The 144,179-nt window shown below is 41.9% G+C and overlaps 1 pseudogene; it reads right to left on the bottom strand.

The window, feature by feature from the left end:
- Positions 1-33,557: 33,557 nt before the first annotated feature.
- On the bottom strand, positions 33,558-116,041 carry LOC144820080 (uncharacterized; annotated as a pseudogene).
- Between the last annotated feature and the right edge of the window lie 28,138 nt (positions 116,042-144,179).

Raw genomic sequence — 144,179 nt, 5'->3', positions numbered from 1 at the left:
GCCAAAGCATCTCATGGTCAACACAATGAAATGCAGAACTTAGGTCCACATAAGTTACATAAAGATTCCTTTTTTTGGCATGGATATACTTAGCTGTTATTATTGCTAGGTTGAGTCCCTGTTCAATGGTTCCTTTGCCGGCCCTGAACCCATATTGCAAATTGGAGACGATCTCTTGCTCTTCCAGCCAATCCTGCATTCGGTTTAGAATGATACTGCCTGCGACCTTCATTAGACCATCAAGTAACGAGATTGGTCAGTAGCATGCAGGATCATTCCTATCCCCTTTTTTAAAAATCGGGACTACAATGGCCTCCGGCCAGGTTGTAATGAACCCTACTTTATTTGCACAGTTGAGCACATTGGTTAGCAGGGGTGCCCAAAGGTCAGGCATGTTCTTTAAAACGTCTATTGGGAAGAAGTCCGGCCCTGGCGCCTTCCCCGCCGGGCTTTCTATGAGTGGCTTAATCACTTCATCAAGATGGAACTGGATGCCCATTGGGAAGGAACTTCTCAGATTCTGGGCCACATGTTCCTCCGGATCTTTGGGCATTATTCCCGTGAGGTCTATTTTGTTGTACCGGCCTTCAAAATGTATAATGATTCAGAAAAGGGGGTGGTGATGGACAGAGTTTCTGAATTAAGCAGAATACTCCTACCCAGTCAACAGATCAGGGTTTGATCCATCACCGTTTTTTAGCTCACTGCACCATCCCAGCTCAGAACCTGGCTACATGCAAATTAGTCTGTCCCTGTCCCAGTGCATCATGGGAACAGGGCAAACCAAACTACCAAGCCAATTCTTATACTGGGAAGGAAACAAGCTTCCGGGGACCGGTTTCTGGCATTACAGCTGTCTTCGGCCCGGCTTGCTTGAATCCTGATGGTGCAATGAGCAAGGAACTCACATCTGAGTATATCCTTCCACGCTTATGGTGGACAAAATGATTCAGAAAAGGGGGTGGTGATGGACAGAGTTTCTGAATTAAGCAGAATACTCCTACCCAGTCAACAGATCAGGGCTTGATCCATCACCGTTTTTTAGCTCACTGCACCATCCCAGCTCAGAACCTGGCTACATGCAAATTAGTCTGTCCCTGTCCCAGTGCATCATGGGAACAGGGCAAACCAAACTACCAAGCCAATTCTTATACTGGGAAGGAAACAAGCTTCCGGGGACCGGTGTCTGGCATTACAGCCGTCTTCGGCCCGGCTTGCTTGAATCCTGATGGTGCAATGAGCAAGGGACTCACATCTGAGTATACCCTTCCACGCTTATGGTGGACAAAATGATTCAGAAAAGGGGGTTGTGATGGACAGAGTTTCTGAATTAAGCAGAATACTGCTACCCAGTCAACAGATCAGGGCTTGATCCATCACCGCTTTTTAGCTCACTGCACCATCCCAGCTCAGAACCTGGCTACATGCAAATTAGTCTGTCCCTGTCCTAGTGCATCATGGGAACAGGGCAAACCAAACTACCAAGCCAATTCTTATACTGGGAAGGAAACAAGCTTCCGGGGACCGGTTTCTGGCATTACAGCTGTCTTCGGCCCGGCTTGCTTGAATCCTGATGGTGCAATGAGCAAGGGACTCACATCTGAGTATATCCTTCCACGCTTATGGTGGACAAAATGATTCAGAAAAGGGGGTGGTGATGGACAGAGTTTCTGAATTAAGCAGAATACTCCTACCCAGTCAACAGATCAGGGCTTGATCCATCACCGTTTTTTAGCTCACTGCACCATCCCAGCTCAGAACCTGGCTACATGCAAATTAGTCTGTCCCTGTCCCAGTGCATCATGGGAACAGGGCAAACCAAACTACCAAGCCAATTCTTATACTGGGAAGGAAACAAGCTTCCGGGGACCGGTGTCTGGCATTACAGCCGTCTTCGGCCCGGCTTGCTTGAATCCTGATGGTGCAATGAGCAAGGGACTCACATCTGAGTATACCCTTCCACGCTTATGGTGGACAAAATGATTCAGAAAAGGGGGTTGTGATGGACAGAGTTTCTGAATTAAGCAGAATACTGCTACCCAGTCAACAGATCAGGGCTTGATCCATCACCGCTTTTTAGCTCACTGCACCATCCCAGCTCAGAACCTGGCTACATGCAAATTAGTCTGTCCCTGTCCCAGTGCATCATGGGAACAGGGCAAACCAAACTACCAAGCCAATTTTTATACTGGGAAGGAAACAAGCTTTCGGGGACCGGTTTCTGGCATTACAGCCGTCTTCGGCCCGGCTTGCTTGAATCCTGATGGTGCAATGAGCAAGGGACTCACATCTGAGTATACCCTTCCACGCTTATGGTGGACAAAATGATTCAGAAAAGGGGGTGGTGATGGACAGAGTTTCTGAATTAAGCAGAATACTCCTACCCAGTCAACAGATCAGGGCTTGATCCATCACCGTTTATTAGCTCACTGCACCATCCCAGCTCAGAACCTGGCTACATGCAAATTAGTCTGTCCCTGTCCCAGTCCATCATGGGAACTGGGCAAACCAAACTACCAAGCCAATTCTTATACTGGGAAGGAAACAAGCTTCCGGGGACCGGTTCCTGGCATTACAGCCGTCTTCGGCACGGCTTGCTTGAATCCTGATGGTGCAATGAGCAAGGGACTCACATCTGAGTATACCCTTCCACGCTTATGGTGGACAAAATGATTCAGAAAAGGGGGTGGTGATGGACAGAGTTTCTGAATTAAGCAGAATACTCCTACCCAGTCAACAGATCAGGGCTTGATCCATCACCGTTTTTTAGCTCACTGCACCATCCCAGCTCAGAACCTGGCTACATGCAAATTAGTCTGTCCCTGTCCCAGTGCATCATGGGAACAGGGCAAACCAAACTACCAAGCCAATTCTTATACTGGGAAGGAAACAAGCTTCCGGGGACCGGTTTCTGGCATTACAGCCGTCTTCGGCCCGGCTTGCTTGAATCCTGATGGTGCAATGAGCAAGGGACTCACATCTGAGTATACCCTTCCACGCTTATGGTGCACAAAATGATTCAGAAAAGGGGGTGGTGATGGACAGAGTTCCTGAATTAAGCAGAATACTCCTACCCAGTCAACAGATCAGGGCTTGATCCATCACCGTTTTTTATCTCACTGCACCATCCCAGCTCAGAACCTGGCTACATGCAAATTAGTCTGTCCCTGTCCCAGTGCATCATGGGAACAGGGCAAACCAAACTACCAAGCCAATTCTTATACTGGGAAGGAAACAAGCTTCCGGGGACCGGTTTCTGGCATTACAGCCGTCTTCGGCCCGGCTTGCTTGAATCCTGATGGTGCAATGAGCAAGGGACTCACATCTGAGTATACCCTTACACGCTTATGGTGGACAAAATGATTCAGAAAAGGGGATGGGGATGGACAGAGTTTCTGAATTAAGCAGAATACTCCTCCCCAGTCAACAGATCAGGGCTTGACCCATCACCGTTTTTTAGCTCACTGCACCATCCCAGTTCAGAACCTGGCTACATGCAAATTAGTCTGTCCCTGTCCCAGTGCATCATGGGAACAGGACAAACCAAACTACCAAGCCAATTCTTATACTGGGAAGGAAACAAGCTTCCAGGGACAGGTTTCTGGCATTACAGCCGTCTTCGGCCCGGCTTGCCTGAATCCTGATGGTGCAATGAGCAAGGGACTCACATCTGAGTATACCCTTCCAGGCTTATGGTGGACAAAATGATTCAGAAAAGGGGGTGGTGATGGACAGAGTTTCTGAATTAAGCAGAATACTCCTACCCAGTCAACAGATATGGGCTTGATCCATCACCGTTTTTAGCTCACTGCACCATCCCAGCTCAGAACCTGGCTACATGCAAATTAGTCTGTCCCTGTCCCAGTGCATCATGGGAACAGGGCAAACCAAACTACCAAGCCAATTCTTATACTGGGAAGGAAACAAGCTTCCGGGGACCGGTTTCTGGCATTACAGCCGTCTTCGGCCCGGCTTGCTTGAATCCTGATGGTGCAATGAGCAAGGGACTCACATCTGAGTATACCCTTCCACGCTTATGGTGGACAAAATGATTCAGAAAAGGGGATGGTGATGGACAGAGTTTCTGAATTAAGCAGAATACTTCTCCCCAGTCAACAGATCAGGGCTTGATCCATCACCGTTTTTTAGCTCACTGCACCATCCCAGCTCAGAACCTGGCTACATGCAAATTGGTCTGTCCCTGTCCCAGTGCATCATGGGAACAGGGCAAACCAAACTACCAAGCCAATTCTTATACTGGGAAGGAAACAAGCTTCCGGGGACCGGTTTCTGGCATTACAGCCGTCTTCGGCCCGGCTTGCTTGAATCCTGATGGTGCAATGAGCAAGGGACTCACATCTGAGTATACCCTTCCACGCTTATGGTGCACAAAATGATTCAGAAAAGGGGGTGGTGATGGACAGAGTTTCTGAATTAAGCAGAATACTCCTACCCAGTAAACAGATCAGGGATTGATCCATCACCGTTTTTTATCTCACTGCACCATCCCAGCTCAGAACCTGGCTACATGCAAATTAGTCTGTCCCTGTCCCAGTGCATCATGGGAACAGGGCAAACCAAACTACCAAGCCAATTCTTATACTGGGAAGGAAACAAGCTTCCGGGGACCGGTTTCTGGCATTACAGCCGTCTTCGGCCCGGCTTGCTTGAATCCTGATGGTGCAATGAGCAAGGGACTCACATCTGAGTATACCCTTCCACGCTTATGGTGGACAAAATGATTCAGAAAAAGGGGTGGTGATGGACAGAGTTTCTGAATTAAGCAGAATACTCCTACCCAGTCAACAGATATGGGCTTGATCCATCACCGTTTTTTAGCTCACTGCACCATCCCAGCTCAGAACCTGGCTACATGCAAATTAGTCTGTCCCTGTCCCAGTGCATCATGGGAACAGGGCAAACCAAACTACCAAGCCAATTCTTATACTGGGAAGGAAACAAGCTTCCGGGGACCGGTTTCTGGCATTACAGCCACCTTCGGCCCGGCTTGCTTGAATCCTGATGGTGCAATGAGCAAGGGACTCACATCTGAGTATACCCTTCCACGCTTATGGTGGACAAAATGATTCAGAAAAGGGGATGGTGATGGACAGAGTTTCTGAATTAAGCAGAATACTTCTCCCCAGTCAACAGATCAGGGCTTGATCCATCACCGTTTTTTAGCTCACTGCACCATCCCAGCTCAGAACCTGGCTACATGCAAATTGGTCTGTCCCTGTCCCAGTGCATCATGGGAACAGGGCAAACCAAACTACCAAGCCAATTCGTATACTGGGAAGGAAACAAGCTTCCGGGGACCGGTTTCTGGCATTACAGCCGTCTTCGGCCCGGCTTGCTTGAATCCTGATGGTGCAATGAGCAAGGGACTCACATCTGAGTATACCCTTCCACTCTTATGGTGGACAAAATGATTCAGAAAAGGGGGTGGTGATGGACAGAGTGTCTGAATTAAGCAGAATACTCCTACCCAGTCAACAGATCAGGGCTTGATCCATCACCGTTTTTTAGCTCACTGCACCATCCCAGCTCAGAACCTGGCTACATGCAAATTAGTCTGTCCCTGTCCCAGTGCATCATGGGAACAGGGCAAACCAAACTACCAAGCCAATTCTTATACTGGGAAGGAAACAAGCTTCCAGGGACAGGTTTCTGGCATTACAGCCGTCTTCGGCCCGGCTTGCTTGAATCCTGATGGTGCAATGAGCAAGGGACTCACATCTGAGTATACCCTTCCAGGCTTATGGTGGACAAAATGATTCAGAAAAAGGGGTGGTGATGGACAGAGTTTCTGAATTAAGCAGAATACTCCTACCCAGTCAACAGATATGGGCTTGATCCATCACCGTTTTTTAGCTCACTGCACCATCCCAGCTCAGAACCTGGCTACATGCAAATTAGTCTGTCCCTGTCCCAGTGCATCATGGGAACAGGGCAAACCAAACTACCAAGCCAATTCTTATACTGGGAAGGAAACAAGCTTCCGGGGACCGGTTTCTGGCATTACAGCCGCCTTCGGCCCGGCTTGCTTGAATCCTGATGGTGCAATGAGCAAGGGACTCACATCTGAGTATACCCTTCCACGCTTATGGTGGACAAAATGATTCAGAAAAGGGGATGGTGATGGACAGAGTTTCTGAATTAAGCAGAATACTTCTCCCCAGTCAACAGATCAGGGCTTGATCCATCACCGTTTTTTAGCTCACTGCACCATCCCAGCTCAGAACCTGGCTACATGCAAATTGGTCTGTCCCTGTCCCAGTGCATCATGGGAACAGGGCAAACCAAACTACCAAGCCAATTCGTATACTGGGAAGGAAACAAGCTTCCGGGGACCGGTTTCTGGCATTACAGCCGTCTTCGGCCCGGCTTGCTTGAATCCTGATGGTGCAATGAGCAAGGGACTCACATCTGAGTATACCCTTCCACTCTTATGGTGGACAAAATGATTCAGAAAAGGGGGTGGTGATGGACAGAGTGTCTGAATTAAGCAGAATACTCCTACCCAGTCAACAGATCAGGGCTTGATCCATCACCGTTTTTTAGCTCACTGCACCATCCCAGCTCAGAACCTGGCTACATGCAAATGAGTCTGTCCCTGTCCCAGTGCATCATGGGAACAGGGCAAACCAAACTACCAAGCCAATTCTTATACTGGTAAGGAAACAAGCTTCCGGGGACCGGTTTCTGGCATTACAGCCGTCTTCGGCCAGGCTTCCTTGAATCCTGATGGTGCAATGAGCAAGTGACTCACATCTGAGTATACCCTTCCACGCTTATGGTGGACAAAATGATTCAGAAAAGGGGGTGGTGATGGACAGAGTTTCTGAATTAAGCAGAATACTACTACCCAGTCAACAGATCAGGGCTTGATCCATCACCGTTTTTTAGCTCACTGCACCATCCCAGCTCAGAACCTGGCTACATGCAAATTAGTCTGTCCCTGTCCCAGTGCATCATGGGAACAGGGCAAACCAAACTACCAAGCCAATTCTTATACTGGGAAAGGAACAAGCTTCCGGGGACCGGTTTCTGGCATTACAGCCGTCTTCGGCCCGGCTTGCTTGAATCCTGATGGTGCAATGAGCAAGGGACTCACATCTGAGTATACCCTTCCACGCTTATGGTGGACAAAATGATTCAGAAAAGGGGGTGGTGATGGACGGATTTTCTGAAATAAGCAGAATACTCCTACCCAGTCAACAGATCAAGGCTTGATCCATCACCGTTTTTTAGCTCACTGCACCATCCCAGCTCAGAACCTGGTTACATGCAAATTAGTCTGTCCCTGTCCCAGTGCATCATGGGAACAGGGCAAACCAAACTACCAAGCCAATTCTTATACTGGGAAGGAAACAAGCTTCCGGGGACCGGTTTCTGGCATGACAGCCGTCTTCGGCCCGGCTTACTTGAATCCTGATGGTGCAATGAGCAAGGGACTCACATCTGAGTATACCCTTCCACGCTTATGGTGGACAAAATGATTCAAAAAAGGGGGTGGTGATGGACAGAGTTTCTGAATTAAGCAGAATACTCCTACCCAGTCAACAGATCAGGGCTTGATCCATCACCGTTTTTTAGCTCACTGCACCATCCCAGCTCAGAATCTGGCTACATGCAAATTAGTCTGTCCCTGTCCCAGTCCATCATGGGAACAGGCCAAACCAAACTACCAAGCCAATTCTTATACTGGAAAGGAAACAAGCATCCGGGGACCGGTTCCTGGCATTACAGCCGTCTTCGGCCCGGCTTGCTTGAATCCTGATGGTGCAATGAGCAAGGGACTCACATCTGAGTATACCCTTCCACGCTTATGGCGGACAAAATGATTCAGAAAAGGGGGTGGTGATGGACAGAGTTTCTGAATTAAGCAGAATACTCCTACCCAGTCAACAGATCAGGGCTTGATCCATCACCGTTTTTTAGCTCACTGCACCATCCCAGCTCAGAACCTGGCTACATGCAAATTAGTCTGTCCCTGTCCCAGTGCATCATGGGAACAGGGCAAACCAAACTACCAAGCCAATTCTTATACTGGGAAGGAAACAAGCTTCCGGGGACCGGTTTCTGGCATTACAGCCGTCTTCGGCCCGGCTTGCTTGAATCCTGATGGTGCAATGAGCAAGGGACTCACATCTGAGTATACCCTTCCACGCTTATGGTGGACAAAATGATTCAGAAAAGGGGGTGGTGATGGACAGAGTTTCTGAATTAAGCAGAATACTCCTACCCAGTCAACAGATCAGGGCTTGATCCATCACCGTTTTTTATCTCAGTGCACCATCCCAGCTCAGAACCTGGCTACATGCAAATTAGTCTGTGTCTGTCCCTGTCCCAGTGCATCATGGGAACAGGGCAAACCAAACTACCAAGCCAATTCTTATACTGGGAAGGAAACAAGCTTCCGGGGACCGGTTTCTGGCATTACAGCCGTCTTCGGCCCGGCTTGCTTGAATCCTGATGGTGCAATGAGCAAGGGACTCACATCTGAGTATACCCTTCCACGCTTATGGTGGACAAAATGATTCAGAAAAGGGGATGGGGATGGACAGAGTTTCTGAATTAAGCAGAATACTCCTCCCCAGTCAACAGATCAGGGCTTGATCCATCACCGTTTTTTAGCTCATTGCACCATCCCAGCTCAGAACCTGGCTACATGCAAATTAGTCTGTCCCTGTCCCAGTGCATCATGGGAACAGGGCAAACCAAACTACCAAGCCAATTCTTATACTGGGAAGGAAACAAGCTTCCAGGGACAGGTTTCTGGCATTACAGCCGTCTTCGGCCCGGCTTGCTTGAATCCTGATGGTGCAATGAGCAAGGGACTCACATCTGAGTATACCCTTCCACGCTTATGGTGGACAAAATGATTCAGAAAAGGGGGTGGTGACGGACAGAGTTTCTGAATTAAGCAGAATACTCCTACCCAGTCAACAGATCAGGGCTTGATCCATCACCGTTTTTTAGCTCACTGCACCATCCCAGCTCAGAACCTGGCTACATGCAAATTAGTCTGTCCCTGTCCCAGTGCATCATGGGAACAGGGCAAACCAAACTACCAAGCCAATTCTTATACTGGTAAGGAAACAAGCTTCCGGGGACCGGTTTCTGGCATTACAGCCGTCTTCGGCCAGGCTTCCTTGAATCCTGATGGTGCAATGAGCAAGTGACTCACATCTGAGTATACCCTTCCACGCTTATGGTGGACAAAATGATTCAGAAAAGGGGGTGGTGATGGACAGAGTTTCAGAATTAAGCAGAATACTCCTACCCAGTCAACAAATCAGGGCTTGATCCATCACCGTTTTTTAGCTCACTGCACCATCCCAGCTCAGAACCTGGCTACATGCAAATTAGTCTGTCCCTGTCCCAATGCATCATGGAAACAGGGCAAACCAAACTACCAAGCCAATTCTTATACTGGGAAGGAAAGAAGCTTCCGGGGACCAGTTTCTGGCATTACAGCCGTCTTCGGCCCGGCTTGCTTGAATCCTGATGGTGCAATGAGCAAGGGACTCACATCTGAGTATACCCTTCCACGCTTATGGTGGACAAAATGATTCAGAAAAGGGGGTGGTGATGGACAGAGTTTCTGAATTAAGCAGAATACTACTACCCAGTCAACAGATCAGGGCTTGATCCATCACCGTTTTTTAGCTCACTGCACCATCCCAGCTCAGAACCTGGCTACATGCAAATTAGTCTGCCCCTGTCCCAGTGCATCATGGGAACAGGGCAAACCAAACTACCAAGCCATTTCTTATACTGGGAAAGAAACAAGCTTCCGGGGACCGGTTTCTGGCATTACAGCCGTCTTCGGCTGGGCTTGCTTGAATCCTGATGGTGCAATGAGCAAGGGACTCACATCTGAGTATACCCTTCCACGCTTATGGTGGACAAAATGATTCAAAAAAGGGGGTGGTGATGGACAGAGTTTCTGAATTAAGTAGAATACTCCTACCAAGTCAACAGATCAGGGCTTGATCCATCACCGGTTTTTAGCTCACTGCACCATCCCAGCTCAGAACCTGGCTACATGCAAATTAGTCTGTCCCTGTCCCAGTGCATCATGGGAACAGGGCAAACCAAACTACCAAGCCAATTCTTATACTTGGAAGGAAACAAGCTTCCGTGACCGGTTTCTGGCATTACAGCCGTCTTCGGCCCGGCTTGCTTGAATCCTGATGGTGCAATGAGCAAGGGACTCACATCTGAGAATACCCTTCCACGCTTATGGTGGACAAAATAATTCAGAAAAGGGGGTGGTGATGGACAGATTTTCTGAAATAAGCAGAATACTCCTACCCAGTCAACAGATCAAGGCTTGATCCATCACCGTTTTTTAGCTCACTGCACCATCCCAGCTCAGAACCTGGCTACATGCAAATTAGTCTGTCCCTGTCCCAGTGCATCATGGGAACAGGGCAAACCAAACTACCAAGCCAATTCTTATACTGGGAAGGAAACAAGCTTCCGGGGACCGGTTTCTGGCATGACAGCCGTCTTCGGCCCGGCTTACTTGAATCCTGATGGTGCAATGAGCAAGGGACTCACATCTGAGTATACCCTTCCACGCTTATGGTGGACAAAATGATTCAGAAAAGGGGGTGGTGATGGACAGAGTTTCTGAATTAAGCAGAATACTCCTACCCAGTCAACAGATCAGGGCTTGATCCATCACCGTTTTTAGCTCACTGCACCATCCCAGCTCATAATCTGGCTACATGCAAATTAGTCTGTCCCTGTCCCAGTGCATCATGGGAACAGGGCAAACCAAACTACCAAGCCAATTCTTATACTGGGAAGGAAACAAGCTTCCGGGGACCGGTTTCTGGCATAACAGCCGTCTTCAGCCCGGCTTGCTTGAATCCTGATGGTGCAATGAGGAAGGGACTCACATCTGAGTATACCCTTCCACGCTTATGGTGGACAAAATGATTCAGAAAAGGGGTTGGTGATGGACAGAGTTTCTGAATTAAGCAGAATATTCCTACCCAGTCAACAGATCAGGGCTTGATCCATCACAGTTTTTTAGCTCACTGCACCATCCCAGCTCAGAACCTGGCTACAAGCAAATTAGTCTGTCATTGCACCATCAGGATTCAAGCAAGCCGGGCCGGAAACGGCTGTAATGCCAGAAACAGGTCCCCGGAAGCTTGTTTCCTTTTCAGTAAAATAATTGGCTTGGTAGTTTGGTCTGCCCTGTTCCCATGATGCACTGGGCCAGGGACAGACTAATTTGCATGTAGCCAGGTTCTGAGCTGGGATGGTGCAGTGAGCTAAAAACGGTGATGGATCAAGCCCTGATCTGTTGACTGGGTAAGAGTATTCTGCTTTATTCAGAAACTCTGTTCATCACCACCCCCTTTTCTGAATCGTTTTGTCCACCATAAGCGTGGAAGGGTATACTCAGACATGAGTCCCTTGCTCACTGTACCATCAGGATTCAAGCAAGCCGGGCCGAAGACGGCTGTAATGCCAGAAACCGGTCCCCGGAAGCTTGTTTTCTTTCCAGTAAAAGAATTGGCTTGGTAGTTTGGTCTGCCCTGTTCCCATGATGCACTGGGCCAGGGACAGACTAATTTGCATGTAGCCAGGTTCTGAGCTGGGAAGGTGCAGTGAGCTAAAAAACGGTGATGGATCAAGCCCTGATCTGTTGACTGGGTAAGAGTATTCTGCTTTATTCAGAAACTCTGTTCATCCCCACCCCCTTTTCTGAATCGTTTTGTCCACCATAAGCGTGGAAGGGTATATTCAGACATGAGTCCCTTGCTCACTGTACCATCAGGATTGAAGCAAGCCGGGCCGAAGTCGGCTGTAATGCCAGAAACTGGTCCCCGGAAGCTTGTTTCCTTTCCAGTAAAAGAATTGGCTTGGTAGTTTGGTCTGCCCTGTTCCCATGATGCACTGGGCCAGGGACAGACTAATTTGCATGTAGCCAGGTTCTGAGCTGGGATGGTGCAGTGAGCTAAAAAACGGTGATGGATCAAGCCCTGATCTGTTGACTGGGTAAGAGTATTCTGCTTTATTCAGAAACTCTGTTCATCACCACCCCCTTTTCTGATTCAAAATGTATAAGCCATGATTCTGCTGAGATGGCCTGATCTATTTGGGGACCCTGGAGACCTAGCAGGAACGGAGCATTAACTGCTTTCCAGAAGGCAGTATTGTCCTTCAATTCAGAAGTTTCGTGGAGGGCTGACCACAACAGCTTTTTTTGTTTTTTTTTCCTATTTATTATGGCAGCCCGATAGGTACACCTGGCTGTCTGAATATTTTCCCTAGACCTAGGGGAAGAATAAAGTGATTTCTTTAAAGCGACAAGTGCCTTGGTACAACTCCCATTAAACCATCCCTTAGTATCCTTTAGAGGGTTACGTGGTACTCTGGTCAATGAGTGTTTTATTCCTGAGCAGATTTTTACAAATGAACCAACAATATTTTGAGAATCGCCTTCATTGGACAGGCAGATTTTAAAATCCTCATAGGTGTTACTTACGAGTGTCTGAATAAAATTCGTAGGCACCATCTTGTCCCATTTAATGCGAAACCCATTTCTACTTGCTAATGTTGGAATTGGATTATGTATAATGTTGTTCTTTTGGTTCAAATCACAATCCCTAGCCTTCAAGGTTACAGAAATGTGATAATGATCGCTGAGGGCAATGTCGATGGTATCCCAGTTGAGCACAACCCCTGCGTATCTGGATGATAAAAGTGTAAAATCAATGATCGAATTGCATCCCCTCCCGTTAAAAGTTGGTCTGAATAATTTGGTGGGGGTGCAGAGTTCATTGATGAATGACAAAGAAAAATGAACTAATATAGAGTTGAACAGCTCCCCTAGTTTTGAGTGCGAGAAATGACTCAGGGCCCCTTCGTTATCATCCCCCATCCCGCACACACCCGCCGCTCCTCGGGGACATAGAGGGCAATTAAAATACCCTACCCATAACAAAGCCATATCTCCTGGAATATGATCCTTGATTCTAGTAAGATCAGTCAATAGGTTATTAATGGCGTGTTCTATTAATGCAGGAGAAATATTATTATAAAAGTTCACCAGCACCATATTTTGTAAATGTCCCTAAGAAGGGACTATGATTTGATAAAATTCATCAGTGGAGAACTTGACATTTGGGAGTCCCATAGTGGTTGAAATGTAAGTACACAAACCCCCCTTATGTCTGCCACTTTGGCTGGGGGTAGCCGGGGTGAAAAATGTTTTATAGCCCATAATGTGAAATTCTGTAAGCAGATCCTACTCTCCTACATATGGCACAAGCCGAACAGCATCACCAAGTACTCAAAAAGACCATAGCGGGTCTTAAAAGCTGTTTTCCACTAGCCCTCCCTCGCGCATGCGCACCAGATGGCATGTGCCCATTAAGTCCAAACAGGCGTTTATTACCGTCTTCTTTACTTGTTCCAACAGGACGTTGATTAGAGGCAACGGGTACCTGTTTTTCACCGTGACTGCGTTCAATGCGCCGAAGTCGATGCAAGCCTGCTACTCCCCATTTTCATTCGGTGTGAAACACAAAGAGGAAGCTGCAGGGGATTTAGAATGACGAATGAGTCCCAACGCCAAATATTTGTCCAGATAGGCCTGTAAATGAGTGTTTTATGTTTCGGTCAACGCATACAGTCTCATATTGCCTATGTGGTGGGAGGATTTCAGCCTTTCTTTAGCTGAATACGTCAGTGTAATCCCAGTAATCTTCTGGTAACTCCACTGTATGTTCAGCTGCGTTGGCGATGAGTTGACAAAGTGCCAATGCGGTGGCGGGGCTGGTACGAGAGTGAATGCAATGGTTCAGACAATACTCGGAGGTAAACAGAAGTTTTTTTCTCTATCAAATTCAGCATCGGGTTGTCTAGCCTTAACCATGGTAATCCTAATATCACTCCATATTGAGGTGCTTGAATGATATTAAAAACCAAGCTTTCCACATGGTCTTCTCCCTGCATGACTTCCAGTGCACTTGTGTGAAAGCAAATGGGTCCAGAGTTGAGGCATCTTCCATTCACCGCAAACACAGCTTCGGGAGTTTCTCTCTCCTGTAACGAAATACCCAATTCTTGTGCTTGTTGTTGGTTCTGTAGTGAAGGCAGGGCCTTGCGTACACACATTGCTATGTTAGCTTAGTCTTTTAGTCATTTAAACACCATTTTGCAGCTTTGCAGCTTTTTGCACACAACACTGTATGTAGCTGGTATTGTAAGTTAGTCTGCTTGACTTTTCTTCACAGGAGATAACGTTGTTTTCAACATCTCTAGACATACACCATGATCTCTGTCTGTACAGTGTGTGCAGAACCCTCCAAGGTTAACAAAACAATGTAAGATGTTATTCGGGCTGATAGGCTCACGCTCTAGACACAATATGCACACAGTTGCAGCTGATTGAAATTCTAGTGCCTTTATTATTGCACAGCATGCATGATTAGAACACTTGGAGAAAATCTGTTACCTGAGAGAGAGAGCTGCTGATCCTGATGTGATTCACTCCTGCTGATCTTGGAGGTATGGGTTGCCCATTCAAGCCTAAGAGACCTTTTATTATAATAGTACATAGCTCCTAGCAAGGGAGGGTGGTACAGTAGGCACTATAGGTCCTGTTTCCACTAGCATTATAATATGCTTTCTCCCTTTGTGTTTTATGGAATTGTACCATTGCTGATCGTATTATTTTTAATCATCTGCCTGCTTATGTTATAAAAAATACTGCATCTTAGAGCAAGTTGTTAAAAAAAACCTTTTCAACTATTCTGTGTCTCTATTTACTCACGTTGTGGACTGATATGAGAATATAATGAAAGAGTGTTCTTAATTCCCACCATTCCTGAGAGTATCCTAAGTCACATGTTCTAGGTTGTCTAATCATTGGTACCTTTGCTGTAGGATGAAGAGCTAATGAGAAACTGATGCTAGTCAGTACGGGGTTCTAGGTACTAAGGTGAGTTTTTGGGAACACCACAATTCATTGAGGTCCTGGGTCTCTGTGCACAGTTCTGTGTATGAGCAGAATCCCTGCAACAGTCCATGAAACACCTGGTAGCACTTGAATTCAACATAGTTTGCACCATATGCCTTTCACCATGTATAAAAAGGCGTATTTCCAAGTAGAAATGATCCTTACTACTGGCTGTATCGCCTTCGAGCGAAGGGATATATTTCTGGCTTGAAGCGGTCCCTTCCTCCTTCTCCAAGCTTATTTGTTTCCCTTCTGGGGTCCTGAAGTGACGAGGGAGAACTTCTTCTGCTCTGTTCTAAGATACATCGGTCCTAATGTGCACTCCTTAATGAAGTGCCCCTTCTTCCCACAGTAAATACACAGCCCTTTCTTTTGTTTGTAGTCTCTTTCTTCCGCTGTGAGTGAGGAATGTACCATACCTATTACCATAGGCTACTTCTTGGAGGCGTGGCTGTTGTCTGAAGCACGATAGTGCTCATATTTGGCATAGAACCTTTCCGTCCATTTATGTTTGGCTTTCCTCTTGTTAATGCAGTGATCCATCCGTAAGACCAGACTTATTAATTCCTCACACGAAGAGGGTTGAGGATCGATCTGGGCCAACACATCTTTCATCTCCTCTTTCACTCCTGACGAAATATAGACACTTGTTTGGCCTTGGGCTATTACGTTTCTGTGATCAGCCTGCGAAAGTCATTCAGATATGATAGCAAGTCTTTGTTCCCTTGCCATAATTCCAGGAGATATCTATCTGCTGAAAGCCTGGCTGATCTTGGTTGAAGGTTTTCTCGAATTCCAGAATGAAGGAATCCCAATCGTTTAGCGACAGGTCGTCCCTCCTTACTAAGGGTACCGCCAATTGCGCTGCATTCCATGCCAAGTATGAGATCAAGAAAGCCACCCACACCTTTGCATATGAAATGTAGCATTAATTGTGTAAGGAATACCTGCACTTTGCTACTCTCCCCATGGAACCTTTCTGGCATGGCCAAAGGAATAGGTGTAGGTATTTCTACCACCAGAGATGCAGCCTGAGGTGTAAGTCCTAGCCCTGTGTCAAATGGGTTTCTGTGTAGCCTCTCTACCCTGGCCTGTAGTGCCGCCGTTTCTGCCCTAGAAGTGGTTAGTTCTGTTTGCACTAAAAGTAGCGCGGTCATTACGTCGTCTAAGGTAGCCATACTCAATGCACAACCGGGAATATAGTAATCGTTGTGCTGTTTATTCTGTCAGCTGAATCTTGTATTCTCAGGATCGTGCTTTGCTTTATATGGTCACCCTCCTGATAGCCCCAATGTCTGAGTGAAACATATAGACTTGATGGGGTGATCAAGTGGGGGAAGGAAAGGATGGGAACTGTGGAGAGGAAGACCTGTAATACACATAATATATCGTTGAGAAGATAGTCTTCCCTATAAGCCATAGTAGAATTCCCCCCCCCCCACTTGTTATATCGTCATTTATGAATACCTGTAAAACAAAATACAGTGCATTACTAAACAGGAGCCCTAGTAGTAGTAATCCTCCTTAGCATCTACGTAATGGAATACACAGTTCAATATCATGTAATTTTGTATTCATACACAATATCTACTGTTTAGGCAATATAGATCCCAAACAAACACATACCAGGAATGTACTCCAACGAGCCTTAACAGGGAAAGGGGGGGAGAGCCTGCCTTCCAGGAATGCTCATTCTTCCCCTGTTATGAAAATATAGAAAAACATGGATCCCTTTCTGTACACACACTAAGGGGTAGGTTTCTGATGCCACAAACAATTAATATTTGCGCAGAGGAAGCAAAGCGCTATGTTAAAATACAATTTGCCACTTAGAATACCCACTGGACTTTGTGACCTTAGCAATAACCATGTGATGGCTTCCCAGTCGCTCTTTAGAAAAATACTGCCATGCTTCAGACACACATGATAACATTGCATATGGGCTACGTAAACACCCGCTCAATCTCCCTACATGAGTTGAGGCATCAACTCGCCAACACAGGAGACTACGGTAGAGCGGGACAAATAATTATCCTGCGTAGTGTTTGTCGAGAATGATTTCAGTTCAAACTAAATGTAGAACAAGCTATCACAGAGAGTTCTCCTTGCACGATTCGGAGCCCGACTCAGCCAACAGGGGAAACAAAAGGAAGATGTGGTATGCTGCATGTGCCAGATTCAACGTTAACTAGCTACACAACCCAAGACCAGAAAAATCAAACAGTGGTGCACTAGGCACCCTTACCGGACCCTCCTCACTGGCGATGCGGCTCCAGGACGGAATAAACTGCACCCGACTGGTGCCCCGGAAGTTCTTTTATTCTGGTGTTGCCTCACATATCCATGTTTGACACTGATTCCCATTGCCTCATGGTCTTTATAGTTTTTCCCGATTCCAAAGGCATCCATACAACTGACTGTGTTCTAGGTACACCCTGTTTTTCCAAGGTGCATTGCGACAGTTCCATTAAGATTCAGTGCATTTTTATGAGAGGTTTGCATCATGCTTGCACCACTCAAAGTGGTACATGCATGATGCAAACCTCTACAACAGATTTATGAAGGCATGCAAAGCCACTTTGCATGGATCTGAGTGGCTTCTTAATCTGTAATAAGGCAACAAGGCCAAATCACTGCGTAGCCTTACTCTGCCCTGGGTAGGCATTCCATGGGCATTGCAGTGGGTGTTCCCACGCGATTCCCATGGCTTTTAACACATTCCCAGATTTACAAGGACTTGTATACCTTGGAATGCACCAACATCTTAAACCTCCCCAGGTGAATCATAACGATGATAAATATCTTTATTTCTTCTTGTTTTTTCTCTTTCTGTGTCACTACCTTGGGTGGTTCCTGGTGGACCCAGTGGTTCCACAGAACCTAAGCCTATATCTATATTTTATATATATATATATATATATATATATATATATATATATATATATATATATATATTACCTACTGGCGGTCGCCAGTAGGTATATATAGTTAGGATTTTTTCTCTATGGGTTTTTTGAAAATTCTATGTCTAATAACTTTGGCGTTTGTGGACGGAATCGGCTGAAATTTTCAGGAAAATGGCACATTTTGTTTCTGAGCAGCCCTTGAAAATTTGGGGGGGGTTCGTCCAGTGGGGGCCGAGAAAAAAGGGGGGTCCCAAAACGTGTTTTTAACATTGAGTTTTCCATAGGGCGGTTGGCCTCACTTTTAGCCCGAACGGCTGAATGGATTTGCACGAAACTTGGCAAAATTGTAGGGACTGGTAGCCCGATGTGCCTTTTGTAGGTCTCAATATATGTGCTCCAGTGGATTTTGAGAAATTAACGTTTAAAAAAAGATATATATCTGTAACAGCGGACCGGTTAGCGCTCTGGTTCGCGGACTTTTCGCGCAACGGAGCTTTGTGAAGCGAAGCTGATTGGTTCTCCGGCGTCTGTCAACATTCCAAACAGTCCGTAGCGGCCGCCATCTTGTCTCTCGGTAGGATCGAGAGACAAGAGGAGGTCAAAACAAAGGGGGAAATAACTATAAGGGGGCATAGTAGATCCTCGCTGACCCCCTAGGTTTGATGTGGAGGTTTTAAAAGGGCCCCGCGGGGCAAAAAAAAAACAAAATAATAATAATCGAACGGCTGAATGGATTTGCACGAAACTTGGCAAAATATTAGGGACTGGTAGCCCGATGTGCCTTTGCTAGGTCTCAATATATGTGCTCCAGTGGATTTTGAGAAATTAACGTTGAAAAAAAGATATATATCTGTAACAGCGCTCCGCTTCGCGTACTTTTCGCGTTACGGAGCTTTGCGAAGCTGATTGGTTCTCCGGCGTCTGTCAACATTCCAAACAGTCCGTAGCGGCCGCCATCTTGTCCCTCGGTAGGATTGAGAGACAAGAGGAGGCCAAAGCGAAGGGGGAAATGACCATAAGGGGGCATAGTAGATCATTCCTGACCTCTTAGGTTTGATGTACCATTTTGCCAAGTTTGGTGTAATTCCGTTCAGCCATTCAGGCTGTAGACGTATGTAAATGTCCTATGGAAAATTGCATGGGGAAAACACATTTGAAAGTGTTGAAATTTAGAACCAATTAAAATGTTACTTTGGTTTTGTATTTGTGTGTGATGAAAGTTAATTGGTTATGTATATATGTCAAATGAGAGGAAACCACAGCCATTTTGTGATACTACTGTCTGAGGTACATTTGTGAGGAATTTTTGGTGGTGAATTTCTGGTGTTTGATTTACACAGTACTAACACTTCTGCTACTTTTAAAAAGGTGAGTTGTTAATTTGTAAGGGGAACTATGTTGTACACTTGAAGATAATTTGAAAAATGTTTTCTGTTATTTATTTGCAGTCCTTCTGTTATACTAAATACTTGATGAAGTTAGTTTTATATTATGTATTACTAAAAACGATAAATGAAAGTGATTATTTTTTTCTGCAATTTACAGCAAGCAATTTCAAAATAAAATGGCTCACAATGAAGAGACCGTGGCAATTTCTTTTGAATTGTCCACTACATTGATTGAAATTGAGAGCACCAATAATGAAATATTGTCACAAGGAGGACATGACTTGTATGATTCCATTAGATTGATTGAAATGGACAGCACCAAGAATGAAATATTGTCACAAGGAGATGACTTGAATGATTCCACTACATTGATTGAAATTGAGAGCACCAATAATGAAATATTGTCACAAGGAGGAGATGGCTTGTATGATTCCATTAGATTGATTGAAATGGACAGCACCAATAATGAAATATTGTCACAAGGAGGAGATGACTTGAATGATTCCACTACATTGATTGAAATTGAGAGCACCAATAATAAAATATTGTCACGAGGAGATGACTTGAATGATTCCACTACATTGATTGAAATGGACAGCACCAATAATGAAATATTGTCAGAAGGAGGAGATGACTTGAATGATTTTTTTGATCAATCTCTTGATGGCGAATTTATCGAGTGTTTGGAGACCATAGAGTTACAAGAATCATCATTGCAGTCTTTTAATGAGGAGATTCCAGATGAGATGATTGAAGAGGAAATTACTGATGAGGACATGTTACTAGTTGTTTCAAATTTAGAAAATTCTGAAGAATAAATTTATATTTAGAAATCAAAAATTGTTTGAGACATTATTTATTTTTATTTTTAATTTATGAGGTTGTAGCGAAGTGATTGTAGTATAAAATGAGACTTATAGTATAGAGTGCAACATTTTTATGTTACATGGTAAGTTTACTCATATTTACTTCCCTTCTGCCACTATATTATCTCCAATGTGTATTTGACATGTCTTCTTCATCTCCGGCCTCCTTTCTCTCACTGTGTGTCTCCGATGCATCTTATCGCTGGTATTTTGTGTAATTACAGAAGAGAGTAAAATAAAATAGTTCGGAACGTGAAAAGGGGGCAAAGTAGAGTACTCCTCACCCCCTAGGCCTTTTTAGGCGGTCCCAAAAGGATCAGTTTCTGCTTTCCTGAGAGATTATGGTATGAGTTCCATATACCACAATAACTTGCATTACAACATGCAAGATATCTATCTCCTATTACCAACTTTTGGAGATATTCGCGCTAAGCGCGAATATCTCCAAAAAGTAACACCTGCCCTGAGCAGTTCTTAGCCATGTTATCCAATGGGAGGTGGATAACATGGCTAAGAGTATTAGCTCGGTAATGCATGAATATCGCTGACTTTTTAGCGATATTCATGCATTGCGGCCGTTTATTATCGCATTTGCGATAAACCTTGATAATAGTAAGGTTTATCTTCGATAATTTCTGACGATGCTTAGTGGTAAAAAATTGGTTGGTAAGCATCGTTAGCGATAAATATCGCTTAACTTTGGTAATATGCCCCAACGTCTGTTAACGTTCGATTCGAAGGAAATGAGGAAGTGTTGAAAAACATTGTCTGCGCCATCTTGCCTTTTTTGAAATGCCACACTTTTGTCGTGCACGGCAGCCATTTTAGATGTCTTGACCAGACCCACTCTCTGCACGCTGTCGATTCGTAGCATGGCTCCTCACCCTCGTAAGCATCTCCCCCAGGCACTGGTCACCACCGCTCTCTGTCTTATGCATGGGCAATAAACCTTCCCCCATCTGCGCTGCTCTTCCCTGAGAATCACACTCTGTGCCCGCCCGACACCTCCCTTTCGCCCTATTCACTACCGCACCCTCTGACACTCCTCTTCCTCTGTGTCCGAATGTCCAGGCCGGTCCTAGGCTATCAGCTAGCCCTGCAGATGTAGTTTATGGCCCCAGCTGTAAAGAATCACCCCTCTTCAAAGGAGTTATAGTAGATCAAGGCCCACACCCGATGTGATCCGTCACAGCACACGCGTTCCTACTATCTGAAAACCATCCTGTATTGTGATTGGGGAGGGGACCGAGCCTGAAGCGGAAGATTCCAGGAATGACTCTTTGTACATCAAAGTTTTTACAATTATGTGTCACATTAAAAATATATAGCACTCCAACAAAGTAGTAGGAATATAAAACTTTAATAACATATAAATATATACAACAAAACAAAAACAGTAAAAACATTTAAACAACGAAGAGACCGTGGCAATTTCTTTTTAATTATCCAATAGATTTATTGAAATTGACAGCACTAATAATGAAATATTCTTGTCAGTAGCGGTCTGTTGTGCGAATAGTTCCAAGGCAGCAGAACGCGCTGAAATCTAGATGGCACGAAAGTGATGTCTAGTAAGTTGCCGCCCAGCAAAAAACGGCGTGGGGCGCCGCGGGGGTGAGTGAGTCCAGTAGGCACCACAGCTATTCTTACCGGCATTGCAGAATTACTGCTGGGGACAATGCCTGTGCTGTAGCAGGGTCACAGCAGAAACAAAAAGGATTCTGTTGAAGATGTTGTTGGTTTTCAATTTGAAAACAGTTCTGGTGTCAACTGCTATGCTAATGTAGTGGTTAATGTTTTGTTTTCTCTAGAAAATGTAAAAGAGGGGGAGGCAGTCCAAAGTTCCGTTAAAAGGGCAAAGGAAAGGATCGGTGGTTTGAACTATCAGTCAAAAAGGGGAGGGGGTGCAATAATTTTTCCTACCGGGTCACACTGTGCTTTCACCGGAAGTAATGTCTGCAGGATTGTAGTAATTCAAAGTGAGGCTGGCGCCAGCATGGGAGCGCCGACGTCCCGCGGATACAGTTTCGTCACTCCACGGGCGATCATGGCAGTCATTCCCCATCGGGGGTCGGAGACTCCCGTGGCTCCTCTAGAATCTTCAAGGTCGTGGAGGACTACGGTGGTGGAGTCAACCAGTGACCGGGCCATTTCTTTATGTTGGGCCCGCTCTTGCCAGGTCGACCGCCATTTTGAGAGTTCGGCAGCTACCGGCGATCGCGGGGTCACATGAGCGGACGGGCTCCACCCTGCCGGGCGAGACGTTGCAGCATGGCCACAGTGGAAGAACCGTTATCTAGGTCGTTCCGAAACTGTGCAGCACTGTAGTTGTTAGGATGCCACCGCCTGGAGCGCTGAGGGTGCAGCTGGGAAGCCTCCACCTGGGGAGGCGGGAGAGGCCTGTTCGCACCGTCTCTCCCTCCCAGTGCACCCCACGGCGTCTCGCTTGAGATTTGTTATGGCCGGACCAGGCGATGAGGACGAGGGGGGGGTCGGAGGCATGTGCAAGACATCCCCCTCCAGTGTTGTCGCAGCCATTATAAAAGAAAGAAGTGTCCCGTCCGTCTTCGGGCCGGGCTTCCGGTGGATGTCGGCCGGACGCCCCTGGCTCTGGCCCCATGAACGGGTTTCTTGGTTTATCGGCTGCAGCCGGATCCCGTCGGCCTCGGCCCCCCGACCGTTGGTGGTCGGACCGGAAGAGCATGTGGCGGGACTACCTGCAACTCTCAAGGGCCACCGCGGCCGGACTGGGAGAGAGAGGGGAGGGTCGAGGAGACATTCCCCCCCCCTGCAACTGTTCAGCGTTGTAAAGGCAATCCCCTGGCCGGGTCCCGCTGGTCTCGGCCTCTCCTCCGGCTACACCCTACGTTAGGATCTCCTGGCCGAGGCGTGGCAGCAGGACCTGCCTTATATGGGCTGCTCCCGGCTGGGCGTAGCCGGAACCCTGCCCCACCTTGGAAGTTTCCAGAGTGGGGGTGGATGTTCTACTGACTTGCATTTTCCCTAGTCTATCGATTTTTTTGGCGTGGCAGGCGGTGGGACAGCGAGGGGTGATTTGGTTTCTCTTACTGTTTTTCTGGTCTCTCACCACTGGCATATTTTAACGTTTTCTTGTTTCTAGGACATTAATAGGTTTTATCATTACGTTATGTTATCGTTTCTTTGTTCGTTGTTTAATAAAAGTTCATGTTCATCAGTGGCCTACTGATTTTCGTTTTCCTATTTTTTTCTTTCCAGGTTGTTTCATGGTAAAGTTTCTGTTAACAGGATACAGTGATCACTTCGTTATTATTGCATATGTCCTTTTCACTAGGGGTGCTCTCTGGTCGGGCCAGATGACGTATCTCTAGTAAATGGTCCGGGTGAAAAAGGTGCATCAATCAGTGGGGAGTAGATAGGCATGACAGATTACAACGGGGGAGAACGGTCCGCATTACGTACCCTTTCACTACTTGCAAAGATTTTCCTACGTTTATTTGCAAACAGGGAATACCTCCAAAAAGAACTAATTCCCAAACAGTCAATGTTCGGACAATCAATCAATCAATGAGGAATGAAATAGGTACGACGTGTTAAAGGCTTGCGTTACCTACCCTTCACTATCTGCAAAGGGAGATAGAATATTCCTATTCTTCCTCGTTTGCAGGTAGAGAAGATCGTTAAGAGAATTAACTTCGAACAATTCAATGCTCGATTGAAACAATCAACAAGGGGTACTGTGAACACAAATGAACGCCGCTTATATACATACGCATTGCTATTTTCAACAGGTTGTTCCTAATGTTTCTATTTTAGCGAGGTCAAAAGAGATCCCATTAGTGGCCTACTGATTTTGCTCGATTCCTTTTGTTTTTTTACACGATTTTTCGCTATCTGCAAAGACTAAACAGAGTATTGCGACTCTGTGCTTGTTTGTAAATAGAGAATGAACCAAAGAGAACAATCAATCAAATGGAGAGAGAAGCAGGCACGACGGATTACAAAGGGGGAAAGGGCTGCGTTAACTACCCTTCACTATCTGCAAAGAGAGAGTACTCCTAATAGAAATGAGGGGTGGGGGGCAGCAATCAAAGCAGATCAGTGTGCATAAACACGAAAAAAAAAATTCTTACCACGTACTTGACATTCGACAGCTTATGATATTTGCTATTAAAAAACCATTGAAATTCACTGAAAAAACCATAGGTTATAGACCATATATAGTTAGGAATTAGCATTTACAAAACCTTGAAAATTCACTGAAAAAACCATAGGTTATAGACCATATATAGTTAGGAATTAGCATTTAAAAAACCTTATTTTACTCACACAAAACCATTGAAATTCCATATATAGTTAGTTGCACTAACTATATATTGCGCACCCGCAATCCACTGCTGATGATGTCACATATTACATCATTCATGACATGGTCAGTGACATCACTGATGACATCACTGATGACATCTCAAATGACATCACTGATGACATCACTGATGACAACATCCAGTGACTATGTTTCTGTAAAGTTAAAATATGTCTTACATATTGAAGAATGAGTGGATGTATAAGTGTCTGGACGAAGGATTTAGTAGGTGCATGACTGAATGTATGAGTGAGTGATTAAATGTGTCTCACTGAGTGCATGGGTTAGTGACTAAACTGTCTTAATTTGTGCATCATTATGTCTGTTGTTCTGTAAACTGCTGCATGTGTTGATCAGTAGCTATATGAGTAACTATATGGGTTATTGATTGATTGCCCAAGTATTTGCATGGGAGACTGAGTGTGTGTGTGGCTGGATGGGAGGTGTGTGACTCTGTACAGATCAATGTGTACTTGTATCAATGATTGTATAAGAGAGTAAGTATGTGTTAGTATATGGTTGAAAACGTAAGGTGCTCTATGTTTAACTGTATAGAGTAGAAAATGGAAGTGTGATTGATTCTTTACAGGACTGACTAGGTGTGTGAGTAACTCCATGGATGAGTGGCAGAGTGTGAGTGTCTGTATAGGTGTATGAGTGCATATGATAGTGTTGTAAAGATGAGTGATTGTATGTATGAATGATTGTATGGGTGAATGAGTGAATGTGTGTGTAGACGTAGGAATCAGTGAGTACGTATGTAGTAACTAGTATTGGTGTGTCAATGGTTTCAAAAATTATACTCTGTTTTTAACACTGGGTGAAACAGAGGTTATATTAAAATGTGAGGAGATGCATTGTATTGTCACATGAATGATATCATCAGTGATGTGATCATTGATGTCAAGTGAGATGTCATCAGTGATGTCATTTGAGATGTCATCAGTGATGTCATCAGTGATGTCACTGACCATGTCATGAATGATGTAATATGTGACATCATCAGCAGTGGATTGCGGGTGCGCAATATATAGTTAGTGCAACTAACTATATATGGAATTTCAATGGTTTTGTGTGAGTAAAATAAGGTTTTTTAAATGCTAATTCCTAACTATATATGGTCTATAACCTATGGTTTTTTCAGTGAATATATATATATATATATATATATATATATATATATATATATATATATATATATATATTCACAGAAAAAACCATAGGTTATAGACCATATATAGTTAGGAATTAGCATTTACAAAACCTTGAAAATTCACTGAAAAAACCATAGGTTATAGACCATATATAGTTAGGAATTAGCATTTAGAAAACCTTATTTCACTCACACAAAACCATTGAAATTCCATATATAGTTAGTTGCACTAACTATATATCGCGCACCCGCAATCCACTGCTGATGATGTCACATATTACATCATTCATGACATGGTCAGTGACATCACTGATGACATCACTGATGACATCTCAAATGACATCACTGATGATATCTCTTTTGACATCAATGGTCACATCAATGATGATATCATTAATGTGACAATACAATGCATCTCCTCAACTTTAATATAACCTCTGTTACACCCAGTGTTAAATACAGAGTATAATTTTTGAAACCATTGACACACCAATACTAGTTACTACATACGCATTCACTGATTCCTACGTCTACACACACATTCACTCATTCACCCATACAATCATTCATACATACAATCACTCATCTTTACAACACTATCATATGCACTCATACACCTATACAGACACTCACACTCTGCCACTCATCCATGGAGTTACTCACACACCTAGTCAGTCCTGTAAAGAATCAATCACACTTCCATTTTCTAATCTACACAGTTAAACATAGAGTACCTTACATTTTCAAACATATACTAACACATACTTACTCTCTTATAGAATCACTGATACAAGTACACATTGATCTGCACAGAGTCACACACCTCCCAGCCAGCCATACACACACTCAGTCTCCCATACAAATACTTGTGCAACCAATCAATAACCCATATAGCTACTTATATAGCTACTGATCAACACATGCAGCAGCTTGCACAACAACAGACATACTGATGCACACTTTCAGACAGTTTAGTCACTAACCCGTGCATTTAGTAAGACGCATTTAATCACTCACTCATACAGTCAATCACGCACCTACTAAAACCTTCATTCAGACACTTATACATCCACTCATTCTTCAATATGTAAAACATATTTAAACTTTACAGAAACACATAATCACTGGATGTTGTCATCAGTGATGTCATCAGTGATGTCACTGACCATGTCATGAATGATGTAATATGTGACATCATCAGCAGTGGATTGCGGGTGCGCGATATATAGTTAGTGCAACTAACTATATATGGAATTTCAATGGTTTTGTGTGAGTGAAATAAGGTTTTCTAAATGCTAATTCCTAACTATATATGGTCTATAACCTATGGTTTTTTCAGTGAATTTTCAAGGTTTTGTAAATGCTAATTCCTAACTATATATGGTCTATAACCTATGGTTTTTTCTGTGAATTTCATTGTTTTTTTAACAGCTAATATCTGTAGCTGTAAAATGTATTCTTCTTTAAATCCAAAAATATATTTTATATGTTTATGAATAATTTTTTTTTTAAATATTTTTTTTTCTTCGTTCCCGCTTCGCGAATCGGGAAGCTTCCCGTTAGCTGACCTTGATGCCGCGAAATAGACCGCGAGCCGGTAAACGTTTCTTTACCGCAAGTGCCGCGTTAGAAAACAACATCGTGACGCCTCCCGTCCGCATGACGTTCCACGTTGTCGCGTGATACGTCATATGACGTGCTACGTTAGCGAACTGGTACGCGAAGCGAGTGCCAAAGCGCAGGTTTCTGGAAGCAAACCGGGAGGCCCTGCAAAGCGCTTAACGTAAACACAGCAAGTCATGTGACTTGGTAATAACACTTTTCATTGGTTCATTTCACTTTTGGTTTCCTAATGATGTAAGACTAGGTCATATAATCTAAAATGAACACTTTTGATTGGTTGAGAACTCTTGTTTTTCCCAAATGATGAAAATCCCTCCTTCTTTCCTCACTCTGACTTTCATCATTGTGAGAGAAAGACCCTTTGTGATCACTGAGCAATGGCTTCTTTAGTAGCTTCAGCTGGTGCTTCCCCACCACCTCCACCACATCCAAGGAAGAGTGGACCACCTGCTCAAGTTGTAATTCAACAAGAAGAAGAAGAAGAGGAACAGGAGGACGAGCACGAAGAGAGGCAGTTTTTGCCTGAGCAGCCCAAGACGTCTCACCGGAAAGAAAACTTCATTTGGCAATTTTTTAAAATTCCCAAAGGTCAGAAAAAAGTAAATGCAAGATACGTAACTTGCCTTATATGTCAAGATAGACTGTCCAGAGGGACCGACAAAAAATACAGTTTCGGAAACTACACAATGCATCGCCATATGACTAGGTGGCATCCTAACAACTACAGTGCTGCACAGTTTCGGAACGACCTAGATAATCTCCCTATTATGGCCAGAAGATCTGTTGTACCGGAAGTAACGGGACCAGAGGGCAGGGAGATGGTGCCAAATATACAAATGAGATTTGGTGAAGTAAAACACACCTGCGTATTTTGCGATGGATTCATTTCCTACGGAGAAAGAAGCATCACTCTGATCAACAGAGCTATTGACTATCATATGCAAGTTTGTCCGAAACGCCCAAAATAATAAATACTTCTTTTTTTTGTTTTGTTGCTCCTGTTGAGCCCTTTACAATGAATCGTTTTCATTGCCCCCTCCAAGAAAAACCCAAAAAAATATAAAACTGTTCCGAAAAATTCAAAAACATTAAAAAAATGTTCAGAAAAATAAAAAAAAAAGTTCTTTTCAGAACTACCTCCCCGTTATTAAAAAATTGGTACAATATTTGGAACTGTGCCAACCTCTATTTCTCTTAGTTCGCTTCCTAGTTCGCTCGCTGGTACGCGAACTGGAAGCGAACCAAAAACAGTAAGTATAAGGGAAGGAAACACACACTTATGTTAAAAGAAAGACAGCTATAGGGGAGTAAACTAGAGATACTATTACCCATAATCCACTACTGATGATGTCACATATTACATCATTCATGACATGCTCAGTGACATCATCAGCAGAGGATTGCGGGTTTTTTGGCAACATGCCTTATCCACGGTTTAATAACGCTGCCTTTTGCTTTATATAAGTTTTCAAATTGTATGAAATATATACCAATAGGTCTTTATGAACCTTTAGGTAGTGCTTTTGTTCATGAGGTCTGGTCGCTTCCATACACATACAGATGTTTCAAAGATGATCAAGAAGTTTATCTGAATGGAGAGGAATGCACTGAGACGCCAGATCATTCACTAATGTGTAGGCACATACAGTTACACGATTCATGCAACAAACACCGACCAAATATGGCTTGCGTGTTGCAAGGCACGCCAGTTCCTGCTATCATCCCCACGTTCAAGTTGTTGGAAAATGGTAGTTATTTGATGCTCAATAATGAAGATTGTTCTGAGTTAATTAAAAGTATTCCTTTTATCGTAACAGTAAGTGAACGGGTTATTTGCTGCAGAAATGTTCTATTTCCTCCCACACATGAACATAGGGAGTTTTCAATCTGGCCACAAATACCAACCTTGGGACACGTTTCAACGGCATGACAAGAATAAGAGCTCTTTTGTCTCAGAGAGAGGTGGCCTTGAGTTCGGCCCGTGAAACTTTCGTACTTCACATAGCGAACACCCGTACACAGGTTTGCCTTTCAATTTCAGCAACATGTTTCCGACTATCTTTAACGCATCCTCCACAAAATCCCTGGCACACTTTTTTAAAGTTGTTACCAGTGGTCTCGTGACTTCATTTGAGAAAATCTTTGGAGTCATCCCTGCTCCCTTTCATTCCATTTTCTCCACTCTGGTTCGTGGATTGCATTTTTACTTGCATTACCAGCGGACGCTCTTGTGCTTTTTTACATTTTTAAATATGGATGTCCCTCCTATGCAACCTCCGACCCTGCAGCTGCTGACACTGTTCCGCAATCGCATGCTAGAATATTATGGCACAATGCCGTTGGCGATATTAAGCACGGCATATGGATTATCTTTTCGGTTCTCCTACTTCACCTGTGTCCAGCCTGTATTTCACTGCCTGACCTGTGATTTCGATTGGGCCATTGATTTGTGTCTCTGCGGACCGGTTTCTCCTGACGTCGACTTTAATCAGCTGATGACTCCTATCATTACTCACGAGTTGATTTGTCCTGGCGAAAGGATTATGGCTGTGGCATTGATGCATGGACTACTTGGTCCCTGGAATTTACTGGCGGCAGCACAGTCTTTCTTGGAACACAGCTTTCTTGAAAACCCACCGAGCTGTCCTCTGATGGTGATAGAGGATCCGGTGCTGGGAGAGCACGTATGTTCTTTTCCGCTTTTAAATTGGATGGCTGAACTGTTTTCGGATGAAGACGGTGACTTCCTGTTGGAGGCTGTTGCAGCTTATTTTGCATACACAGTTATGTCATAGACCTTTTTCATGTTTCATATGCTGAGTACTAGCATTTCATTGACAATTCATTGACTTAATTGTCAAGTTTTTATTATTTACCTTGCCTATTGGCTTAAGACTCGATAAAGTACTTGGCTGTTTTATTTTTCTTTAGCATTGAATTTTCCTAGTTTTTAATGCTTTACCTTGCGGACCGTCCACATATAAACTTGCAATCTGCTCTCATGAGATGGCACTTCTATTATCTTATTCAGTTCGTTTCCGGATCATGAGGAGGTGTCATCTAGGTCCTGGATATCTTTACACCGTGTTAAGTTAGCATGGGCTCATTACCGGTTTAAACGCCATTTTTCCTTTTTTGCAACTTCTGCACACGACATTTAGTTGTTGCTTTAGCTTTCCACCTAGTAGTTCATCGTGGTTTACATGAGAATAATATGTTATTGGTCTACTATCTGCTTTACTTGTTAAACTATATCTGTACAGCGAGTGCTAAAGTTTCAAGAACAACACGATACAGAATTGTTATGAGGTCTGATCTCCACGACTTCATACTCATAACATAAGTGCAACTTCTGCCAATTCTGGGCATGAGGCGGGTTTTATATTGCTTTGCCGAACACACATACACAACAGTTGATGCGGTTCACATGAAGAGAGAGCTGGTGTATGCTGATGTGATTCCTTCAAATCTAAGACACTAAAGTATGGGCACGCCCTAAACCAACACAAAGAGACCTTCTTAGCAAATAATATAATATGTGTATTAGGGAGGGTGAGATATAAGCAGCCGCGGGCCGTGGAGGGAGTTACGGTGAGGCAGGGAGGCGGGGAGGGGGAGAAGCAGGGTGGAGCCCTCTCTACCTTGCCCCTCCCCCTCCCCGCCTCCCTGCCCCACCGTAACTCCCTCCACGGCCCGCGGCTGCTTATAAGTGTTGCTAACTCTTATTCATTTACAGCATGTTAACATACTATCACCATTCACTTTTTATGTACTAGTAACTATGCTGGTAATTTTGCTACTGATAATATGTGTACTTTTATTATCTAAGGTACTACGCCTGAGAAGACGGCATTAGTAAATAAACATTTCAAATACACATGTGTTCTTCTTAACTCCATGTTCTGGTTTCTAAGAAATATATAACGACCGACTGTTCATGAGTTCCACGTATCCTGAGGTACTATAAGTTCATATTATGGATTGTCTAAACATTGAGAGTTTGTTATATCCAATGTGACACTGTACCTAGCTTGCTAAATAGTTTTTGATTACTAACGTGAGTTTTGGGACACCCTAATTCGCCGAGGTTCCAATCCTCTGTCCACAGTTCTGTGTGAGAACAGAAACCCTGCGACAGGGGCACCCCCGACCCTTGCTGGACCTTCATCACACTTGCGATACAACTCCAGCAATGCGCCACCTTTACGGCACAGATACATCACGCATCTGTGCTGTTTTTGCCCCGTGATGCGCCGCATTGTAAATGCAGCACACCATAGGTGACGGAACAGCGGCACAGAATGACTAACACATCCCTGGTGATGCGCCAGTCATCATAAATCTATCCCTATGCTTCTTATCTTGTTAGAGATGAACCGCCATATGTATCATCAAAGTTATTTGCATTTCCTAAATAGCGAACTTTAAGGAATAAATAGCGATTCTTTACCATTCCTAGTTTGCGATGAGCTATTTGCTAATTAGCCGAATGTAGCCCAATGAAGCCCAATGTAGCCCAATGTAGCCCAAAGATGGCCGCCAGACACACAAAAAAACAAATGTAGCCCAAATATCAGCCAGATGTAGCCCAACTATAGCCCAGTGACAGAATGACCAATCAGCTTCGCAAACCTCCGTTACGCGAAGCGGAGCGCTGTTACAGATATATATCTTTTTTTGAACGTTAATTTCTCAAAATCCACTGGAGCACATATATTGAGACCTAGCAAAGGCACATCGGGCTACCAGTCCCTAATATTTTGCCAAGTTTCGCGCAAATCCATTCAGCCGTTCAATTATTATTTTTATTATTTTTTTTTGCCCCGCGGGGCCCTTTTAAAACCTCCACATCAAACCTAGGGGGTCAGCGAGGATCTACTATGCCCCCTTATAGTTATTTCCCCCTTTGTTTTGACCTCCTCTTGTCTCTCGATCCTACCGAGAGACAAGATGGCGGCCGCTACGGACTGTTTGGAATGTTGACAGACGCCGGAGAACCAATCAGCTTCGCTTCACAAAGCTCCGTTGCGCGAAAAGTCCGCGAACCAGAGCGCTAACCGGTCCGCTGTTACAGATATATATCTTTTTTTAAACGTTAATTTCTCAAAATCCACTGGAGCACATATATTGAGACCTACAAAAGGCACATCGGGCTACCAGTCCCTACAATTTTGCCAAGTTTCGTGCAAATCCATTCAGCCGTTCGGGCTAAAAGTGAGGCCAACCGCCCTATGGAAAACTCAATGTTAAAAACACGTTTTGGGACCCCCCTTTTTTCTCGGCCCCCACTGGACGAACCCCCCCCAAATTTTCAAGGGCTGCTCAGAAACAAAATGTGCCATTTTCCTGAAAATTTCAGCCAATTCCGTCCACAAACGCCAAAGTTATTAGACATAGAATTTTCAAAAAACCCATAGAGAAAAAATCCTAACTATATATACCTACTGGCGACCGCCAGTAGGTAATATATATATATATATATATATATATATATCTGGTGTGGTTCTCTTTTCATTTGGTCATTCACAAGATTATAGACTGGTAAAACAAGCTGCTTTACATCCCTTCAAGACTTAGACTGGCTGCTCTCCACAACTACCGCTAGGATAGCTTTCTATAAAGGTTGTCTTTAATCTACCATCAATAACGAATCGTTTGGACTGGTGCAAGGTGCTCACTAGAATAGTGGACAGCATATGCCAGGCCAACTTCTCACAGTGTCTCTGTCCTCCGCGCAGGATAAGGCATGGTGGGCCTTCTCACAAGCCGGCTCTGCCTGCCTCTCTATGTTCTTGTCTCCCCGGTCTAGGCCCCTCCACTCCTCACACCCACCTTCTCAGTCCCTGCAGGTCGCTGCCTTCTGTGGACCTGTGACAAGCAGCAGGCAGCCCTCTCCTTCTTGTTGGCCTTCGGGTCTAGCAGGGTCTACTGTATCAATGTCAATCCCCAGACCATAGAAGGGTGGGAGTTGACCCTCAGGCCCGTAAGTCCTTTTTTTCACGTCAAACCTATAGTGTATGTTATCCAAAAGGGCAAAACCTATTTAGGGAAATATGAACTACACTACAGCAGCTTAAGTCATGATGGATCATTATTTTTGAGTTTTTGTGTCTTATCTCGACCAATTTCCTAGCTTTTCTGAGAATCAAGTCTCTGTCTAAAAAGTTCAAGATTCTTGCTATTATGGGCACCTGATGGGGGTCTCGCCATCAATGCCCGGTGTGCTCTTCCAATCACAAAGCATACAGAGAGTTTCTCCTGAGAGATTATGTTTTTTTTAGTCATTTGGTCAGAAAGTCTGATGAATGTCCCTCCTCAACTACTTCCAGGAAATCCACGAAATGCAGGTTAATGTCCTGTGCTCTGTTTTCCACATTGTCAATACTCCAGAGAGCATCTTTACTGGATTCCCGAAGCTCCGCCATCCCGGTGCCTAGATCTTTTAGAGCCTCCTCAGCTTCAGCGATGCAGTTTTCAGCCGTAGTGACTCTTTCCGCAATGTTTTGCAGGTCTTGACGGATCACTGACATAATATAGAATGCCAAAATATCGACCTACCAAAATATCGAGGTAAAAATATAGAATGGCAAAATATCGACCTCCTATCTCCAAACAGGTAAGTACAAAAATATCGAATCAAAAATATTGATGTAAAAAATATAGTTAGTAAAAATATCGAATTTTTTTAAATGCTTTAAATTATTTAAAAATTAATGGCTTAATAAATATAATGAACTTAAAAATACTTAAAATACTTAATTAACCTTAAAATTAATACATAATTAATGTAAGGAAAAAAACATACAAATTGATTTGTTAATACATATATATCTATATAAACGTAATATTATTTAAAAAATTACAATATTTTTACCGTAGGATAGCGGAAAAGGTAAAATTTACTATTACCACTCCAGTGAGTGCAACAGTAGGGAAAGCGTTGGATAGCGTAGGGGTAAAAATTACTATTCCCACTCCAGAGAGTGCAACAGTAGGGAAAGCGCTGGATAGCGTAGGGGTAAAAATTACTATTCCCACTCCAGAGAGTGCAACAGAAGGGAAAGCGTTGGATAGCGTAGAGGAGAAAATTACTATTCCCACTCCAGAGAGTGCAACAGTAGGGAAAGCGTTGGATAGCGTAGGGGTAAAAATTACTATTCCAACTCCAGAGAGTGCAACAGTAGGGAAAGCATTGGATAGCGTAGGGGTAAAAATTATTATTCCATCTCCAGAGAGTGCAACAGTAGGGAAAGTGCTGGATAGCGTAGGGGTAAAAATTACTGTTCCCACTCCAGAGAGTGCAACAGTATGGAAAGCATTGGATAGCATTGAGGTAAAAATTACTATTCCCACTCCAGAGAGTGCAACAGTAGGGAAAGCGTTGGATAGTGTAGGTGTAAAAATTACTATTCCAACTCCAGAGAGTGCAACAGTAGGGAAAGCGCTGGATAGCGTAGGGGTAAAAATTACTATTCCCACTCCACAGAGTGCAACAGTAGGGAAAGCGTTGGATAGCGTACGGGTAAAAATTACTATTCCCACTCCAGTGAGTGCAACAGTAGGAAAAGCATTGGATAGCAGGAGGGTAAAAAATTACTATTCCCACTCCAGTGAGTGCAACAGTAGGGAAAGTAAATATTTCATATATAAATAAAAATAAAATAAATAATAATACCAATTACACATTAATTAAAAAAATTAACACTTTATATAATATATTATTTAATCAATTAAAATGTAATTAAAAATTAATAAATAAAAATATTTACCTACTAATACAAAGTATTTACCAATTAACAATAAATTATTTAACAATTAGAAAATAATTACAAATTTGATAAAATAAAAAAATAATTTAAAAATAGAATTACTTACAATTAAATTACTCCCCACCCTATTCCCCTATAAACCCACAACCCACGACATAAACTACATTAATACAATTAACATAATTATCAATTAATAAATTAATTAAAACTAATTACCCATTATATTTTAATTAATTACCAATTAATAATTAATTAACTATTATTTCACAATAAATACAAATAAATAAATTAACATATTCAATTATTTATAATTAAATAACTTCCCACCCTGTTCCCCTATAAACCCACAACCCGCTACTGAAAATAAATTACTAAAATTAACATATTTATCAATTAATCTATTAATTTGAATTTATTACCAATTATATTTTAATTAATTACCAATTAATAATTAATTAATAATTAATTCAAAATAAATACCAATAAATAAATTAACATATTAAATTAATTATAATTAAATTACTTCCCACCCTATTCCCCTATAAACCCACAACCCGCTACTGAAAATAAATTACTAAAATTAACGTATTTATCAATTAATCTATTATTTGAAAATAATTACCAATTATATTTTAAATAATTACCAATTAATAATTAATTCAAAATAAATACCAATAAATAAATTAATATATTTAATTAATTATAATTAAGTTACTTCCCACCCTATTCCCCTATAAACCCACAACCCGCTACAGAAAATAAATTACTAAAATTAACATAATTATCAATTAATCAAATAATTAAAAATAATTACCAATTATATTTTAATTAATTACCAATTAATAATTAATTAACAAATATTTCAAAATAAATACCAATAAATAAATTAACATATTTAATTAATTATAATTAAATTACTTCCCACCCTATTCCCCTATAAACCCACAACCCGTTACAGAATTATATTACGCAAAAATGAAATACCATAAAAATAATTAATTAATATAAATTATAAAATAAATATACACTTTTCAAACATATACTAACATAAAAAACACTTTCAAATTGATATTAACTTACCTCAAATTCGATATTTTTGTAGTCTATATTCTGTCCAGTCTATATTTTTGTAGTCTATATTCTGTCCATTCTATATTTTTGTAGTCTATATTCTGTCCATTCGATATTATGTCCATTCTATATTTTTTAATTCGATATTAATGCTATCCTATTCAATATTTTTGTAGTCTATATTCTGTCGAGTCGATATTCTGTCCATTCTATATTTTTTAATCGATATTAATGCAAATCCATAATAAAAACTCGATATTTTGACTGTATACCGGTCTTGACGGAGTAGAGTCACCTCCGACCTTACTGCCCTTGAGGATTGTATTGCCTGCAGCAGTGTGGCCATATCAGGCGTTAGGGGTTGTGTAACTTCCAGTGGTGAGAAAGGTTTTGTATAGTGATCCATTTGTCCTTATCTGGGAGGTTTGGGGTCCTTGTCTTTTACCATTCTTGGATACTGTTAGGGGATGCCAATGAGATCTCTCCCTTGCCTCTGGGTGTGACTCAGATGTTTCCAGTGTCTTCTGCCTCTTTATCCCACAATGCCATTTCCCACCTCTCGATGTCCCCATTGCAGGTCCTTCTGTCTTCCTATGCTTCCTAGTTGGGCCTGACCTGCATGCATCCACTTGGTATACTGCAGCCTGGTCCAGTAGCCAGCGTACCTTTTGACTTGTTTTGTGGTGTCTGTAGGAGAGCAGGATCTGCTTACCATGGTTACCCCACTTTTTGCTGGTGTTTCACTGTTTTTTTTAATTTTAGTCTGGCTGGGGCCCTGCTATCCAGGACCCCAGCCCAGCTGATTCCTCTCTAAAATGATTTCATATACATTAGGTAGAGTCCAGTTTGGTTTCTGGGTTACCCTTGTTAATCCCTAGTATATGGTATCTTAGGTACCAAGGGCATAGGTACCCCAGAGGCCTAACAGGGGCTGCATCATGGTTCTTGCCACCCCTGGGAAGCCTTCCAAAATGACACCACAGGACTTTTACTGCAGCCTAGGTAAGGTGGTGCATGCACCCCTTACTAAGATATAGATTACCTACATCTACCTTTATTCACTGACACATAAAAACCTAAAAGTCACTCCTATGGCAAGCCTTTTCAATCCCGAAAGCAGAGTGCTTGGCTTTGTGTGAGTGGGTGCCCATGCATGAGCATGACGCTTCTGCAGCTTTTGGAGCCTATTCTCTGAGGCAGTTCTGTGTTGCAGCCAGACCATACACTCTTAAGTGCATTATAACCTTGCAGTAAATGCTAACTTTAGAGAGGCTGCATGGAAACATGTTGTGTTTGGTGTTCTCTGGACCTGTGACAAGCAGCAGGCAGCCCTCTCCTTCTTGTTGGCCTTCGGGTCTAGCAGGGTCTGCTGTGTCAATGTCAATCCCCAGACCATAGAAGGGTGGGAGGTGACCCTCAGGCCCCGTCAGTCCTTCTTTTCTCCCTAGGTGACCACCGCCAATATTCGCCCCCATCCCGACCAATTAGCCGGTGCGTCTTTCAGCTTGTTTTGTAGGGGTATCTCTCCCTCTCCCGCCCAGAACAAGCAATATAGGGCCTGCCTGTGGGCCAGTCCCACCTGCCTCTCTGCATGCTGCTGTGGGTGAAGCCCCTCCACCACCCGCTGTCACCTTCTCAGCCCAGCAGAGGGGTCACAACTTTCCTTAGACCGATGGCGAGCGGCAGGGCCTGTCACGGCGATTCCAGACCTCGGGCCTCAGGAGGGCAGGTGGTAAACCCCTGGTCCCGCCACTCCTCCTTTTCTTCTCAGTAAAGCAGAGTTCAACCTTCACTTCTGCTTGGCTCCCCATGTGTGGGTTGTGCCCTCAGGTCCTCTACTGCCCCATCTCACCTGATGCTTCTATTGACGGTTGGAGCAGGAGGGGGCAAGAGCATTCTCAGGTCCTGGGGCCTCCCAGCCACTCTGTCGATTGCTTGGGCCTTTCTCTGGCTCCAGATGGGTGGGGGGGAATTTCCCAGGCTGACTCTGGTCCCGGGATCATACGCCCCCACTCGCCATTTGGCGCAGGTGCCAGCCTTAGCGTTGTGCTGTATTCATGTTGCCAAAAGGTACATTTTACCCGTGACCTCAGGGACATTTTACCTTTTGGCCAGTTCCTGGGGTTGCGTCGAAACTGTACCCGTAAGGACAATTACTTGGAGGAATCAGACAATCTCAGAATACACCTCCTAGAGAGAGGATGCCCAAGGAGCCTCCTAAGAAATGCGAGGGAAAGGGCAGGATTTCCTTCTTGAACTTAAACCTAAAAATACATGGGAGCAGGAAAGCCTTGTGTGTGCTACAACATTCTGCACCAAAAGCAACAAAATAAAGACAATTGTCAACAAGCACTTGCACCTAGTGGCCGGTGAGATAGGGATCAATGAACCTCCCATGCATGTCTTCAAGAAAGGTAAAAACATGAGGGATTATGTTGTCAAATCATTATTACCTACCAAAACCAACGATAATCATATGACCCTCTGGAACATCCCACCCGTCAAGGGCCATTATATGTGCGGACAGTGCAAGGCTTGTGCTATCACCAAATACATTCATCAGTGTACATATAACAACTTCACTCACACCATGCAGAGACACACCTATTGTGTTTTTATCTAGGAACCTATATCGATATTTCTATTTTATGCCTTTGTACGGTTATAATTAATAATATCCCTGTAATGGCATAAGGAATCATATCCATATCTAGTTGTAGCCCGTGCAGTCACATCAAGCAAGGCTACTTCCCCGAGCTCCTACAAAGCACAACGAGTTCTATAAACAAACCAAACCTCCAGCAACCTGGGAAATCCTCACTTGCTTTTGTTTTGATTTCATCCTAGAACTCCTGTGCAGCACTGTAAGAACGGCCAGTTCTTAGTGACATCTTTATTGACGTCTTATGTCCAACCTTACGTCAAACCCGGCACCTTTCAGGTATAAATATACCAACGTTGCCTTAAGCAAACACACGGTGGTGGTTTTGGAGCGGAGCAGCCAAACTACTTCCCCGAGAGCCCAGCTGATGCGAGAGCCCACGGACGCTGCCCCTCCTCTTTGACGCGCTGAGAAAGACGCTGTTTTTTTCTCCAGCTGAGAAAATCCAGCTCCGGCGTTTCCAGCCTACCCTTGCGGGGTGCTGGGATATCGAGTCCTGAAAGAGAGATACCAGACCTCCTGCATTCTATTACCCAGGTACGGAGCTGACAAAACCCTTAAAGAGAATTCTTGAATCAGATTCTTGGCAAAACCAACTTAACTTAAACTGCTACTTACTTACTCCTTCCCACGTATTAGGCTTAGGTAAGGTACACCGGGGTAGGCGTATTTTAGAAGCACCAGTTGAGTACGTTAGTCAATGTATATATGTATGTATATATTTTATCCATTTTAAAGTATCTTATGGCTAAGAAACCACATCAATGCTTTTACAGTATTATTTCATAATACTCTTTTTACTGTACGCACTTTACTTTACATTAAGTATTGCAAATATGGCAATTCATTTCTCTTGCATGGGAAAGAAGACTGTTCAATAAATTACACCTTTTTATTGAAAACGCCCGTCTCTCTTTTCTCTGCCCTCTGGTGAAACTAACAACGCACAATTGACTGAGTGAAATAGCTGTCTATTGTTTCACATGACTCTAGAGATATACTATTATTCTGAGGGAGCAAAGTTGTCATGTTATATGGTTGTCAGAAGCTAATCCCTTCTTGTCTATCCAGGAAGGTTAAACTCCTCCTCGTTTATTCGAGAAAGCTTGTAGTGACCTCTGAGCTAGCTGGCGAAACTTAAGTCTAATATAGTCAGTAGAGACCTAGTCGACCTCAGTCCTATGTCTACACTGCTGAATATATTATTCCAATGCGCTGAGCCTATTGGGAACATAGGAACTACACTACATGGTGACCAACGTTTGGTAAGGCGATAAAACTAACGCAAGACATTAGAGTAACTCAGTCGTGCTTTTTCACACAGACCCTTTTTCCCGTAAATACTCCAAAAGGCGTCTGGAGTGGGTAAGAGGTTAAAATCCGCCGAAACTTAGTAGGAAGAGATTCCTATGTATACTTTTTGGTTTAGTCAACGTTGAAGGATACAGTGTTCCAAAATATTGTGCACCTAATCTTTGTCTCCTTGAAACCTGATCTGCAACAAAAAACTTTTTACCAGTAAAAATGGTGGAAAGTGCGGAAGAAACGGAAGCAGCTAGAATAGCAGCTCAACTCCTAGAGGAGGACACGAGTCTCCTACAGAATGACCAAAATGCTATACTCATTCCGGTCAACATAAGAAAAACTATAACTATTAAACTTATAGAAACCGGACTGACATCACGAGGTGGTACAGTCATATTCGTGGTAGAGGCCCATGAATATCGGCAGACAGAGGTATTCTATTCATGGATAAACTTTCCTGCAGAAAACGCTGTAACACACAAATTCCACTATTACAAAATAGAGGAACCTCCGGATGAACACACTCCTTTCGAGGACATTGAAATCCCACTAAATTACCAAGAGCCCCTGCTCTGGTTTAAAGGCGCCCTAAAACATAATAATCACATAACCAGGCTCGGTCCACTAGGTAGACCAGGAGCAACGTGGCCGGTTCTAGCCAGCTACACAACACACCCAGACTACAAAACAATGTCAAGCGAACAACTCCTAGTCAAACTAAAAGAATTAACAAAGGCATATAGAGAATTAGTTCAATTGGCTAGAGAAGCAGCATATGTGGCGATCCGCCAGAAACTGAAGGAAACATATATAGCAGAACAACCATTTGAACTTGCCAGAATCATAGAAAAATCCTATGAAGAACTAGGTAGAGATAGTTTGGGTGGTAAACCGGTAAAACCCCAACTAACTGAAAATCCTGAAAAGATATTTATTAAAAATAATCTAAATACTCCAAAAAAGAACTGGGATGGAAATAAACAATCCACTCCCAAAGGGAAAAGATTCCAGTCCAGAGGTAGGTCTCCTCAGCGTAGAGAGAGATCTCCAAGCCGAGAAGACAAGTCTCCCCAAAGGGAACACTCTGAAAAAAGATACAACCTTAGAGATAGGGATAAAATAAGAAAACCTGACAGATATCAAGATGTTGACACAGTTCCCTCTTGATCCTTCTCACTCAATCTTTCTCGATCTTCCTCACAGAAATCGGAAAGAAGAGGACGTTCAGAACAAAGAGAAGAGCACGTCAAGTCCAAAGACAAGGAACCCGCTCAAAGTAAAAAATCACAATTTCCAAGAAAGAAGGTAGCCATTATTAAGATAATCAAGCATGCCGAGGATACTGAGGACACAGCTGAAAAACGGAGAGTGGGCCCAGACAATGCTAGACAGCGCAGCAGAAGTGACCATAGCTTGCAAGATCCTGATGAATCATCTGGAGACAGTGGACACAAATGAATACATTCAGGTGGAAAAAGCAGATACCAGAGTTAGCAAACCTCATAAAATATACAAAATAACATTACGTATAGAGGGGGATAAGACTAGGAAAGTAAGGGGTCTGTTTTGGGATAACCTTTCAAAAGGCTATGACATCCTTCTAGCTGAGAAAGACTGGCCACCAGAGTTTGTCAGGGAGTGCCCTCATGGCGAAGAAATGATTATGCCTGCCTTCTCAAATCATATTCCAATTCATAGAAAATACATATATGCAAGAAAATGGGCAGTCGCCCAAGCTCCTGCATTATATAAAAATCATGTAGGATGGGATGAGGACTCCCCTCCTCACAAAATCCAGTTAAAATGTCAACCAACGGCACAAAAACAGTACCCAATTAAGCAAGAAGCTAAAAAACAAGTCAGGGAGATCTTAGATCAACTTGAATACCAGGGGGTGATCGAAACATGCACCTCTCAAATGAACAATCCTTTGTTTACTGTCTCCAAACCAGACAACTCTAGTCTTGGACTACAGACACCTTAACTCATGTTGCAAGACATTTGCAGTACAAAACTCACATAGTGCAGCACTAATGAACAACATCATTCGCAAAAAATACAAAACAACATTAGACATCTCTAATGGATTCTTTTGTCAAAATATTGCACCTGAAAGCAGGTACTTAACCGCTTTCTCAATAATGGGGTCACAGAAAATTTCTGGCGACTCCCACAGGGATTCAAGAATAGCCCAGGATTATTCTCAGCAAGGGTAACAGAGTTACTACAAATATATGATGATGAGGCATTATCTTATGTCGATGACATCTATCTCACAGATGATAACCTGGATACTCACTTGAAAAGAGTGAACACCATAATACTTGGTTTTGCAGCAGAGGGTTACAAATTCAACTTTAAAAAGTCACGAATTGCCCATCTAACTGTCCTATTTTTAGGATATGAATTATCAAGTGAAGGCAAAAGCCTAGCAGACAACTTCTTAGAGAAGTGCGGTGTACTCCAAGCACCAAAAACACTGAAGAACTTACAATCAATACTAGGTTTCCTGAATTTCGGAAGAACTTACATTCTAAACTATGCGGAGAGAGTTAAACCTCTCTATGAATTAATAAAATCTGATTTTAAACCAATTAATTGGACTCAGAAACACACAGAAATATTGAGATTACTGCAAACTGACATGTGAGCTAAAACGAAATTACAAACTCGCGATAACACACACAACCTTGTAATCAGAGTCATCCCAGGAAGATGCAGATTCACATACCTGACCTCTAATGAGGGAGAAACGGTACCAATAGCTTACAAATCACATTTGTACACACAAGCTGAAAGAGCTTTTGGTTATACAGAGAAAATTGTAAATACGGTCAAATCTATTGTAGCAAAAGAAAGAGCCCAAGCCCAAGGCAAAAGAATAACTGTTTTTACAGCTGAATCAGCTCTTGAGCCATTATTAACCCCAGTTAACCTAAAAACGGTGGCACTAGATCCGAAATGGATACAATGGGAAAATTCTCTTGCTGCAAAGGAAGTGACATACTATTTTGACCCGAATTTAAAAAAACTGAAAGACCTAGAATATGAAGAAGAATATACTCTGCCATTCGAAATTCTGCCTCTCCAACAGTACTCTTGTGTAATCTATATGGACAGATTTGCACAACATTACGATGTGGATAACATATCCTACAGCGCAGCGTGCGCGATCGTTAAAGGTCGCTGGCTTTGTGGTAAATTCAGATCAAAAGTAACAAACACTGAATCACTGAGAAACTGTTCGGCTCAGCGAGCTGAAATCAGATCTTTAAAGATGGCGCTTGAAAATGCCGATCGTGAATTCCCGACACTAATAGTGTGCGATTCATATTTTTGCGTCAAATCTTACAATAATGACTTGCACAACTGGGTTCAAAACGATTACAAAGATGACACAGGTGCCACAATAAAGCATAAGAAGCTTTGGTAACAGGTAGTTCTTTTACAGAAAGAACTACAGAAGACTCACGTGATACATACACTGATTCATCAACGTGATGGCGGTCACGTTGCAGGGAATTCATTGGCTAATACAGCCACAGCGGAAGCAACTCAATCGGCTTCCGTAGCCACAAAAAAGCTTTCAGAAAAATACATAGACGGGGAAACGATGCTGGCGGTAAAAACGTCTTCAAAAAGCGACTGTGCAGCACTACCCGTGAATTATCCACTCAATTATACATACAAAATTGATGCAAACTCCGTTCCTTTTGCTCGAATACCTGGAGTGGGGGATAGAGTAATTCCAAACATGAACAGGAGAATCTTTTTAATAGCGGATGCACACATGGGATTGGGTCTAAGGCACCAAGAGATTAAGGAATCTCTGAAAGAATTACAATCGGAATACTGGTTGCCGGGGATGAGCCTGCAACATTACAAATTTGAAAAGAGCTGTCAAAACTGCAACAGAGATCGCAGTAGCGAACCGACCGGAGTAGTGCCATGGCCATTCTAGTAGTTAGCATAAGGCTATCTATACGTAAAGTCCAGCATCCCATTGAAATCATTTTAAGACTAGATACACTTAAAAATTTAGGCCCCAGCGTTCGGCTGACGCCAGAACTGTTATAAAAGATTTGCGAGTCTATATCGGCACATACGCAATTGGCATGCTACATTCTGATCAGGGTCCTGCTTTTAGCTCTCGAGCTTATAAGGAGGCCATGACCAGCATGGGCATTGCATTGCGGTACTCTTGTCCCTTCCATCCTGAGGGAAATGGGATTGTGGAAAGAAAAAACCAGGACATACAGCAATCTATAACGGCAAAGGTATTAGGTTCGGGTGATGGTTGGGTCCAACATTTAACAAGTGTCCAACGTAGTCTTAACAATCTGCCAAGAAATTCTCTTAAAGGTTTCAGCCCGTACGAACTATTGTTCGGAACCAGAATGCATATTCAGGATTTAGATAGTCAGACTTCAGTGGTAAAAGAAAATAAAGGCTTTGATATCAAAGATCGTTTGGCTGTCTTACAGGATTTAAATGAAACAAGAAAAACCCTGAGCAACATAAAGTTAAAAGAGCAGCCAACAACCACTGAAGATAAACCACCTGTCCCAGCAAGGCCTGTCTGGATTCCAAAGATTGGGGATCTGGTCAGAGAGAAGATTGCGGTGAAGAAGGAATTTGGGCCTTCTTACAGAAAAGCAGTACCTGTCTTAGCTATCAGCGGAACAAGATCAGTTGTACTACCGCCCCTCGCTGGTAAAAAGGAGAACCGAGTTGTATCCATCGACCTGGTAAAACCACAATCATGTGGCCAATAATAAGTAGTAGGCCAAGTGGACTCCCAAGGAATAGCAGAATACCAAAATTTGCTACAATCCAAAAGGTTTAAACTGAGAGACTAATCACATTTGATAAACCTGAAGTAAATAAGAAAGGACTATGCAACAATGCCATGGAACTTTTGCCTCTTTTAACCCAAATTGAAACAGTTCGTCGAGAAACACCAGCCTACAACGATGTAACTTCAGAGTATACTAATGAAACAAAATCTGAAAAAAGAAAAGAAAATTCGGAAGCAATTCCAACAATTGACAGAACTGCATCTGGGTACTTCATCAATTTCGATAACTTTTCTGAAGATCCAAGCGAATCTGAAGAAACGCCAACATCAAAAACTTTCAAAGATAAAGTAATTGAACTTTCTAATCAACTCAAAGAAACCTATCTGATTTCTCCATGGATTGAATTTTGGATTGTGTTAGGTGTACTTTTCCTCCTGCTTTGGCTCATCATGGTACTTTGTTTGGGAAAATTCATTGAAGGAAAATACAGTACAATGGACACAGCAAGTCAGAACATCAACTTGGTCCTAAAGAAACACAAGTCATCTCACATTGAGAAAAGAGAACTATCATCAGTGAATGTCACAGCCATTCCAATACCCGTGGGGTAGCTTGGGACAAAACGGATTACGAAATCTATGGCCCGGTTGAACTCTTGAAATATCCACATCAGTTCAAGGTTTCATTAAGTGACTTTGTAAAACCAAGTACATTCTCTGATGATTGGGACTTTGAAAGCATAAATAATATGATGTCAGACTTAGTATTGTCAGCAAAATTTACAGAACATGATTATTTACAGGGTTCTTCGAAGTATGAACAGATTTACTGTTACAACCACTATGCACATCACTATTTGCATAAATCTGCTCAGCCTAGAGATGTTTTTAAATATAATCAATGGGAACATTGTGCAACTCCACCTAAAAGCAGTTCGAAAACATTTTATGAGAAATTTCCATACTTCTCAGGGTTTAATACAAGTGATGCAGAAACCTTTTATTTTAAAGTGTTAAATAAGACAGGGATAAAAACAATGTTGACAAATACTAAATTAATTTATTCTGAAAAATTTTATGAAAAAATGATCACATTTGGTTTTGATTTCTGGAAAGAAAATATTGAAACGAAAACCATCTGGGGTACAAAAGAATGGCAGGTCCAGGGTTTGGAAGCATTATTTAGAGCCTGCATGATCCCAGAACAAGTAATATTCCTGAATGACACCATTCAGCAGACCACTTGTCTTGGCCTAGCTAAGATAAAAGACTTGAACAAACCGTCTATTCCAAAGCCGATACCTGATAGTAACACCACTACAGATGTTGAGATAGACGTATCCCATATTTTACAACAAAACAGAACACATCCTGATTGGAAAAAGTGATTGATCTCTCCAACAGACACAAATAACTGTCAAGATAGATTCATGAACAAAATCCAGGGGTTCAAAATGACCAGACCAGACCCTAGATACTCCCAGAGACAACATCCAGGGATAGTTACAACATACAGTGTAGGGAAACTATGCCTTGAATGGCTAGAGAGATCCAAACTGGCAGAAATTAAGCAACACTTGACTTTACTTAAAGACAGTGCTGACTTGCGTGATTTCATAATGGGACCACGCAAACAGCGTCAAAAACGTTTCATAGCGGCCGGTATATATGCTACGTACAACGAAGCTTGAAAAAGTAATGCAAATTGAGACAGCAGAGAAAATACGAGAAATTGATCGCATTAATTTGGAGAAATCCCTTTCTTTTGTGGACAATGGGTCAATGACTCTGTCCTCCAGAATATATTTACTGGACAGTATTGTATCATCTGCAATCGATATAATAGATCAGGACTTACTAATGGTACAACATGGTCAGTCCCAACTACGTTCTATTGTACAGCTTGGCTGGACGTTGCAAAATCTGCGTTCAGGTTACGTGCCATGGCGTTTGATAAACACAATGTCATTATTCTCTATCTTTAACCTTACTGATAAACAAATCAGCTTGGCACAAAAAGGAGCAGACTATACGATTCTGAGCATTGAAAAACTTGAGAGATTACCATTGACAATGTCAGAGAGACCTGTCATTGAATGGATAGTACACAGGATAATTACAATTGCGATAACAACTTTCCAATTTAAATACTGCCAAGAATATATACCAGCAGGCCAGTATGAAAGGTTGGGTAAAGGGTACATTAAGTCATCATGGAAATTGCCTTACACATACACATGTTATAGTGAAAGAAAACAGAATGTATTTCCTAGTGGTAACAATTGTAAACAATCATTAAGCGGTATACTTCTGTGCAAAGGTATTAATCTGCATGGGGCCTGTGAGGGGAATTCAAATAACCTTTCATGTCACCAGCACGGCACACCTGCGACACAGATAGAGCCATTTTTTAGATGGCTTTCTAACGGGAGTTATATTCTAATAGTGGACCACAGCTGTTGTGGCATGGTGCCAGGAAAAGCCTATCTCGTAAGTGTTAGTTCCATGGTCACTTGCTGTATGCAAGTATTGTATCCAAACAGCACTCCAGACACGGAGGCTGGGATTTGGCCTTCCTTGAATATCTCTTCTATACGAATTGATACTTTAAGCAGAATGAAGTCTCTTCTTTTACAGACAACCGTGCCTTTAACGTCATCTAAGGAAACGTATGATTTTCTAGTTGCAAGGACAGCGGCAGAGATACATACCCTTTTATCAACCAATTGCCCCGTGCATTTCGTAGAAATGCTATGCCAAATCCTAAATATGTCTGATACCAGTGGTATCCCATATATATTTAAGACAATTTTTTCGGGACTGTTAACACCCTTCGAAACAGTTCTGGGCATTTTTCCCAATTTTGTCCATTCTGTCTTTGGCGGCCTACCACTACTATTGGGACTCGTAGCAGGAAATTTATTTTTGGTCCTTCTGCTCCGATATGGCAAGTCAAGTTGCAGACAAGTCTCCCGCAACGATGGAAGAAACGATCCTAGCAATACGCTATCAGGACCGCATAACTAAAGTCCTTGGATTAGCATGGCTAAGAGATCTGAACATGACCTGGTTTCTTTCATTCAGACCTATATGGCAGAATTGCATCATACCTGTGGTTCGATGTATGCTATGAGGAGAAGAATGCGTGTTGGACGTTTGTCTTACACAACCATCAGCAGTACCAGTGGATACAGATACCTTGCTAGGTCCGGTAACGGCTCATGCATCGTGTTGCCCCCAGCGGCTACCCATTCTGATGACGGCATTTGTTGAGACTTCATCACTACGATTAGGTGGCAGTGAAGTACGAGATGAGAGCAACATCACCCAGGTACGACCTTCTGTGAGCATTGCTGATCCTGACATCGATGATAGCAATCACCCTCACGACTGCACTGTTGCAGCATTTTCAAACTTGGTCGAACTCTCATCTGAATATGTAGACCAATTTTTTGCGAGTCTGTCTGAAATGATGTTCTCCCCTGAACAAAAAGAATAAACTTTAAGCAACGAGCACACAGCGTTCCCAGGAACTCTGAATTCGGCCTTCGGCTTTGATAAACAAAAGTACTGAAAACATTTGGAACTATTTTCTCCCCTGAAAGCGAATGTATTTTTTTTTCTACTTCCAAAATATTTACCTTTTTCTGGCACATGTACTCTGCTTAAAGTAGAACTATTCTTAAAAAACAGAGCTTCTATTTTTAGGAACTCTAGAGACAATATATTACCTCAGCCTCTAGCACATTTACAGCAACTGTATTTATATGTGATGAAATGGTCTCGACCTTCTTTTCTGTATTAAGAGCCATTTCATGTGTAATTCTCGCAAATCGTTCAGTTGATATATATATGCAATTTTGTCTGAATGATCACACTGCTTGAAAGCGTACAGTACCTATTATCATTTTCGTGTATTTCGTATGCACCATTTCGATTGCATAAAATGTATTTTGGGGTAGGTTGGAATACACATGCACCTTTATATGTTTATTATTGCTTAGTTTTAGTAATGATGGACATTAGATCTTGGAGTCGGTATTGTGTTTTTATCTAGGAACCTATATCGATATTTCTATTTTATGCCTTTGTACGGTTATAATCAATAATATCCCTATAATGGCATAAGGAATCATATCCATATCTAGTTGTAGCCCGTGCAGTCACATTAAGCAAGGCTACTTCCCCGAGCTCCTAGAAAGCACAACGAGTTCTATAAACAAACCAAACCTCCAGCAACCTGGGAAATCCCCACTTGCTTTTGTTTTGATTTCATCCTAGAACTCCTGTGAAGCACTGTAAGAACGTCCAATTGTGACTCCGGGGGAGTTATTTACGCCATATCTTGTCCATGTGATTATTTTTTAAATAGGCCAAACCATACAAAAAGTGAAGGCAAAAATACTGCAACACTGCAGCAGAATATGCTGCAGAATACAGGGTGCCCCCAATGTAGAACATTTCACCTCCTTTGAGAGTCTTCAGTGGTGGGTTATTGAACAGGTCAAACCCAACCCGAGGGAGACAATTTTGCAAACACATTCAGTATTCGTGAGTGCAAATGGATACATACTTTTGACACTGTATCTAGGGGTCTGAATGAATACGAGGAGATCGTAAGACAGGTGGCCACCTTAATCTATGGCTAGATACCCGTACCCTTTCTGCATAGTTATTCCATAGTTACTGTACAATCAATCAATCAATCAATCAGTCAAAAAAATACTTTTATTTGATTTCATTAAAATCATAAAAGGGTGGGCATACCACTATGTTTCATAAACCAAAAATCCACATTTTAAAGCTGGAAGTTAAATAGAGACAAGAGTTGTAGGAGGGTGAAAAGACAAAAAAGGTTTGAACCTAAATCGTGTCAACAGGTGGTAAATTATGAGGTGTATTAAGCTTTATTGTTCAATTACTTAAAATCGTTACAATATACTATTTTTACAAAAAAACTTCCAAAGAAGAGAAAAAAAGAAGAAGAAAAGAAGAAAAAAGAAAAAAAGAAGAAAAGTTGAAATCTCAGGCAACTTGCTACGAACTGTAGAGAAGTTTAAAACATTAAAAACGATTATCAAAAAATGGCAGTAAAGTGCAAGTACATAAAGCTTTGTGGAGAGTATTATTATAGTCTCTCTTGCTTGAATCCCGGCTGGTTTTGTTTCAGTGACTCAGTTTTCTGTGACAAGGCTGCCCGGATTGCTTCTATGAATTTCCCTAGCCGTGCGGCTATTTGGGGTGTTTTAGCAGAAAAACACAGGTCTGAGACTTCTCTACATCGTACTAGGGCATGAGACCTGCAGATAGGAACAACCAGCTGGTGCCGCTCGCTAGCCAGTTTAGGACAGCAGCACAGCAAGTGGAGCCAGGATTCCCAGTGATAGCTGCAAAGACGACATGCTGCTAAATTGTCCTTCCGGGCCTAGACTTGGTTAAAATCGGCGATAGGCAGTGCAAGCAGTCTCATATAGGCAATTTTTTTTCCGTGCCTGGACTGTCAGTGCTTGCTCAAAATATTGCTGTGGCTTGCCGACTGTGTAGGAGGCGTCAGTGCAGAGAGATTGGGAAGATGGTGTAAACTTTCCAGATCTCTTTCGTAGGATATTTTCTTTACCTGTGTGTTCACTGTTCTTTTCCATGCGGTTACCGGAATGTTTAAATTGTGCACATTTTGAGCATCTATTTCTGGCATATCTATGGCCTCTGCCAGCTGAACCTGCCATGTTGATCGACCTTCTTCAAAGATAGTTTTAATTAGCCTTTTCAGAGAGTTTTCTGGAGCTCGCAGGGTGTTGATGTAATATTTTAGAGTATCCCCTAGGCAACTGATGTCTGGACGGGTAAGACCCAGCTCCAATCTTACTCTTGCTCTTGCTAAGAAATTAAAACATTTTTATGCTTCCTTTTTCCAAGAGTCTGTAACATAATGAAGCATTCCTGGACAGCTAATACATTTAAAAATTATATGATCAGAGCAAATAAATAGCTGTGTACAATTATTTTCACGCTGCTTATGTTAAATCGCTACTTTTGTCCAGTTCTTTTGCCACCATTTTCCAAAAGTTTCTGGCTCTACAGGATAATTAAATAGATGTGCCTCCAAAGCATTTTATAACTGCCGCTCTACATGTCCTTATTTGTGCGTTTCTTAATGCCTCTCGCAAAACAGATTTCCTGATTACTAGTAGTGCGGGGCAGATACATAGGAGGTGCAACAAAGACTCATCCCCCTGTCCACATAGGCATGCTTTAGTTGGGCATGTGTGTTTCCATTTGGGGGTTTTGTCCTTCATAGGGTATACCCCCAGCCTCAACAATGTCAAATAATTAGTGTACATTTACTCACCGCGTCATGTACATACTACCTTTCTATGAATTTGCCCATTTACTTTACTCACCCATGTACAATACACTGTATTTATTATTAGGATTGTTTTCTTCTCTCTAGATAACACCTTGGTGTGCTATGTATAATATAATTTTGTTTGTATAATTTTCACTCAATGTGATTATACACATTAACTTTGTGTTTTTTAATTGTGCTGGAATCACTCATGTCATTTTTCTATCTTGTTCCAAATTGGTTAAATGTACGTATATTTTTCGTCATGTCATATTATTTTGGTAATGTGTATTTCATGGTAGGAGCAGTTTGTTTTACCAGCCGACAATGTAGCAACTTTCCTTTAAATCACATATGTTGTTCCAGCCTGCTTAGTTGAAACCATCATGTTTTGACTTCCCGACTGCTTTAGCTTTGAAAATTGCACTGATGTCAATGTTTATTGTTTTCTGTCTTTAGTTGGTTTAATGTATGTGGAATTTCAATTACGTTTTGGTTGTTTTATAATGTGAATTTCGTGATAGGAGCAGTCTGTCTTTCTAACAGATAATGCAGCAGCAGGCCTTGAATTAATTATACATGTGCTTAGTCAGCCTTCCTCGGTTTTAACTTCATAATCTGGCATCCCGACTGAATTATTGCAGCTTCATTCCCCTGTCTTCCTTAGACAGCTACGTCACACAGTGGCAGGCTTCCAGCTACGTGGCACAGTAGATGCACATCAGCAACGAGCACACGCTCCCGAGTAGCTTCTCTTTATTTTTAGCTTGCCGACTCACTCGCAGTCCTTGACTGGAGGGGTACAGCGCTGATCACCGGGACTGCGCCGTGAATGCCCACTGAGGTCATTCAATGTCTCAAATGCTGGCTTTTCACTCCTGCACCCACACATTTATTGGGAATTAATTTGCCCTTCGACTTTCTTCATTTATTTTAGATGGCTTGCTCATCAGTGTTCTGATTCATTCAAAACTGCTGTCCTGAATTTTGTATATTTGATTTCTCCATACCTATTCTATTCACTGCTGAAATCATGCAGGTAAGTAGACAGTGGTCTGCTGGGCTACGACAGACCTATATATATAGGCAATTCCAGTTTTTAACCTATATCCTCACTACTTACGGACCCCCACCTGAGGGGCTGCAATCCTGACTCCGCCTTTACACAGGTCAGTGAGTAGGCACACAATTTCTGCAATACTTTTGGTGTTCATGAGTTAAGGCTGCGAACGACACCCTGGCGGTCCCATCCTGCATATTATGTAATGTGACGGGCGGTTCTGTCAGCAGCACCCACCGCAATGCACAATTTGCATGTTGTGCATTGGCATGCACAACATGACAGGCACTGCGTGGTGACTGCCACCTTGTGCATGACAAAGTAAAGGGGTAACATAGGTACCCCCAAAGTGTATCCCCACAACGGACCACCAAAGGCAAACACCACATGCCAGAATCCATTGAAATAATAATAAGGCCGGCTAGGCACCGCCACCAAATTACTGGCCAGGATCACACGGCGGGCAATCATAACGATTGCCTGCCTGCGGTAAAGCGGAAGACGGTCTTTCCATATGCCTCTATCCCACCGCCATTGTAATGTGGTGGGGGTGAATGGAGTGTGGGAATGGAGAGATGTCAGGCAGATCGCCACCGCCAGTCGGGCGGTGGCAATCCATCCAACATCATAATGAGCCCCTAATTCTCTAACTAAGTCCTTTTGCACCATTAGGTTGTTCCCCACCTCCCCGTCCTGAGGAAGACCCAACTACAGAGGATACAAACCACCCTCTATGCGCCAGGGTCGAAACGTCGAAACTTTCCCCTAGTGGACCTATACCCTACTTCACCACAACTCTGCCTTTTTACAGATGATTATACTCTGTACAACATCAAGAAACAGAACATGACTCAAAAATCTAGGCGAGACAGGTCCCACTGTAAGACTGGTGCTATTGTAAACGACAACCAGTTTACTAAGGACATTACTATATGTAATTTATTGTTTAAACTACTCTCTGATTTCCCTTCCTATATATCTGTTCTATTCTCAGAAGCACACTTCTTTTTCCACACTCCCCCTGGAGCAATCCTGTTTTCTGTTTTGAAGCATTCTCTACAGTGATCTGTTATAATAACTGGGAATTTAAACAGTCACTATTGGAGCTATTTATGGTGCGTGTGTGTCATTTTTGAGGATATACGTCATCGAATTGAGAACTAATGGGGACACATTTATGATGCAACTTGATTTCTGTGTACCATGTTTATAGATTTTGACTTAACCCCTCTTGTGCTCATGAAGAGCTGACCTTGTCATGAGTCACAGTAGAGCTGTGCTCATGGCGAGCTGAGCTCGTCATAACGGCCGTGGTCCCCCAAGCGCTGCAAATAACCTGCGCTGTGTGGGAGAATTAATCAATGGATGGGTCTGTGGCGAGCTCAGCTCGTCATGAGCACAGCTCCACTGTGAGTCATGACGAGCTGAACTCGTCATGAGCACAGCGCTGCTGCTGGGGTTAATGAATACCTTCCTAAGGAAAATAGTCTAGGACCATTGTTTTCTATATCGGAGTATCCTCAGGTGGGCCTCCTCGCCCACTCAAGTAACAACCCTTTCATCACCCCTGAAAAGATCTTGCAACACCCTAAAACATTGCATGATTTCAAATTGCAATGTGTTGTTCAATAGATTACGATGGAACATTCTTTTTCAGCCACAACTTCATAATGACCACAATCTAATCCCAGTGCGACGTTACACTAACCGATCTATCTGACGTCACCTTCACTCCGAGCTGCACAACATCCTTGATAATTTCTCCATACGCACTCACTAACAAAGGCATCCTAAATCCGTAATTGTCTGCCATATAAACATCAATAGAATTCAGCCACACATGAAAACCCTCGACCAGCTTGAATCACTCAAATCAATATAGCTCACCCCTGTACATAAGGTCCACTAAACAATTCCTATGTGTCCCACTCAGGCAAAGTTCCCTGTCTTAGGTGGAACTGCCGATGACGTCTCATGACAACTCCTCAATTCTTTGGTCAGACAATCACATTCTCAGAGTCTGCTGCACCTTTAATATATCCCAGGATGTTAGGCCACTTCGGGATCTGTAACTCAAATCTCAATCCTTTGACCACATCCGGTCCGGTCCGAAACCACATTCACACCAATGCTGCAAGACATTACATAATCAAATCATTCCTGCAAACTAACACACAGCATACACCCTGTTAAAACTCACTTCTCTGTCTGCTGCTGATCTCGCTGCATCATCAAACTCCGTCGGACTCTGCTAGATTCCATTGCTTTCCATTCTCAATCATCAGGCTCTATTTCAGGGCTTTGAGCTCGGAGTTCCAATTGTTCTAGACTATTCTAGATTCACCCCTTACTTCATGTGCAATTCATCCTACTCTGCTACTAACTGAAAGAGCTGTGCCCATAAGTTCTAGACCTGTTCTAGAGTCACAATTCAATGGTTATTTTTCGCAGCATGAAAGTATAAAGGAGAGAAACGTTTTGAGGAGGCCAATCAATTAGTAAATAATTCTCTTAGATACATAGTAGCCAGGGACAATTACTTAAGGTTAGTTTGATTTATTACTAAGCGAAAAATACCTGAACATGGAGACACTCCAATACGAGAGTATGGAAATTCATAGGAATTAGCTTGAAGCCAAATCTGCATATCCAATGTAGAGGATGCAACATAAGCAATACAATTAGTTCAAGAAGTAAGATACAGAAAATAGGGAAACGTGTCCAAACTCCTTTGCATTGAAAATATGTCCTCATTTCACTTTTTTAGAGCACTAACAATAATTTCCATAGGAATAAGGGCTGTGTATATAGTGCCTCACAAATTGCAAGTTTTGTGCGACTCGCAATTTGCGAGACACTATTACCAATGTAAACCAGTGTATTTCACACTGTTAGCGATTCCCAATGGGGTCATAAATTGAGAGCCTCATGAATATTGATGAGCCTCTCGCACTTTGCGACCCCATTGGGAATGGCAGGCCTTCTCAGGTATGGTGGCCTGCTGGACCAACATGTCTGGGACTGCTAAATAAAGCAGGGTTTTCTTTAATGCTGCCCGTTTTCCTTAAAGGAAAACAACGGGCTGCATTTAAAAAAAAATTACAACATTTCTGTTACATTTTTTAAGGGCAGGCAGTGGTCCTTGCAACCACTGCCTGCCCATAAAATAATATTTTCCCTTGCATTTGCAAAGGAGAAGGGGTCACCTGTGGACCCCTTCCCTTTTGCGAGTGCATTACCACCCTCTTGAAGAGGGTGATCCTTTGTGAGTGTTTTGCGCCCGCAATTGCATATGCAAAACATTCTTACATAGGGTCGAACTCGCTATTAGGAAGGGAACACCATTTCCTAATAGCAAGTCACAAAACCCTATTTTGTGAGTCACAAGAAATTGCGACTCTTAAAAATAGGGTTTGTACATTCCATGCTGATTTGCATGCACAAACAGGTTTGCAAACCCGTTTGTTCATGCAAAAATGGTCATACATCTGGGTCCAAGATTCTCTAATTTTTATAATATTCTAATGGAAATGCTTTAGTTATTACAGGTTTGATTACATCAAGATGACGTTAGGGGTTTCACACTTTTGTAATAAATATAGAATGTTAGTAATGATGTTGTTTAGGCAGATGTCAGGGGCACAGACTCAAGATAATTGAGGGTAAGGAGGAGGGTCCAGTGGCAACAATTTGACCACGCTGAGCAGGTGGTACGGGCAGTGGCAGAACAATAGACCATGGAGGGGAGTGGAAAGGGGGGCAGAGACAACAAACCAACCGGGTAGACCATGTAAGACAGGTTGTGGGGAGATAATAGACCATTGAGGGCAGAAGGAAGAGGCAGTGGCAGTTGAACAATACATGCCAACAGATCCCATTTAAGCACGAGACCTCTGAATTCATAAGACTAAAAAGGGATTCATTTTATCTGACTCGTCCCTAAAATCTCCTCTTTTCGAATGTAAGTCAATGGGGAAAATCAATTCATCCGTTTTTTTTTCAAAATCTCTCTCTTACCAAGTTCAAAATGTTGTCAAGTATGGTACATTAGATCACCGAGGGCAGGATGAATGAGGTAGGAAAATGGACATGCATAACAGAGTGCAGGAGTGAGATGGGCAGGGGCACCACAAATGACCTTACAGGGCAGGTTTCAGGGGTTGCAGCAGCACACCAAACCACACAGGGCAATAAGAACAGCTGTGCAGCACAATGACCACGGAAATCAATAGGGAGGGGACAAGGCACTGAACATGGAAAACAGAGAGCAGAAGTTAAGAGGCAAGGGCAGCAAGCGGACCATACCGTACAGACAGGAGGGACAATTGCAGCATAACGGACAATGTAGGTAAGGAGGGAAGAGCAGGGGCATGACTATGGACCAAACAAGGCAGGAGGGATGAGATAGGGGACTGCACATGTAAATGGGAGGGCAGGTGACAAGGGGGCAGGACTGGGCACTGGAACCTCAGCACACCATGGAGGGCAACTGGAAGACTATAATGGCAACACAGAGACAACAGGAGGGAGGGGGGAGGGAGTGGGGAAGAAGGGGGGAGGGGGTCCGGGTAGCAAGCTGACCACACAAGGTAGGTGGGAGGGGCTATAGCAGCACAGAAGTCCATGCATGGCAAGCAGGAGGGTCACTGGCAGCACCATGCAATGATGGGCAAGAGGGAGGGGCAGTGGCATGCACAAAGGACGATGGAGGACAGAATGGCTGGATAGGGGCTGGACACAGGCAGGAGAGGGCAGGGAAAGGTACTTCACAGCAGACCACATGGAATAGGCAGTAGGAGAAGTTGCAGCATAAAATGGCATAGAGGGTAGAAGGGAGTTGCACTGAAGTGAACCATGGAGGACCACCCAAAAACCCATACACACCATAAACTGTAAAAACCATCAACATATGACTGTCATCTCCTCACTATTCCTGGGTTCATATGTCTGCAATTAAGTATGGAAGAATTTTGCGAATTCGCGGTACGCAAATTCGTGCAAAAGCGTACTCGCGATCTGCAAAATCCGCGAACTTTTGCGAGATTGCTGATTTTTTTATTTTTGCGTGTTCGCTGGATTTTTTTCACCGCGGCTACCACAAACTTACCCATGCTGTTGTATATGGGTGCGGCCATCTTGTTTTCACTGTTCGCGTTGCGTATTGCTGTTTCCGGTCGCTAATTGCATGCTCGCGTTGTACATTTCCTGTTCCCGGGGCGGCAATTGCGTGTTCACGTCCATTTTTGCGTGCTCGCTAGGAAAATATTGTGCAAACTTACCCACGTGGTTGCAATGGGCGCGCCCATCTTGTTTTTTATTCATTGCTATGGTTCTGGGCATGCCTTTTCTATCCTGTTTCAATCTTTGTAATCCTTTGTTTGTTTGAACTTTTTTTTGATCTTTTTTACTCATTATCTATCTCTCTATTTTTGTGTTTTTTTCAACTTTTTGTTACTTTAATAACTACATTTTTTTAGCTCTCTCTTTTCTTTTCTTTTCTTTTTTTCCCTATTCTTTCCTATTTTTCCTTTCTTCTTTGACCAAGGACCATGGCAAAGGGAGCTGGCAAGTCAAAGGGGAAGAGTTCTGCACCCTGTAGCCAGCTCCCTTGCGGGCGATTAAGGCGAGAGTCAGTAAGTCCCAGGGAGATCTTCAGCACGATGGAGGTGGCCGCACTGGTCTTCTTTGTGCAGCGCCACCTCCCCAAGACCATCGCGGCAGGCCTGGTACCAGGTATGGACTCCGGGAGCATTGCCAGCTATGGGGTAAGGTGTGCCGGGCCATGTATCGGGAGTCTGGGGTCTGGGGCACCTACAACCAGGTGACGCACCGGTGGTCCGACATCCTGGATCGGGAACAAGACCTGCTCAACCTGCTTGGCGTTGGGATCCCTGGGCTTGGTGAATATTAGTAGCAATTTCATAACTACTTTGTTTTCTTCTGCTCTGTGTTATATTGCAATTTTATGTTTTTTCCGAAGAGCAAGAATGCTGCAGATTACATTGCAGGTAAATTATGTTTCAAAAGCTTCTGTGATTGCAGGTGCTCACCTGCTCAGTCAGTGGCAGTGCTACTATGCTTACTTGTTTAAAATGTTGTGCTAATTTGGCCTGAGTGATTATGTATGAGTTTACTTTACAGAACTGCGTAACGCTAGAGAGACTAGAGACCCAATTCCAGTCCTTCCTTTGTACTCCTGCCACTAAGAAGAGCTAGTGGTGGTGGATTGATAGGTTGAGTATATTATGACTTGTTATGTAGTAGGACATTTTTTAGTGCTCTGCAATCATGATGGACTGTGTCTGTCACTTCGTGTGCTGCTGAGTGCTGCCAGTCCTAGTAGAAACTTTTTGTAGTTAGTTTAGTGAGTTACATAACTTTCCAAGTAGACTGTCTGCGAATCCAGCAATACTAATATCCTAGTAGACCACATCAGATAGGTCAATAAATTTTGTGCAATTGTTGTTTATTTACCCGAAATAATTTGTTATTAGTTTTTTTAAATGTTTGATTTCATTGACAACAATCATCCATGTTTGTGTCTTTCTTTCATGTACATCAGCTCCTCCCAAGGGCAAGAGGACAGAGGTGGCGGCGGTGGCGCCGGCAGAGCAGGAAGGCCAGGATCGGTACGCCGAGGGCTCTTCTGCTGGCCCCAGTAAGTTTTCCTGTTAATATTAACAATTATACTTCCCTAACTTTTAAAGCACCTATTTATTCCAAACGTTCATCATAATTCTATTTTTTCCTAAATCGTCTTTGATCTTCTTGTAGACTGTTTCTAAATTCTTATCCTGCCTCTACTATGACTCTCTGTGCTACTACTATTTATTATTAGTCTGTAGGTGTAGCTAGCTAAGCTTGCACAGTTGGCAAAAGGTGTTAAATAAAACTCCTATTCAGCAATAGCTCTAGGCACTGAGTGCAGTCCTCTGGGTTGTCCATAATGTCTATTGAAGTGTTCTTAATTTTTATGCTTTGACAATTCCCAACAATAAAATGTCAATGGCCACCAAGAATAAGATACTAGTTTACATTTTGATTGGATAGGAGGACATACTACTACTGTTCCAAGGACTATTCTGCACATACAGAACTATGGACAAGAAATAGGGCATTGGTGATAATAGGCGCAGTTAGACTTTCCGCATACCTCAGTCATAACAGAAGTTGAACCTCCAATCTCCTTACTGACAAGCTAGTGTGTCAGAGTCATTATTTAGCTCCCGAATGCAGCGATGATCCCCAATGATTATACAACCTAGAACATAAGACTACGGAGTCAGAGTCCCGACCACTCAGAATCAGAGGCACATTGCAAACCCTTTCGCTCACTCACTCATGACCAAAAAACACAGAGTCTATGTACGTTTTTTTAAGCTTTATTAAAAGTAAAACAACTAGCTCTGTGTGTACTCTGTATATTAATTTTCAATTGTGCATTATATAAAAACATTTATTAAAATCAACTTCATACTAGAAGAGAAACGGTGAACTCATGAAAAGTGAACAGTGGCTGATTTACACATTAATTGTGGGAGACCCCTCACCTCGTTGGAACTTAAAGTACTGGTGGTGGTGATGATGAGTAACATATTGCTCTTTTTCGTAGAAGGGAATCTTCTGTCTGTTATGAGAAAAAAAGTGCGCGTTAAAAAGCAATCATTCATCAGTTGTGCCAAAAACTGTAGCATGTTATGGCTAAGCATAAATAAAAACACCCTCCCCTTCCAAAAAGGGGATTTTTCATTTTAGACTAGAGAGTCAAAAATAATTAAATTTGTTTATGTAGTAACATTTCTTTTCATTCCTAGACAAATTAGGGAGTGGTATATATGCCATCTAAAAATATGAAATGTATTGTCTAGGCGGAACACCATTGGCACAGCCCACCACCAGTGCCGGGGCCAGCACGGAGGTGGTCACTCCAGGGGTGGATGTGGTGCCAGCAGGAACTGCTGTGGAGGATGACTCGATAGTGGCGGGCAGTGGTAAGCTATAATATTCCTTACTTATTGACTTACAGAGTAGGCTCGCTGCAGGGGTGTATATGTTGTACAGTACAAGTACAGTTTACTGTTAAGAAGACTTACAAATTTAGAACTAAGTTTTTGTCAACCAGGTAGAAGACAGTCACCCTTGACTTCGCATTAGCATTAGCGGCTGGAGTTGACGAGTAGCCATTGGTCTCTAAATTTGACTTCAACTCAGCTGTGAAGGACAAGCGAGTTAAATTAATGACTGGCAAAGAATGATACGTGTTTTTTGAATGCAGGCACAGGTTGCTAGGAATATGATGCATGGCCGGTTGAAGGCTGAAGCAAGGATGGGTGGAAGGAGAAAGAAAAGAGGACTGCCTGGGTGGGTGAAACAGAAACTGTATGTCTGCCCAATATATCCTTTGAGTCAAATTCAAATGCAAGTCATGCACGGATTCATGGGTGGCTGTTCATAAAATAAAATAAAAAAGGGTGTTTTTCGGTGAGACAAAGTAAGGTTTGTCCAGTTGAGACATTAAGAAGAATGATTGACATTTACATTGAATGGATGGATGCCTGGATGGTATCTTCCTCATAGATACCATAGGTGTATGTAGAGAAGACAGAGTAGACGGTCACTGGATGAAGAGTGTTACTTTGAAGAGTATGTAACACCACACGTCCGTGCCAGAGTAGCAAAGCCGAGGAAAGTAAAAGTTGTCATTTTTCGAGATACTCCCTTGACTAACAGTAGTGTGCAAGCACAGCATATATTGCGTATCTATATTGTATAGTTCACATTATCAAGTCAAGTCAATTCACAAGTGCCTTCCTCCGGCAATTACGGGGACCGCTCACTACCTATGTTAATACTTTTTTTCACCTGTGTCATTCATGTGTGGCCCATCGGTGCTCACTCAATCAATAAAAACAAAGCACCTAAAGTCATCCCTTATATAAGCAAATATCCTGTGAAGGAATAGATGATCATATTATCCTCTTTATTTTCATTTTGTAGTAGTCAAGGGCAGGGCACGGTGAACGTTAAATTAATTGAGCAGTAGCCCTTGTAACAGAGTATGGCCAGTGCCACCCGTAATAGAAAAGTAAGAGCTTCCCCACCAGCATGTACTGGACAGGTAACACACAGTAACGCGTGTCTGCGTCATCATGGCTTGCGTCTGTTTTTCTTGGGTGCAAGCTGACTGCGCTGGCATTATGCCGGCTTCCACAAGTTTACATACTAATTTTGCTAAACAAGAGAGAAGAAGAAGACTGGTGTTATGTCTGAGTCTAATGTAGTGAGTCCATTTAGTGCTAGTAGAATTCCTGAAACTCCCACTAATGTTAGAGCAGAGGCCGACAAAGTGGGAAGTTAGATAGATACATGCCACAAATGTTATGTACTGTGCTTGCAAGTTGCTAGTGCTACAGTGACACAACTTACTGTTGAATAATTTTTTGTTAATCTTAAAGAGTATTGGTTACAGTATTGTTTTCCCTCTTCATATAGATTCCCCTTCTAAACCATCAAGGAAGGATTTGGCTATCCGGGCCAGGCAACGGAAGCTGGAGACAATTGTCGCCGAATATCGGTGGCTGGTGGCTCTGGAAGAGGAGGATGACTCTCAGTCAACATCGACAACAGCTGCATCCTCCTCCACTGCCCTTGGGTCACACAGCCAGGGCAATCCTCCAGCAGTACGGTGCCATGGTCCAGCAGCCACCCGCCGCCGCCGAGCAGCGAAACCAACAGATGCCCCCCACAGTACATGCATGGTTCATGTGCACCGACTAACCCTGCGAGTGGCCTACCTTGAGCAGGAGGTGGAGAGGCAGAAAGCCCTGCTCAAGGCCCTCCGGAGAGAGCTGCGTGGCCACCTGGCCACAGGACACGGCCGGCCAAAGTAGAGAGAGACTGTCCATTGCCCCTTTTTTAAAGACTTTTTGGAGGGTGGGAATTGGGCGTTGGGGTTTTGGAACTTTTCTTCGGGACATTTCATGGACATTTGTTGGGGTTAGGGAGGGGGCTTGGTCGGGTCTTCTGGGATGGTTTATTATTGTTAGGGTTGAAATAATTATGTATTTTCCACTTAAACATAGCATACACGTTTTTACTTTTTTGTGGGGGAGGCAGGGGGGTAAACTGTACGTTTGTTTTCCTGAAACTTAACTGGCTGGTTGATTCAAATTGTCTAAGTAATCGCCCAAATTTGTACAAAAGTGCCACTGACAGGATTAGGGAATTCAATTGTCCTACTACTTTACTAGTACTACTGTCAGTCTCTCCTCTCCTTCTACTCAATTATTCTTCCTCCCCCAAAATGCTTATCTTACCTGTGATTCGTTTTTGAGAATAGGGTAAGGCACAGGGCTGGCTGCATGGCATATGGCGATTAAGGTTGGCTATGGAATCTGGTAATGATGAAATGGCATCGTTGTGGTGCTAGTAGTAGTGGTACACAGTGGCAGTAGCAGCATATGAACAGAAAGGAAATGAGACATTGAGTGGCCTGAGGAGCATTAAAACAGTACGATAGTGCACAGTACAGTACACAAGAACAGTGCCATAAATTGTAGCCTACGCAATGCTAAAGTATTCAATCAAAAGTTAACTACTAGTTGCAAGGAGTATGGCTACTACAAGAACTAGTACTGAAGGACACAGCAGCGTAAGCTTTTGTTTCCTCGCGTGTAGGAGGATGTTGTTGTTGATGAATCCACTCAATGGCGGACATGAAATTCTGAATTGATTTGCAAATACTCATGGGCGTGTGTCACGCAAAATAAAAATATATCCTCGGATTCCTTGACCTGCCTTGAAATTGATTTTCTGTTGCTTTTGATCTTATCCTCCCCAGCAAGCGTGTGGAATTATTGGTGTCACACCTCAATGAAAACCACTGAGCCCGGGGAAAGAGGGTTAGGGTTTGAAAAATGGATGGGAATGGGGGTTTTTGGGAAAGTTTTTGGGAGACAGAAAAAAAACAGCATGGACAAACAAATGAAGAAAAACAAATCTTTGGATACAAACATATCCATAAATCTTTTAAGGGACATAAAGGAAGTGCATGCATGAAGTTGTTTGCTAAATGGATGGTTAGGTTACTGAAAAGTAGTACTTATACTACAACTTACTAACTAGTACTAAACAATTAGACAGTACAGGGCTGCAGTAATTACGCAATTTTACTTGGCTATCTGCCCTCAGAGAGAATAAACACTTAGTAGTACATTACATTAGTTTATAAAAAATAGCAAAGAAACTTATCAAATAGCTGTTGGGATGAATTTGAAGCAGAGAGCAAACTAACAGAGTCGCACTCATAGAAGTTCACAACAATAACATTATTTAAAAGATAAGGACAAGTGGATACTATAACTGTATGTTGTAGTTGTCCTGGTCAAATTGGGAAATTGCATGCATCCAGCCATTCCTCTTATTCGCGGTACTCCTCCATTCCATCGGGCGCTCCGTCGATCAATCTTGGTGACCAACTGACCACACTGTCCACTGCCTGCCTGTTGGGTGCGGAATTGCAGATTGCTATTGTAAGCCTGAGTTAATGTTTTTCCCATCGCACATGGTAAGTGACGGCCAGTAATTGTCGATGGAAAACAGAAAGGGATATTAAAACACCCCGGAGGAAAAATATAAGGTACAGTGTGTAGTGCAAAAATAACATATCACTTTCAGAGGCGACAGTATTACATACATGCATCATTTCTAAAGTGCCTACTCTGAGTCTCTGTTTCAGGGATAATAAATAGGACACAGCAGGCCAGGGCCATGCAGACGGTCAAAGCAGGCACCACTGAGTGAACCAACCTCCATGTAGCATACCTCTTTGACACAGACAGACGAAGCAAATCTAATTTTATACAGCAAGCCACATAGCCGCAATTTTAATGAACCGCTGTCTGGACTCTGGCATAACACTACACTGGATCGGCCACTCCATACTATGACTAGACAGACATGTAGTTCTGCTGCGGTTTTTGTTGACTTGTTTACCTGTTTGCCACTAACGAAATGGCCATAGTTCTTCTGTAAATCGACGATGATGATCAATCCATCCCAGTGAGTGACTGTGAAGGTATTATGTAACTTTGGTCATCATGGCTCATCATCATCAAGGTGTTGGCAAACTCAATGTTATTCATGCAGTCACAGTCTACTCTCTACACACAGTGAGTCCAAGGACATTTTCCATATAAAAAAATGCAACGTAGTGGCCCCTGCAGTAGAAGTACAATTTGCATTAAACAAGGTAAACAGAGTAGACTTGAGTTAGATTAAGTGTGTAAAAGATAGAACACATAGGATTCATTTTATGCACAACAAACAAACAGCAATTTCTTTCATCAGAGCCAGACAGCCAGTGTTGTCCACTGCATGCCATCTCATCATTCATTACCTGTTCTACTTTTTGTCAGCATCTTATTCTTAAGTGAAGGGCCACAGGGCAGCCTCTCGTGTCAATTTCAGAAGTAACAGTCAGCATAGTCAGTCATTCCAGTCCCACTTCTTTTGAGGGGACTCGTCTACGAAGCATCAGTTTCTTGATTCTGCGTAATCCGGCCATCTGCCTTGAGGGAAATAGATAGGGGGAGTCTGGAGGAGGAGGATAGAGGAGAATGTCTGAATTTTGAACTTGTGAACTTCAGGAATGCAGACAGCGGTACCTTCAATATGCAAATAAGACAAAGACAGTGCTGCTGAAGGATTTGTTGTGATTGGAGTTTTGTTGTGCTAAAAGTTGCAAAACAAAGAAAGACACACAGAAATAAAAGTGAATAAGGACGAAAAAAAGTAAGTATTTCAAGCCTAGGTGTCATGGAAGTAGAGCTCGTCCTCAAACTCTGTAATTGAAACGAGAGTAGGTCAGCTAACAGAGAAGAACTTCCATCACCTAAGTCGGCGTCCTCTTCTTCCTGCGTGGATTCACACATTTTGTAATCTGATGGTATGAAGTGCTGATTCATCTTGATCATTGTTAACCTCTCCATATTTTTGGGTGAGAGGTGGGTCCTTATTGAAGTTACAATGGCACCAGCAGCACTGTAAACACGTTCAGAAGACACACTTGCGAGTGGGCAAAGCAAATAATATATAGCCAGCTAGGTGATCAGTGGCCAATGAGGCCTTTTCCTATACCAATACACCAATGGGTTCTGATCAAAGAAGATCTCTGTTGGGTCATCCAGATAGGCCTGCACCATCCACTCAAGGTCCTCCAGGGGTGCTTACATTTGTGTACCATCTGTTGCCTGTGCATTAACACTGGAGCAAACCCATGATGAGCTATCCAATCTGCTTTCGACAATTTTATGGCTGGGCCTGGTGCAGGTGATGATGATACAGTTGCTGGTGTCGGTGACGGCTCTGAGGGAAAGTGACTGCCTTCGGCAACAGAAGTGGACCTTGATGCCGGAGGGCCTGCTGCTTTAGTAGTACTTATGGTGGTTTGTTCAATTTCATGCCGCTCTTTTTCAAACCGAGTGGCTGACAGAGCTAGCCAATGTTTGTACTTGGAAACATCTGCTTCAGAGAAAGGAATGAATGTATTGCTGGTCAGTGCCTTTTTGTATCGTGGATCCAGAATAGTGGCAAAAATGTAATGTTGTTCTGAATGTATTGCTTTAAGCCTTGCATTGTCAACTAGGGGTCTTAATAAGCTCTCTGCCAACCGATATGCGTCTTGTTTTTCAGCATCAACTCGGAACATTGAAAACACCGCCTTCAGTTGGTGCTCTAGCATGCGCAACAATGGGATACAACAAATTGGGTCAGAGCTATTAACTGCCTGCACACTATTCCACTATTTTTGGTCTTATTTCTCGTACTCAAAAGCCTGTGCGTATAGGTCGAGGGCGTGACCCGTAAATACTCAAAAGCCTGTGCGTATAGGTCGAGGGCGTGACCCGTAAATGGGATAGCTTTGCCCAAAGTACAGTCCTCCCTGCTGACTTCACGGGTGAAGACCTCAAAAGGATGAATCATGTCTGTCAGACTTTTAACTAGGTCCCATTCCTCTACCTCTAGCCTCATGTCTTTCATAGAAGCAGCCCGTGCTTGAAAGACATACTCATTGATTATCAAGTACTGCTCAAACAGACGGTCAAGCAAGTAGAGGATAGAGTTCCAACGTGTTGCTACCTCCTGGATGAGTCCTCTGACTGGCACTCTAAGGTCATGTTGAATGATCCTCAACTGTTTCCGAGCCTTAAAAGAATGGCTGAAATGTGTGCAGATTCTTCAGCAGGTGGTCAGTAACTTGCTGATTGTGTTTTCTTTTTTCAAGAAATCTTGAACAATAATGTTAATGCTGTGCGCCAAACACAGCACTCTGAAATAGCCACCATCAGCCATGGCCATAACTATATTACTGCCATTATCTGTGGAAACATAACCAAGCATGTGCTTTCTTGGATGCAGCCATGCAAAGACCTTACTGTTAAACTCCTCCAAAATGTTTACTGCAGTATGCGATTTCTCCATGGCAAACATGGCAACTGTTGCATGTTTCCGAGTAGCTTGAAAAATTGTAAAACTGTTAAACACCTATAGCTATCTTCTCTCTAATCCCTGCAAACGAGACCCAGTGTGCAGTGATGCACATGTAATCAACGGCTTGGCAACTGGTCCACATGTCTGTTGTCAGGTGAATAGTGTGAACAGCACTCTTCTGCAAAGCTGCCCCAATCACGTCCAGCAAATTTTGATTTAGTGCTGGTACTGCAACTCTGGCAAAATAAGATCGGCTAGGAACCTTCCATTTATGGCAGTCTGTTGCTACAAATTCTAGAAAACCCACCCCTTCCACGTAAGAAAAAGTGAGAAGGTCCAGCGCTAACATTTTAGCCAGCATTGCATTATATAGACGTGCCGTTGGGTGGTTGCGTTCAAATGGCGCCTCCGACCAAATCATGCTTTTAATGGTGGTCTGGACCATTTTCATATGTGATGATGATCCAGACTTCTTCAACCCAGTTAGGCTCATTGATGTACTTTTTCGCATTGGTGTCTCTACCAGACCCTTACTGTGCCTCCTATATGTTGCTGGGGTAGAGAGTGTGGACACTACCACTGTAGTCCTGCTGCCAGGGGTACTGTGTGTACCAGAAAAAATGTATCTCGCTTCTTCACCTCCCCCCTGCACGATCAGCTCCTCGTCTTTACCAGATGCAATATCAATGGCTGCATTTGGATTTGTACTTTTAGCTTTCTGGATGTTACTTAGATGCGCCACCCACTAGATGCTGTGGTGTTTTTGGAGATGATCTCTCTGGCCTCCGGTACTATAGTTGGTACCAAGCTTACCCCGACTAACTACTTGTTTACAAATCGAACAAATAACGTGGTTTTCTGCCTTTCTGCTAATACTAAAGAAGTCCCAAACTGGGGAGTTGAGATTTTCGGTGGTGGTGGTGGACTTGCCACTTTCAATGCCAGATGAAGTGGAGGATGGGCGTGGTGGAATTTGTCTCTGTCGTGCACTTATAGCACAACTACTCTAGGTAATGGAGGTCGAGCTGGGTGGAGGTCCCTGCCGGCCCTTCTGAAGAGAAAATATGGAAGGTCGTGTTTGTGTAGTAGTTACCTGTGTTGGTGGTGGTACCAGTGCCACGCCGTCCACATCCAGCGGAGCATTTCAGGATGGGGTAAAAATGTCTGTCTGCTGCATGACCGCTGAGGCTGGAGTGACGACTGTGATGACTGGGTCGTCATAGTCAGACTCTTCATCAGCAGCAGAATACACCACTTCTACTTCTTCTTCGTCATCCCCCATAACTGAAAGCCTTGCGTGAACCTTCCTTTTACCTAGTTTGTCGGCTCATGGTATGCCTCCCTCTCAGACTGAATTGGTGGGTGCCAATCAAGATCTATATCATCAGAAGGAAGGGGGCTTGAAGAAGAAGTTGTACTAGTAGCCCTCCTTTTCCTTGCTAAGGATCTGGAAGACAATGGATCATCAGGAGTGGCTTGCTCGGCTTATACCTCCACATGAATCTCGATTTCCTCAAGTGCCGCTACTTCTGGAGGAACGAGCATTGTGGGCAGTTGTGCCTCTCCTTATGCCTCTCCTTGTGCCTCTTCTTGTGCCTTTCCTTGCACCTCTCCTTGCGCCTCTCCTTCCGCCTCTCCTTCCGCCTCTCCTTGCGCCTCTCCTTGCGCCTCTCCTTGTTGCACCTGTGGTTGTCATTGCGGCTGTGATTGAACACTCGTCAGATGAGTTACACCCTGCGTTGATTGGATGCTACTTTGCGATGAGTCAATGCCAACATCACCGGTCGATGGTGAAAGATCAATTAAAGTGGCTGCCTCTGCGGCACTCATGGGCTTGGGCCTAACTTGGCGTGGTGGCACTGAGACCAATGAAGCGGAGGTGCTGCTCCCAACTTGGTCCCCGGCGGACACCACTGCTGCAGATGTAGTTTTTTCTCCCAAAAAAGTGTCGGTCGGCACACCAGTCTCCTTGGTAAGTGGCCCCACTTGCTTCTTCTGCTCCTTATTACTTATGGTGGCACTGGCAACTTTCTTGGTAGAGGAGCTACGGCCACCTTTCTTTGGGCCCATCTTCTTCAGATGTCAGAACAGCAGGACGCAGTTGCACGAGTTGCAGAGTTGTCTGTGGCCACACGTGACGTCACGTGACGTTGTGCACATACCGCCGCAGCAGGACTTCTTCCTGGCACTACAACAAGTGATGATGATGAGGACCTGGTTCTCAGTCTTAGTGCACCTAAAAGCAAAGAAGCCAGAGGAACATCAGTAATAGGCATTTATTATTATTAATACAACACACCCAAAAACGGAAAGACCCAAAATAAAAATTGCAATTCTAATAAAAAATTGTTGTTTAAATTAATAGAAGAGAGACCACACAGAGACAGTTGTTTTATGCACCCATTCATCATATAACCCTAGGCCTACTGGCCCGCAATGGCAAGCTTGCCGGCTATAGTAAAAACTGCCTGACCTCAATATGCCCCCCCGCCCACATGGCCAGGCCCTGGACCAGGCCCAAACAACACCCAAAACATCAAAATACACACAAAAATCACCCCAATCCAATGCTTTCCATGCCCTAAATGATGTTTAAATTCAAGAGACACCACTGACTACCCTGGGGCATAAAGGTCGAAAGCAAGGCAGACTGGGTGCAGGGCTAAGGCACAAAGCACACTGCCTGGCTTCAAAATGGCCCCTAGACCCCCACCCACATGGCCAGGCCCTGGACCAGGCCTCAAAATGGCCCCTACCCACATGGTCAGGCCCTGGACCAGGCCTCAAAACGGCCCCCACCCACATGGCAAGGCCCTGGACCAGGCCTCAAAATGGCCCCCACCCATGTGGCCAGACCCTGGACCAGGCCCCATCAACACCCAAAAAAATCAAAATACACACAAAAATCACCCCAATCCAATGCCATCCATGCCCTAAATTATGGTATTTTAAATTCAAGAGACCCCACAGAAAGACTTGGTCCATGCACCACTGACAACCCAAGGGCATAATGGATGAAAGCAAGGCAGACTGGGTGCAGGCCTGTGGCACAAAGCACACTACCTGGCTTCAAAAAGGCCCCTAGACCCCTAACCACATGGCCACGCCCTGGACCAGGCCTCAAAATGGCCCCCACACACATGGCCAGGCCCTGGACCAGGCCCCAACAACACCCAAAAAATCAAACCACACACAAAAATCCCCCCAATCCAATGCCATCCATGCCCTAAACGATGTTTAAATCCAAGAGACCCCACAGAAAGACTCGGTCCATGCACCACTGACTACCCCTGGGCTTAATGGATGAAAGCAAGGCAGACTGGGTGCAGGCCTATGGCACAAAGCACACTGCCGGGCTTCAAAATGGCCCCTAGACCCCCACCCACATGGCCAGGCCCTTGCCAGGCATCAAAATGCCCCGCACCCACATGGACAGGCCCTGGACCAGGCCCCAACAAAAAATCAAAATGCACAAAAAATGAATCCAATGCCATCCATGCCCTAAATGAGGTTTGAATTCAAGAGACCCCACAGAAAGACTTGATCCATGCACCACTGACAACCCCTGGGCCTACTGGCTAGTGTGGCTTTAACACGCACCCCCAAATTTAAAAAAAACTTCCACATATAACAGTGAGGTATTCAATTCCATGCCATCCATGCCGTAAATGATAATTAAGTTCAACAAAACTCAAAGAAACAGTTGTATCATGCACCCATGACTAACCCTGGGCCTACTGGATACTGTGGCTACCCACAATATATATTTTTTTAAGTTGTGAAAAAGTTTATAAAGTGTAGTTGCAGCAACTGCAATGCCCCAAACAAACAACACAACTTACTTGTAAAATCTCAAATCCAAAAGTGATCCAAACAAAAAGTCTTCAAATACAAATATTCAGCAGCAGCCACAAAGAGTAATCCTTCAAGCTCCAGATGCAAATGAAAAGTGACCAGGACATGGACAAAGCACTGGGAGGAGCCTGCTGGACAGGAACAGGAAGTTGAAGACTCTGGGGCACTTCCTTCCTCCCACCCCCCCAAAAATGGACTCCTTGCACAAACAAGTGCAGCCAAATGTCAATCCAAATCATAATTTTCAGAAGGTTTATGCTGCCAGCGATAGATTTCTTGTGCAGAATTGTAATATTTTGCAACTTCGGGAAAGCGAGCTGTTCACATCTCCCGCCGGATGTCAGCTGCGTGTCGCATCTACGTATTCGCAATTGTTTAGTCTTGCGATACGAGATTGCGGGCCCTTATGACGTATTCGCGTTCTTAAAATCTTGCAGTGCAAGATGGCGGGACTCCATGACGTACTTGTGGTCGAAAAGTCTAGCAGCGCACGCAAACTGGGAGGAAAACAACTTGCCGAACTCAGAATCACGGTAAGTTGTATTTTTGAAGCGCGACCAAGCAAAAAAAAATTGCCAACTAGCGAATTGCGGATTTTTGGGAAAATTTGCGCGATTCCCGGACCACAAAATTGCCAAAAATCCGCACATTCCGCAAGCGGAACAAATTTTCCGCCCATGCTTATCTGCAATGAAAATGTGTCAACATTTAGAAACATTTACAATCTTTTTTTATAAGTCCATGATGGACACAGCCATAGGCTAACATGTGTGAAAGGAACACGTTGTCGATCATGTCGATTTATGTGTCTGCAGCAGTGCAAAAAAAGCTCACTTGCCTTCCAACACTGCAGCCACCAAGGCCTCTTCAATGCTTGCTGCTGTTTCTAAACTCTGCGAACCTTGGTGCCAGGCAGAGCAGGTGACAGGTCCCCAGACTTCTTGCCAGAGGAGCTGGATTTGCAGTCAACAGAGGACAGGCCCTCTACAAGCAGCTCTATGGCTCACCAGAGGAACATGTACACATTAAAAATGTCTTTGTAAATCTATGTAAGTCTTTATTTAAAAAAACACAGGCTATAATGATCCTTTGATTTCCTGAGTGAACTGAAGTGATTGAAGTGAAGTGTCAATGAACTGGAATGGCATGGGGAGCAAAGACAATGGATTTAGGCCCCGATCTCTGTACTGGGGTGAATGTTTGACATTGTTTAACATTCTGTCCATCAATTGCTCTTAATGCATTTGTCACCCTGAGTGGGGTGGGTATACCTAGATGTGGGTCCCGTACTCTCCATGCCACTGAAGTCAAGCTAGCCTGGCTAAAGAGGGATGAAAACCCAATACCGATCCCTGGATGCTTGTTTCCGGTCCAGGGAGAACCTGGCCTGACAGTTCGGGCTGGACTGTTCCAATGGGGAACAGCATCAAGCCTGATTTGCGTATGGTTAGGTTTAAACTGGAATGGCCTGGGGAGCAAAAAAACAATGAATTTAGTCCCAGATCTCTGTACTGGGGTGAATGTTTGACATTGTTCAACATTCTGTCCATCAATTGTTCTTTTTGCATTTATTTTTTACATGACATTAGACAATGATGGTGTGAATTTGTAAGATCATTATGATTATAGAAAACTAAATTAGTATGTGTTGTAAGTTTTGAGCCTTACATTTTATTTGGTGTGAATTTGAGATATATCTATGGACACGTATGATTTTCATGTGAAATTTCACATCATGTAAAAATAGGAAACACATTATATCTTATTTACAAATGTACATATATAACTTTTTAAATGCCAAATGAAAATGATGTTTGCTGTGTGCCTTATCCCACATATCAATCTGCCTAGGTGAGGCATCTCCAACTAGTCGCTCAGGAACCACCAGTACTCACAAACACATTCAGAGTAGCTCACTGCCTGGACATTCTGGTGGCTATTAAAGCCATAAAGACCTATTTTGGTAACATGGAAATGTTAATGAGGGAAGAAGGGGAACTGGTCAAACCTTCAGTCAGGAGCTTTGTAATGCTGAGCATAGGAAGAGAAATTCAGCCATACTTGACATATATAAGCAAGCCATATCATTTGTTTGTATTAACAAGGTTCAAGTATAATATGCTCCCATGGCTACTATATTTTCCAAAAGGTTTTTCCAAGGAGGGGGTTTTGGGGCCCTGCCCCTGTGATAATTTTTCAGAGCAGAATACTTTACACATGGTTTTTTTCTGCGACTTTTACGTTTTATTACGTCAGAAATTTATATTACCATTGTTAAAGTGTTGTAACTTTGAGCAAGTTAGGCCTGCCCTGGCGTATTTGCAATGCCTGGAGTCTCCGTTGGTGTGCTTTGGGGTAGCCAGCTATATCACAGGGGCCATTAGACAAAGAAATAAGGTGTAGAAATTGTGGCACCTATCCCCCACCTTTGCATTTATAGTGACTTTTTGAAGAGGAAATGTAATGGTGTGATGATTTAACCACCGAATCACGTGATTTTATAAGGAATACTCAACGGGCGATAAATCTTTTAAATTATTTATTTGAACTCCAAGTGTTTTTTCATGTGGTGTTATGTGACTTATATGGTCTTTGCATTAATTACAACATATGCTCATTTGTAATGTGTCAATTACATTCTATAGTTGTATGTAATGTATCTTTTATCCAATGTATTTTGTATTGCGCTTTGATGGTTTTAAATTTTAACTGAATAAAGCAAATATTGACTGACTGACAGTTAGCAGGGTCTGACAATGAGCAATGCTTAGAGAGATATGTGGGCCAGCCTGGGTCTGAGTCACAGAGGAGAACAACTGAGGCACTGAGGTATTGTACTCTTAGAAAATATTCCATGTTGTGAGAAGTTGGCCTGGCATATGCTGTCCAGTAAAAAGGACACTTATTGATGGTAGGTTTAAATATAACCTATATAGAAAGCTATCCTAGTGGTAGCTGTGGAGAGCAGCCTTCAGGCTAAGTCTTTAAGGAATGTAAAGCAGCTTGTTTTACCAGTCTATAATCTTGTGAATGACCAAATGAAAGGAGAACCACACCAGGTATATGTATAAAATATATGTATTTATTCTAAACACATCCTTCAACCAATCAATCAATCATTTGACCCTCTAGTCTCTTTATGAGGCCAGAGGCAAAAGTTAAACTTATTTAGCACACAGTAAATTAGCACAGTATACGTTTAGCCCTAGGGGCCTCACAAACCATATACTAAGAAAGTGGTATAAGAACCACAACTGTTATAGATACAAGGCCTAGAACTTTTAGAACCACTGGGGCCACCAGAAACCACCCAAGTTAGTGACAAATGGGGAATTCCGGGGGACGCTTGCATTTCTAAACACAGCCGCGAATCACCATTTACTTCTATGGGGAAAGGTGTGGTTGGAAAATTACAAAGGAAAGACACTTAGAAGAGGACTTGGAGCAGACTCCTTTAGAACTAGGCAGTTCTCGAGTCAATATCAACAGGAGCACCGGAATACTAGAGTTACCTCACCCAGAGAAGCTGGGTACAAAGTTGTCTTTTGATGTAGTTATTCATCGTCGTTTTCAATGTGGAGCTACGGACAAGTGCTGCAGGCGACCAAGTCGAAAGAGTACTGATGGATCCAAGCCTGTATCAGAATCAAGAAGAACCTGAAAGCAGAGGGGACAGTGTCTGAGTCACTAGCCAGTGACCAGGAAGGAGAGGATTTGATGCCAACCAATGTCGTGCGATTTCAGGTGAAGGAGGTGAAGCTTGACTCTTCAGCCACGAGGAGCAGGAGGCGTCGATGATGACCAAGAGCTGGATTTGAGCTGTCCTGATAAGGATGTTGATTGCTGCGGTGTCGGATTCCAGATGGGACCCAAGAAGCCTTGACAACAGCAACCCACACAGAAAGCAGAGAAAAGCTTCTGTGCAGACCAGCAAGGTCTAAGGGACTTACCCTTTGAGGGAAGTCAGGGCACGTCTGGAGCAACCAGGGAAGCCCAAGAAACAGAAGAGTTACTTTCGTGGGACCCACCAGTTGATGGACCAGGGATCACAAAGCATTGAGCAGAAATGCTAGAAGCGGGCCCATGGAACACTTGTAGAGTGTAGGCCCACAATCTTCGGTGCAAATGGTACTTGGGACTTGGACTACGAGTAGCCCAATGCACAACTTCAGGAAAGCTCGGGAAGTTGATGCACTTGCAAATGTGCACGTTGTCCAGGAGTTCCGGTCCCATGTCTCTTGTGATGGCTGCGTGTCTCAGCTTTGCTGGGATCTAGTGTCCGCTTCAGAGATGTCCGGAAGTCAATGTCCTGTGTTGCAAATCCGTCGGGATCCAGCAGGAGCCTTGGAAATGCAGACCTGCAAGATGCTTCTTTGGTGCCTGTTTGAACAGGGGAGTCATCCTCGACCCCAGGGAGATTCTTCCATCTTCTAGTCCAAATAGAATTTTGAAGTTCCAGGATAAGAACATGTTGCGAATTGTGAGCAGCTGTCACAAAACTGTAATTCCATTTTTGAAAGGTAAGAGATGCATGAATCTGTCCTGTATTTTTCTCACTGTGTTGGTCTCTGACACTTGTCCAGCACATACAGTTCCAAGAAAATGACCCTTCATCAGTCTTCTGCTGCTCATTTACTATTGAGTCTCACCTTCAGCATATAATTCAAAACACATCCGGGTTAAAGCAAGGGGTACAAACAGCAGAGATTAGAAACACAGGGCAATAACTGCCTCTATGTGTTTCTAAGCTCTACTCTCAGCATAACATTAAAGATATTTTGAGTTAGCAAATGCACTCGAGATGAGTAAAACAAAACAAAAACAACACCAATCTCTGCTCACTGATTCCAACTTGTTCTGTTTAAATTTCATAAATGAACTCAGAGAAATTCAGAAATATATGTTTGAATTTAGCCATTTCAGATGCAGAAACAGTTGTAATGCGGTCAGTCAGTGAACCGGATCATGACACGATCCTATGTGTCAGATTGTAGCCATTCATGTAATGAAAGCACTTATTTAAAGACTCCTCATCAACTATGTAATTGCAACTACTTGTATGTAGTTGCAGATAGATTGTGAACACAATATTGTGGTAAAAAAACATCTTTAACAAAAACCTTGTGTCAAAAATATTTTCACGACAATATCGGCTCCTATAATCATAAAAGTAAGTACTAATGTTAAGTATCAAAATATTGGGAAAAATATAATTGACACTAATATCATCCAAACATATACAAAACTATTATCTTTTTAAAATATAAATAGATTTGAAAGTAGATAATGCTAAATATATTAATATATGCATACCACATAATGTAAGAAAAAAATGCATAATACTATGTATAAATCTAAATTATAAAATTCTCACTCTAGTCTGTGCAACAGTAGGGAAGGCATAGAATATCGGATGGGTATACATTTATTATTCCCACTCCAAACAGCACAACAATATGGAATGTGTTAGACTTTGGAGGGGTAAAATATAATATTCCCACTCCAGCCTGTGCAACTGAGCCAGCTTGGAGGAGACTTCATGTTTGCACTCACTTGATGGGAGCTTTGAAATTGCTTCTGGAAAGCAAGAAAAAACACAGTTTTCCCTTAATGTGCCATTGTGGACATAGTGTGGGGACCCCAGGACATAGCAGGAGCTGACCCTGAGAGTTGGGATCCCCATATTATTAAGTGGCTCCAGGAGGGGGGTCACGTGGCACCCATTTCCTTTAATATTGAGACCAGGACCTGGGGGATGGAGTCCACAAGGCTTAAATAAGCCTGAGTAGGGGGGCTGTATTTCTTCCCAAGAGTCTGTCCCTCTTCCCAATTACATACACATCATGGCCCTAGGGGATTTGGTACCCGGGGTTTAAATAGGTCCGGGCGGGGACTAGATGGACCCTCCCACTTTTGATAAGGTCAGGTTCCAGGGAATGGGGTGTCCGAGTCTAAAGTTATCCCAGGGAGGGGAGCCTTGTGCACAATCCTCCCCTATAATAATATAAGGAATTCTCTCTGGTACCTGGCTCACCTGGGGGGCTGATTAAAAACAAGCACAGGAGATAGCTTTTGTTTTAGGGTTAAATCTTTTTATTAAATGATGCTTGAGCAAATAATCATGTAACAAGCCATGCAGGGGCCACCAAATCGGCTAGGTAGTGCGTTAAAAATCTAACACCCAAACAATGCATTCATTTAGAAACATTTACAATCTTTTTTTATAAATGATACAAATGTCATGGTTTGCTAAAAATATATAAAGTTTCCTAACATAATTTCACCAGACATGTGACATTGACATAATTTATTAACAAGTAATATTTTGAAGTGTCTTTTATTTTAACTACAAGAATGTGTAAATAGTACATTTTAAATGTATTATTTACACATTTAAAAACATTTACAATCTTTTTTTTATAAATGATACAAATGCCATGGTTTGCTAAAAACAAATAAAGTTTCTTAACATATTTTCACAGAACATGTAACATTGACATAATTTATTATCAAGTACTATTTTTAAGTGTCTATTATTTTAACTACAAGAACGTGAAAATAGTAAATTTAAAATGTATTATTTTCACATTTCTTTTTTGTATTTTTTTAACCAAAATTCCATCAACGGAAGTGTGAAAAATACCGAACAACTATCGTATTTATATATATATTTTTTAATAAATTAATAAGTTACTCGAGTATTATACAAATATAAACAAACTAGCCAACATTTTGAGCGGTGGTGACACACTAAACATTGACTTACACACCATTTGACCATCTAAAATGGCAAACGCCTGACCTTGCCAACAGGACATTTGGATGTAGGCGTCCGTGGCATAAGTTGAACACCTAGAGGTTTTTAAACTCCACTCCACTTCCATCTTCTAGTCCAAATAGAATGTCGAAGTTCCAGGATATATGTTGCAGAGTTTCGTCCAGGGTAATCTAAAGTCCTAGGGCCTGGGTTCCGATACTTATCCAAAGTGTTTGACACCAAACACGACCGGTTTCCATGCAGCCATTCCAAAGTTAGCATTTACCGCAAGGTTATAATCCACTTAAGAGTATATGGTCTGGCTGCATCACAGAACAACTACAGAGAATAGATTCCGAAAGCTGCAGAGGGGTACTGCTCATGCATGGGCACGCTCTCACACAAAACCAAGCACTCTGCCTTCAGTATTTTTAAGGCCTGCCACATGAGTGACTTATAGGTCTATATGTGTCAGTGATTAAAGGTAGATATAGGGCGCCTATAACTTAGTATGGGGTGCAGACACCACCTTAGCCAAACTGCAGTAGCAGACCTGTAGTGCTATTTTGGAAGGCTTCCCAGGGGTGGCATAATACATGATTCCACCCCGGGTAAGCCCAGTTCACAGAAGGCAATGCAAAATTGTAAGTAAGATGTACTGAGACATGCATGGGGCAATTTGCACTGCCCTGCAGCAACATGTGCTGATTTGTGTTATAGTTCATAGTGGTACTTGATACAAACCGAGATTTACTAAAATCAGTAAACCTGCGCTAATTAAAAAACCTTCGCTCCATAATGGTACGCCACCTCGGCCATGGTGTATCACTGAGAAATATGTTTATTTCTCCCTGTTATGTTATCTTTCTATGCATGATGCATTTCAGAGGGTGAGGGGAGGATGGTAAGAACATTTCAGCAGATGGAGAAATGCATGTCAAGTGATAAACAGAGTGGAAATGTGACCATGATATAACCTATTGACTCCTATGAGACACAGTTTAATGTATATGAGCCCACCACCTTTGGCTTTGTGCCAGTGTTCATGTTTCGCCTACGTGCTATTCAGCTATTTTCACTGGAAGCACAGGAACAGCTGAATTGGTATTTGCTTAAGGGCTGTTTTTTTGCATTAATAAATCCTTATACCCAGAGGGGCCCTCCACCTATTACTCACTTAGCTGGAAACATTCCATTCAAAGAACATGTTGCTAATTGTGAGCAGCTGTCACAAAACGGTAATTCCATTTTTGAAAGGTAAGAGATGCATGAATCTGTCCTGTATTTTTCTCACTGTGTTGGTCTCTGACACTTGTCCAGCACATAAAGTTCCAAGAAAATGACCCTTCATCAGTCTTTTGCTGCTCATTTACTATTGAGTCTCACCTTCAGCATATAATTCAAAACACATCTGGGTTAAAGCAAGGGCTACACACAGCAGAGATTAGAAACACAGGACAATAACTGCCTCTATGTGTTTCTAAGCTCTGCTCTCAGCATAACATTAACGATATTTTGAGTTAATAAATGTACTCAAGATGAGTAAAACAAAACAAAAACAACACCAATCTCTGCTCACTTATTCCGACTTGTTCTGTTTACATTTCATGAGTGAACTCAGAGAAATTCAGAAATATATGTCTGAATTTAGCCATTTCAGATGCAGAAACAGTTGTAATGTGGTCAGTCAGTGAACCGGATCATGACACAATCCTATGTGTCAGATTGTAGCCATTCATGTAATGGAAGCACCTATTTAAAGACTCCTCATCAACTATGTAATTGCAACTACTTGTATGTAGTTGCAGATAGATTGCGAACACAATATTGTGGTAAAAAAACATATTTAATAAAAATCTTGTGTCAAAAATATTTTTACGACAATATCGGCTCCTATAATCATAAAAGTAAGTACTAATGTTAAGAAGCAGAATATTGGGAAAAATATAATTGACACTATTATCATCCAAAAATATACAAAAATATTATCTTTTTAAAATATAAATAGAATTGAAAGTAGTTAATGCTAAATATATTAATATATGCATACTACATAATGTAATAAAAAAAACTAATGCATAATACTATGTATAAATCTATATTATAGCATTCTCACTCTAGTCTGTGCAACAGTAGGGAAGGCATAGAATATCGGATGGGTATACATTTATTACTCCCACGCCAAACAGCACAACAATCTGGAAGGTGTTAGACTTTGGAGGGGTAAAATATAATATTCCCACTCCAGCCTGTGCAACTGAGCTAGCTTAGAGGAGACTTCATGTTTGCTCTCACTTGATGGGAGCTTTTGAAATTGCTTCTGGAAAGCAAGAAAAAACACAGTTTTCCCTTAATGTGCCATTGTGGACATAGGGTGGGGACCCCAGGACATAGCAGGAGCTGACCCTGAGAGTTGGGATCCCGAGATTAATAAGTGGTTCCAGGAGGGGGGTCATGTGGCACCCATTTCCTTTAATATTGAGACCGGGACCAGGGGGATGGAGTCCACAAGGCTTAAATAAGCCCGGGTAGGGGGACTGTATGTCTTCCCAAGAGTCTGTCCCTCTTCCCAATAAGGGGATTTGGTACCCTGGGCTTAAATAGGTGCGGGCGGGGACTAGATGGACCCTCCCACTTTTGATAAGGCCAGGCCCCAGGGAATGGTGTGTCCGAGACCAAATTTGGCCCAGGGAGGGGGGCCTTGTGCACCCTCATCCCCCATAATAATATAAGGAATTCCCTCTGGGACCTTGCTCACCTGGGGGGCTAATTAAAAACAAGCACAGGAGATAGCTTTTGTTTTAGGGTTAAATCTTTTTATTAAATGATGCTTGAGCAAATAATCAAGAAACAAGCCATGCAGGGGCCACCAAATCGGCTAGCTAGTGCGTTAAAAGTCTAACAACACCCAAACAATGCATTCATTTAGAAACATTTACAATCTTTTTCTTATAAATGATACAAATGTCATGGTTTGCTAAAAATATATAAAGTTTTCACCAGACATGTGACATTGACATAATTTATTAACAAGTAATAATTTGAAGTGTCTTTTATTTTAACTACAAGAATGTGCAAATGGTACATTTTACATGCATTATTTACACATTTAGAAACATTTACAATCTTTTTTTATAAATGATTCAAATGTCATGGTTTGCTAAAAATAAATAAAGTTTCTTAACATAATTTCACAGAACATGTAACATTGACATAATCTATTATCAAGTACTATTTTTAAGTGTCTATTATTTTAACTACAAGAATGTGTAAATAGTACATTTCAAATGTGTTATTTTCACATTTCTTTTTTGTATTTTGTAACTAAAATTCCATCAACAGAAGTGTGAAAAATACCAAACAACTATCACATTTTAACAGAGTAATACATGAGTATATATATTTATTAATGAATTAATAAGTTACTCGAGTATTATACAAATATAAACAAACTAGCCAACATGTTGAGTGGTGGTGACACAATAAACATTGACTTACACACTATTTGACCATCTAAAATGGCAAATGCCTGACCTTGCCAACAGGACATTTGGATATAGGCGGTCATGGCATAAGTTGAACACCTAGTGGTTGTTAAACTCCACGATGGACACAGCCATAGGCTAACATGTGTGAAAGGAACATGTATGTGTATGTCACTGTTGTCAATCACGTCGATTTATGTGTCTGCAGCATTGCAAAAAAAGCTCACTTGCCTTCAAGCACTGCAGCCACCAAGGCCTCCTCAATGCTTTCTGCTGTTTCTGAACTCTGTGAACCACAGTGCCAGGCAGAGCATGTGTCGGGCCCCCAGACTTCTTGCCAGAGGAGCTGGATTTGCTGTCAACAGAGGGCAGGGCCTCCAAAAGCAACTCTATGGCTCACCAGAGGAACATGTACATGTTAAAAAAATCTTTGTGAATCTATGTGTTTATTCTAAAAAACACAGGTGATAATGATCCTTTGATTTCCTGAGTGAAGTGTAGTGATTTAAGTAAAGTGTTATTGTTATTGTTATTGTTAATATATGCTTGTATAGCGCCAACTCACCGACAGGTCTCAAGGCGCTTTGACCATAAAAAACATAACAACCTAATCAACAATCTAGGGGAAGGAGCAGACTAAACTGAATTCCACGCTGCCTTGAACAGAATGGTTTTTAAAGTTTTCCTGAAGTGGAGCCTATTACCATCCCTGCGCAGGGCCTCAGGTAATTCATTCCAGATTTTTGGTAACAGAACTGAAAATGCTCTGCCTCCTTTTGTAGCTAGTTTGAACCGGGGGCATACTAACAGTTGTGCTTCCGCCAATCTCAGTCTTCTCTCAGGTCGATAGATCTCCAACCTTTCCTTAACATATGCAGGGGCTTGACCATAGATGGATTTATGGGCTATGCAGAGACTTTTAAAGATAGATCTTTGTATCACTGGTAACCAGTGTAGGTTCTGTAGCAGCGGAGAGGCATGGGAGTTCCGCGGCAGTTTGAAAAGGAGTCGTGCTGCATCATTTTGAACCACCTGCAGTCTGTTAGTTAGTGTCTTTGGTAGGCCCAGGTAAAGAGCATTCCCGTAATCGAGTCTCGAGAGTATAGTAGCCGAGACTACGGTACGGAGCATGGATTGGGACAAAAGTGGGACTAGTTTACGCAACTGTCTCAAAAGGCCATTGCAGACTCCTACCACGGTAGAGACTTGGCATTTCATAGATAGCGCACTATCTATCTTGATGCCAAGACTTTTTACCGCGTCGGCTGGTTTAGGAGTGGAGCCCAGTTCCTGTGGCCAATACAGGTCGCTCCAAGGCGAACAAGTGGATGAAACGATCAACACCTCGGTTTTCTCGGGGTTGATCTTAAGGAGGTTACTTGACATCCATTTGACTGTATATCGAAGCACCTCCTGTGCTTGTAGTTGGGCTCGTTCTGTGTCCTCCATACTTAGAAGCAGCTGAGTATCATCCGCGTAATTAAATACGCGGCAACCCATCTCAGTCAAAGTTTTTATTAAGGGTTGTAGATACAAGTGTCAATGAACTGGAATGGCATTGGGAGCAAAGACAATGGATTTTGGCCCAGATCTCTGAACTGGGGAGAATGATTGACATTGTTCAACATTCTGTTCTCAATTGCTCTTATTGCATTGTCACCCCAAGTGGGGTGGGTATGCCCAGACGTGGGTCCCGTACTCTCCATGCCACTGAAGTTAAGCTAGCCTGGCTAAAGAGGGATGAAACTCCGATACCGATCACTGGATGCTTGTTTCCGGTCCAGGGAGATCCTGGGCTGACAGTTCGGGCTGGACTGTTCCAATGGGGAACAGCGTCAGGCCTGATTTGCGTATAGTTGCGTTTAAACTGGAATGGTCTGGGGAGCAAAAAAACAATGGATTTCGTCCCAGATCTCTGTACTGGGGTGAATGTTTAACATTGTTCAACATTCTGTCCATCAATTGTTCTTTTTGCATATATTTTTTACGTGACGTCAGACAATGATGGTGTAAATTTGTAAGCTCATTATGATTATAGAAAACTACATTAGTAAGCGTTGTAAGTTTTGAGCCCTACATTTTATTTGGTGTGAATTTGAGATATATTTATGGACATGTATGATTTTCATGCGAAATTTCACATCATGTAAAAATAGGAAACACATTATATCTTATTTACAAATGGACATATATAACTTTTTACATGCCAAATGAAAATGATTGCTGTGTGCGTTATCCCACATATTAATCTGCCTAGATGAGGCATCTCCAACTAGTCGTTCAGGAACCATCAGTACTCACAAACACATTCAGAGTAGCTCACAGCTTGAGTAATTGTTAAAATTAACACAAGGTATTATTTTCAGATTGAAGATAAGGGAAGGATGTGTTCATGTGACATCATATTCATCAGGTTGCAGTTAGCAGGGTCTGACAATGAGCAATGCTAAGTCAGATATGTGGGCTATGCTGGGACTGAGTCACAGAGGCGAACAACTGAGGCACTGAGGTATTGTACTGTTAGAAAATATTCCATGTTGTCAGAAGTTGGCCTGGCATATGCTGTCCACTATTCTAGTTAGCACCTTGCACCAGTCCAAACAACCCTTATTGTTGGTAGGTTTAAATACAACCTATATAGAAAGCTATCCTAGTGGCAGCTGTGGAGAGCAGCCTTCAGGCTAAGTCTTTAAGGAATGAAAAACAGCTTGTTTTACCAATCTATAATCTCATCAATGATCAAATGAAAGGAGAACCACACCAGGTATATATATAAAATATATGTATGTATTCTAAACACATCCCTCTAGTCTCTTTATGAGGCCAGAGGCAAAAGTACATCAGTTAAACTTATTTAGCACACAGTAAATTAGCGCAGTGTACGTTTAGCCCTAGGGGACTCACAAACCATATACTAAGAAAGTAGCATAAGAACCACAACTGTCTTGGATACAAGGCCTAGAACCTTTAGAACCACTGGGGCCACCAGGAATCACCCAAGGTAGTGACACAGGGGACTCCCGGGTAAGCGTGGGCGTAAAATCCGTTTTGCGGGCAAAATCCGCAAATTCGCAAGCTACGAATTATTTTGCTTGGTCGCGCTTGAAAAGTACAATATCGCGGGCGTGGCGTTGACTTACCATGATTCTGAGTCCGCCGAGTTGTTTTTCTCCCCGTTTTACGTGTGCTGCGCCATTTTCGATCTTGATGCGTGATCGCGCGAGAGTTTTTCTAACGCAATTACGTTATCGCGGCTTGCCATCTTGCACAGCGAGAGTTTGACAACGCAAGTACGTCATAAAGGCCTGCGATCACGCATTGCGGGAGTAAACAATGGCGAACACGTAGATGCGGCGCGCAGCTGACTTCCGGCGGGAGATTTGAACAGCTTGCATTCCCGAAATTGCAAAAATTGCAATTCTGCACAAGAAATCCACCACAGGAAGCATAAACCTTGTGAAAATGATGATTTTGATCAGAAAAACTCCTCAGATTGACATTTGGCTGCACTTTTTTGTGCAGGATTCTATTTTTTGGGGTGGGGTGGGGGGAACGAAGTGCCCCAGAGTCTCCAACTTCCTGTTCCTGTCCAGCAGACTCCTCCCAGTGCTTTGTCCATGTCCTGGTCACCTTTGATTTGGCTGCGGAGCTGGAAGGATTACTTTTTGTGGCTGCTGCTGGATATTTGTATTTGAGGACTTTTTGGACTTTGGAGTTTGGATCACTTTTGGACTTGAGATTTTACAAGTAAGTTGGTGTTGTTTGTTTGGGGCATTGCTGTTGAGGCAACTACAGTTCTAAAACTTTTTTCACAACTTTAACAAAATATATATTGTGGTGGGAGCCTTTCTATCTGACATCGCATTGACTACAACTTCCAGAATCCCATCCGCGATCACGTGTGCGGAAAGGTGTTTCCCCAAACAAATAGTCCTCCCGTCAGCAGTTCGGTGCCTCCCCAGTTAGCGCAGAGGAACGCCAGGATACACCGACGGAGAGGTGAGGAATGGCGATGGTGTTTCTCTGCTTAGCGTAGCCCTGCCAGACATCGAGTAATGTATAAGATCTGCTTGTGACAAGTGATCGCCGTGAAAATACAACCGCGACCTTTGCGATCTGATGGGCACATTTTAAACTTTTGTCTAAAACGGATAATTTGGCTTCTCTTTGCCCGGCTTTAGCCTATACGTGAGATCTGATAGGCAATATACACAGTGTTCAATCTGTGTATTTGCCCAAGTGGTTGCAAGACTTGTCTACTAAGAATAATAGGCACGTCTTTGCTAACAATATAGTGAAGTCGGGTTGATTAATATACAGAAGAAAACCCCACGTAAAAAATATGAACCCGTGGGGGTTGCTAATTCAATCTAAAAACTCCAGATTGGGTAATTTTCTGACAGGATGATCTCTCGTTCCACATAGGACGAACAGCGGAAAATTTACGGATATATTTCTTTTTCAAAACAGAGCGGTGCTCCTCATTACCTGAGCTGCAGCCAGGTGAGGTGAGGCTCTATCCCCACACATATTGGGTGAGTGGCAAAGTTTTGATATATACATGAATTGATTTAACCAAATCTTTGTAATGAAATACAAACTACTTATGAGTGTATTTTGATAGTTTTAAATAATTTGTGTCTCTTTTCTCCCATTGACATGACGATGTTTTAGATTGTGGTGGAGTTCTAAACCTGAAATGCAGGTGATATAATTCCATTTTATATTTTTCACTGATTCAACAGCAGTAGCAGCACCTAGGTCCTGGTGAATGCATTGGTTCTTTCCATCTATGCAGAAACATGTTGACCACTATTTGCTGAACAGATATTTTGTAAATCTGTTTATCTCAATTGTTTTTACTCTTGGATAGCTGAGAGAAATCATTAAACTTACACTTCTACTCAGCCTGATCCAATTTTATCCTATCACTATTCACATATTTGCACTGCTTTTTTCAGTTGTCTCCTCACATTTGCACCGCCTACTGGGTGTAAACAAAGGTTATTCGGCTCTCACAGTCTGTTCACATCCTTGTGACTGTGATTGCACTAACTCCTGGGTATGGAGAACCCACATGATGTAAAAGTGGCGGTACAGATAGACAACTGATGGGAATATTTTCACCTACCCTTGGGTCTGTCTTTCCCAGTTGATTGATCACGTGTATTTTTTCATATTATATCACATGGTGTTATTTAAAGAATAAATTCACAATACTTTCTTCTGTCCTCTTTCTCTGTCTGACTCCTAGATACTTTGTATGTATTACGGCTAGCCGCAGTATCGAGTAGGCCCAGGGTTAGTCATGAGTGCATGATACAACTGTTTCTGTGATTTTGTTTTAACTTAATTCTCATTTATGTCATGGAATTTTAGCTCACTGTTATATGTTGATTTTTTTTAAATTGTGGGGTGCCTGTAAAGCCTCACTAGCCAGTAGGCCCAGGTGTAGTGAGTGGTGCATGGACCTAGTCTTTCTATGGGGTGTCTTGAATTTAAACATCATTGAGGGCATGGATGGGGATGTATGACGTTACAACGCATACTTTTACCACGCATACCTTTACAACGCGTTTTTTACAATGCATGCCTTTACAACGCATAGTGCTTTGGGGCGCTGGATAGTGAATAGTTTAATTTACTATTCCAACTCCAGTCCCCGTGGATAGTAGGGAAGGTGTTGGATAGTAAATTAAACCTATTCCCTATCCTAGAGCGCCCCCCAGCGCAATGCGTTGTAATGGTTTGCGTTGTAAAAGTTGCGTCGTAAAGGCACTTTGTTGTAAAAGTTGCGTTGTAAAGGTTGTTCACCATAGATGGCATTGGATTGTGGTGATTTTTGTGTGTTTGAGACTTTTTGGGGTGGTGTTGGGGCCTGGCCATGTGGGTGGGGGCCATTTTGAGGCCTGGTACAGGCAGGGCCTGGCCATGTGGTGGGGGTCAAGGGGCCATTTTGAAGCCAGGCAGTGTGTTCAGGCCTGCGCCCAGTTTGCCTTGCTTTCAACCATTATGCCCAGGGGTACTCAGTAGTGCATGGGCCTAGTGTTTCTTTGGGGTGTCTTGAATTTAAACATAATTGAGGGCATGGATGGCATGGGATTGTGGTGATTTTTGAGTGTGTTTCGACTTTTTGGGTTGGTGTTGGGCCTGGCCATGTGGGTGGTGGCCATTTTGAGGCCTGGAACAGGCAGGGCCTGGCCATGTGGTGGGGGTCAAGGGGCCATTTTGAAGCCAGGCAGTGTGCTCAGGCCTGCACCCAGTTTGCCTTGCTTTCAACCATTATGCCCAGGGGTACTCAGTGATGCATGGGCCTAGTCTTTCTGTGGGGTGTCTTGAATTTAAACATAATTGAGGGCATGGATGGCATGGGATTGTGGTGATTTTTGAGTGTTTTTCAACTTTTTTGGGGTGTTGTTGGGGCCTGGCCATGTGGGTGGGGGCCATTTTGAGGCCTGGTACAGGCAGGGCCTGGCCATGTGGTGGGGTTCAAGGGGCCATTTTGAATCCAGGCAGTGTGCTCAGGCCTGCACCCAGTTTGCCTTGCTTTGAACCATTATGCCCAGTTGTAGTGAGTGGTGCATGGACCTAGTCTTTCTATGGGGTGTCTTGATTTTAAACATCATTGAGGGCATGGATGGCATGGGATTGTGGTGATTTTTAAGTGTTTTTCGACTTTTTGGTTGGTGTTGGGGCCTGGCCATGTGGGTGGGGGCCATTTTGAGGCCTGGTAAAGGCAGGGTCTGGCCATGTGGTGGGGGTCAAGGGGCCATTTTGAAGCCAGGCAGTGTGCTCAGGCCTGCACCCAGTTGCCTTGCTTTCAACCATTATGCCCTGGGGTACTCAGTGGTGCATGAGCCTAGTCTTTCTGTGTGGTGTCTTGAATTTAAACATCATTGAGGGCATGGGTGGCATTGGATTGTGGTGATTTTTTTAGTGTTTTTTTACTTTTCGGGGTGTATAACTGATGTTCCTCTTGCTTCCATTGCTTTTAGGTGCACAAGAGAACCACCTTTGCCAGGAAGAAGTCCTGCAGCGGTGTGTGCAGCACAACTTCACGTGACGTCACGTGTGCCAACAGACAAGACAACTCTGCAACTCGTGCAACTGCGGCCTGCTGTTCTGACATCTCAAGAAGATGGCCACAAAGAAAGTTGGCCGTCGCTCCTCAGCCAAAAAAGTTGCCAGTGCCACTGCCAGTAAGAAGGAGCAGAAGAAGCAAGTGGCACCACCCACCAAGGAGACTGGTGTGCCCACCGACACCTTTTTTGGGAAAAAAAACTACGCCTGCAGCAGCAGCGGTGTCTGCCGGGGACCAAGCTGGAACAGCACCTCCGCTTTATTGGGCTCAGTGCCACCATGCGGAGTTAGGTCCAAGAACATGAGTGCTGCTGCGGCAGCCACTTTGGTTGTTCAATCACCATCGACCAGTGATCTTGGCTCATCACAAGAAAGTACCATCCAATCAACTCCAGGTGTAACTCAGCTGACGAGTGTTCAACAACCACAGCCACAAACACAGGTGCAACTTGTACAAGCGCAAGTACATGGGCAAGGAGAGGCACAAGTAGAGCCGCAAGGAGAGGCGCAAGTAGAGGCGCAAGGAGAGGCACATGGACAGGTGCATGGAGAGGTGCAACTAGAGGTTCATGGAGAGGCACAACTGCCTACAACGCTTGTTCCTCCAGAAGTAGGGGCACATCAGGAAATTGATATTCAAGAGGAGGTATCATCCGAGGAAGCCACTCCTCCTGATGATGATGATCCATTGCCTTCCAGATCCCCAGCAAGAAAAAGGTCAAGGAGGGCTACTCCTACTACTACAAGTTCTTCTTCAAGCCCCCTTCATTCTGATGACCTTGATCGTCATTGGAACCCAGCAATGCAGTCTGAGAGTGAGTCACGCCATGAGCCGACAAAGGTAGCTAAGCCTAAAAGGAAGGCTCCCGCAAGCCTTCGACTTATGGGTGATGACGACGAACAAGAAGTGGTGTCTTCTGCTGCTGATGAACTGTCTGACGACAACCCAGTCATCACAGTCGTCACTCCAGCCCCAGCGGGCATGCAGCAGACACACATTTCCCGAATGGCTGCTGAGCTGGGCGGCGTGGCACTGGTACCACCACCGTTGTCTACAACACCAACACGACCTACAGGTTCCATATTTTTTAGTCAGAAGGGCTGGCATGGACCTCAATCAAGCTCGACCTCAAGTAGTGGAGCTGTAAGTGAAGAACAGAAACTAATTCAGCCATGCCCATCCTCCACTTCATCAGGCATTGAAAGTCAAAGTAGCACCTCCACCTTCAGCAGACATCATCAGTCCCCAGTTTGGGACTTCTTTACTGTTAGCGCAAAGGCGGAAAACATGGTTGTTTGTTCGATTTGTAAAGTATCCGTTAGTCGGGGTAAGCTTGGTACCAACTATGGTACCGGAGGCCAGAGAGGTCATCTCAAGCAACACCACAATATCATTTGGGAAGCACACATGAGGAAGATCGAGGAAGGCAAAAGAAAAACAAATCCAAATGTATCCCTTGGTATTGCATCTCATGATGACGAGAGGCTGATCGTGCAGGGGGGAAGTGAAGAAGCGACAGACATTTTTTCTGGTACACCCAGTTCTGCTGGCAACAGCACTGCAGTGGTATCGCCCACACCCTCTACCCCTACAACATCTATGATGCACACTAAGAGTCTGGGAGAGACACCAATGCGAAAAACTACATCACTGGGCCTAACTGGTTTGAAGACATCATCATCATCATCACGTAAAATGATCCAGCCCACCATTCGTGGAATGATGTGGTCGGAGGCACCATTTGAATGCAACCACCCAATGGTACGTCTGTATAACGCAAAGCTGGCTAAAATGCTAGCGCTGGACCTTCTCCCTTTTTCTTTTGTGGAAGGGGTGGGGTTTCTAGAATTAGTGGCAACAGTCTGCCCTAAATGGAAGGTTGCTAGCCGGTCCTATTTTGCCAGAGTTGCGGTTCCAGCACTATATCAAGATGTGCTGGAGGTGATTGGGGCAGCTTTGCAGAAGAGTGCTGTTCACACTATCCACTTGACAACAAACATGTGGACCAGTTGCCAAGCCCTTGATTACATGTGCATCACTGCACACTGGGTATCTTTTGCAGGGTCTTTTTCAGGGGTTAGAGACAAGTCAAGTGCAGTTGTTGACCTTGACACAGTTTTTCAAGCTACTCGGAAACATGCAACATTAGCCATGTTTGCCATGGAGAAAACGGTATACAGTCAAATTATCGAGTTTTTAATATCGAGTTACATTAATATCGAGTAAAAAATATAGAATGGACACAATATCGAATGGACAGAATATAGACTACAAAAATATCGAATAGAAAAGCATAAATATCGAATCCAAAAATATAGAATGGACAAAATATCGAATGGACAGAATATAGACAACAAAAATATAGAATGACAGAATATAGACAACAAAAATATAGAATGACAGAATATAGACCACAAAAATATCGAATTTGAGGTAAGTAACTTAATATTAATTTTTTTAATTATTTTTTATTTTAGTATATGTGGGAAAAGTGTATATTTATTTTAAAATGTATTTTAATTAATTAATTGTATGGTATTTAATTTTTGTGTAATATAATTCTGTAGCGGGTTGTGGGTTTATAGGGGAATATGGTGGGAAGTAATTTAAATATAATTAATATGTTAATTTATTTATTGGTATTTATTTAGAATTAATTGTTAATTGATAATTAATTGATAATTAATTAAAATATAATTGTGCATTATTTTAATTAATTGATTAATTGATAATTATGTTAATTTTATTAATGTATTTTCTGTAGCGGGTTGTGGGTTTATATGGGAATATGGTGGGAAGTAATTTAATTATAATTAATTAAATATGTTAATTTATGTATTGGTATTTATTTAGAATTAATTGATATTTAAATTTTTAATTGGTAATTAATTAAAATATAATTGGTAATTCATTTTAATTAATTGATTAATTGATAAATATGTTAATTTTATTGTATTTTCTGTAGTGGGTTGTGGGTTTATTGGCGGAATAGGTTGAGAAGTCATTTAAATTTAACTATTTAAATGTTTAAATGTATTTATTGGTATTTATTTTGAATTAATTGCTATTTAAATTTTTAATTGGTAATTAATTAAAATATAATTGGTCATTAATTTTAATTAATTGATTAATTGATAATTATGTAAATTGTGTTAATGTTTTTTCTGTAGCGGGTTGTGGGTTTATAGGGGAATAGGGTGGAAAGTAATTTAAATATAATTATTTAAATGTTTAAATGTATTTATTGGTATTTATTTAGAATTAATTGATATTTAAATTTTTAATTGGTAATTAATTAAAATATAATTGGTAATTCATTTTAATTAATTGAATAATTGATAATTATGTAAATTGTATTAATGTATTTTCTGTAGCGGGTTGTGGGTATATAGGGGAATAGGGTGGGAAGTAAATAATTATAATTAATTACATTTTTAAATTTATTTTTTGGTATTTATTTGGAATTAATTGATATATACATTTTTTATTGGTAATTAATTAAAATATAATTGATAATTAATTTTAATTAATAGTTTAATTGTTCGGGGCGTGGCTTGGACGCCACGGCATGATGGCAGACCCGGTGTGAGCTCCGCGAGTCGGCGGGGCTCTCCTTCCAGTTTTTGACGTTTCCGCACCGCGTTTTGCTCTCCAAATGTCGGTATTTGCAACCGGACCATGAGGTGAGTTGACTGACACCAATTACTTCACGCGTCTATCGCCGGAGCGATAGTTTCGATCCAAGTCGCATTCTCCTCAGACCGGGTGAGAGCGGCCGCCATTTTAGGCTGCCTCTCACGGCGGTAAGCCCGTTTCCTGCAACGCGACTTTGATGGACACAATGCTGTACTCCATTTGGATTCCTTTGTCCTTCTAGCAATGTTAATTTATTGATGCTCAATTTTCTTTTTTAATACCCTTGCTCTCCTTACAGGTGCGTTTTACAGATTTTTGCGCCCTTTTTCCTCATCGCCTCCTACTTGTGCCACAGTCTTTTTGGACTCTTTTTTTCTCTATTTTGCTACTTCCTGCTTTCTTCTGCATTTCCTCACGTCGACCATGGACCTTGTTATCTCTTTCTACTGTTCTTCTTGAATTAAAGGATCTCCTCCTCATTTGACGGATTTGCTGAATACTTTCCGTCACCTTTTCTTCTGATGCCAACTCCTCTTCAATTGGGATTGTGTGTGGCTGCTTTTTTTTCTTTAAGCCGCTGAGCACATGTTTTCCTATCTTTTGGCACTGCAACCCTATTGAATATTGCTTCGTTTGGGGAACTCTTGTGTTGCTCCACCTTCTTCTATATCTTTGGTGTATTTCTCCTCATCTTTTAATATGGCTAATGACTCTCACTCAGTCCGTTCATCTGTTACTGGTACCAAGCCAAAGAGCCAGAAAAATGACCCTCCATCCCCAATCCACGCTTCTCCTAACCCAGTCTTGGATTCAATTTTGGATGAAGTGCGTGGTCTTCAACCTTTCATGTCCTCAACTAATGAGAAATTGAAGCAAATGGAGGAAAGGTGGATAACTATGGAGGGCAAGGTGCTGGAACTAGAACAACGCGTCAGTAATATTTAAGATGTCTGCTAAAATACCGATGCTAGAGCAGGAAATTCAAAGACTGAAATTGCACACGGAGGACCTTAAAAATAGAAATCGTGGAAATAACCTACACCTTTAGGTCTGCCGGAGAACGTTGAGGGGTCTAATATGGTTGTGTTTCTACAGAAAATTCTACCGGAGCTACTTGATCTTTTACCCTCCTCTACTCCTCTAAATATTCAAAGAGCACACCGACTGGGTCGACCTGCTACTAATTCTGCTCGACCTAGAGGCATCATTATGCTTTTCCTGGAATTCACCGAACTAATGTCTGTCCTGAAAGCTGCTAAGCTTAAACGTCATCATATTTGGTCGGGACATAACATCTATATCTCTCAGGATGTTTCCAATGCAACGAATGCTCGCTGTGAGGAGTTCCTGGAGTTACGTCCCCAAATGAGACATCTTCACCTTCAGTATGGTATCCTCCATCCTTGCCTCTGCAAGGTTACTCATGATGGGCGCTCACGTACTTTTGATGATCCTGTAAACTAAAGTTATTCTTACAAAGTTTTCCTTCCACTGGAATGGATACAAGTGTTTAAATGTTTTCTTTATCTTTCTCTTTCACGTTTACTCCCTCTTATCTTAGACATCTGCCTAGTATTTCCCTAGCCATTCCTTCTTTTCAATTTTATTGTTTTGCTGTCTTCCCTCTTTTATAACCTTCAATCCTGGCGTATTCCTACTTGAGTTGCTCTTTCCTTCTCTCTGTGTCTGTTATATTTCTTTCTCTCTCTTTCTCTATGCCAGTGGTCTGCCTTGCCGTTCGTCACTATGCTCCATCTTCATTGTATTTTCGTTTCTCTACAGATCTGGTTCTGTTGCCATGATCTGTTTCTTCCTCTCTCCTTTCCCACTTTCTATATCCTCTTCTCTACTCTTTCTCTCTCTGCTTCTTCCTTCATTCTCTCTTCTTGGTCATTCTGTTTTTCTATTTCTCCTTTATTAATATTGATGCTTTTGTCGGAGTTCACATGTTATACTTATATAGTTCCTCATGCTGATTTACCCTTTTGTAACATTTTTGTTTGCTGTGTTTTACTTTGTAGTCTCCTTCCTGAAGTGTCTTCCCTTCCTATGTCTTCCGTCCATCCAATCCTCCATTATGTGTAATCTTGTCTCATGGAATGTCTGTGGTCTTGGTAACCCTGTCAAACGTCAAAAGGTATTGTCCCATTTATCTAAACTTCAATCTCAAATTGCGTTCCTTCAAGAGACTCATTGATCTGATGTGGAGTCGTTAAAGTTAAAACGACATTGGGTGGGTCAAGTTGTTTTTTCCCCTGCTTCTAATAAGAAATGTGGTGTCGCTATATTATTCCACAAAGCTTTGTCTGTTCAAATTATTTCTACTGCACATGATGATGATGGACGATGGGTGATGGCTAAGATTGTAGTCCAGAACAAGACGTTAGTTTTATTAAATATTTATGGCCCTGTTCGCCCAGATCCTAAATTTTGGTTGGATATTAAAATCCTCCTATCTTCTATTGATTGCCCTAATATTGTTGTGGCCGGGGACTTTAACCAATGGTTGGATCCTTACTCCGATAGACTATCCAAATGTAAATTTCAACCTAACAAAACTCACGAATCCTTTCAATCAGTCATTGCCTCTCGTCCATTTTATGATGTATGGAAAACGTGCAACCCTGATTCTTTTGAATATACTTTTTTTTCTAACATGCATCATACCAGGTCTAGAATTGACACATTTTAGTTAGTAAATCCTTGCTCCCCTCTATTCAGAAATCGGAAATTGTTTCCATTTTAATATCAGATCACGCACCTGTTTATGCTACCCTTGATTTTACACTTACCACCTCGAAATTTAGCCATTGGAAATGTAATTCCTTCCTTTTATCTGACCCCCTTTTTATTAAAAATATCACCACCTTCATTACTGAATTTTTTGCTTTTACTGATCCCTCGGATACATCTATTCCTAACACTTGGGATGCTTTTAAGGCTGCCTTTGTAATATCTTTTGTCTCAAAGAAGAAAAAAGTTGCTAAAGCTAAATATGATGTTCAATTGCTAACTATTAAACAACTAGAACACACTTATTTTACTTCTAAAGCTCCTACTGCCCTTCATGCCCTAATTGCTGCAAAAACAGAACTTACTAAATTGGCAACTTTTGAAGCTTATAACATTTTGCTTAAAATCTAATCTAAATACCACGGGGGGCAAAACAAAGCTGGCAAGATGTTGGCTAATTATTTGAAAATTAAATCTGAATGCAAGACCATTGGGCCTATTCTTAATGAATCCACCAACAAATTAGTGTCTTCGGATGAGGATATTGCGGATGTCTTCCATGACTATTATCGGTCCCTTTATAGAGATGACACTTTCCCCTCTACCCAGAACCTTGATTCCTTTTTTTCAGGTCTTCCTTCCCCTCCAACACTCCCTGATGGATTTGCTATGTTAGAGAAAGACATTACTCTTCAAGAAGTCATCACTGCCATCCATGCTTTGAAAACATCTAAAGCTCCTGGTCCTGATGGCCTTCCTGTCGAATTTTATTCTGCTTTCTCTTCGATTTTTGTCCGTAAACTTTTACAACTCTTCAATTCTTTTATTGCTGAGGCCAAAGCTTCAGGGTCCTTAATGGACGCGTTAATCATTATTATCCCCAAACCTGATAAAGACCACTCTCATTGTAAACATTTCCGCCCTATTTCCCTATTCAACTATGATTGCAACATTTTTGCCAAGATCCTTGCTTCCCGCCTTGACAACATTATTCCCCTTTTGAAAACAGATCAGGTTGGTTTTGTGAAGGGTCGGTTAGCATCGGACAATGCTCGTATGTTTGCTAACATTATTTCCATTAGTAAGAAATTTAAAGACCACCTTGCTTCTCTCTTTGGATGCAGAAAAAGCATTTGATCGAATTAATTGGCAATTTATGTTTCAGACCCTCCAATGGTTTGGTTTTGGATCCTCTTTTATTTCCTATGTTAAATTATTATATTCCTGCCCCCGCGCCAGCATTTTTGTCAATAATCAGTTTTCTAAATATTTTTCTTTATCCCGCGGTACAAGGCATGGTTGCACCCACTCTCCCTTATTATTTATCCTATGCCTTGAACATTTTCTAGAACGTATCCACAATAATCACCTGATTAATGGTTTTAAATTTTCCTCTGTTGACATAAAAATGTCTGCATATGCGGATGATATTTTAGTTTACATGTCCAATCCTGCTGATTCGTTGCCACATTTTATGAATGAAGTCCAACTCTACTCCTCTATCTCAGGCTATAAACTCAATTTATCTAAAACTGAAGTTCTGCCCTTAAACTCTATTTGCTCCCAATTTATGTTCAGTGATACAGACTTTACCTGGTGCACCTCTAAAATTAAATTTTTGTACATTTGGTTTTCTTCAACCCTACTCGACACTCTTAAATTTACTTTTAATAATTTGATTCAGAAACTACAAGCCCTTCTCCTCCTGTGGTCCCCACTTTTTCTTTCCTGGTGGGGTAGGCTTGACACTATTAAAATGATGATTACTACCCATGTGTTGTATACAGTCTCTATGCTTCCCCTCAAAATTCCCAATGTGTATTTTTCCCGAATAAACTCTATATGTACAAAATTCCTTTGGAATAATAAACACCCTCGCATTGCTTTGCTTAAACTTACTCGTCCTAAAACTAAAGGTGGTGTCCGATTCCCTCTTTTTAAAGCTTACCATTCAGATTTTCTGCTTAAACAATCGTTTTCGTTAGCTTATGACTTTCTAAACATACCGGTCCCCAAATGGGTTCTTTTTGAACGTTCACTTTTGAAGGATTTTCCTTTCAAACATGTTGCTTTTATGTCTAACTGTTCTTTTTTATCCCAATACCCCATTTTGAAATACTCACAAACTCTCATCTCCGATATCTTCTCTAAAAATGTAAACCCCTTGCATTGCTTTTTATCTTCCATTATTTGGTATAATACATTTCTCAAAAATAAAGGTAAATCTTTTTACTACAAATATTGGAAGGAGAAGGATGTATCTTTTGTTTACCAATTCCTCCATAACGTCACTATTATTCCCTTCCATGATTTGCAACTCCGTTACCACATACCTGACGCTCTTTTTGGTGAATACACTATTATTGCTACAGCTATCCAATCCTACTTAGCCACTTTTACACTTCCAACTGACTTTCCCTCCATATCTCCTTCGACCCTGTTATATCCTTTATTCTCTACACACAGACCTAAGGCTGCTCTTGTTTATACCATATTGTTATCTAATTCTCAAATTCGTTCCAAATCTAATATTGAAGTTACTTGGGAAAATGATTTATCTGTTTCTTTTTCTATTACTATGTGTGAAAAACTTTGGTCTATGTTATTTAAAGTTTCTGCAGCTGCACGTATAACTCAATCTTTATATTTTGTCTATCATAGAGCTATTATTACTCCTGTCAGCATTTGCAAATTTTCTCCTAATTCCTCTCCCCTATGTTGGTCTTGTTCTAATGCTACAGGACACTAATTCATTTATTATATGAATGTGCTGCTGTTTCTTCCTTTTGGAATTCAGTTTGGAAGGTTTGCATGTCAATTTTGAAGTTTAATACTGCTATATCATTTATACATGTGTTTCTAGGATCCTTATCGCCTGCTATTGATATAGCCTCATCTGAATCTAGACTGTTTGACCTTTTTATCGCTCTAGCTTTTAAGGTCATTCTATCGTCCAGGAAAGACAATTCCAAATTATCATTATCCATGTGTTGGAACTTCATTTGTGATGAACATAGGATTGCTACTGTCTCCTCTTCCTCCATCCTTCAAAAAATAAAATCCGATCTATTATGGCTTCCTTTCACTTCCTATCTTTCCTCTATCACTCTAGCTACCTGAGTCTTATCTGCTTTTTCCTCTTCTCTTCTCTCCGCTTCCTTTTTCCTCCTTCTTCTTCTTTCTTTCCTTTCTCTCTTCCTTTCTCTCCCTCTCTTTTCTCCTGCCCCATCCCCTGCCTATCATTTTTGATATATTGAATCGTATACTACTATGCCTGATTCTATTTCCCTATTCATGATTATAATGTTTTCACTTCATGGCATGTACTCTGTTTTATTTGCAAAAATCTTCAAAAAAACTTTATTAAACAAAAAAAAATAGTTTAATTGTTAATTATATGAATTTTATTAATTTATTTTCTGTAGTGGGTTGTGGGTTTATAGGAGAATAGGGTGGGAAGTAATTTAATTGTGAATAAATAAATATTGTTATTTATTTATTGGTTTTGTTTTGTTGTAATTTTTAATACATTTTTAATTGTTAATTAAATAATTGTTAATTGGTAAATAATTTGTATTAATAGGTAATTATTTGTAATATTTTTTTGTATTTTTAATTGATTAATTATTATATTATATAAAATTGTTAATTATTGTTAATTAATTTGTATTTGCTATTAATATTTAATATATTTTTATTCATATATGAAGTATTCACTTTCTCTAATGTTGCACTCTCTGGAGTGTGAATAGTAATTTTTACCCCTACGCTGTCCAACGCTTTCCCTACTGTTGGACTCTTTGGAGTGGAAATAGTAATTTTAATTCTCCCGCTATCCAATGCTTTCCCTACTGTTGCACTCTTTGGAGTGGGAATAGTCATTTTTACCCCTATGCTATCCAACGCTTTCCCAACTGTAGCACTCACTGGAGTGGGAATAGTAATTTTTACCCCTACGCTACCCAACACTTTCCCTACTGTTGCACTCTCTGGAGTGGGAATAGTAATTTTAATTCTCCAGCTATCCAATGCTTTCCCTACTGTTGCACTCTTTGGAGTGGGAATAGTAATTTTTACCCCTATGCTATCCAATGCTTTCCCTACTGTTGCACTCTTTGGAGTGGGAATAGTAATTTTTACCCCTACGCTATCCAACGCTTTGCCTACTGTTGCACTCTGTGGAGTGGGAATAGTAATTTTTACACCTACGCTATCCATAGCTTTCCCTACTGGTGCACTCTCTGGAGTTGGAATAGTAATTTTTATCCATACGCTATCCAACACTTTCCCTACTGTTGCACTCTCTGGAGTGGGAATAGTAGTTTTTACCCCTACGCTATCCAACGCTTTCCCTACTGTTGCACTCTCTGGAGTGGGAATAGTAATTTTAACCCTCCCGCTATCCAACGCTTTCCCCACTGTTGCACTATTTGGAGTGGGAATAGTAATTTTTACCCCTATGCTATCCAACACCTTCCCTACTGTTGCACTCACTGGAGTGGGAATAGTAAGTTGTTTACCCCTATGCTATCCAACGCTTTCCCTGCTGTTGCACTCTCTGGAGTGGGAATAGTAATTTTAACCCTCCCGCTATGCAACGGTTTCCCTACTGTTGCACTTTCTGGAGCGGGAATAGTAATTTTTACCCCTACGCTATCCAATGCTTTCCCTACTGTTGTACTCTTTGTAGTGGGAATAGTAATTTTTACCCCTACGCTATCCAACGCTTTGCCTACTGTTGCACTCTGTGGAGTGGGAACAGTAATTTTTACCCCTCCGCTATCCAACGCTTTCCCTACTGTTGCACTCTCTGGAGTGGGAATAGTAATTTTTACCCCTACGCTATCCAACACTTTCTATACTGTTGCAATCTCTGGAGTGGGAATAGTAACTTTTACCCCTACACTATCCAACGCTTTCCCTACTGTTGCACTCTCTGGAGTGGGAATAGTAATGTTAACCCTCCCGCTATCCAACGTTTTTCCGACTGTTGCACTCTTTGGAGTGGGAATAGTAATTTTTACCGCTACACTATCCAACGCTCTCCCTACTGTTGCACTCACTGGGGTGGGAATAGTAATTTTTACCCCTACGCTATCCAACACATTCCCTACTGTTTCACTCACTGGAGTGGGAATAGTAATTTTTACCCCTACGCTATCCAACGCATTCTATACTGTTGCACTCTCTGGAGTGGGAATAGTAATTTTTACCCCTCCGCTATCCAACGCTTTCCCTACTGTTGCACTCTCTGGAGTGGGAATAGTAATTTTAAGCCCTACGCTATCCAACGCTTTCTCTACAGTTGCACTCAATGGAGTGGTTATAGTAAATTTTACACTTTCCGCTATCCTACGGTAAACATTTTGTAAATATTTTATTAATATTATGTTTATATATATATATGTATTAACAAATTAATTTGTAAAATATATTTTTTTAATTACATTAATTAATTATTAATTTTAAGGTTATTTAAGTAGTGTAATTATGTTTAAGGTAATTACATTTATTATTTAATTAATTTTTAATTAATTTAAAACATTTTTAAAAATTCAATATTTTGACTAACTATACTTTTTACATCGATATTTTTGATTCGATATTTTTGTACTTACCTGTTTGGAGATAAGAGGTCGATATTTTGGTATTCTATATTTTTACCTCGATATTTTTGTAACTCGATATTTTTAACCTCAATATTGTTTCAGTGATCCGGAGAAAACTCATACTGCAAAAAACATTTTGGAGGAGTTTAACAGTAAGGTCTCTGAATGGCTGCAACCAAGAAATCGCATAATTGGTTATGTTTCCACGGATAATGGCAGTAATATAATTAAGGCCATGCAGGAAAGTGAATATTTCAAAGTGCCGTGTTTGGCGCACTGTATAAACCTGGTTGTTCAAGATTTCTTGAGAAATGAAAACACAGTCAAGAAGTTACTGACCACCTGCCAAAGAATATGCACACATTTCAGCCATTCTTTTAAGGCCCGGAAGGAGCTGAGGAGCATTCAACATGAACGTAAAGTGCCAGTCAAAGGACTCATCCAGGAGGTGGCAACACGTTGGAACTCAACCTTTTACATGCTTGAGCGTCTGTTTGAGCAGTGCATGTTAACCAATGACTATGTCTTTCAACTAGGTTCTACTATGAAAGACATGAGGCTAGAGTTGGAGGAATGGAAGCTAGTTAAAAGCCTGACAGACATGCTTCGTCCTTTTGAGGTTTTCACGCGTGAAGTCAGCAGGGAGGACTGTTCTTTGAACAAAGCTATCCCATTGTTGGTCATGCTAGAGCACCAACTGAAGGCGGTGTCTTGAACGTTCAGAGATGATGTTGAAAAGCAAGACGCATATCTGTTGGCGGAGAGGTTATTAAGCCACCTAGTTGCCAATGAAAGGCTTAAAAACATACATACAGAACAACATTACATTTGTGCCACTAGTCTGGATCCACAGTACAAAAAGGCAGTGGCCAGCAAAGCATTCATTCCTTTTGATGAAGCAGATGTTTCAAAGTACAAACATTGGCTAGCTGTGTCAGTCACTCGTTTTGAAATAGATCGGCAGAAAATTCAAGGAGCAGTCAGAAGTCCAACTGAATCAGCAGGCCATCCAGCGTCAAGTTCCACTTCTGAATCTGTGGGCGAAGGGAGTCACTTTCCCTCACAGCCGTTATCGACACCAGCAGCATCAGTATCAGCATCCTCACTTGCACCAGGCCCAGTCATAATATTATCGGAAGCGGATTGGCTAACTCATCAAGGGTTTGCTCGTTCCAGTGCTGCGAAGGCCACAGATGGTACGCAAAGTGGAGCAACCGTGGGGAACCTTGAGTCGATGGTGCCGGCCTATCTGGATGACCCAACAGAGGTCTTTGTTAATACGAACCCATTGCTGTATTGGTACAGGAAAATGGCTCTATGGCCACTGATCACCAACCTGGCTATAAATTATTTGTCTTGCCCACTGGCAAGCGTGTCTTCTGAACGTGTTTTCAATGCTGCTGGTGCCATTGTAACTTCAAAAAGGACCCGCCTCTCGGCCAAAAATGTGGAGAGGTTAACACTGATCAAGATGAATCAGCACTTGATTCCACCAGATTACAAACTGCGTGAATGCACGCAGGAAGAAGATGACACCGACTTAGGTGACGGTAGTTCTTCTCTGTTACCTGACCTACTCCCATCTCAATTCATGGAGTTTGAGGATGAGCTCTACTTCCCTGACACCAAGCCCTGAAAATGACTTCCTTTTTTTTGTCCTTCTTCACTTTTATTCCTTTGTGTCTTTCTTTGTTTTGCAACTTTTACCACAACAAAACTCTAATCACCTAATCACAACAAGTCCATCAGCAGCACTGTCTTCATCTTATATTCCTTATTGATTTGAAGATGCCGCAGTCTGCATTCCTGAGGTTCACAAGTTCACAACTCCCTTATACTCCTCCTCCAGACTCCCTCTATCCATTTACCTCAAGGCAGATGGATGGATTACGACGAGTCCCCTCAAGTGGGACTGAAATTACTGACTGACTACATGCTTGCTGATTGCTGACAGAGTTACTTCTGATATTGACAGGAGAGGCTGCACTGTGGGCCCTCACTTTCCGACGAAGATGCGGACAAAAAGTAGAACAGGTAATGAATAATTGAGAAGATGGCATGCAGTGGACAGCAATGGCTGTCTGGCTCTGATGAAACCAATTGCTGTTTGTTTTTTTGTGCATGAAATGATGATTCATATGTCTTGTCTTAGTTATTATTTAATCTTTCACACAGTAATTGTAACTCATGTCAACAACTCTGTTTTTTTACCTTGTTTAATTAAAAAATTGTACTTCAAATTCAGGGGCCACTATATTGCATTTCACAAAATATGCAAAATGTCCTTGGAGCGGACTCACTTGCCAATATACCATGATGATTGATTAAATAAGATATCTTTTTTCTTTACAGTCACTCACTGGGATGGACGGATCATCAGCATTGGTTTACGGAAGAACTATGGCCAATTCGTGAGTGGCAAACAGGTAAAGCAGTCTGCAACAACTACTACAGCAGGACTACATGTCTGTCTATTCGTGGTATGTATTGGTCGAGGGCGAGGCAGTGTACTGTTGTTGTTATGCCAGGCAGAGTCCACTCCAGACAACAGTTCATGTAAAATTGGGGCTATGTGGCTTGCTGCATACAATTAGATATGCTTTGTCTGTCTGACAAGGAGCCTAACTATGCTACATCAGGTTGCTTCACTCAGTGGTGCCTGCCTTGACCCTCTGCATGGCACTGCCTCAAGCTTGGGCCAAACATCCGTTATGTTTGCAAAATTTGCTGTTTTTCAGTATTTTTGGCCCATGCTTGCGGCAGGGACATGCAGACGGTCAAGGCAGGCACCACTGAGTGAAGCATCCTCCTGATGTAGCATACCTAGGCTCTTTGACACAGACAGACAAAGCATATCTATGGTTTAGGGTTTAGTGCGATTTACTAGGGTTTTTGGGTTTAAGTTGGTATGGTTCACGCTGATTCTAGGGCTCGGGCCCGATGCAAGCTCGTTCATAATGATGTTGGCAATGTTTTAGGTGGGTTTGGTGTTCTTTGGTCCAGAATTGGCAGAATTTTTGCCTTTTTGGGTGTTTTGCGGGCGCGTGTTTTTGGGTGAAAACTAAGTGAAAACTAGTCTTAGACCTTTTTCTTCTTCTTCTTCAGAGAGCGTAGTGGTTCGATTTTGTTCTGCCTTGCTGAGATTCTTGTGAATCGCTGGAACAAGTGACTGTCCAGGTAAGTTTCAAGAGGATCGAAGTAGTGAAAGTGCTGAAAACAGCAATGTTTTGTGAACAGCGCAATTTGCCATGTTTTGAATATACCAGTATTGCATGTTTTTGAGGGCTGTTTGGGGGTGTTCTAGATTTGGGGAGGGTGTGGGGGTCTGGGAGCACTGCTGGGATAGCATAATTTTGATTGGAAGTGATTTGAAGAAAATCCATGGTGGGAAAGAGGAGTTAGGGCCTAGCTGCTGTGGCAGGGTTTCCGTTCTCCCACAGAACAGTGCATAGAGATCTAGAACCTTAGTGAATTAGAGTGACCCAAAACTCACCTTAGTATCCAATATCCCCTTACCGAGCTAGCTACAGTGTCTCATTGGTCATAATAGACTCCCAATGACTTAGACAAACCAGAACATGAACTTAGGTTACCTCAGGTATCGTGGAACACATGAACAATCTTTCGTTCTATAATCATTTCAAACCAGACCATGGAGTAAAGAGGACACGTGCATATTTGAAATATTTATTAATCAATGCAATGTTCTCAAACGCAGTATCTTATACAATACTAACAAACAGATTATAAGAATCAAAGTTATCAGCATAGTTACTAGTCCATAGTACGCAAACGGTGATAGCATATTATAATGCTGAAATGAATAGGAATTAACAACACCTATTTCTCACCTCCCAATTTAACATATTATATTATATTATGAAGGTCTCTTTTGGGTTTTAGCAGGGCGGGCCCATACCTCTAAATGTCAGTAGGAGAGGATCACATCATCAGCTACCAGCTCTCTGCATGCAAAGCATCTTCAAGTGTGTTCTTGCATTTCCTGTAACTCTTTCTTAAACCCGCTTAGAGCCCAGTGTTGGCAGCAACTGTATTTATGTTATGTCTAATGTGGTGCGAAGATCAGACCTCCCAGCAACCTTGTATCAAGTTATTCTTAGAGGGTTCAGCACTCACTGTTCAGACAGTGTACTAAGCAACACTGATATCAGAATAATAACACATTATTCTCAAATAAATCACATCACTCTTCTAGGTTGAAAGCTACAACAACAAGTATGTGTCATGTGCAAACTGAAGCCGAAGGAAAAATGGCGTTTAAACATGTAATAAGCTCATGCTAACTTAACACAGAATATATAAAGAAGTATCTATCTGACACCCCCCCAATGATCAGAGCACGGTCAAAAAAGGAAAGCCAATACTAGAATAGAGGCATAACATGAAAGCAGAGTTCAACAATATTGAGCAAAGCTAAATATAAAATATGTATGAATGCATATGTATGAATGCCTATAGTGGCCAAACGAAATTTAACAAAAGACTGCAATGCAAGGCCTCTAAAGTACAAGGATATAGGACTAGGCCGCATAAATCCAAATGTTTGAAAAAGAGGAAAAATTTTTGGCACTTTAAAAAAATATGAAAGACACGTGCCATAATAACGAAAGTCTCCAAGGCATCTCATGATTGGACAGAATATGCAAAATACGCAGCAACAGCTTCCAACATGAAATCACTGTCATTATCCGAAAATAGTTCAGCCATCCAATTAAGTAATGGGAAAGAACATATGTGCTCCTCCAGCACCGGATCCTCTTGCAACATCAGAGGACAATTCGGTGGGTTCTCAAGAACGCTATGTGCCAGAAAGTCATGCGCCGCTGCGGGTATGTCCCACTGACCCATTAGTCCATGCATCGCTGCCAAGGCCATAACCCTTTCGCCAGAACAAACCAACTCGTGAGCAACTACGGGGCTCATCAGGTGATTAAAATCGACGTCAGGAGATGTCTTCAAGCAGAGACACAAATCAATGGCCCAGTCGAAATCGCAGCTCAGTCAATGAAACACAGGCTGGACACATGTGAAATAGGAAAATCGAAACGATAATCCAAAAGCCGTGCTTAAAGTCGCAAGCGGCAGGGTGCCATAGTAATCAAGCATCCGGTTACGAAACAGTGTCAGGAGGCGTTGAACGGCTTCTTGCGCAGGATGGGCATCCATGTTTTATAAAGCAAAACAATATCAAAATCATGCAGCCAAAGTCAGCAAAACAGGGAATCCGCCAAACAAACTTGAAAATATAGAATGGAAGAACGCGGGGATGACACCAAATATTTTTTTCAAAGGTAGTCACGAGACCACTGCTAACTAATTTAAAAAAATGAGCGAGACCAGACGTGGAGGAGGCATTAAAGATTTGATGTACCAGCTCGCAGAAATGAAACGGCAAGTCAGTATTTAAAAGTGCCTGCACCTCTGTGCGTGTGTTAGCTATGTGAAGGACATAAGTTTCACGGGCCGAGCTCAGGGCCACTTCTTTTTGAGACAAAAGGGCTCTTATTCTACTCATACCATTGAACTCCGCTTTCAAGGTTGGGATGTGCGGCCAGATGGAAACATCTGAATTCCCATGTGTGGGAGGATATAGCACATTTTTGCAACACACCACACGTTCTGATACAGTTACCACATAAGCGATACCGATTATTAAACCACAACACTCCTCGTTATTCAAAAGCAAATAACTACCATTTGTCAATAATGTAAATGTGGGAACTATCGCTGGAACTGGTGTGCCTTTTAAAACACAAGCCAAATTAGGCCGGTCCTGATTACAAGAACCGTGTAACTGGATGTGTCGGCATATTAATGAACGGTCAGGCGACTGCGTGCATTCTTCACCATTAAGATTCACTTCCTTTCCATCTTTAAGACATCGGTATGTGTATGGTAAAGACCATGCCTCATGGAGGAATGCGCTGCCTAGTGGTTGATATCGCCCTATTGCAATGTACCGCATACAATTAGTGAATTTGTACAAAGCAAATGGTAATGTAATTAACCCATGGATAAGTGACTATAACAAAACATACACAAAATAAAAAAATGCACATGTCAAGCCATCAGATATACTTGCTGTATATCAAGCAGCACAGACAAAACAATAACATGTGAATAAGCGGTGACACACAGCAACCTGGCACATGTACTTTATGCACTATAAACCTGCAGCCAAAAACCCAATATTTGGGCCTCTCTAAATTTGTCAGGTCTAAAATCCCTACCCTCCTGTTGACAGTAGATCATCATCATCAGGCAGTGTGAATCTGCTGTCAGATATAACTTTGCTGTCTCTCTTCTAACATACAGGACCAACTAAAATATTTCACGACAGGGCCAAATACATAAACAAAAACATGAACATTTCTTTCCAAAGAAATTACGCAAACACATCTCCTTTCAATTAACCAAACTCACGTGTCTTGTCAGCCTCAGAACAATCCATGAATAATCTGCAGGCAGAAGCAGAAAAATACACAACACAAAAAAACATTTTAACATACACAAAAATAAATGTTCATTACTTACTCTCTTGTCAGTTCACCTCGCAACATCAAGCCACCTTATTTTAACCGTTCTAAAAGAAATGGTTATACTGACACTCCATATTAATTTGGAACCTATAATTTCCACTTGTGAGAAATAATTCCTAACTTAGGCCTGCAGCCTATAGCCTTCAAAATTTTTGAAAAAAGGGCTGCATCTTATTTTCTATCTAAGCCTTAAAATGCAACACTTCGTTTTCTGTCAAACGCAACTAGCAAACATTATTTTTCTTAGAGTGGAGACACAAATATACCAGTTCTGCAGAACATTTAACACGACATTTGGGATTTCCAAAGAAACCCCTTTTTATTTTCCCTTGTAAATTAAGTTCTTTCATTTTATTGATGTTCTCACGGAGAAACCAGAAACCCCACTCTTAGAGGCCCATTCAGCAAGGTCATTCTGCATTCCTTGGAGGCAAAGTCCTAATTAAGAGGTCACAAATGTCAACATGACGGCCTTCTCCATTATTTACAGGGAAACTAAAAGATAACATCTCAGCAGCGCGTCTCTGCAAGTCTCTCAGCCCTCAGCTTCTGCCACACTGACGCTGTCAAAGCCAGAAGGCCTAACCTGCAATAATTCACTCTATTTTGAAAAATAATTTCTCCTCTTTTTTTTTTTAGGCGCTAAAATTATCTCTATTCCCAGATCATTAAACTACACTTACTGTCAATAATTCTCAAAACCTAATGACACCCAGACCAGTTTTTTTAGAGTAAATGCTTGTTGCAATCCTATGGTACACACTTCATCAGTCTTAAATGAACAAACTTTCTGTAGGCCTAGCTGAAGCTAGAACCTTCAACCCTGATATTAAAAAAACCCTGTGTACTGGCACATTAACCCACTGAATCATAAGAAGGCACAACCTGCATATATATATATATATATATATAAATATATATATATATATATCTATCAAAAAAACCTAAATGTATGCATATGCTTAAGCCTGAGACACTTTAAAAAGTACTCTGAATGAAAGCAAAATGCAATTTAAACAGTGCTTTTACTCAAAATCGACTTTCATATTTTGGGCACTAAAAAATGAATATCCTACAATTTTCTTGCATAATATGCATTACTAGAATGTCTATTATATAACCCATGAGTCAGGCATTTGAAAATAATAACTTGTACTTTATAAAAATGAGCTTGCTTGCGCCTATGCCAAGGGGAAATTATACACACGAATGCTTGTCATTTTAGTGATGCAACATAACTTAAATCACATTTTAATGCTAGGAGGTCATAGTATGAGTGTTAAGCTTTATGCATTTTAAAAAACGATTTTTGTAGCACTTATTTTTGTTAATTATTTTTAATAATAAAAAAAAAAAAATTCTAATAAAACCAATGATTCCTCTCTGTGATTGTTCTACATATAAGAGCCCGCTGCATCCCTTGCCTATCATTCAGATGCATTAACTTACAAACCTAAGCGCGTATGCCTAACTTAAAACGCGTCACATTCCTGCGTCACATTTCTGCGCCACATTTATTTAAAAGGACCGTTATGCAAAATTCCACCCGTGTTTAACTGGAAAAAGTGCTGGCTGAATAAACATTCCTATCAAATACACTGCAGCTGAAAGGTTTGCCTGTGAACATATAATACAATGCATCTAAGGAAAATGCTGTAAATTTATTTATTTTTGCAAAAATAGATAATGTCGTTTTTTTTCTTCTGGGCCTTATTTATATCTATTGAATGTGACCCACACACACACATTGAGCTCATTTCAGACATAAACAGAAATCGTTCTGCATATCTCCATTCATAAAATTGCACAGAACAAAGGATCCTTGTTTTGTATTATGTCATATTTTAATTCCCGGGGGATACAAAATCACCAAGGAAGAAATATGTTTGTAAATCTAACCCATTTAGATATTCCCTTCAGGGGAAGCCGGCTAATCCAAATGTATACAAAGTTGGCCAACACAAATCTTCAAATTTGCTAAGATCAGGCATCTTATAGCTCACTAATCTAGCTTCAAACTTCAAGGGGCTATCTCTATCGATACACTTGTAAATATACAAGACCCTTGGTTATTGAAAATTGCAATCTTCAAATAGAACTAAGGACAAAAACGAACTAAGCAAAGACCACAGAACCATAGAACAAAGGACTGGGAGCGACCCACTTATACCTCAACTAAAGCAGATTACCTGCCTACACAAATTGCAATTCGCATATACAAACCTATACAAACCTTGTCCAAATTCTAACTGCCAAGTTCTAACTGCACTAACAGTCTCTTTTTAAAAAACTTACGCCAAAAAGGTTCCTCAGTCAGGAGTGACATCTTTTGGAGAGTTTAAGTCAGAAAAATCAAAAATATACTGGCCCGCAAAGACAAAGAATCCCCCAGAACCTCTGTGCACAGAGTACCTCTTTTAGTAGATTTCTGTCTTGCCTTCCCCAGTAGATTTCTGTCCTCTGACAAGATTACTCCTCCAGATAGTCACTTCTTGATGAGGCCCCACGTGGGGCGCCATCTGACGTACCAGAAATCCACAATACTCCTTCTCAGGGGTCTTACCAATAAGTAGTCCATTGAAAAGCAGCAAAGAAATCAACAGAGAATCTGAAATATGAAAAGACATCTTTATTACAATTAATTGTGAGGCTACGTCCCCCAGTCACACCTAAAGCAACTTAATGAGGTAGCCTCCTGAATGGTCTCCGCACAGACCTTTTATTCCATTTATTGTGCCCTAGGCAAACATTCCTTACTTCACAGTTGGCGATTCACATATTTTTACTACAAAGAAAAAGCAGTCATGATGACAAGTCCATATTTCATTTTAGTCAGCCCATAATTAACTATCCGGCAAGGCCTGGTTTTTCCATCAGATATCGACGGACCCCTAATAAAAACGGGCACCTCCTCCTCGTAAAGCAAGTCATAAAGAAAGAAACAGAGACAGGTGTGTGTAATATTAGACATAGTTTGTATGTGATGAAAAGGTTTACGACATGTGCACCTGGATGCTAATCTCATTCGGCCACTGGGAAAGGAACTGTCCGAACAGGTTTGGCTTGGGGCAGTGGGCTCAGCTTGCCCAGGTCATGCAGGAGTCAGTACAAACCCATGCTAAGGTTACGTCCTTAAATGCTTGTTCTGCCATGGTGAGGGCCTACTGTAAGGGCAGTCCACAACATGGCTGCTATGCACAAGATGGAACCCAAGGGTTGAAAACAAAACCTTCAAATACACAGTGAATCCATTCGTCATTTGCGGTTCGCTGATACCAAATTCATAACAGAATCATGATATTTAAAACACAGGTTCAGAATTTTCAGTACCACATAAGCCACGTTGCTGCAGTGGCTTCAGCTACAGAAAACGGTAAAGATTCTAACCTTTCAATATGTAACATAGAAAATGATGCATCATGCATTGAAAGCATGCGTTGCTTTTCAGTCAAATTAAATGGGGCAAAGAGGGAAGACACGTTCATGTAACTCCAGGGCACACGGCCAGCCTTAAGTGTCTGTAGTGTCCATGCAAACTGCATTACAGAACGCAATTGATTTTGATATCGACCACTGCAAGCACTTTTTCCAAACTAGCTTGGTCAATAGCCCTTAGTCTTTTAGCAGCTTCAATTTGTGAAAATTTCCAAATCTCATTGTAAATCGCATAAATCCACCGTTTAGTTCTACCCTTAGCTGGGTCTTTTATAAAATCATTCAAATCTACATTATCCCTCAACTGGGACAGATGTAGTTTAACAGCAGCTAATGTGGAATGTTGTAGCCAATTCTGACACAATTTGCCCACTGAGTAAGTTGTAACAGTATGATCAGCCTCAAAACGGGGATCAGGTCTGACTTGTATAAAACCTTCAGACAAGCCCAGAAAACGACGTTGGCAAGAATCTGAGCTTCTATGCCACATCAGCCAACCCTTTGGATCCAAACTGGATACATTAAAGGATGAATTGTGCAATAGTGCTTGTAAATCACGAATGGACAATTCAGTGTAATTACTCCAACCTGAATATTCCTCCAATTCGGGGATAGTTGGTGTATTTAATTTTTTTGAAGTTGCCAATCCAAAGCATGTTGTTTGTGAGATGGTAGAATTTAGAAACAACATGTGATTCGGGATGAGACATGGACGGTGCAAAGCCTCAGTGCCTTGTACCTGCCAATCTTTGGTACCCCAAACCGATTTAAGGTCAATTATTTCCTTCCATAGCTCGTAGCCATCCACAGCTAACTTGTCTAGATAGGACTTCGAATACAGCAATTTAGTATTGGTAAGTCTAACTTTGGACATGAACTTTTGTGTCATTTGTACTGGAGTTGCCCTGTATAGGAGCTGGGCAATGTTCTCACTGTGTGCAATTCACATTACCCCTCCTGGAACTTGTTTTATGCAGAAAATGATTACCACAATGTTGAAAGCAAAACAAATCACCATAATTAATAGAATCCAGGTACAAATCCTCAGCATCAAAGGCAGCATAATATTTCAAATCAGAGAATAATGCTTCCACGGCCTGAATATCCCAATCATCAGAACGTATGTTTTGTTTCACTACATCCCCCATATTCACTCTAAGCACATTTGGAACATTAATCACTTCAGTTGGGCCATGGATTTGAAACCTAACCGCATCCCACACAATCCCATCAAGGACAGGCCAAGCAGTGATGTTAACTGTATTCAACTCCCTTTTCAGTCTGTGCGCTGAATGTGACGAGGAAAGTGGGGCCAATGTTCCATTAAGGTGTCGAATTCCTGTTCTCTCTTTGACATAGTGTCCATCGATCAGACGGAAAAAATAAAACACAAAACCAATTGATATAAAAAGATACATTGAAAAAAGAACCAGCTAAATATATGTCCAAGGGGTAATCAAAAAATGTTTCTTAAATAATGTGACATATTTTGCTAAACGTGAGGGTTTTTTCGAATGTGTTGTAGAAGAGTCAAAAGAGAATCTGGATTCAGTGGCCAAACGAGTCTGTAAATCGGGCATTGATAAATCAGTTGGATAGGTATAATTCAGGTCATCATTATTATTAATAGGAAAAGGGTTCAATAAAGGACTGGAACCCACCGGCATCTCGAGGGTCACCGCTGGCTCAGCACTAGAAGTAATGGCCAACACAGAATGTCTCACTATGGAAGGACAGGATACTGCTGGTGTCATGCTATGAAGAATCGGTCACCCTGTGTGTCTTGACATTGTCAATTGAGATGAATCTGTTTTCCTTACGACCTCGAAGTGGTGGTAATATGACTGTTCTCGTGCCCTTCACTCCAAGAACTCGAACCGGTGCACGATATGAAGAACCAAACTCTTTCTTGTTATCGATCTTCTCTTGAACCAGTTCTCCAACTTGGGGTAGCCAGCCAACTACCGGGATCTGCAACGCATCATCCGATGTGGAGGGCAAATGTTCCTTAGCTAGACTGTCTCTGGTCTTTTGTATATTCTGTAAAACATTGCAATGTTCATCTACGTCAAAGGCCGCGGCCTGGGCCTTGCAGTCTAGACCGTCGAGGTCAGGAATATACATCTTGATACCAAAGAGCATTTCGTACGGGGTCCGCCCACCCAGAGACCTTCTAGGGAGATTATTAAGAGCACGCTGTACGCCATTAAGGTGGGCCAGCCAGTTTCGGCCAGTGCCTATAACTCGAGCTGTCAAAGATTGCTTTAAGTCACGGTTCATTCGTTCCACTACACTGTTACCCTCAGGTCTGTACGGAGAAGAAAACTTGACTTGAACCCCCAACGAAACCATAGCATCCTTATACGCCTTAGAGGCGAAAGCCGGACCCTGATCCGAATGTAAGGTACCACAGGCAAAAATCCCTACAAAGACACGCAAATCTCTTATGACAGTCCGTGAATCAGCGCTGCGATGGGGCCATACCCACATTAAGCGTGTGCATGAATCAACTGCTACAAGGATGTGCTTATACGCAGTATCAGAAGAAAAAGGACCGCAGTGATCTAAATAAACACATCCTAGTGGTTTATTAGAAATGTACAACTGTGTCTGTGGCGGACGCGCAGCAGTCGAAGGCTTGATCTGCTGGCAAATGTCACATTGAAGGACATAATCACGCGTCTGTTTGTATAGTCCCCGCCACCAGAACCTCTGTTGTAGCTGAGTTACAGTGGCTGAGACGCCCGCATGCGCAGACGCCACACCTTCATGAGCCGCTGTAATCAGAGTAGCTCTGCGATCCGAGTTGGGAACTAAACTTTCACCAACATCAGGAATTTTCACATAAGGAACCTTATCGGGACTTAAGTGGAATGTGTACTTCGAAGGGAACCCCGCAGGATATTTACCTCCCTTCTCAGAGGCAGCAACAGTTGCCAAGACGTCATCATCTATTTTACTTTTGGACCGTGTAACAGCTGCAACTAAGTATTTTGATACTGCTGACTTCGCCGCTTCATCAGCAAGCGAATTACCGACAGCGTGGACTCCCACACGCTGGTGACCAAGAGTATGAATCACAAACACGAGTGGTAACTTTTCCCTAAGTTCAGCCACTCGGACCCAGATAATTTTATGTTTTATTGTGCTACCTTTGGAATCACGAAAATCATTCTGAATCCAAAAGAACAAGTTCTCATTGTAAGACTGGACACAGTAGTAAGAGTCACTTACGATTAAAGTCGTCACACATGGATCAGCGTACTCCAATGCGAGCATCAGAGCACGAAGTTCTGCTAACTGTGCGGTGCAGTCCCCAAGTGTCTGCGTGTGCACGACACTGGACTTGAACTCATCGTTCACCATGGCACCGACCACAATGGCGCACGCGGAAACGTAGGCATGTTTAGAGCCATGCGCAACCTGCGCCGATCCATCAGTGTAAATGATGCAATGGAAATCCTCCAACGGCCGCATTGCTAAAGGAGCCGGATGAACGAATTCATACTGTAAGTACTCCTGCGACCGTAAAGTGGCGTAAAAAATAAACGTGACATCCTGGGATGACAAGGATGCAGCCTATTGAATCCACCGAGGATGCAAAGCTTTGGAATTAGGTACACTGGCTTTCGTAACTGCCTCCAAGGCAGGACACGGGGTAACTACCAACATGCGTTTTCCCTGTGACAGGGCATGTTCCTTAAGAATTGCCATCTGCACAGCCGTCAAAACTTTCTCCACAGTGGAAAATCGCATTTCAGCCGAAGTGTACAAGTGTGACTTGTAAGCAACAGGTACTGTATCTCCTTCATGAAAAGTTAGGTACGTGAAACCCACCGTCCCAGGGATAATTCTCATCACCAGGTTGGTCTGGTTATCACGAGTCTGTAAGTATTCAGAAGCGAGCAAATCAGCTTGCAAAGATTGTAGAATAGCTGAATGCTCAGGCAGCCAGCATGATTTGGAAAAAGATGGTTGTATCAAAGCATACAAAGGCTTGATACGCTGGGCGTATTCCGGAATGTATGTTCTCCCGAAATTTAAGAAGCCCAGTAAAGATTGTAATTTTTTCAGAGTTGTCGGAGAGCGCAACTGTGCGCATTTCTCCAGGAAATGAGGAGCCAATCCCTTTCCTTCATTGTTAAGCTCGTAGCCTAGAAACAACACTATGTACTCTGCAATGTGCGATTTTGCAAAGTTAAACTTGTAACCCATGTCTGCAAAGTTACAAATTATGCTATTAACTCGACACGGATGCTCCCAAAGTTCGTCGTCTTTGAGATAAATGTCATCCACATACGAACAAGCAACTGGGTCGATTCTCTCCAAAAGAGAGACTATGCGGGCGGAAAAAACTCAAGGACTATTCTTATAGCCCATTGGGAGACGCTGAAACATTTTTTGCACACCGCCGCATGTAAAGGAGGTCCATTGGGAACTTAGACCATCCAATCTATGGGCATAAAAACCATTGGAAATGTCAAGCGTGGTTTTGAACCGTTTACGCTCAAGACTATTCACTAGGGCAGAGCCGTGAGTATTCTGTACTGCACAGTTATGGCAATGCGAGTTCAAATGACGGTAATCCAAAACCAAACGATATGAGCCGTCCGGCTTGTTTACAGTAAAAAGGGGGTTATTCATCGGTGACACACACGTTTCAATTACACCTTGAATTTCCAATTGTTCAAGGATAGCCGTGACTGAAGCTTTGGCTTCACGTCGTATGGGATATTGGGGTTGAGGCTGTGGCTGAGACCGTAAAGGAATCTCGTGGCTCGGAGACAATTTATCCCAGCCACATTGATTGCGGTACACAGCCGGCGCAAGCGCCAGAGCCCACTCTTCTGCAAAATGCAGCGCTTCCACTCTCGAAACAGTGTGCGCGAAACTGGGGAGGATCACCTCCTCCCCTCGCGGAGCTGCGAGAACAAAAGGCAGGGGCCAGTCAGCCTCCGAAAGCAAAATGTCATACGTAGAAGAAAGATTTTCCCAAAATACCCCTTTTACAGTTCGCTGTATGTCACCTTCTATTAACAGGACAATTTTAAAAAGTCTAGCAGGGGGAGCAACTCGTGTATCAGCTGTTTCAATCACAACATAAGTGTCAGTCGCTGTCACCTTCAGTAGTGGACGGAGGGCCTCTCTCACTATGGTAATCTCCGCCGCGCTGTCCAGCAAGGTCAGAGCCCACGTCAGATTCTGAAGCCGCGTTCTCACTATCTGGGACATATCGATGCGCTGTTAAGGCGGCGACCTTCTTTTTGGCAAACTGTGGTCTCTTGGGCGTAGTGCCTACCTGCTGCTCTCCACCGGTTCGCGGGCGGGGCTGACCACGTCCTTGCTGTCCACCCCGTCCCCTGCCGCCCCCTCCTCCACCGGTTGTCGGGGCCGATGAGTCCTGAAAGGAACGAGGAGAGCGTTGGTCAGAAGCCTGAAAACGTTCAGGTGATTTAATCATAAACTCGATCCGACTGCGCAGGCAACGGAGACGCAGGACGCGAAACCTGTGTTTGTTGTTGTTGCTGTTGCTTACCCTGTTTCTGTTGTTTAGGCCAATTTTGTTTTTTGGACTTGTTTGTAACGTCCGTTTCCGAAGCTTGTCCCTGGGGCTGCTTCTTCTCCTTAGTAGAAAAAGGCTTAAGTCCCTTAGCATTGCGGCCAACTGTTTTATAAGCTGCCACAATTATTCTTGCTAACTGTCGGGGTTTCTCGGCATCGGTAAGAACCGCCAAAGCGTTAGCCACCTGAAAGTTCACTGCATCCCCCTTGACATTCGCAAGGATCAGATCGCAAACTACATCAAAGGTGCCACACAGGCGCATACCCAACTCAACCGCAGACTCCGGTCCGTGATCATCTTGAACACGTTTAAGGACCGTAGACAGATTGGACACAGACGGGGTGCCAAAGCACCTCGAATAGACCGCTGCAAAAGTCTTACCCCAGGTTTCACAGTCAACAAGCTCAGGGGCCAAATCTTTCGGCAAACTAAGCGTAAGAATCCGGTGTTTTTCACCAGGAGTCGTATTAGGAAACGCAGCCTCCAGCTGGTCACATTTCTTGGCAAGCCAGAAAGGAAAATCCTCCTTATCCTGGGGCTTCTTGCCCATTACGGAATTCACCATGACAGGACTGATTTTCAAACCAGCCTGCCCTGCCGGAAGGGCTGCACCTCTAGGGGCTGCTCCTTGAACATTACGACTTGTGTAATGTACAAGCGCTCTGATCACGGCAATAGCGACAACATGAAGTCGCCTAAGTTCACCTACGTTACAATTGCCGTGATTAGGGTGAGGAGTAAATCCAGCCAAAGCGGGCCAATTTGAGCCCGGAATGGACAAAGGACCTAATCTCGGAGCGGTCAAAGAATGGGGTAGGGCGCCACCAAACCAAACTCCATGCTGCCAAACATCTATAGGAACTTCCTGTGCTCTGTATGGAGCATAATCAGCAGGTACAACAGAGGTAGTGTACGAGTGGAACACAACAGAATTTGCGTCCATCGTCGGAAACGTCACCCACGAATAAAAGAGTTCGTACGGGTAAGCATGTTCCGCACTCACCATCATAACCACAGCCAAGCCTTCCAAAGGAACATCATAGGCCCGCAAATGATCCTGCACCGCAATGCGACTATGTAGCGGAATGTCCACGGCTTGAGCCATGACCGCACAGGAATGTGAAAAAACAAAGAGTACTTTGTAGCACAACTGGGTAGTAATTCAAGGAAACCGTTTTAGATAGATTCAAGCTTGAAAAGACCTATTTCAAAAATAGGTAGGTTTTTCCGACACCACCGTTTTCCGGAAACGGCAATGAAGGGGTTAAGGTTTGAATGATATACTACTCGAGTGTCATGATATAAGACCACCAACGTTTGGGCGCCATGTAGCAGGGTTTCCGTTCTCCCACAGAACTGTGCATAGAGATCTAGAACCTTAGTGAATTAGGGTGACCCAAAACTCACCTTAGTATCCAAAATCCCCTTACCGAGCTAGCTACAGTGTCTCATTGGTCATAACAAACTCCCAATGACTTAGACAAACCAGAACATGAACTTAGGTTACCTCAGGTATCGTGGAACACATGAACACTCTTTCGTTCTATAATCATGTCAAACCAGAACATGGAGTAAAGAGGACACGTGCATATTTGAAATATTTATTAATCAATGCAATGTTCTCAAACGCAGTATCTTATACAATACTAACAAACAGATTATAAGAATAAAAGTTATCAGCATAGTTACTAGTCCATAGTACGCAAACGGTGATAGCATATTATAATGCTGAAATGAATATGAATTAACAACACCTATTTCTCACCTCCCTATTTAGCATATTATATTATATTATGAAGGTCTCTTTTGGGTTTTAGCAGGGCGGGCCCATACCTCTAAATGTCAGTAGGAGAGGATCACATCATCAGCTACCAACTCTCTGCATGCGAAGCATCTTCAAGTGTGTTCTTGCATTTCCTGTAACTCTATCTTAAACCCGCTTAGAGCCCAATGTTGGCAGCAACTGTATTTATGTTATGTCTAATGTGGTGCGAAGATCAGACCTCCCAGCAACCTTGTATCAAGTTATTCTTCTAGGGTTCAGCACTCACTGTTCAGACAGTGTACTAAGCAAAACTGATATCAGAATAATAACACATTATTCTCAAATAAATCACATCACTCTTCTAGGTTGAAAGCTACAACAACAAGTATGTGTTGTGTGCAAACTGAAGCCGAAGGAAAAATGGCGTTTAAACATGTAATAAGCTCGTGCTAACTTAACACAGTATATATAAAGAAGTATCTATATGACACTGCAAAGCGCGTTTGGACCGATGTTGACTGGTTGCATTTTTGCTTTTTGCCTGTTTAGGGGTGTTCTGTTTTTTTGCGGGTGGCTGCAGGGGTCTGGGAGCATAGCTCGGAAGGTCTAATATGGGAATCAAGTGTTTTGGACCAAATCCATGGTGAAAAAGTTTTTTCCGTTTTTGCTCACTTGCCTGTTTTTGGGGTGCTGTTTGCGGGGCTTCTAGGTTATTTGGGGTGGGTTTTGGGGTCTGGGAGCACTGCTGCCACAGTCTAATTTTGATTGCATTTTTTTTTCAGACGATCCATGGTGGAAAAGGGGAGTTAGGGCCTAGCTGCAGAGATTATTTGGACTGAATTGAAGGTAGGCCCATTTTTGCTTTTTGCCTGTTTGGGGGTGTACTGCTTTTTTGGAGAAAATCGGAGGTCAAAAAGTTTTAGCGTTTTTGCTCACTTGCCTGTCTTTGCGGTTTTGCTTTTTGGCTGTTTGGGGGGTGTTAAACTTGTTTTCCCCTGGGTTGACGGGTCTGGGGCCATTGCTGTGAAGGTCTAATACCGGATAAAAGTGGTTTGGAGAAAATCGGAGGTGACAAAGTTTTTCCATTTTCAGACATTTCGCTCACTTTAGCGTTTTCTGGGGGCTGTTTGGGGGGGTTCCTGGTGTTTGTGGGGGGGGGGGTTTGGGGTCTTGGAGCAACTCTGGGTATGGATACTTTTGATTGCAAGTGGTTTGGAGAAAATTCATGGTGGCAAAGGGGAGTTAGGGCCTAGCTGCAGAGCGCGCACGGAGTGATTTGGGATTGAGGGCTAATTAATTCTAAGTGTCACTTTTTGCGGTTTTGCTTTTTGGCTGTTTTTGGGTGTTAAACTTGTTTCCACCTGGGTTGACGGGTCTGGGGGCATTGCTGTGAAGGTCTAATACCGGATAAAAGTGTTTTGGATAAAATCCATGGTGAAAAAGTTTTTAACTTTTCAGAGTTTTTGGTCACTTTTGTGTTTTCGGGGGCCTGCTTGGGGGGGTTCCTGGTGTTTGGGGGGGTTGGGGAGCCTTGTAGCAACGCTGGGTATGGATAGTTTTGATTGCAAGAGGTTTGAAGAAAATCCAAGGTGGGAAAGGGGAATTAGGGCCTAGCTGCAGTGCGCGCACGGAGTGATCTGGGATTGAGGGCTAAATAATTCTGTCACTTTTTGCGGTTTTGCTTTTTGGCTGTTTGGGGGTTTTAAACTTGTTTCCGCCTGGGTTGACGGGTCTGGGGGTATTGCTGTGAAGGTCTAATACTGGATAAAAGTGGTTTGGAGAAAATCGGATGTGAAAAAGTATTTGCGTTTTTGCTCACTTGCCTGTCTTTGGGGTGCTGTTTAGGGGGCCTCTAGGTTTTTGTGGGTGGGTTTGGGGGCCTGGGAGCACTGCTGGCACAGTCTAATGTTTATTGCATTTGTTTTTCAGGAAATCCATGGTGGAAAAGGGGAGTTAGGGCCTAGTTGCAGAGCGCATTTGGACTGAATTCTAGGTGGGCCCAAAATTTGCTAAGTCTCACTTTTTGCGGTTTTGCTTTTTGGCTGTTCGGGGGTGTTAAACTTGTTTCCACCTGGGTTGACGGGTCCGGGGGCATTGCTAGGAAGGTCTAATACCGGATAAAAGTGTTTTGGATAAAATCCATGGGGAAAAAGTTTTTAACTTTTCAGAGTTTTTGCTCACTTTTGTGTTTTGGGGGGCCTGCTTGGGGGGTTCCTGGTGTTTGGGGGGGGGGGTTGGGGAGTCTTGGAGCAACGCTGGGTATGGATAGTTTTGATTGCAAGAGGTTTGAAGAAAATCCATGGTGGCAAAGGGGAGTTAGGGCCTAGCTGCAGAGCGCGCATGGAGTGATGTGGGAACTAGGCATAAATTTGTCAAAGTCCCCATTTTTGCATTTTTGTTTTTTGGCTGCTTGGGGGGTTAAACTTGTTTTCACCTTGGTTGACGGGTCTGAGGGCATTGCTGGGAAGGTCTAATACCGGATAAAAGTTGTTTGGAAAAAATCGAGGTGAAAACGTTTTTGCGTTTTCGCTCACTTGCCTGTCTTTGGGGTGCTGTTTGGGGGGCTTGTAGGTTTTTGTGGGTGGGTTTTGGGGTCTGGGAGCACTGCTGGCACAGTCTAATGTTGATTGCATTTGTTTTTCAGGAAATCCATGGAGGAAAAGGGGAGTTAGGGCCTAGCTGCAGAGCGCATTTGAACTGAATTTCAGGTAGGCCCGAAATTTGCAAAGTCTCACTTTTTGCGTTTTTGCTTTTTGGCTGTTTGGGGGTGTTAAACTTGTTTCCGCCTGGGTTGACAGGTCTGGGGGCATTGCTAGGAAGGTCTAATACAGGATAAAAGTGTTTTGGATAAAATCCATGGTGAAAAGGTTTTTAACTTTTCAGAGTTTTCGCTCACTTTCATGTTTTCGGGGGCCTGCTTGGGGGGTTCCTGGTGTTTGGGGGGGGGTTGGGGAGTCTTGGAGCAACGCTGGGTATGGATAGTTTTAATTGCAAGTGGTTTGAAGAAAATCCATGGTGGCAAAGGGGAGTTAGGGCCTAGCGGCAGAGCGAGCACGGAGTGATGTGGGAACTAGGCATACATTTGTCAAAGTCCCCATTTTAGCATTTTTGCTTTTTGGCTGCTTGGGGGGGTTACACTTATTTTCACCTGGGTCGACGGGTCTGGGGGCATTGCTGGGAAGGTCTAATACCGGATAAAAGTGGTTTGGAGAAAATCGGAGGTGAAAACATTTTTGCGTTTTTGCTCACTTGCCTTTCTTTGGGGTACTGTTTGGGGGTCTTCTAGGTTTTTGTGGGTGGGTTTTGGGGTCTGGGAGCACTGCTGGCACAGTCTAATGTTGATTGCATTTGTTTTTCAGGGAATCCATGGTGGAAAAGGGGAGTTAGGGCCTAGCTGCAGAGCGCATTTAGATAGAATTCCAGGTAGGCCCAACATTTGCTAAGTCACACTTTTTGCGGTTTTGCTTTTTGGCTGTTTGGGGGTGTTAAACTTGTTTTCTCCCGGGGTGACGGGTCTGGGAGCATTGCTGGGAAGGTCTAATACCGGATAAAAATGGTTTGGAGAAAATCCATGGTTGGAAAGTTTTTCACTTTTCAGACTTTTCGCTTACTTTCGTGTTTTCGAGGGCCTGCTTGGGGGGTTCCTGGTGTTTGGGAGGTCTTGGAGCAACGCTGGGTATGGATACTTTTAATTGCAAGTGATTTGGAGAAAATCCATGTTGGCAAAGGGGAGTTAGGGCCTAGTTGAAGAAAGCGTTTGACATTATTTTTAACTGAGGGCTCGTTAGGGTTAGCAGTATTGCATGTGTTTGGGGGCGTTTTTGGCAACTTGGTTCTGGGGTCTACTCTTGGAGCACTTGTCGAGAAACATCTAATTTTGGTTGCAAGTGGTTTGAATAAAATCCATGGTGGGAAAGGGAGGATTTGGGCCTACTTTACTTTCAAAGTACGTTTTGTCACCATTTTCCACTAGGCATCAGACAGGTAGCAGTATCTTATGTTTTTTGGGGTCCGATTGGGGCTATTCTACATTTTAGCGTTTGGGTTTAAGGGTCTGGGAGCACTGCTGGGAAGGTCTAATTTTGTTCTAAAATCGTAGTTTACAGTACACCTAGCTTGCTAGCTTGAGGGGAAAGATCCGCAAAATTCGCCCATACTTATTTATCCTTCAAAAGGAGACTTAGAGTACGCCCTTTCGAAACTATTGTACTGTCGATTCTGAAACTGAAAGTGTGACTTTTGCACTACACAGCGTACGTACCGTATATTTTTTTCTCAGTGGTGTTTTAATATCACTTCCTGTTTTTCCATCAACATTTACAGGGCGGCTTTCACCCTGTGCAATGGAAAAAAGGATGAAGTCAGGCTTCACATTAGCGAGCCGCAATTCAGCATCCGCCAGGCAGGCAGTGGACAGGGTGTCTTCCGGTCATCCAACATTGATCGACGGAGCGTCAGATGGAACGGAGGAGTACCGCAAATAAGAGGAATGGCTGGATGCATGCAACTTCCCAAATTCAACAGGACAAGTACAACAACATACAGTAACAGTATCCATTCATTTCTACTTATCTTTTAAGTAATGTTATTGCTGTGAACGTCTATGAGTGTGACTCTGCATTTCTTTGCTCTCTGCTTCTAAATTTGCTATGTTTTTGCTATGTTTAACAGTAATTTAATGTTCTAAGTGTTTATTCTCTCTGAGGGCAGAGAGGCAAGTGAAATTGCGTAATGACTGCAGCCCTGTACTGTCAACTTGTTTCTTCGTGGTTACTAGTAAGTTGCAGTAAGTAGTAGTGCTACTTTGCAGTAACCTAACCATCCATTTAGTAAACAACTTCTGGCATGCAGTAGTGCACTTCCTTTATGTCCCTTTAAAGATTTATCAATATCTTCAAATCCAAAGATTTATTTCTCTTCATTTGTTGTTTGACTGTCCATGCTGTGTTTTATTTCCTCTCCACCAAACTTTCCCAAAAACACCCATTCCCATCCAATTTTCAAACCCTAACCCTTTTCCCCTGGGCTGTGTGGTATTTCATTGTGGTGTGACTGACAACAACAATAAATTCCACACACTTGCTGGGGAGGATAAGGTCAAAGCAACCAAAATCATTACAATCAGAAGTTCATGTGCGCCATCGTGGATTGATAAGAACATCCTCCTCCTACACGACGTGAACAATCAAATGCTTAATGCTTACGTTACGTTGATGATGTGGCCTTTGCCTTAATTTCTTATAGCAGTCAAACTCCACGCAACTACTACTTATATTTACATTAATTTACCACTGCTTAGGCTACAATTTAGGGCACTGTTCTCTACCGTACTATCTATTGTACTGTTTCTAATGCTACGCTCAGGCCACTCAATGTTTCATTTCCTTTTTTTTCATATGGTGATACTGCCAGTGTGTACCACTACTGCTACCAGCACAACAATGATATTCCATCCGTCGAGGATTCAAGTCAACAACCAACCTTAATCACCATTTGCAATGCAGGCAGCCCTGGGGCTACCCCGATGCTCAAACACAAATCATAGGTAAGATAAGCATATTGGAGAGGTAGTAGAATGATGGGCCAGGACTAAGTTTGGAGGAGAGCAGAGACTGACAGTACTACTAGTAAAGTACAGTAGTAGGGCTACTGAATTGACTAACTCGGTTACTTGCATTTTGTTACATTTCAGGACTAGATGTTTAATTCATGCTGGTAAGTTTGAGGAAACCAAACGTCCAGTAACCACCGCCAACCCCTACACAAAATAATATGAGCGCGTATACTGTGTTTTGGTATGAAAAATATAATTATTAAGAAATATATATTATTGATGTTGTTGTCACAAAAATAAAATAAATTACCCCAACTCACCCCCCTCACTAACCAAACCAATGTCCAAAAATCCACAAGTCCCCTTTCCCAAAAACCCAATTCCCACCCCCCCAACAGTCTTTAAAAAAAGGGGCAAGGGATGGTCACTTCCTCCGGTGGCGTAGTGTGGACAGCTGGGGCTGCACGTCCCGCAGCTCTTTGCGGAGGTCCCGTAGCTGGCGCTGATGTTTTTCGCCCAACCGCTCCAGGTATTCGACTCTTTTACGGAGCCAACGCTGACGTACCATCCAGGATCTGGGGTGGGGGGGCAGCTGATTTTGTTGCTGCTGTGCAGCGGTGGTGGGAGGCTGTCGGACCACTGCTCCGTTTGGCTGGAGGCTTCTGGCTGGTGGACCCGGGGCCAGTGGAGGAGGATGTACTGGTTCATGTCTCCTCATGCTCCCGAGAACACAACCGCCGATACTCGGCACAAATAGCCTCCAGCTTACGGGCCCTGGCCCGGACAGCTATCTCCTTGCGGGTGAGCTTTTTTGGAGTAGCATCTATGAAGAAAGAAAGAAAAATACTGTAGCCAATAGTCTTTAACATAAAGTCAAAATAATTCAACGGAAAGTTGACACTCAGTAACACCAGCAAGTAGCAAACACAGTATACCATTTTGGCATGTATCTTTCCGCCGTCTTTGTAAGCCTGTGACATTACTGGGAGTTTCAGGAATTCCACTAGCAGCACTATGGGTGGACTCACTACTACATACATAGTCAGAGAGTACTAAAAAAAGGCCTTTTTTACTTTTTTTCTCTTGTTTTGCAAAATAAATTACTGGTACGTGAACTTGTGGTAGCCCCCATAATGGCAGCTCACTCAGATTTCACCCAAGAAATACAGACACAGGCCATGATGATGCAGACTTGCAGTACTTTAAGCAGTACATGCAGGTGGGGATAGGAATGTCTTACTTTTCTATAGGGGTGGCACTGCCACTTGCCATACTTCATCCACTCAGCGTCTGCTCTACTACATCATACACCTCTGCTATCAATGAGGATAAAGAAGATAACATCCAGGCTTCTATGATTCTTCTTAATGTCTCAAATGTACCAAAATTTCTTTTTGTCAACAACCAACTAACACCCTTTTCATTATATTTTGGAAACCTCCGTCTTCTTATCTTGAATTGCATTCAACAAAACCATTCTTTACAGTCATAAATATTAAGACTCGCTCGTCCTTCGTTTCACCCTTCTTTAACTTTTCGTTCTTCACATCCCTAAACTACATCTGATATGACTTGGCTTCACCATAAAAATTTGCCAGCTGATTTGAAGTGAAATAGAGGGGGCCATTGCTTACCCTAGAAGTACCGCCGCTAATGCTATTACAAGTCAAAGTTGACTGTCTTCTCCGTGATAGCCCAAAAAGTAGTTCTAAATTAGTAACTGTTCTTAACAGTACAGTCTACTTATACTAGTGTACTGTGTACTACTGTACAGTACATCATACACTCCTTTGCGAGCCTACTCAAAAACATTTCAATGAGTAAGGAGTATAATAACTTACCACCGTCCGCCGCCGCTGAGTCTTCCCCCCAGCTCCTCCTGTTGGCGCCGCCGCATCCAGAGTGGACCCCTCCGCACTGCTGGCCCCGGCACCCGTGGTCATCTGTGCCACATCAGATGTTGTGACGTCTAGGAAAAACATGTCATATTTTCAGATGCCATACACAACCCCCTATTTTGTCTTGTAATGGAAGAAAATGTTACATACCACATTTTTTATTACTGGGATTGAAAAAAAGTAACGGTTTTGGGGAGGAAGTGTTAACCTTTTATATGCTTATTCCATTAAATGCTACACTTCTTCTTATGACAACTGATGAATGCTTGCTTAACGTGCACCATTATCCTCATTACAGAAAGAAGATTCCATTGCCCTCCTGCCAGATGATTCACCAACTACTAGTAAGTCATCACCAGCAGTACTTTAAGTACTTTAGAGAAGGTGGGGGCTCCCACACAGGTATTCGAATAATTTCATGTGTCTGTTAACTAATATTAAGTTTGAGTCTTAGTAATTTCATTCATGGGAATGTTGTTTAAACTTTAACGTCATCTTCATCCATCATCATTGCTCGCTCCAAATACTACGCTATTAAAAATAAAGAAAGTATGGGGCAGATTTATGATAACTGGCGCATCCCCAGGGATGCGCCAGTTATTTTGCGCCGCTGCTCCGCCACCCATGGTGCGCCCCATTTACAATGCGGCGCACCATGGGGCAAAAACGGCACAGATCGTGACGCATCTGTGCCGTTAAGGTGGCGCATTGCTGGAGTTGCGTCGCAAGCGCGACACAGCTCCAGCAAGGCTCGGAGGTGCCCCATCTGTACAATGCTTCGTGAAGACCTACGCCTGCTTCAAGCAGGCGCAGGGTTTTGACGCAGCATTGGCCTGAAAGTGACTGAGTGAAATCTTATAGAATTCACTCAGCCACTTTTGCGAGGCGCACCTGCCCCGGAACGCCCACCCTGCACCGGAACGCCCACAAGCGGTGCAGGGCTTTACAACGTGATGCATATGCCTAGATGCGTCACGTTGTAAATCGGTCGTAGGGATGCGCCACGTTTACGCCGCAGTTGCGTGACGCAAACGTGGCGCATTCCCAACATAAATCTGCCCCTATGTTTGCATTTCTTAATTGAAAATAAAACTTTAAAACTAACAAACACTGTGTGGTTTTTGTTCACGAGTGAGTGAGCGGAAGGGTTTGAACTATTGCACTTGGCAGTCATGTTTCAGTGACTCAGATAGGCCAGGACTCGGCGGTAGTCTTCTTCTGTTCTTCTGGGTCGTGAAATCATTGGTCAGACACACTAGATAGGCGGTCAGGGGATTGGGGGTTCAACTTCTGTTCGGACTGAGCTATGTCGAAAGTCGAACTGCACCTATCATCAACACTGTCCTATTTCTCTTGTCCATACTTCTTTGTGTGCAGAATAGTCCCTAAAACACTAGCGGTATGGGATGTGCTCCTCTCAAATCAAAAAGGCAACTGCTACCTTTTACTTGGTGTAAACAATGACATTTTGTTGTTGGAAATTGTCAAAGCACTTACATTCAGAAGACTGGAATAGACAGCAACCCAGAGGACTGCACTCAGTGCCTAGAGCTATTGCCGAATCAGAGTTTTGTTTCACACCGTTTGCCGACTGGGCAAGCTAAGCTACCTACACAGACCGACTCATAATCATAAATAGTAGTAGCACAGAGAGTGATGGTAGAGGCAGGATAAGAATGTAGAAAGTAGTCTACATTAGAAGAAGATCAAAGACTATTTTGTAAAACATAGAATTATTAGGAAACAGTTTGTAATGAATAGGAGCTGTAAAAGTTAGGGAAGTATAAGTATTAATATAACAATAGAACAACTTACTGAGGCCAGCAGAAGAGCTGGCAAGGGACTGATCCTGTCCACCTTCTTCCAGCGGAGTCTCACCCGGCGCCTTGCCCCTGGGAGTTACTGGTGAACATGAAATAAAGAAACACAACATGGATGATTGTTTTTTTGGAAATATTTGATTTCTTTGAACACAATCTAAAATTATGTCGGGGAAACAAATTAACAACAATTGCATCTGATCTGGTCAACTAGGAGGATAGTAGTACAGTATTGCAGGATTCGCAGACCGTCTAATTGGAAAGTTATGTATTTCACTAACTACACCAACAACAAAAAGGTTCTACTACGACTGCCATTACTCAGCAGCACGAGACGTCACATGACAGACACAGTCCGTCATCATGTTGCAGACCACTAACAAATGTCCTATAACAAGTAATAAATATTATACTCAACGTATCAATCCACCACTATCTCTTCAAAGTGGCAGCAGCAGGAGCACAAAGAAGGACTAGACTTAAGTCTACTGTCTCTAGCATTACACTGTAATGCTCTCAAATGAGTAAAAAGTTGCAAACAAGTAAGCATAGTAGCAACACCAATAACCAGGCGAGCACCTGCATTGACAGAAGCTATTTATAGATTAATTTACCTGCGATGTAATCGAATCAGCAGCATTCGTACTCTTCAGGAAAAAAATAGATTAGCAACATAACAGAGCAGAATAAAAAAAAGTAGTTATTAAATATCTACTTACCAAGGCCAGGGATCTCCAATCCTAGCAGGTCGAGCATGTCATGCTCCCGGTCCAGGATGTCAGTCCACCGGTGCGTCGCTTGCTGGTAGGTGCGCCCGACCCATGACTCCTTCCCCAGGCCCCGGCACACCTTCTCCCACAGCTGGCAACGCTCCCGGAGGCCGTAACCGGAAGCAATCTGCCCACCTGCTGCCACGGTCTTAGGGAGGTGGACTGGGACAAAAACCATCAAGGCGGCCACCTCCACCGCAGAGAAGATCTTCCTGGCCTGGACTTCCTCCCCCCCACAAACGCCCACAAGGGAACCGGGTACAGGGTGCTGGGCCCTTCTCCTTGCCCTTGTCGGCTCCCTTAGCCATGGTCCTTGGCACAAGAAAGAGGAAAGAAGAATAGGTGTGGAAAAAATAAGAGAGAGAGCGAAAGAAATAAAGTAGGTAATAAAGTAACAAAAAGTAAAAAAAAACGGATCACTGAAAGAATATCGACTACCAAAATATCGACTACCCAAAATATCGATGAAAAAATATCTACAGCAAAAATATCGAGTTTGTATGTACAAACAGGTAAGTACAAAAATATCGAGTACAAAATATCGTTTACAAAAATATAGTTGTAAAAAATATCGTATTTACTAAAAACAGTGTTAAATTAAATTAATATTAATAATTAATTACTAAAATATACTTAAAATTACTTAAATTAACTTATAATAATTAAATAATTAATGAAAGTTAAATAAATATTTTTTTATTTCATATTTATTAAACATATATATATAGTAATAAAATATAATAAAATAATACCCAAAAACTGAAAACTGACCCTGAACCCTAAAAATATCCCTTTACCCAAAAACTGAAAACTGACTCTGAACCCTAAAAATACCCCTTTACCCAAAAACTGAAAACTGACCCTGAACCCTAAAAATACCCCTTTACCCAAAAACTGAAAACTGACCCTGAACCCTAAAAATACCCCTTTACCCAAAAACTGAAAACTGACCCTGAACCCTAAAAATACCCCTTTACCCAAAAACTGAAAACTGACCCTGAACCCTAAAAATACCCCTTTACCCAAAAACTGAAAACTGACCCTGAACCCTAAAAATACCCCTTTACCCAAAAACCCAAAACTGACTCTGAACCCTAAAAATACCCCTTTACCCAAAAACCCAAAACTGACACTGAACCCAAAAAATAAAAACAATTTATTTTACTATCTATAGTATATACTTACATATTTTCACTTTCTATATTATTTACAGTCGATATTACTGCACTTACCTTAAAAACGATATTTTGGCTGTCGATATTCTGTCCAGTCGATATTTTGTCCAAACGATATTTTTTCCTCGATATTCTGTCCAAACGATATTTTGGAGTCGATATTATGTCTGTGCACCAAAAAAAACACAATATATAGATGTAGGAAATTGTAGAGATAGATAATAATAAAAAAAAAAAACAAAGAAAAGTTCAGAAAAACATAGGATTACAAATATGTAAGATGGATAGAAAGGTAGCATGCCCAAAAACAATAGCAATGAATGAAAAACAAGATGACCGCGTCCATAAAGGACCGCGTGGGTAAGTTTGCGCGATATTTTCCCCGCAAGCACACAAAAACACCTGCAAACTCGTAATAGCGCGCCGCACACAACATGAGATTGCCAATAGCGCCCGGAACTGGAAATATGCAACGCGCACAAGATGGCCGCGCCGATGTACGACCGCATGGGTAACTTCGCGGTCGTTGCACTGCAAGCGGCCCACGAAGACGCAAAAAATCCACGCGAACACGCAAAAAAACAATCCGCTAATTTGCACGAATTCGCGGATTGCGAGTTCGATTTCGCACGAATTCGCGCCCCGCGAATCTTGCGAAATTGCAGAAAAACGAATTTTGCAAAACTGAAAGGACTTAGCAGGTGCAAAAGTTCAAGCAAATTTGTAACCATTCCCTGTAGTGCTTCCTGAGGGGCCCCTCCAGAGTTCAGTTGCCTTCTTGCAACTATTCTCTGACCCTGCTCTGACCCTCAAAGCAGGGTCAGAGAATAGTTACAAGTGTGGCACAATGCTCCTGTAAAAAAATTAAACTGCAACAGGAAGCACTTACAGCTAAGGAAGCAGGTGCCAGACTTGAAGCTCAAATTTAGTGACACATTAACCAGCCCCAAATTAATTCATCTCAGTTGTGGCTGGACAGGTGTGCTTTCCCCCCATAATCTACAGTGGTGAACCAGAGGTTGCTGTGATGAACCAGAGGGTGGCAGTGCTGAACCAGAGGGTGGCAGTGATGAACCAGAGGGTGGCAGTGATGAACCAGAGGGTGGCAGGGATGAACCAGAGGGTGGCAGGGATGAACCAGAAGGTGGCAGTGGTGAACCAGAGGGTGCTGTGATGAACCAGAGGATGGCAGTGATCAACCAGAGGGTGGCAGTCTTGAACCAGAGGGTGGCAGTGATCAACCAGAGGGTGGCAGTGATGAACCAGAGGGTGGCACTGGTGAACCAGAGGGTGCTGTGATGAACCAGAGGATGGCAGTGATCAACCAGAGGGTGGCAGTCTTGAACCAGAGGGTGGCAGTGATCAACCAGAGGGTGGCAGTGATGAACCAGAGGGTGGCACTGGTGAACCAGAGGGTGCTGTGATGAACCAGAGGGTGGCAGTGATGAACCAGAGAGTGGCAGTGATGATCCAGATGGTGGCAGTGGCGAACCAGAGGGTGGCAGTAATGAACCAGAGGGTGGCAGTGAGGAACCAGAGGGTGGCATTGATGAGCAAGAGGGTCGCAGTGGTGAACCAAAGGGTGGCAGTGGTGAACCAGAGGGTGACAGTGGTGAACCAGAGGGTGACAGTGGTGAACCTGAAAGTGGCAGTGGTGAACCACAGGGTGGCAGTGGTGAACCAGAGGGTGACATTGCTGAACCAGAGGGTGGCAGGGGTGAACCAGAGGGTGGCAGTAGTGAACCAGAGAGTGCTGTGATGAACCAGAGGGTGACAGGGGTGAACCAGAGGGTGACAGTGGTGAACCAGAGGGTGCTGTGATGAACCAGAGGGTGGCAGTGGTGAACCAGAGGGTGGCAGGGGTGAACCAGAGGATGGTAGTGGTGAACCAGAGAGTGCTTTGATGAACCAGAGGGTGTCAGGGGTGAACCAGAGGGTGACAGTGGTGAACCAGAGAGTGCTGTGATGAACCAGAGGGTGGCAGTGGTGAGTGCTGAACCAGAGGGTGGCAGGGGTGAACCAGAGGGTGGCAGTGGTGAACCAGAGGGTGCTGTGATGAACCAGAGGGTGGCAGGGGTGAACCAGAGGGTGACAGGGGTGAACCAGAGGGTGACAGTGGTGAACCAGAGGGTGCTGTGATGAACCAGAGGGTGGCAGTGGTGAACCAGAGGGTGACAGTGGTGAACTAGAGGGTGGTAGTGGTGAACCAGAGGGTGACAGTGATGAACCAGAGGGTGGCAGTGGTGAACCAGAGGGTGGCATTGATGAACCGAAGGGTGACCGCGATGAACCACAGGGTCGCAAACAGGCTGGACACGTAGAAACAACATGGTCGCGACCGTTGCGACCACACAAGTAAGTTCGCATTCCCGAACGTGTAAAAAACTCTTGCGAACTGGCAAAAACCCTCGCAAACATGCAAAAAAATCGCAAATTCGCACGAATTCACTGATTTTGCGGATTGCGAGTTCGATTTCGCGTGAATTCGCGGAACACGAATTGTCAAATTTTGCCCATACTTACTCACGGGGGACACGTGCAGTGTCCAAACACAGCCGTGAATCACCATTTACTTCTATAGGGAATGGCACGTTGGAAAATTAAAAAGGACACTTAGAAGAGGACTTGGAGCAGACTCCTTTAGAACTAGGCAGTTCTGGAGTCAATACCCACAGGAGCCCCGGAATACTCGAATTACCTCACCCAGGGAAGCTGGGTGCATAGGTGTCTTTGGATGTTGGTTTTCGTTGTCATTTTCAATGGCGAGCTGCGGACAAGTGCTGCAGGCGTCCAAGCCAAAAGAGTCCAGATGGATCAAAGCCTGTATTAGAATCATGAAGAACCTGAAAGCAGAGGGTAGAGAGTCTGGGTCACTAGCCAGTGACCAAGAAGGCGAGGAGATGATGCCAACCAATGTCGTGTGATTTCAGGTGAAGGAGGTGAAGCTTGACTCTTCAGCCACGAGGAGCTGGAGGCGTCAACGATGACCAGGAGCTGATTCAGAGATATCCCACAAAGGATGTCAGTTGCTGTGGTGTCGGATTCCAGATGGGACCCAAGAAGCCTTCACAACAGCAACTCACGCGGAAATCAGAGAATGGCTTCTGTGCAGACCAGCAAGGTCTGAGGGACTTACCCTTTGGAGGGAAGTCAGGACATGTCTAGAGCAACCAGGGAAGCCCAAGAAACAGAAGAGTGATTAAAGGTAGTCATACGTAGCCTATATCTTAGTATGGGGTGCAGACACCACCTTAACCAAACTGCAGTAGCAGACCTGTAGTGCCATTTTGGAAGGCTTCCCAAGGGTGGCATAATACATGCTTCCGCCCCTGGTAGGCCCAGTTGACAGAAGGCAATGCAAAATTGTAAGTAAGATGTTCTAAGACATGCATGGGGCAATTTGCACTGCCTTGCAGCAACTTGTGCTGATTTGTGTTATAGTTCAAAGTGGTGCTTGATACAAACCGAGATTTACTAAACTCAGTAACCCTGCGCTAATTAATAAACCTTCGCTCCATAATGGTACACCACCTCGGCCATGGTGTATCACTGAGAAATATGTTTATTTCTCCCTGTTATGTTCTCTTTCTATTCATGATGCATTTCAGAGGGTAAGGGGAGGATTGTAAGAACATTTCAGCAGATGGAGAAATGCATGTCAAGTGATAAGCAGAGTGAAAATTTGACCATGATATAACCTATTGACTCCTATGAGACACAGTGGAATGCATATGAGCCCACCACCTTTGGCTTTGTGCCAATGTTCATGATTCGCTTAAGTGCTATTCGGATATTTTCAATGGAAGCACAGGAACAGCTGAATTGGTATTTGCTTAAGGGCTGCTTCTTTGCATTAATAAATCCTCATACCCAGAGGGGCCCTCCACCTATTACTCACTTAGCTGGAAACATTCCATTCAAAGAACATGTTGCGAATTGTGAGCAGCTGTCACAAAACTGTGATTCCATTTTTGAAAGGTAAGAGATGCATGAATTGGTCCTGTATTTTTCTCACTGTGTTGGTCTCTGACACTTGTCCAGCACATAAAGTTCCAAGAAAATGACCCTTCATCAGTCTTCTTCTGCTCATTTACTATTGAGTCTCACCTTCAGCATATAATTCAAAACACATCCGGGTTAAAGCAAGGGCTACACACAGCAGAGATTAGAAACACAGGACAATAACTGCCTCTATGTGTTTCTAAGCTCTACTCTCACCATAACAGCAACGATATTTTGAGTTAATAAATGCACTCAAGATGAGTAAAACAAAACAAAAACAACACCAATCTCTGCTTACTGATTCCGACTTGTTCTGTTTAAATTTCATGAATGAACTCAGAGAAATTCAGAAATATATGTTTTAATTTAGCCATTTCAGATGCAGAAACAGTTGTAATGCGGTCAGTCAGTGAACCGGATCATCATACAATCCTATGTGTCAGATTGTAGCCATTCATGTAATGGAAGCACCTATTTAAAGACTCCTCATCAACTATGTAATTGCAACTACTTGTATGTAGTTGCAGATAGATTGCAAACACAATATTGTGGTAAAAAACATGTTTAACAAAAATCCTGTGTCAAAAATATTTTCACGGCAATATCGGCTCCTATAATCATAAAAGTAAGTACTAATGTTCAGTATCAAAATATTGGGAAAAATATAATTGACACTAATATCATTCAAAAATATACAAAACTATTATATTTTTAAGATATAAATAGAATTGAAAGTAGTTAATGCTAAATATATTAATATATGCATACTACATAATGTAAAGAAAAAACAACTAATGCATAATACTATGTATAAATCTATATTATAAAATTCTCACTGTCTGTGCAACAGTAGGGAAGGCATAGAATATCGGATGGGTATACATTTATTATTCCCACTCCAAACAGCACAACAATATGGAATAATAGACTTTGGAGGGGTAAAATATAATATTCCCACTCCAGCCTGTGCAACCGAGCTAGCTTGGAGGAGACTTCATGTTTGCTCTCACTTGACGGGAGTTTTTGAAAATGCTTCTGGAAAGCAAGAAAAAACACAGTTTTCCCTTAATGTGCCATTGTGGACATAGGGTGGGGACCCCAGGACATAGCAGGAGCTGACCCTGAGAGTTGGGATTTACCCAGATTAATAAGCGGCTCCAGGAGGGGGGTCACGTGGCACCCATTTCCTTTAATATTGAGACCGGGACCTAGGGGATGGAGTCCACAAGGCTTAAAGAAGCCCGGGTAGGGGGGCTCTATGTCTTCCCAAGAGGCTGTCCCTCTTCCCAATTACATACACATCGTCGCCCTAGGGGATTTGGTACCCGGGGCTTACATAGGTCCGGGCGGGGACTAGATGGACCCTCCCACTTTTGATAAGGCCAAGCCCCAGGGAATTGGGTGTCCGAGTCCAAATTTGGCCCAGGGAGGGGGGCCTTGTGTACCCTCCTCCCCTATAATAATATAAGGAATTCCCTCTGGGACCTGGCTCACCTGGGGGGCTAATTTAAAACAAGCACAGGAGATAGCTTTTGTTTTAGGGTTAAATCTTTTTATTAAATGATGCTTGTGCAAATAATCAAGTAACAAGCAATGCAGGGGCCACCAAATCGGTTACCTAGTGCGTTAAAAATCTAACAACACGCAAACAATGCATTCATTTAGAAACATTTAAAATCTTTTTTTATAAATGATACAAATGTCATGGTTTGCTAAAAATATATAAAGTTTCTTAACATAATTTCACCAGACATGTGACATTGACATAATGTATTAACAAGTAATATTTTGAAGTGTCTTTTATTTTAACTACAAGAATGTGTAAATAGTACATTTTACATGTATTATTTACACATTTATAAACATTTACAATCTTTTTTATAAATGATACAAATTTCATGGTTGGCTAAAAATAAATAACGTTTCTTAACATAATTTCACTGAACTTGTAACATTGACATAATTTATTATCAAGTACTAATTTTTAAGTGTCTATTATTTTAACTACAAGAATGTGTAAATAGTACATTTTAAATGTATTATTTTCACATTTCTTTTGTGTATTTTTTTAAACAAAATTTAATCAACGGAAGTGTGAAAAATTCCCGAACAACTATCGCATTTTACCATAGTAATACATGAGTATATATATATTTATTAATAAATTAATAAGTTACTCAAGTATTATACAAATATAAACAAACTAGCCAACATTTTGAGTGTTGGTGACACCCTAAACATTGACTTCACACTATTTGACCATCTAAAATGGCAAATGCCTGACCTTGCCAACAGGACATTGGGATGTAGGCGGCCGTGGCATAAGTTGAACACCTAGTGGTTGTTAAACTCCACGATGGACACAGCCATAGGCTAACATGTGTGAAAGGAACATGTATGTTTATGTCACTGTTGTTGATTACGTCGATTTATGTGTCTGCAGCATTGCAAAAAAAGCTCACTTGCCTTCCAACACTGCAGCCACCAAGGCCTCCTCAATGCTTGCTGCTGTTTCTGAACTCTGCGAACCACGGTGCCAGGCAGAGCAGGTGTTAGGTCCCCAGACTTCTTGCCAGAGGAGCTGGATTTTTTTTCAACAGAGGGCAGGGCCTCTAAAAGCAACTCTATGGCTCACCAGAGGAACATGTACACGTTAAAAAAGTCTTTGTGAATCTATGTAAGTGTTTATTCTAAAAAACACAGGTGATAATGATCCTTTGATTTCCTGAGTGAAGTGTAGTGATTGAAGTGAAGTGTCAATGAACTGGAATGGCAAGGGGAGCAAAGACAATGGATTTAGGTCCAGATCTCTGAACTGGGGTGAATGATTGACATTGTTCAACATTCTGTTCTCAATTGCTCTTATTGCATTGTCACCCCAAGTGGTGTAAGTATGCCCATACTTGGGTCCCGTACTCTACATTCCACTGAAGTCAAGCTAGACTGGCTAAAGAGGGATGAAACTCCAATACCTGGATGCTTTTTTCCGGTCCAGGGAGCTCCTGACCTGACAGTTCGGGCTGGACTGTTCCAATGGAGAACAACGTCAAGCCTGATTTGCGTATGGTTGAGTTTAAACTGGAATGGCCTGGGGAGCAAATAAACAATGGATTTAGTCCCAGATCTCTGTACTGGGGTGAATGTTTGACATTGTTCAACATTCTGTCCATCAATTGTTCTTTTTGCAATTATTTTTTATGTGACATTAGACAATGATGGTGTGAATTTGTAAGATCATTATGATTATAGAAAACTACATTAGTATGTGTTGTAAGTTTTGAGCCCTACATTTTATTTGATGTGAATTTGAGATATATCTATTGACCTGTATGATTTTCATGTGAAATTTCACATCATGTAAAAATAGGAAACACATTATATCTTATTTGCAAATGTACATATATACCTTTTTACATGCCAACTGAAAATGCTTGCTGTGTGTGTTATCCTACATATCAATCTTCCTAGATGAGACATCTCCAACTAGTCGTTCAGGAACCATCAGTACTCACAAATACATTCAGAGTTGCTCACTGCCTTGAGTAATTGTTACAATGAACACAAGGTATTATTTTCAGATTGAAGTTAAGGGAAGGATGTGTTCATGTGACATCATATTCATCAGGTTACAGTTAGCAGGGTCTGACAATGAGCAATGCTTAGTCAGATATGTGGGCCAGGCTGGGGCTGAGTCACAGAGGCGAACAACTGAGGCACTGAGGTATTATACTCTTTGAAAATATTGCATGTTGTGAGAAGTTGGCCTGGCATATGCTGTCCACTATTCTAGTGGGCACCTTGCACCAGTCCAAACAACCCTTATTAATGGTAGGTTTAAATACAACCTATAAAGCTATCCTAGTGGTAGCTGTGGAGACCAGCCTTCAGGCTATGTCTTTAAGGAATGTAAAGCAGCTTGTTTTACCAATCTATAATCTCATAAATGACCAAATGAAAGGAGAACCACACCAGGTATATATATGAAATATATGTATGTATTCTAAACTCATCCCTCTAGTCTCTTTATGAGGCCAGAGGCAAAAGTACATCAGTTAAACTTATTTTGCACACAATAAATTAGCACAGTATATGTTTAACCCCAGGGGCCTCACCAACCATATAATAAGAAAGTGGCATAAGAACCACAACTGTCTTGGATACAAGGCCTAGAACCTTTAGAACCGCTGGGGCCACCAGGAACCGGATGTATGCCGTTACATCGCATACTATTACAACACTTGCTTTTACAATGCATTTTTTACAACGCAGGTACCTTTACAACGCATACCTTTACAACGCATACCATTACAACGCAAAATAGTAAAAGTAATGTATAAGTACTGTTACAACAAAAACACATATAAGACATACCATTACAATGCATAAATAATAACAAATATATATACATATATATATATATTTTATTTTGTAAAATAAATCCTGGCACGGGATGCAGGGAAAATAGGGGTTTTGGGCGGGGAAGTGTATTTAAATGTGGTAATAAACTGTACGTAAATTTCTGAAAAAAACAAGCTTTTTCAAAAATGAATACTCGAGTATTAAAATTAATACTCATGTATTAAAATTAATACTCGGATATCGGAAACAATTAAAATTTAAGAATAAAATTAAAAGTAATAATTTTTTTAAATTACATTAATCAACATTAAAAACATACATTTTCAAAATCATGAAGGAAATACCAAACACATATCCGCCATTTTAGATACTAAAAAGTAAACATAAGTCCTACAACTCTTTTAATGAAATGAACACCAAGGGCCTGAAAACAAAATAGAGGACAACATGCTATTTCAAACACCAAACACACATTTTTAAATCGATAAATTAAATTACATGTTTTCACAGAAAATAAAAGGATGTTTAAAACTCATTCAAACGCATCTTTTGAAAACCTTTAACATGTCACACACAAAAACCTATAAATACAAGTAAGACACCATTTTGAAATCAGTTGTTTACCAACTCCCAGAGAGACCAGTCGCCAAAAACTGACCCTCTGACCTCTTGCCACTGAGACGTGCTGAAGCCAAACAATACTAATCGATTCAAACATACAAGTAAGTTTACAATTAAAATAAATTTAAGAAAGCAATTTTCACAACGAATTAACTTCTTTAAATAAAGCTCACACATTTTTATATTTCAGATTTAAAAATAAAAACCAATCAACAAATAATATCGTTTAACGCTAAGGAGTATATACCCACAGATGTAAGTCCATTTTTATTTAAAACATTGCAATATATCTGGTAAAGCAACATTTAAATTCCTTTTTGAATGTCGTAACAAAAAAACTCATTGTCACATGCAACAGTGTTAAAATAATCAATGATATAACCCATTTTTTGATAAAATGATTTTGTGACACTCATTTTAATTTAAGTGACGTAGGTTGGTGAAAATTATTTTTGAAAAAATAATTAAAATGTTATTCCTAATAAATGGTTTACGCTAAATATAAATAGTAAACAACTCTCTTAATTATTCTTTTCACAGAAAAATCATTTAATGTGATGTTCCTTAAACAACAGCGATACAGAGATGCTCTAAATAAGGAGCAATAATCATTATTCCTAAATTTTTAAAGGTACTTTTTATTTATTACTTATCACATAATGTTTTTTAAATGAATCAAGTACCTTAACGTTAATACATTTTTCTTTAAAAATATAGTGTTGTTAAATTTGATTTTAAAATGCTACATTTTTTGTAATCCATATACAGAAAAATCAACTTTAAAAATCTGGAAAAATTGTACCTACTTAAACACCATCTTAAATTTTAGCAAGGTAAATTCTACATTTCATATTATTTTCCGCAAAAAAGCATAGTTTTCAAAAATTCTCTTTTTTCAGCACAAGCAGCAAAAGTATCATTGATAAAAAGAACTATAATAAATCATGTTTCTCTTCCTTTCAACTAGAAAACGTACTCTTTAATTTCAAGATCACAATAAAAGCCAAGAAGACCAATCAAAAAACCTAAAGGTAAAACGCTTTTAAACAAGGAAAAGTGTGGGATAGTGTAGGGGTAACATTTACTTTTAAAACTCCAGGAAGGTGTAGCAGTAGGGAAAGTGTTGGATAATGTATTAGATTTCAACGAGAGAAGCAATAATTTTAATAACAAACAATACAATTACAATCTTTTTTGTTTCTATTCAAAACAGACAATCATCCTAATATTCAAGGTGAACTAAGAAAAGGCAAACGGAATTTCAACTTCTTCAAAAACTGACAACCACCAATTTTGAAAGGTACATTTTTCTAAAAAGCAGCAACAACAAAATAAATGAATGTAAAACATTAGGGACAGTTTTAGATAGTGAAGTGGAATTAAATGCAAATGTAACTCATTGAAGGTGTAGCAGTAGGGAAAGTGATGGATAGTGTAGGGGTACCATTTACTATTCTAACTCCTTGAAGGTGTAGCAGTAGAGTTAGTGTGGGATAGTGTAGGGGTACCATTTAATATTCCAACTCCTGGAAGGTGTAGCAGTAGGGAAAGTGAGGGCTAGTGTAGGTGTACCATTTACTATTCTAAATCCAGGAAGGTGTAGCATTAGGGAAAGTGTGGGATAGTGTAGGTGTAACATTTAATATTCTAACTCGAGGAAGATGAAGCAGTAGGGAAAGTGAGGGATAGTGTAGGGGTATCATTTACTATTCTAACTCCAGGAAGGTATAGCAGTAGGGAAAGTGAGGGATAGTGTAGGGGTACCATTTACTATTCTAACTCCAGGAAGGTGTAGAAGTAGAGATAGTGTACGGGTACCATTTACTATTCTAACTCCAGGAAAATGTAGCAGTAGGGAAAGTGAGGGATAGTGTAGGGGTACCATTTACTATTCTTACTCCAGGGAGGTGTAGCAGTAGAGAAAGTGTGGGATAGTGTAGGGGCACCATTTACTATTCTAACTCCAGAAAGGTGTAGCTGCATAGAAAGTGAGGGACAGTGTAGGGGTACCATTTACTATTCTAACTCCAGGAAGGTGTTGCAGTAGGGATAGTGAGGGATAGTGTAGGGGTACCATTTACTATACTAACTCCAGGAAGGTATAGCGTTAGGGAAAGTGTGGGATAGTGTAGGGGTACCATTTACTATTCTAACTCCAGGGAGGTGTAGCAGTAGAGAAAGTGTGGGATAGTGCAACGGCACCATTTACTATTCTAACTCCTGTAAGGAGTAGCAGTAGTGAAAGTGTGGAATAGTGCAGGGGTACCATTTACAATTGTAACAGGTTAAAAATGCAACATTAGTGAAACTTAGGTTTAGTCTTTAACAACAAAACATGAATAATTTATTGCATTTTTTTGTCTTTTTTTTTACAGAAAATGTCTTCAGAGCAGACTGCCTCTTACATAAAATCAAAAAAAGGAAACCGTTTGCTCAAACATGCAGGATATATATATTGTAAATAAAGGATAAGTGAACCGCGGAGACATGGGAGGTGTGTGCAATATTACTCAACCCATTGCAGTGGCAGAGCAGTTACTCATGGAGAAACCATTATTAAAACAACAGAGCATAACCACTCTGCCTCTGCAATGGAGATTGAGGTTAGAGAAACCATCAATGAAATGAAAGAAATTGCATGCAGCTCCAATGACTCCACAGGTTCTATATTAAGAGAAGTTGCACAGCATGTCCCCAGTCATGTAGCTAGCAGTATGCCTATCATTCCCAATGTGCGAAGAATTATTCAAAGACAAAAGCTGGAAAGTAATACCCATACAACAACACCTCATACCTTTTCTGACATTCAAATACCTAATGTACTCACTATTTCTTTTTCTAATGAACCTTTCCTACTGCATGACAACCAAAACCCTCTGAAACGTATTCTTATTTTTAGTGCACCCCGTAACCTTGTTAAATTAGAGAACAGTGAAATTTGGATGATGGATGAGACGTTTAAAAGTACACCCCATCCTTTCACCCAAATTTACACTATTCACGCAAAGATTAACCACAATGTAATTCCCCTAGTTTATAGTTTGCTACCTGATAAACAAACTGCAACCTACACTGAACTTTTATTGGTAATTAAAAGCAAAACATCAAATAAAAGTCCTAGGAAAATCATTATTGATTTTGAATTTGCAATGATTAATGTAATCACCAAAACGTACGAGGATACCCAAATTCAGGGATGTTTTTTTAATTTTTGCCAGGCATTTTGGTGTAAACTTCAAAAAACATCCCTGGTTGCAGATTATTCAACAAATAGCAAATTAAAGTTTGAACTAAAAAAACGAACTGCTCTTTGCTTTGTTCCTCCTGAAAGTGTAGACGAATACTACACTGCAATTACATAGTCTGAATTTTTTGATGAGAATGAAGATAAATTGGCACCCTTACTAAATTATTTTGAAGTCACATGGATTGGGCATCAAAGCAGGTCGGGTCGCAGGAGGAAGCCACGATTCCATGTGGAGTGGTGGACCTGCTACACGAGCTCTTTAGAAGGAGAAGCAAAAACAAACAATGCCATAGAGGGATGGCATAACTCCTTCAACCATACAATTGGAAAACCTCATCCAAACTTCTATCATTTTTTGGAAACTTTGAAGAAGTAGCAAAGTTTCCAAGAAATGAGAATTTCTCAAACATTAACTGGTAGCCTAAACCCACGCATCTCCCAAAAATCAAAACAAATGTCCGTGAGACTATTGGCTATTCTACAACAGTTTTCGTTGTGTGTGGCTTTAGACTACCTTGAGAATGTTGCTAACATTTTACATTATTAAATATCATTTAAACACAACTCTCCTGCTTTGACCTAAATATTTTTTACATTATAATTCAATTTGCATTAACATTTTTCCAAATTATTTTTTTAAATTAACGTCGGGTCAGCTTACCTGTAGTTGTCTTCTTTCTTTTTCTTCATCTGTTTTTCCCCAAAATATTCAATTTTGTTGCAAATTCCAATTCCCGATGCAATCCAAGGATGTAAAACTATTTTTCCTTTTTTTACTTTTTCAAATCAGATCACCATATTTAAAAATATATTTTTTTAAAATAGTTTCTTTATTATTAAAAAATGCATTGGATTTCTTTTAAAAAATATCTTCTAGTATTGAATACAACATATCCAATAAAAATACTTCTTTTTTGAATCCTCTCATCATTCTTCTTTTTTTCTGAAAAACTCCAAACTCATGTAAAAATCCATTTCAACAGAGTTGTTTTTTTAAAAAAAATCCATCTTCATGTTGCAAAAAAATCTTCTTCATAAATCCAAAAGAAGAAAATCATTCATAAAAAATAGAATTTTTTTTCCATTTTTAGCAAACAATCCATATGCTTAAAAAGTCAATCTCCAATAAAATCCTTTTTTTAAATAATCCAATTTCTTCATATTGCGATCCGCACAAAAACTTTTTTCCACGAAATCCTTTATTTTACAAAGTCCATTTCCAAATTTTTGCAAAGTTCGGGAAATTGAAGATATTTCAAAATCCATCCAGAAAAGAATCCTAAATCGCCGAAATCCTTGTTCCAACAAAGTTAATACGTAAACTTATCCAAACACCACGAAATCCATGATTTTTCCATTCAATCACAACAAAAAACAAAATTTCCGAAATCTTTTTTCAATCCAATTCGATCACCAAAATAATCCAAAATCCAGGAAACCAAAGATCTTTTGAACTCGATGACCAAATTAATTCAAAGAACATGTATTCAATCTTCTTTTGGATATTTTTTTTACAATGCAGTTTAAATAATAACATTCTATTTATTAATAATAAGTCATACATCCTAAAATATCATTATCATTCACCTTACTTTAAAACAATACTTGATTAATAAACTTTAAACTATGATTTCTAGCGACCCGACAATGGCATACTCTACTTACATGATCGGCGACATGCTGAAATTCCAACATTTACATTACAAAAAACATGTGCAACTTCTCCTTATCCTTTCTTTACAATATATATATTCTTTTTAACTTTCTAATGTTAATAAATAAAGTTTAAATTGTATCTTACATGAGCGCAGTTCTGCTTCCAGCTGCTTCATCCTTCGACGCTGTCCAAAATGGCTGCTTGCATACACGTTTACCCGTCGACGTCATCTGGAGCTACAAAGATGAAAAAAGGACTATTTATTATTATTTTCATAATAAAATATTTAAACATTTTTATATACGTTACATGCATAATAAAATGATTTAAAATTATGCAAAAAATGTATAAAAATATTCTCTTTCTATCTACAATCTTTTAAATTAAAAAATTAAAATGTACATTCTCGACTCATAGTATTATTAAATATTATTTTTTAAATGTCACTTTTTTCATGTATTTTAATACATCGATATGTATTATAAATGCTACTCACCTCTATTCTTCTCCCATTTCTCTTCCGTCGTGCTTGCTTCTTATGGTAAATTACCTTCTAAAGTAGTTCCGCGGTTCATACCAACAGCTATGGAAATGAATAAAGGACATTACTCTCCATTGAAATGAATGGAATAGCGTGGGAAGTTATCTTTTTTATTTTTAAAAAAATGTTTATTTTATTTTAAAAAATATATTTTAATTTTTCTATTATATATTTTGGGATGGTCTTTTTAAAAAAAATGTTTAAAAAAAAAAAGTTAAATCCTTTTTTTAAATAATTATTTTTTTTCTTTTTTACACAACTTTTATTTAATACTTGAGTATTCATTTTTATTATTCCTATTTTTACTTTATTTTTTATATTATTTTTTGTTACTTTAGTATTCATTTTTTATAATTCCTATTTTTTCTTAATTTTTTACTTTATTTTTTGTTACTATTTTTAATAAATTTTAATTTGAAAACAACTTGTTACTTATTTTTTTTATATTTAAAAATGAAATTTGATTTAATTTCAAAAATAAAAATCATTTCAATTTGTAATGTAAATCTCATATAAAGCATACAATTATTTGTTACTTTAGTATTATTTAATTTATATTTTTATTGTTAAATTTTAACTAGCTAAAAAACATACTTTAAAAATTGTATTAATTTAATCAATATAATTTAATACATTTTTATCATTAAATAAAATGTAATAAAATTAATTGTTACTTTAGTATTTTTTAAATTATTATTATATTTTTATTGTTACATTTTAACTAGCTAAAAAGACATACATAAAATTAGTATTAATTTAAACAATATAATTTAATAATTTTTTTATCATTTAATAAAATGTAATTTATTTTTTATTTTTTATTAAAATTATAAGTAACACAAAAAACATACAAAATAAATATACTTACGTTGTAAAGACTTGCGTTGTAATGACATCTGCGCTGTAATGGCATGCCTTGTAATAGCATGCGTTGTAAAGGCACTTGCGTTGTAATAGATTTGTTGTAATGGTGGTGCGTTGTAAAAGTTGCGTTGTAAAGGATGTTTCCCCCAGGAACCACCCAAGGTAGTGACACATGGGACTCACGGGGGACAGGTGCAGTGTCTAAACACAGCCGTGAATCACCATTTACTTCTATAGGGAATGGCACCGTTGGAAAATTACAAAGGAAGGACACTTAGAAGAGGTCTTGGAGCAGACTCCTTTAGAACTAGGCAGTTCTAAAGTCAATACCCACAGGAGCCCCGGAATACTCGAGTTACCTCACCCAGGGAAGCCGGGTGCATAGGTGTCTTTTGATGTTGGTTTTCGTCATCAT

This window comes from Lissotriton helveticus, chromosome 2_1 (genome assembly GCF_964261635.1).
Source record: "Lissotriton helveticus chromosome 2_1, aLisHel1.1, whole genome shotgun sequence".
NCBI lineage: Eukaryota > Metazoa > Chordata > Amphibia > Caudata > Salamandridae > Lissotriton > Lissotriton helveticus.
This window is presented reverse-complemented; position numbering and strand designations above follow the sequence as displayed.